Genomic DNA, 124,894 nt, shown 5'->3' with positions numbered 1-124,894 from the left:
AGGGGCCTGGGCCTGGCCGGGGCTGCATTGGACCCCGACCACCCTGGCGTGTGGACTCGCTAAAAATCGGCCATTAGATATTGGATTCCAGCTTCCTGGAGGTCATTTCACTAATGAGTGCACCGGAAAGAGTTTCCTAATCCATCTGTGAGGGTGGCAACTGAAAGAGAATTTTAAAGCTGACAGAATAGGAGAGGGAAGGCATAGGAGATTTCCACACCCAGCAAGGAAGACTTTCCCGAAATGGAAGAAAGAAACGAGCAAACAGAGACACCGGTAGCCCGCCCGGAAAAGAGTCTGCCCCTGAGAGAAAGCACCCTGACCAGGTTCACCCGTGGGTGGGTGGCGAGCCAGCGGCATTCAGAAGAGCGAGGCCCGCAGTCTGTGCGGAAGACACCTGCGCTCGGGTGTGTGTGGCGGCGCGATTCACAAGCAGCTCTAGACGTTAAACCCAGGAGAAGCCAGGGAGTTCCCAACGCCCCAGGTGTCCTCAGCCCACGACTGGCTGCTGTGGGAATGCGAAGCCCGGCTCCTTGTCTCAGAGCGGGGTTCCCAGGAGGATCAGGCTGAAGCTGGGACTTGGCCTCAAAGTGTCCCCTCGCATGGCCACCCCCTTCCCCTTCCTGCTCCTCTACTCCTGGTGCCCCTCCATCCAGGGGCCAGACCTTAAAGAGTCACCGCAAGAGAATCCTGGTCCCAAAGGAGCCTTCTGGGGGACCGGTGCTGAGAGAGGTTGTGGGCATGGCCCGCTGGGGCTCTGCCCGACCCAGGGCTGAGAGATGCCACCTCCCAGCTCTGAGTCCCTGCAGGAAGTGTTGGCAAGCACAGGGCCGGTCCTCCAAAGGCCCAGGTGCAGGGAGCCCAGGCCAAGCAGCCTGTGGAAGAAGCCACTTGCCGTGCCACCCCGGGAACAGGACTGCAGGCCCCGGCCCTTCCCACCTCCTCCTCCTCCTCCTCCTCCTCCTCCTCCCCCCCGCCCCGCCCCCACAGGGCACAGGGCTCAGAGACACCTCAGACTCTTGCTACCCAAAGTGCAAAGGGCATCAGTTGCTCCTCCAACCCCCCCCCCGCGGCCGAGCAGACCGCGTTGTCCAGCCAGCCCCCGGGCCTCCCTGGGGTGCCCAGCACAAAAGTGCAGACACCCACCGGACCCTCAGTCTCAGTTTTCGGAGGTTTTTGCCACTCTAAGGACCCGCAGGCCAGCTGGGCCTTCGGGCAGGACAGAGAGCCCTGGAATCCGACGTGGAGAGCTGCGTGTACGTCCCCATCAGGAGGCGGTCCCCACCTCCGCGGCTCTCCCCTTGCGGGGAGCCGCAGCCCAGCCGGCAGCCGCAGGGCCTCAGGGAAGACACCAGGCTGGGCCCCCGCGGCACAGCGGGGGCACGTCCCCCGCACTCACGCGACTTAGGGACGGCTGCTGGAGACTGCTGCGGCCACCCTGCTGCCGGGTTTCTGGAGGGCTTCCTGGAAGCAGCATCCACACCAAGCCCTTGGAAGGCCCAGGCGACGGAGGAGCCGGTCAGGCAGGGGCCGAGGACGGTGAGAGGCCGGGCGGGAAGGAGCGTGTCAGGCAGGGGCAGAGGACGGTGACCGGCCGGGCGGGGAGGAGCCGGTCAGGCGGGGGCCCAGGACAGTGACGGGCCTGGCCGGGGAGGAGTGCGTCAGGCAGGGGCAGAGGAGACGGGCTGGGTAAGGGTTAGGGTTACAGTTAGGGCACAATTCACAATCCCAAAGACGTGGAAGCGACCCGAGTGCCCATCCATCCAGGAGTGCATCAATAAAATGTGGCGCGTGGACACCACGGAGTGCCATTCGGCTGTGAGGAGCAGCGGTGAGAGGGCGCCTCTCGTGTCCTCCTGGCCAGAGCTGGAACCCGTTCCAGTAAGCCAAGTATCCCAAGAATGGACACACGGGCACCACGTGAGCGCGCTCACCAGCAAACTGGTACGAACGGATGGACGCCTAAGTGGACAGAGAGGAATCACCTTCATCGGGTGGGTGTCGGGCGGGCGGGTGGGGGGAGGGGAGGGGCATACACATCCATTAGGCATGGGGTGGGTGCGCACCGACTGGGGGATGGGCGCACTTGAAGCTCTGACCCGAGGGGGGAGGCTTGGAGAGGGCAAGGCACCCGACCTTAACATTGGTACCCCCACAATACGCTGGAACAACATGAGAGGTATATGAATAAGAACACAGGGGGGGCCGGGCGCGGTGGCTCACGCCTGTAATCCTAGCTCTCTGGGAGGCCGAGGCGGGCGGATTGCTCCAGGTCAGGAGTTCGAAACCAGCCTGAGCAAGAGCGAGACCCCGTCTCTACTAAAAATAGAAAGAAATTAATTGGCCAACTAATATATATAGAAAAACACAGCCGGGCGTGGTGGTGCATGCCTGTAGTCCCAACTACTCGGGAGGCTGAGGCAGCAGGATTGCTTGAGCCCGGAGATTGAGGTTGCTGTGAGCTAGGCTGACGCCATGGCACTCACTCTAGCCTGGGCAGCAAAACGAGACTCTGTCTCAAAAAAAAAAAAAAAAAGAACACAGGGGGGAGGGCGGCACGGGCAACACATGTCACCTGAATACTTGTACTCCCATCATCTGCTTGAAAAGAGAGAGAAAAGAAAATGCAATCCTAGAGGTAAGAGACACTTTTTAAAAATAATGAATCCGAAGAGAAAAGTAAAAGGAGGCCTGTGGAGCAGGTCTGGGTGTGACTCCGGATCCCCCAACATCAGGTGCCACCACCAAAGATTCCTGCGTGTAGCCCATAGAACCCCAAAAGCAACGGGACGAGTTCTGGTCACATACTCCCTCAAAATGACATCCTGGCCTTCTTCTGGAACTCCCTCCCCTCTCAGACTCTCAAGGTTTCCTCCAGCGTGTCGGTTCCCACAGAGAAGACCTTTGGTCTGAGACCTGACAGTCCAGATGCCACGCATGCTGCCGCGTGGCCGCGGTGTCGCGGCTTGGGACAAGAGGAGGCCCCACGGTGCGGGCTGGGGCGCCAGGCACCGCGCGCGCGGGCGCTGAGGGTGGGGGTGACCCCCACCCCGGGCCGCCGCCGCGCTCCCAGAAAGGGGACAGAACAAGAGGCAAGAAAAAAAAAAAAAAAAAAAAAGCAGCAGCCTGTGGCACCCGGTATTCCGAGGCGGTCTCCCATCCAAGTACTAACCAGGCCCGACCCTGCTTAGCTTCCGAGACCAGACGAGATCGGGGGCGTTCAGGGTGGTGTGGCCCTAGACGGCGGCGGAGGGCGCCCCTGCCCCGCTCGAGAAGCCGAGCCTCTCTGGGCTTCCCCGCCGCCGCCTCCCGCCCCAGGCCCCGCGCCGGGCCGGGCTGGGCCGTTTGAGTTCGCCGGCCGGGTCCCGCGGGCTCCCAGGGACGGGGGTGATGGGCGGGGCGGGGCGGGGCGGGGGGGCTGTCTCTCTATACACACACACACACACTCACACTCACTCACACTCACACAACATGCGCCTCCACGGCTGGACTCGCCAAGGTGGAGCCCTCCCAGCCCCCCTCGTCTCCTCGCCCGGCCTCCTTCACCTACCCGCTGCCCACCCCCAGCGCGTCGCTGCCGCTGACTGCGCACGCGCGGGACGCTCGCCCTTTGACCCCAGCCAGGGGCCGCCCTCCCCCACAACCCCTTTCAGCTGCGCCCCCCTTCCCTCGCCCTGTGGGTGGGCTGCCGCCTATTCCCCCGGGCCAGGGCTGGGGCACAGCCAGTGTATGGGGCGTCTCTCTCTGGGGATGTGTCCCATGGGTGGGGTGGGGTGGGGTGGCGTGGTTTGGGGGGCGCTGAAGAAATCAGTCCCCTCCATCTCCTACCTCTGGAAAACGCCCAAGCCCGTGGAGAACTGCCGGCACCGCTTCGTGGGGGCCGGGACCCTCCTCCGTGTCCTCCTGTGGCCCAGTCCAAGGGGCCTGGGCCTGGCCGGGGCTGCATTGGACCCCGACCACCCTGGCGTGTGGACTCGCTAAAAATCGGCCATTAGATATTGGATTCCAGCTTCCTGGAGGTCATTTCACTAATGAGTGCACCGGAAAGAGTTTCCTAATCCATCTGTGAGGGTGGCAACTGAAAGAGAATTTTAAAGCTGACAGAATAGGCGAGGGAAGGCATAGGAGATTTCCACACCCAGCAAGGAAGACTTTCCCGAAATGGAAGAAAGAAACGAGCAAACAGAGACACCGGTAGCCCGCCCGGAAAAGAGTCTGCCCCTGAGAGAAAGCACCCTGACCAGGTTCACCCGTGGGTGGGTGGCGAGCCAGCGGCATTCAGAAGAGCGAGGCCCGCAGTCTGTGCGGAAGACACCTGCGCTCGGGTGTGTGTGGCGGCGCGATTCACAAGCAGCTCTAGATGTTAAACCAAGGAGAAGCCAGGGAGTTCCCAACGCCCCAGGTGTCCTCAGCCCACGACTGGCTGCTGTGGGAATGCGAAGCCCGGCTCCTTGTCTCAGAGCGGGGTTCCCAGGAGGATCAGGCTGAAGCTGGGACTTGGCCTCAAAGTGTCCCCTCGCATGGCCACCCCCTTCCCCTTCCTGCTCCTCTACTCCTGGTGCCCCTCCATCCAGGGGCCAGACCTTAAAGAGTCACCGCAAGAGAATCCTGGTCCCAAAGGAGCCTTCTGGGGGACCGGTGCTGAGAGAGGTTGTGGGCATGGCCCGCTGGGGCTCTGCCCGACCCAGGGCTGAGAGATGCCACCTCCCAGCTCTGGGTCCCTGCAGGAAGTGTTGGCAAGCACAGGGCCGGTCCTCCAAAGGCCCAGGTGCAGGGAGCCCAGGCCAAGCAGCCTGTGGAAGAAGCCACTTGCCGTGCCACCCCAGGAACAGGACTGCAGGCCCCGGCCCTTCCCACCTCCTCCTCCTCCTCCTCCTCCTCCTCCCCCCCGCCCCGCCCCCACAGGGCACAGGGCTCAGAGACACCTCAGACTCTTGCTACCCAAAGTGCAAAGGGCATCAGTTGCTCCTCCAACCCCCCCCCGCGGCCGAGCAGACCGCGTTGTCCAGCCAGCCCCCGGGCCTCCCTGGGGTGCCCAGCACAAAAGTGCAGACACCCACCGGACCCTCAGTCTCAGTTTTCGGAGGTTTTTGCCACTCTAAGGACCCGCAGGCCAGCTGGGCCTTCGGGCAGGACAGAGAGCCCCGGAATCCGACGTGGAGAGCTGCGTGTACGTCCCCATCAGGAGGCGGTCCCCACCTCCGCGGCTCTCCCCTTGCGGGGAGCCGCAGCCCAGCCGGCAGCCGCAGGGCCTCAGGGAAGACACCAGGCTGGGCCCCCGCGGCACAGCGGGGGCACGTCCCCCGCACTCACGCGACTTAGGGACGGCTGCTGGAGACTGCTGCGGCCACCCTGCTGCCGGGTTTCTGGAGGGCTTCCTGGAAGCAGCATCCACACCAAGCCCTTGGAAGGCCCAGGCGACGGAGGAGCCGGTCAGGCAGGGGCCGAGGACGGTGAGAGGCCGGGCGGGAAGGAGCGTGTCAGGCAGGGGCAGAGGACGGTGACCGGCCGGGCGGGGAGGAGCCGGTCAGGCGGGGGCCCAGGACAGTGACGGGCCTGGCCGGGGAGGAGTGCGTCAGGCAGGGGCAGAGGAGACGGGCTGGGTAAGGGTTAGGGTTACAGTTAGGGCACAATTCACAATCCCAAAGACGTGGAAGCGACCCGAGTGCCCATCCATCCAGGAGTGCATCAATAAAATGTGGCGCGTGGACACCACGGAGTGCCATTCGGCTGTGAGGAGCAGCGGTGAGAGGGCGCCTCTCGTGTCCTCCTGGCCAGAGCTGGAACCCGTTCCAGTAAGCCAAGTATCCCAAGAATGGACACACGGGCACCACGTGAGCGCGCTCACGAGCAAACTGGTACGAACGGATGGACGCCTAAGTGGACAGAGAGGAATCACCTTCATCGGGTGGGTGTCGGGCGGGCGGGTGGGGGGAGGGGAGGGGCATACACATCCATTAGGCATGGGGTGGGTGCGCACCGACTGGGGGATGGGCGCACTTGAAGCTCTGACCCGAGGGGGGAGGCTTGGAGAGGGCAAGGCACCCGACCTTAACATTGGTACCCCCACAATACGCTGGAACAACATGAGAGGTATATGAATAAGAACACAGGGGGGGCCGGGCGCGGTGGCTCACGCCTGTAATCCTAGCTCTCTGGGAGGCCGAGGCGGGCGGATTGCTCCAGGTCAGGAGTTCGAAACCAGCCTGAGCAAGAGCGAGACCCCGTCTCTACTAAAAATAGAAAGAAATTAATTGGCCAACTAATATATATAGAAAAACACAGCCGGGCGTGGTGGTGCATGCCTGTAGTCCCAACTACTCGGGAGGCTGAGGCAGCAGGATTGCTTGAGCCCGGAGATTGAGGTTGCTGTGAGCTAGACTGACGCCATGGCACTCACTCTAGCCTGGGCAGCAAAACGAGACTCTGTCTCAAAAAAAAAAAAAAAAAAAGAACACAGGGGGGAGGGGGGCACGGGCAACACATGTCACCTGAATACTTGTACTCCCATCATCTGCTTGAAAAGAGAGTGAAAAGAAAATGCAATCCTAGAGGTAAGAGACACTTTTTAAAAATAATGAATCCGAAGAGAAAAGTAAAAGGAGGCCTGTGGAGCAGGTCTGGGTGTGACTCCGGATCCCCCAACATCAGGTGCCACCACCAAAGATTCCTGCGTGTAGCCCATAGAACCCCAAAAGCAACGGGACGAGTTCTGGTCACATACTCCCTCAAAATGACATCCTGGCCTTCTTCTGGAACTCCCTCCCCTCTCAGACTCTCAAGGTTTCCTCCAGCGTGTCGGTTCCCACAGAGCAGACCTTTGGTCTGAGACCTGACAGTCCAGATGCCACGCATGCTGCCGCGTGGCCGCGGTGTCGCGGCTTGGGACAAGAGGAGGCCCCACGGTGCGGGCTGGGGCGCCAGGCACCGCGCGGGCGCTGAGGGTGGGGGTGACCCCCACCCCGGGCCGCCGCCGCGCTCCCAGAAAGGGGACAGAACAAGAGGCAAGAAAAAAAAAAAAAAAAAAAAAAGCAGCAGCCTGTGGCACCCGGTATTCCGAGGCGGTCTCCCATCCAAGTACTAACCAGGCCCGACCCTGCTTAGCTTCCGAGACCAGACGAGATCAGGGGCGTTCAGGGTGGTGTGGCCCTAGACGGCGGCGGAGGGCGCCCCTGCCCCGCTCGAGAAGCCGAGCCTCTCTGGGCTTCCCCGCCGCCGCCTCCCGCCCCAGGCCCCGCGCCGGGCCGGGCTGGGCCGTTTGAGTTCGCCGGCCGGGTCCCGCGGGCTCCCAGGGACGGGGGTGATGGGCGGGGCGGGGCGGGGGGGCTGTCTCTCTATACACACACACACACACTCACACTCACTCACACTCACACAACATGCGCCTCCACGGCTGGACTCGCCAAGGTGGAGCCCTCCCAGCCCCCCTCGTCTCCTCGCCCGGCCTCCTTCACCTACCCGCTGCCCACCCCCAGCGCGTCGCTGCCGCTGACTGCGCACGCGCGGGACGCTCGCCCTTTGACCCCAGCCAGGGGCCGCCCTCCCCCACAACCCCTTTCAGCTGCGCCCCCCTTCCCTCGCCCTGTGGGTGGGCTGCCGCCTATTCCCCCGGGCCAGGGCTGGGGCACAGCCAGTGTATGGGGCGTCTCTCTCTGGGGATGTGTCCCATGGGTGGGGTGGGGTGGGGTGGCGTGGTTTGGGGGGCGCTGAAGAAATCAGTCCCCTCCATCTCCTACCTCTGGAAAACGCCCAAGCCCGTGGAGAACTGCCGGCACCGCTTCGTGGGGGCCGGGACCCTCCTCCGTGTCCTCCTGTGGCCCAGTCCAAGGGGCCTGGGCCTGGCCGGGGCTGCATTGGACCCCGACCACCCTGGCGTGTGGACTCGCTAAAAATCGGCCATTAGATATTGGATTCCAGCTTCCTGGAGGTCATTTCACTAATGAGTGCACCGGAAAGAGTTTCCTAATCCATCTGTGAGGGTGGCAACTGAAAGAGAATTTTAAAGCTGACAGAATAGGCGAGGGAAGGCATAGGAGATTTCCACACCCAGCAAGGAAGACTTTCCCGAAATGGAAGAAAGAAACGAGCAAACAGAGACACCGGTAGCCCGCCCGGAAAAGAGTCTGCCCCTGAGAGAAAGCACCCTGACCAGGTTCACCCGTGGGTGGGTGGCGAGCCAGCGGCATTCAGAAGAGCGAGGCCCGCAGTCTGTGCGGAAGACACCTGCGCTCGGGTGTGTGTGGCGGCGCGATTCACAAGCAGCTCTAGATGTTAAACCAAGGAGAAGCCAGGGAGTTCCCAACGCCCCAGGTGTCCTCAGCCCACGACTGGCTGCTGTGGGAATGCGAAGCCCGGCTCCTTGTCTCAGAGCGGGGTTCCCAGGAGGATCAGGCTGAAGCTGGGACTTGGCCTCAAAGTGTCCCCTCGCATGGCCACCCCCTTCCCCTTCCTGCTCCTCTACTCCTGGTGCCCCTCCATCCAGGGGCCAGACCTTAAAGAGTCACCGCAAGAGAATCCTGGTCCCAAAGGAGCCTTCTGGGGGACCGGTGCTGAGAGAGGTTGTGGGCATGGCCCGCTGGGGCTCTGCCCGACCCAGGGCTGAGAGATGCCACCTCCCAGCTCTGGGTCCCTGCAGGAAGTGTTGGCAAGCACAGGGCCGGTCCTCCAAAGGCCCAGGTGCAGGGAGCCCAGGCCAAGCAGCCTGTGGAAGAAGCCACTTGCCGTGCCACCCCGGGAACAGGACTGCAGGCCCCGGCCCTTCCCACCTCCTCCTCCTCCTCCTCCTCCTCCTCCCCCCCGCCCCGCCCCCACAGGGCACAGGGCTCAGAGACACCTCAGACTCTTGCTACCCAAAGTGCAAAGGGCATCAGTTGCTCCTCCAACCCCCCCCCCCCGCGGCCGAGCAGACCGCGTTGTCCAGCCAGCCCCCGGGCCTCCCTGGGGTGCCCAGCACAAAAGTGCAGACACCCACCGGACCCTCAGTCTCAGTTTTCGGAGGTTTTTGCCACTCTAAGGACCCGCAGGCCAGCTGGGCCTTCGGGCAGGACAGAGAGCCCCGGAATCCGACGTGGAGAGCTGCGTGTACGTCCCCATCAGGAGGCGGTCCCCACCTCCGCGGCTCTCCCCTTGCGGGGAGCCGCAGCCCAGCCGGCAGCCGCAGGGCCTCAGGGAAGACACCAGGCTGGGCCCCCGCGGCACAGCGGGGGCACGTCCCCCGCACTCACGCGACTTAGGGACGGCTGCTGGAGACTGCTGCGGCCACCCTGCTGCCGGGTTTCTGGAGGGCTTCCTGGAAGCAGCATCCACACCAAGCCCTTGGAAGGCCCAGGCGACGGAGGAGCCGGTCAGGCAGGGGCCGAGGACGGTGAGAGGCCGGGCGGGAAGGAGCGTGTCAGGCAGGGGCAGAGGACGGTGACCGGCCGGGCGGGGAGGAGCCGGTCAGGCGGGGGCCCAGGACAGTGACGGGCCTGGCCGGGGAGGAGTGCGTCAGGCAGGGGCAGAGGAGACGGGCTGGGTAAGGATTAGGGTTACAGTTAGGGCACAATTCACAATCCCAAAGACGTGGAAGCGACCCGAGTGCCCATCCATCCAGGAGTGCATCAATAAAATGTGGCGCGTGGACACCACGGAGTGCCATTCGGCTGTGAGGAGCAGCGGTGAGAGGGCGCCTCTCGTGTTCTCCTGGCCAGAGCTGGAACCCGTTCCAGTAAGCCAAGTATCCCAAGAATGGACACACGGGCACCACGTGAGCGCGCTCACCAGCAAACTGGTACGAACGGATGGACGCCTAAGTGGACAGAGAGGAATCACCTTCATCGGGTGGGTGTCGGGCGGGCGGGTGGGGGGAGGGGAGGGGCATACACATCCATTAGGCATGGGGTGGGTGCGCACCGACTGGGGGATGGGCGCACTTGAAGCTCTGACCCGAGGGGGGAGGCTTGGAGAGGGCAAGGCACCCGACCTTAACATTGGTACCCCCACAATACGCTGGAACAACATGAGAGGTATATGAATAAGAACACAGGGGGGGCCGGGCGCGGTGGCTCACGCCTGTAATCCTAGCTCTCTGGGAGGCCGAGGCGGGCGGATTGCTCCAGGTCAGGAGTTCGAAACCAGCCTGAGCAAGAGCGAGACCCCGTCTCTACTAAAAATAGAAAGAAATTAATTGGCCAACTAATATATATAGAAAAACACAGCCGGGCGTGGTGGTGCATGCCTGTAGTCCCAACTACTCGGGAGGCTGAGGCAGCAGGATTGCTTGAGCCCGGAGATTGAGGTTGCTGTGAGCTAGGCTGACGCCATGGCACTCACTCTAGCCTGGGCAGCAAAACGAGACTCTGTCTCAAAAAAAAAAAAAAAAGAACACAGGGGGGAGGGCGGCACGGGCAACACATGTCACCTGAATACTTGTACTCCCATCATCTGCTTGAAAAGAGAGAGAAAAGAAAATGCAATCCTAGAGGTAAGAGACACTTTTTAAAAATAATGAATCCGAAGAGAAAAGTAAAAGGAGGCCTGTGGAGCAGGTCTGGGTGTGACTCCGGATCCCCCAACATCAGGTGCCACCACCAAAGATTCCTGCGTGTAGCCCATAGAACCCCAAAAGCAACGGGACGAGTTCTGGTCACATACTCCCTCAAAATGACATCCTGGCCTTCTTCTGGAACTCCCTCCCCTCTCAGACTCTCAAGGTTTCCTCCAGCGTGTCGGTTCCCACAGAGCAGACCTTTGGTCTGAGACCTGACAGTCCAGATGCCACGCATGCTGCCGCGTGGCCGCGGTGTCGCGGCTTGGGACAAGAGGAGGCCCCACGGTGCGGGCTGGGGCGCCAGGCACCGCGCGGGCGCTGAGGGTGGGGGTGACCCCCACCCCGGGCCGCCGCCGCGCTCCCAGAAAGGGGACAGAACAAGAGGCAAAAAAAAAAAAAAAGCAGCAGCCTGTGGCACCTGGTATTCCCAGGCGGTCTCCCATCCAAGTACTAACCAGGCCCGACCCTGCTTAGCTTCCGAGACCAGACGAGATCGGGGGCGTTCAGGGTGGTGTGGCCCTAGACGGCGGCGGAGGGCGCCCCTGCCCCGCTCGAGAAGCCGAGCCTCTCTGGGCTTCCCCGCCGCCGCCTCCCGCCCCAGGCCCCGTGCCGGGCCGGGCCGGGCCGTTTGAGTTCGCCGGCCAGGTCCCGCGGGCTCCCAGGGACGGGGGTGATGGGCGGGGCGGGGCGGGGCGGGGCGGGGTGGGGGGCTGTCTCTCTATACACACACACACACACTCACACTCACTCACACTCACACAAGATGCGCCTCCACGGCTGGACTCGCCAAGGTGGAGCCCTCCCAGCCCCCCTCGTCTCCTCGCCCGGCCTCCTTCACCTACCCGCTGCCCACCCCCAGCGCGTCGCTGCCGCTGACTGCGCACGCGCGGGACGCTCGCCCTTTGACCCCAGCCAGGGGCCGCCCTCCCCCACAACCCCTTTCAGCTGCGCCCCCCTTCCCTCGCCCTGTGGGTGGGCTGCCGCCTATTCCCCCGGGCCAGGGCTGGGGCACAGCCAGTGTATGGGGCGTCTCTCTCTGGGGATGTGTCCCATGGGTGGGGTGGGGTGGGGTGGCGTGGTTTGGGGGGCGCTGAAGAAATCAGTCCCCTCCATCTCCTACCTCTGGAAAACGCCCAAGCCCGTGGAGAACTGCCGGCACCGCTTCGTGGGGGCCGGGACCCTCCTCCGTGTCCTCCTGTGGCCCAGTCCAAGGGGCCTGGGCCTGGCCGGGGCTGCATTGGACCCCGACCACCCTGGCGTGTGGACTCGCTAAAAATCGGCCATTAGATATTGGATTCCAGCTTCCTGGAGGTCATTTCACTAATGAGTGCACCGGAAAGAGTTTCCTAATCCATCTGTGAGGGTGGCAACTGAAAGAGAATTTTAAAGCTGACAGAATAGGCGAGGGAAGGCATAGGAGATTTCCACACCCAGCAAGGAAGACTTTCCCGAAATGGAAGAAAGAAACGAGCAAACAGAGACACCGGTAGCCCGCCCGGAAAAGAGTCTGCCCCTGAGAGAAAGCACCCTGACCAGGTTCACCCGTGGGTGGGTGGCGAGCCAGCGGCATTCAGAAGAGCGAGGCCCGCAGTCTGTGCGGAAGACACCTGCGCTCGGGTGTGTGTGGCGGCGCGATTCACAAGCAGCTCTAGATGTTAAACCAAGGAGAAGCCAGGGAGTTCCCAACGCCCCAGGTGTCCTCAGCCCACGACTGGCTGCTGTGGGAATGCGAAGCCCGGCTCCTTGTCTCAGAGCGGGGTTCCCAGGAGGATCAGGCTGAAGCTGGGACTTGGCCTCAAAGTGTCCCCTCGCATGGCCACCCCCTTCCCCTTCCTGCTCCTCTACTCCTGGTGCCCCTCCATCCAGGGGCCAGACCTTAAAGAGTCACCGCAAGAGAATCCTGGTCCCAAAGGAGCCTTCTGGGGGACCGGTGCTGAGAGAGGTTGTGGGCATGGCCCGCTGGGGCTCTGCCCGACCCAGGGCTGAGAGATGCCACCTCCCAGCTCTGGGTCCCTGCAGGAAGTGTTGGCAAGCACAGGGCCGGTCCTCCAAAGGCCCAGGTGCAGGGAGCCCAGGCCAAGCAGCCTGTGGAAGAAGCCACTTGCCGTGCCACCCCGGGAACAGGACTGCAGGCCCCGGCCCTTCCCACCTCCTCCTCCTCCTCCTCCTCCTCCTCCCCCCCGCCCCGCCCCCACAGGGCACAGGGCTCAGAGACACCTCAGACTCTTGCTACCCAAAGTGCAAAGGGCATCAGTTGCTCCTCCAACCCCCCCCCCGCGGCCGAGCAGACCGCGTTGTCCAGCCAGCCCCCGGGCCTCCCTGGGGTGCCCAGCACAAAAGTGCAGACACCCACCGGACCCTCAGTCTCAGTTTTCGGAGGTTTTTGCCACTCTAAGGACCCGCAGGCCAGCTGGGCCTTCGGGCAGGACAGAGAGCCCCGGAATCCGACGTGGAGAGCTGCGTGTACGTCCCCATCAGGAGGCGGTCCCCACCTCCGCGGCTCTCCCCTTGCGGGGAGCCGCAGCCCAGCCGGCAGCCGCAGGGCCTCAGGGAAGACACCAGGCTGGGCCCCCGCGGCACAGCGGGGGCACGTCCCCCGCACTCACGCGACTTAGGGACGGCTGCTGGAGACTGCTGCGGCCACCCTGCTGCCGGGTTTCTGGAGGGCTTCCTGGAAGCAGCATCCACACCAAGCCCTTGGAAGGCCCAGGCGACGGAGGAGCCGGTCAGGCAGGGGCCGAGGACGGTGAGAGGCCGGGCGGGAAGGAGCGTGTCAGGCAGGGGCAGAGGACGGTGACCGGCCGGGCGGGGAGGAGCCGGTCAGGCGGGGGCCCAGGACAGTGACGGGCCTGGCCGGGGAGGAGTGCGTCAGGCAGGGGCAGAGGAGACGGGCTGGGTAAGGGTTAGGGTTACAGTTAGGGCACAATTCACAATCCCAAAGACGTGGAAGCGACCCGAGTGCCCATCCATCCAGGAGTGCATCAATAAAATGTGGCGCGTGGACACCACGGAGTGCCATTCGGCTGTGAGGAGCAGCGGTGAGAGGGCGCCTCTCGTGTTCTCCTGGCCAGAGCTGGAACCCGTTCCAGTAAGCCAAGTATCCCAAGAATGGACACACGGGCACCACGTGAGCGCGCTCACCAGCAAACTGGTACGAACGGATGGACGCCTAAGTGGACAGAGAGGAATCACCTTCATCGGGTGGGTGTCGGGCGGGCGGGTGGGGGGAGGGGAGGGGCATACACATCCATTAGGCATGGGGTGGGTGCGCACCGACTGGGGGATGGGCGCACTTGAAGCTCTGACCCGAGGGGGGAGGCTTGGAGAGGGCAAGGCACCCGACCTTAACATTGGTACCCCCACAATACGCTGGAACAACATGAGAGGTATATGAATAAGAACACAGTGGGGGCCGGGCGCGGTGGCTCACGCCTGTAATCCTAGCTCTCTGGGAGGCCGAGGCGGGCGGATTGCTCCAGGTCAGGAGTTCGAAACCAGCCTGAGCAAGAGCGAGACCCCGTCTCTACTAAAAATAGAAAGAAATTAATTGGCCAACTAATATATATAGAAAAACACAGCCGGGCGTGGTGGTGCATGCCTGTAGTCCCAACTACTCGGGAGGCTGAGGCAGCAGGATTGCTTGAGCCCGGAGATTGAGGTTGCTGTGAGCTAGACTGACGCCATGGCACTCACTCTAGCCTGGGCAGCAAAACGAGACTCTGTCTCAAAAAAAAAAAAAAAAAAAGAACACAGGGGGGAGGGGGGCACGGGCAACACATGTCACCTGAATACTTGTACTCCCATCATCTGCTTGAAAAGAGAGTGAAAAGAAAATGCAATCCTAGAGGTAAGAGACACTTTTTAAAAATAATGAATCCGAAGAGAAAGGTAAAAGGAGGCCTGTGGAGCAGGTCTGGGTGTGACTCCGGATCCCCCAACATCAGGTGCCACCACCAAAGATTCCTGCGTGTAGCCCATAGAACCCCAAAAGCAACGGGACGAGTTCTGGTCACATACTCCCTCAAAATGACATCCTGGCCTTCTTCTGGAACTCCCTCCCCTCTCAGACTCTCAAGGTTTCCTCCAGCGTGTCGGTTCCCACAGAGCAGACCTTTGGTCTGAGACCTGACAGTCCAGATGCCACGCATGCTGCCGCGTGGCCGCGGTGTCGCGGCTTGGGACAAGAGGAGGCCCCACGGTGCGGGCTGGGGCGCCAGGCACCGCGCGGGCGCTGAGGGTGGGGGTGACCCCCACCCCGGGCCGCCGCCGCGCTCCCAGAAAGGGGACAGAACAAGAGGCAAGAAAAAAAAAAAAAAAAAAAAAGCAGCAGCCTGTGGCACCCGGTATTCCGAGGCGGTCTCCCATCCAAGTACTAACCAGGCCCGACCCTGCTTAGCTTCCGAGACCAGACGAGATCGGGGGCGTTCAGGGTGGTGTGGCCCTAGACGGCGGCGGAGGGCGCCCCTGCCCCGCTCGAGAAGCCGAGCCTCTCTGGGCTTCCCCGCCGCCGCCTCCCGCCCCAGGCCCCGCGCCGGGCCGGGCTGGGCCGTTTGAGTTCGCCGGCCGGGTCCCGCGGGCTCCCAGGGACGGGGGTGATGGGCGGGGCGGGGCGGGGCGGGGGGGCTGTCTCTCTATACACACACACACACACTCACACTCACTCACACTCACACAACATGCGCCTCCACGGCTGGAATCGCCAAGGTGGAGCCCTCCCAGCCCCCCTCGTCTCCTCGCCCGGCCTCCTTCACCTACCCGCTGCCCACCCCCAGCGCGTCGCTGCCGCTGACTGCGCACGCGCGGGACGCTCGCCCTTTGACCCCAGCCAGGGGCCGCCCTCCCCCACAACCCCTTTCAGCTGCGCCCCCCTTCCCTCGCCCTGTGGGTGGGCTGCCGCCTATTCCCCCGGGCCAGGGCTGGGGCACAGCCAGTGTATGGGGCGTCTCTCTCTGGGGATGTGTCCCATGGGTGGGGTGGGGTGGGGTGGCGTGGTTTGGGGGGCGCTGAAGAAATCAGTCCCCTCCATCTCCTACCTCTGGAAAACGCCCAAGCCCGTGGAGAACTGCCGGCACCGCTTCGTGGGGGCCGGGACCCTCCTCCGTGTCCTCCTGTGGCCCAGTCCAAGGGGCCTGGGCCTGGCCGGGGCTGCATTGGACCCCGACCACCCTGGCGTGTGGACTCGCTAAAAATCGGCCATTAGATATTGGATTCCAGCTTCCTTGAGGTCATTTCACTAATGAGTGCACCGGAAAGAGTTTCCTAATCCATCTGTGAGGGTGGCAACTGAAAGAGAATTTTAAAGCTGACAGAATAGGCGAGGGAAGGCATAGGAGATTTCCACACCCAGCAAGGAAGACTTTCCCGAAATGGAAGAAAGAAACGAGCAAACAGAGACACCGGTAGCCCGCCCGGAAAAGAGTCTGCCCCTGAGAGAAAGCACCCTGACCAGGTTCACCCGTGGGTGGGTGGCGAGCTAGCGGCATTCAGAAGAGCGAGGCCCGCAGTCTGTGCGGAAGACACCTGCGCTCGGGTGTGTGTGGCGGCGCGATTCACAAGCAGCTCTAGATGTTAAACCAAGGAGAAGCCAGGGAGTTCCCAACGCCCCAGGTGTCCTCAGCCCACGACTGGCTGCTGTGGGAATGCGAAGCCCGGCTCCTTGTCTCAGAGCGGGGTTCCCAGGAGGATCAGGCTGAAGCTGGGACTTGGCCTCCAAGTGTCCCCTCGCATGGCCACCCCCTTCCCCTTCCTGCTCCTCTACTCCTGGTGCCCCTCCATCCAGGGGCCAGACCTTAAAGAGTCACCGCAAGAGAATCCTGGTCCCAAAGGAGCCTTCTGGGGGACCGGTGCTGAGAGAGGTTGTGGGCATGGCCCGCTGGGGCTCTGCCCGACCCAGGGCTGAGAGATGCCACCTCCCAGCTCTGGGTCCCTGCAGGAAGTGTTGGCAAGCACAGGGCCGGTCCTCCAAAGGCCCAGGTGCAGGGAGCCCAGGCCAAGCAGCCTGTGGAAGAAGCAACTTGCCGTGCCACCCCGGGAACAGGACTGCAGGCCCCGGCCCTTCCCACCTCCTCCTCCTCCTCCTCCTCCCCCCCGCCCCGCCCCCACAGGGCACAGGGCTCAGAGACACCTCAGACTCTTGCTACCCAAAGTGCAAAGGGCATCAGTTGCTCCTCCAACCCCCCCCCCCCCCCCCCCCCGCCCAGCAGACCACGTTGTCCAGCCAGCCCCCGGGCCTCCCTGGGGTGCCCAGCACAAAAGTGCAGACACCCACCGGACCCTCAGTCTCAGTTTTCGGAGGTTTCTGCCACTCTAAGGACCCGCAGGCCAGCTGGGCCTTCGGGCAGGACAGAGAGCCCCGGAATCCGACGTGGAGAGCTGCGTGTACGTCCCCATCAGGAGGCGGTCCCCACCTCCGCGGCTCTCCCCTTGCGGGGAGCGGCAGCCCAGCCGGCAGCCGCAGGGCCTCAGGGAAGACACCAGGCTGGGCCCCCGCGGCACAGCGGGGGCACGTCCCCCGCACTCACGCGACTTAGGGACGGCTGCTGGAGACTGCTGCGGCCACCCTGCTGCCGGGTTTCTGGAGGGCTTCCTGGAAGCAGCATCCACACCAAGCCCTTGGAAGGCCCAGGCGACGGAGGAGCCGGTCAGGCAGGGGCCGAGGACGGTGAGAGGCCGGGCGGGAAGGAGCGTGTCAGGCAGGGGCAGAGGACGGTGACAGGCCGGGCGGGGAGGAGCCGGTCAGGCGGGGGCCCAGGACAGTGACGGGCCTGGCCGGGGAGGAGTGCGTCAGGCAGGGGCAGAGGAGACGGGCTGGGTAAGGGTTAGGGTGACAGTTAGGGCACAATTCACAATCCCAAAGACGTGGAAGCGACCCGAGTGCCCATCCATCCAGGAGTGCATCAATAAAATGTGGCGCGTGGACACCACGGAGTGCCATTCGGCTGTGAGGAGCAGCGGTGAGAGGGCGCCTCTCGTGTTCTCCTGGCCAGAGCTGGAACCCGTTCCAGTAAGCCAAGTATCCCAAGAATGGACACACGAGCACCACGTGAGCGCGCTCACCGGCAAATTGGTACGAACGGATGGACGCCTAAGTGGACAGAGAGGAATCACCTTCATCGGGTGGGTGTCGGGCGGGTGGGGGGAGGGGAGGGGCATACACATCCATTAGGCATGGGGTGGGTGCGCACCGACTGGGGGATGGGCGCACTTGAAGCTCTGACCCGAGGGGGGAGGCTTGGAGAGGGCAAGGCACCCGACCTTAACATTGGTACCCCCACAATACGCTGGAACAACATGAGAGGTATATGAATAAGAACACAGGGGGGGCCGGGCGCGGTGGCTCACGCCTGTAATCCTAGCTCTCTGGGAGGCCGAGGCGGGCGGATTGCTCCAGGTCAGGAGTTCGAAACCAGCCTGAGCAAGAGCGAGACCCCGTCTCTACTAAAAATAGAAAGAAATTAATTGGCCAACTAATATATATAGAAAAACACAGCCGGGCGTGGTGGTGCATGCCTGTAGTCCCAACTACTCGGGAGGCTGAGGCAGCAGGATTGCTTGAGCCCGGAGATTGAGGTTGCTGTGAGCTAGGCTGACGCCATGGCACTCACTCTAGCCTGGGCAGCAAAACGAGACTCTGTCTCAAAAAAAAAAAAAAAAAAAGAACACAGGGGGGAGGGCGGCACGGGCAACACATGTCACCTGAATACTTGTACTCCCATCATCTGCTTGAAAAGAGAGAGAAAAGAAAATGCAATCCTAGAGGTAAGAGACACTTTTTAAAAATAATGAATCCGAAGAGAAAAGTAAAAGGAGGCCTGTGGAGCAGGTCTGGGTGTGACTCCGGATCCCCCAACATCAGGTGCCACCACCAAAGATTCCTGCGTGTAGCCCATAGAACCCCAAAAGCAACGGGACGAGTTCTGGTCACATACTCCCTCAAAATGACATCCTGGCCTTCTTCTGGAACTCCCTCCCCTCTCAGACTCTCCAGGTTTCCTCCAGCGTGTCGGTTCCCACAGAGCAGACCTTTGGTCTGAGACCTGACAGTCCAGATGCCACGCATGCTGCCGCGTGGCGGCGGTGTCGCGGCTTGGGACAAGAGGAGGCCCCACGGTGCGGGCTGGGGCGCCAGGCACCGCGCGCGCGGGCGCTGAGGGTGGGGGTGACCCCCACCCCGGGCCGCCGCCGCGCTCCCAGAAAGGGGACAGAACAAGAGGCATAAAAAAAAAAAAAAAAAAAAAAAAAAGCAGCAGCCTGTGGCACCCGGTATTCCCAGGCGGTCTCCCATCCAAGTACTAACCAGGCCCGACCCTGCTTAGCTTCCGAGACCAGACGAGATCGGGGGCGTTCAGGGTGGTGTGGCCCTAGACGGCGGCGGAGGGCGCCCCTGCCCCGCTCGAGAAGCCGAGCCTCTCTGGGCTTCCCCGCCGCCGCCTCCCGCCCCAGGCCCCGCGCCGGGCCGGGCCGGTTGAGTTCGCCGGCCGGGTCCCGCGGGCTCCCAGGGACGGGGGTGATGGGCGGGGCGGGGCGGGGTGGGGGGCTGTCTCTCTCTACACACACACACACACTCACACTCACTCACACTCACACAAGATGCGCCTCCACGGCTGGACTCGCCAAGGTGGAGCCCTCCCAGCCCCCCTCGTCTCCTCGCCCGGCCTCCTTCACCTACCCGCTGCCCACCCCCAGCGCGTCGCTGCCGCTGACTGCGCACGCGCGGGACGCTCGCCCTTTGACCCCAGGCAGGGGCCGCCCTCCCCCACAACCCCTTTCAGCTGCGCCCCCCCCTCGCCCTGTGGGTGGGCTGCCGCCTATTCCCCCGGGCCAGGGCTGGGGCACAGCCAGTGTATGGGGCGTCTCTCTCTGGGGATGTGTCCCATGGGTGGGGTGGGGTGGCGTGGTTTGGGGGGCGCTGAAGAAATCAGTCCCCTCCATCTCCTACCTCTGGAAAACGCCCAAGCCCGTGGAGAACTGCCGGCACCGCTTCGTGGGGGCCGGGACCCTCCTCCGTGTCCTCCTGTGGCCCAGTCCAAGGGGCCTGGGCCTGGCCGGGGCTGCATTGGACCCCGACCACCCTGGCGTGTGGACTCGCTAAAAATCGGCCATTAGATATTGGATTCCAGCTTCCTTGAGGTCATTTCACTAATGAGTGCACCGGAAAGAGTTTCCTAATCCATCTGTGAGGGTGGCAACTGAAAGAGAATTTTAAAGCTGACAGAATAGGCGAGGGAAGGCATAGGAGATTTCCACACCCAGCAAGGAAGACTTTCCCGAAATGGAAGAAAGAAACGAGCAAACAGAGACACCGGTAGCCCGCCCGGAAAAGAGTCTGCCCCTGAGAGAAAGCACCCTGACCAGGTTCACCCGTGGGTGGGTGGCGAGCTAGCGGCATTCAGAAGAGCGAGGCCCGCAGTCTGTGCGGAAGACACCTGCGCTCGGGTGTGTGTGGCGGCGCGATTCACAAGCAGCTCTAGATGTTAAACCAAGGAGAAGCCAGGGAGTTCCCAACGCCCCAGGTGTCCTCAGCCCACGACTGGCTGCTGTGGGAATGCGAAGCCCGGCTCCTTGTCTCAGAGCGGGGTTCCCAGGAGGATCAGGCTGAAGCTGGGACTTGGCCTCAAAGTGTCCCCTCGCATGGCCACCCCCTTCCCCTTCCTGCTCCTCTACTCCTGGTGCCCCTCCATCCAGGGGCCAGACCTTAAAGAGTCACCGCAAGAGAATCCTGGTCCCAAAGGAGCCTTCTGGGGGACCGGTGCTGAGAGAGGTTGTGGGCATGGCCCGCTGGGGCTCTGCCCGACCCAGGGCTGAGAGATGCCACCTCCCAGCTCTGGGTCCCTGCAGGAAGTGTTGGCAAGCACAGGGCCGGTCCTCCAAAGGCCCAGGTGCAGGGAGCCCAGGCCAAGCAGCCTGTGGAAGAAGCCACTTGCCGTGCCACCCCAGGAACAGGACTGCAGGCCCCGGCCCTTCCCACCTCCTCCTCCTCCTCCTCCTCCTCCTCCCCCCCGCCCCGCCCCCACAGGGCACAGGGCTCAGAGACACCTCAGACTCTTGCTACCCAAAGTGCAAAGGGCATCAGTTGCTCCTCCAACCCCCCCCCGCGGCCGAGCAGACCGCGTTGTCCAGCCAGCCCCCGGGCCTCCCTGGGGTGCCCAGCACAAAAGTGCAGACACCCACCGGACCCTCAGTCTCAGTTTTCGGAGGTTTTTGCCACTCTAAGGACCCGCAGGCCAGCTGGGCCTTCGGGCAGGACAGAGAGCCCCGGAATCCGACGTGGAGAGCTGCGTGTACGTCCCCATCAGGAGGCGGTCCCCACCTCCGCGGCTCTCCCCTTGCGGGGAGCCGCAGCCCAGCCGGCAGCCGCAGGGCCTCAGGGAAGACACCAGGCTGGGCCCCCGCGGCACAGCGGGGGCACGTCCCCCGCACTCACGCGACTTAGGGACGGCTGCTGGAGACTGCTGCGGCCACCCTGCTGCCGGGTTTCTGGAGGGCTTCCTGGAAGCAGCATCCACACCAAGCCCTTGGAAGGCCCAGGCGACGGAGGAGCCGGTCAGGCAGGGGCCGAGGACGGTGAGAGGCCGGGCGGGAAGGAGCGTGTCAGGCAGGGGCAGAGGACGGTGACCGGCCGGGCGGGGAGGAGCCGGTCAGGCGGGGGCCCAGGACAGTGACGGGCCTGGCCGGGGAGGAGTGCGTCAGGCAGGGGCAGAGGAGACGGGCTGGGTAAGGGTTAGGGTTACAGTTAGGGCACAATTCACAATCCCAAAGACGTGGAAGCGACCCGAGTGCCCATCCATCCAGGAGTGCATCAATAAAATGTGGCGCGTGGACACCACGGAGTGCCATTCGGCTGTGAGGAGCAGCGGTGAGAGGGCGCCTCTCGTGTCCTCCTGGCCAGAGCTGGAACCCGTTCCAGTAAGCCAAGTATCCCAAGAATGGACACACGGGCACCACGTGAGCGCGCTCACGAGCAAACTGGTACGAACGGATGGACGCCTAAGTGGACAGAGAGGAATCACCTTCATCGGGTGGGTGTCGGGCGGGCGGGTGGGGGGAGGGGAGGGGCATACACATCCATTAGGCATGGGGTGGGTGCGCACCGACTGGGGGATGGGCGCACTTGAAGCTCTGACCCGAGGGGGGAGGCTTGGAGAGGGCAAGGCACCCGACCTTAACATTGGTACCCCCACAATACGCTGGAACAACATGAGAGGTATATGAATAAGAACACAGGGGGGGCCGGGCGCGGTGGCTCACGCCTGTAATCCTAGCTCTCTGGGAGGCCGAGGCGGGCGGATTGCTCCAGGTCAGGAGTTCGAAACCAGCCTGAGCAAGAGCGAGACCCCGTCTCTACTAAAAATAGAAAGAAATTAATTGGCCAACTAATATATATAGAAAAACACAGCCGGGCGTGGTGGTGCATGCCTGTAGTCCCAACTACTCGGGAGGCTGAGGCAGCAGGATTGCTTGAGCCCGGAGATTGAGGTTGCTGTGAGCTAGACTGACGCCATGGCACTCACTCTAGCCTGGGCAGCAAAACGAGACTCTGTCTCAAAAAAAAAAAAAAAAAAAAGAACACAGGGGGGAGGGGGGCACGGGCAACACATGTCACCTGAATACTTGTACTCCCATCATCTGCTTGAAAAGAGAGTGAAAAGAAAATGCAATCCTAGAGGTAAGAGACACTTTTTAAAAATAATGAATCCGAAGAGAAAAGTAAAAGGAGGCCTGTGGAGCAGGTCTGGGTGTGACTCCGGATCCCCCAACATCAGGTGCCACCACCAAAGATTCCTGCGTGTAGCCCATAGAACCCCAAAAGCAACGGGACGAGTTCTGGTCACATACTCCCTCAAAATGACATCCTGGCCTTCTTCTGGAACTCCCTCCCCTCTCAGACTCTCAAGGTTTCCTCCAGCGTGTCGGTTCCCACAGAGCAGACCTTTGGTCTGAGACCTGACAGTCCAGATGCCACGCATGCTGCCGCGTGGCCGCGGTGTCGCGGCTTGGGACAAGAGGAGGCCCCACGGTGCGGGCTGGGGCGCCAGGCACCGCGCGGGCGCTGAGGGTGGGGGTGACCCCCACCCCGGGCCGCCGCCGCGCTCCCAGAAAGGGGACAGAACAAGAGGCAAGAAAAAAAAAAAAAAAAAAAAAGCAGCAGCCTGTGGCACCCGGTATTCCGAGGCGGTCTCCCATCCAAGTACTAACCAGGCCCGACCCTGCTTAGCTTCCGAGACCAGACGAGATCAGGGGCGTTCAGGGTGGTGTGGCCCTAGACGGCGGCGGAGGGCGCCCCTGCCCCGCTCGAGAAGCCGAGCCTCTCTGGGCTTCCCCGCCGCCGCCTCCCGCCCCAGGCCCCGCGCCGGGCCGGGCTGGGCCGTTTGAGTTCGCCGGCCGGGTCCCGCGGGCTCCCAGGGACGGGGGTGATGGGCGGGGCGGGGCGGGGGGGCTGTCTCTCTATACACACACACACACACTCACACTCACTCACACTCACACAACATGCGCCTCCACGGCTGGACTCGCCAAGGTGGAGCCCTCCCAGCCCCCCTCGTCTCCTCGCCCGGCCTCCTTCACCTACCCGCTGCCCACCCCCAGCGCGTCGCTGCCGCTGACTGCGCACGCGCGGGACGCTCGCCCTTTGACCCCAGCCAGGGGCCGCCCTCCCCCACAACCCCTTTCAGCTGCGCCCCCCTTCCCTCGCCCTGTGGGTGGGCTGCCGCCTATTCCCCCGGGCCAGGGCTGGGGCACAGCCAGTGTATGGGGCGTCTCTCTCTGGGGATGTGTCCCATGGGTGGGGTGGGGTGGGGTGGCGTGGTTTGGGGGGCGCTGAAGAAATCAGTCCCCTCCATCTCCTACCTCTGGAAAACGCCCAAGCCCGTGGAGAACTGCCGGCACCGCTTCGTGGGGGCCGGGACCCTCCTCCGTGTCCTCCTGTGGCCCAGTCCAAGGGGCCTGGGCCTGGCCGGGGCTGCATTGGACCCCGACCACCCTGGCGTGTGGACTCGCTAAAAATCGGCCATTAGATATTGGATTCCAGCTTCCTGGAGGTCATTTCACTAATGAGTGCACCGGAAAGAGTTTCCTAATCCATCTGTGAGGGTGGCAACTGAAAGAGAATTTTAAAGCTGACAGAATAGGCGAGGGAAGGCATAGGAGATTTCCACACCCAGCAAGGAAGACTTTCCCGAAATGGAAGAAAGAAACGAGCAAACAGAGACACCGGTAGCCCGCCCGGAAAAGAGTCTGCCCCTGAGAGAAAGCACCCTGACCAGGTTCACCCGTGGGTGGGTGGCGAGCTAGCGGCATTCAGAAGAGCGAGGCCCGCAGTCTGTGCGGAAGACACCTGCGCTCGGGTGTGTGTGGCGGCGCGATTCACAAGCAGCTCTAGATGTTAAACCAAGGAGAAGCCAGGGAGTTCCCAACGCCCCAGGTGTCCTCAGCCCACGACTGGCTGCTGTGGGAATGCGAAGCCCGGCTCCTTGTCTCAGAGCGGGGTTCCCAGGAGGATCAGGCTGAAGCTGGGACTTGGCCTCAAAGTGTCCCCTCGCATGGCCACCCCCTTCCCCTTCCTGCTCCTCTACTCCTGGTGCCCCTCCATCCAGGGGCCAGACCTTAAAGAGTCACCGCAAGAGAATCCTGGTCCCAAAGGAGCCTTCTGGGGGACCGGTGCTGAGAGAGGTTGTGGGCATGGCCCGCTGGGGCTCTGCCCGACCCAGGGCTGAGAGATGCCACCTCCCAGCTCTGGGTCCCTGCAGGAAGTGTTGGCAAGCACAGGGCCGGTCCTCCAAAGGCCCAGGTGCAGGGAGCCCAGGCCAAGCAGCCTGTGGAAGAAGCCACTTGCCGTGCCACCCCGGGAACAGGACTGCAGGCCCCGGCCCTTCCCACCTCCTCCTCCTCTTCCTCCTCCTCCTCCCCCCCGCCCCCCCCACAGGGCACAGGGCTCAGAGACACCTCAGACTCTTGCTACCCAAAGTGCAAAGGGCATCAGTTGCTCCTCCAACCCCCCCCCCCGCCCAGCAGACCACGTTGTCCAGCCAGCCAGCGGGCCTCCCTGGGGTGCCCAGCACAAAAGTGCAGACACCCACCGGACCCTCAGTCTCAGTTTTCGGAGGTTTTTGCCACTCTAAGGACCCGCAGGCCAGCTGGGCCTTCGGGCAGGACAGAGAGCCCCGGAATCCGACGGGGAGAGCTGCGTGTACGTCCCCATCAGGAGGCGGTCCCCACCTCCGCGGCTCTCCCCTTGCGGGGAGCCGCAGCCCAGCCGGCAGCCGCAGGGCCTCAGGGAAGACACCAGGCTGGGCCCCCGCGGCACAGCGGGGGCACGTCCCCCGCACTCACGCGACTTAGGGACGGCTGCTGGAGACTGCTGCGGCCACCCTGCTGCCGGGTTTCTGGAGGGCTTCCTGGAAGCAGCATCCACACCAAGCCCTTGGAAGGCCCAGGCGACGGAGGAGCCGGTCAGGCAGGGGCCGAGGACGGTGAGAGGCCGGGCGGGAAGGAGCGTGTCAGGCAGGGGCAGAGGACGGTGACCGGCCGGGCGGGGAGGAGCCGGTCAGGCGGGGGCCCAGGACAGTGACGGGCCTGGCCGGGGAGGAGTGCGTCAGGCAGGGGCAGAGGAGACGGGCTGGGTAAGGGTTAGGGTTACAGTTAGGGCACAATTCACAATCCCAAAGACGTGGAAGCGACCCGAGTGCCCATCCATCCAGGAGTGCATCAATAAAATGTGGCGCGTGGACACCACGGAGTGCCATTCGGCTGTGAGGAGCAGCGGTGAGAGGGCGCCTCTCGTGTCCTCCTGGCCAGAGCTGGAACCCGTTCCAGTAAGCCAAGTATCCCAAGAATGGACACACGGGCACCACGTGAGCGCGCTCACCAGCAAACTGGTACGAACGGATGGACGCCTAAGTGGACAGAGAGGAATCACCTTCATCGGGTGGGTGTCGGGCGGGCGGGTGGGGGGAGGGGAGGGGCATACACATCCATTAGGCATGGGGTGGGTGCGCACCGACTGGGGGATGGGCGCACTTGAAGCTCTGACCCGAGGGGGGAGGCTTGGAGAGGGCAAGGCACCCGACCTTAACATTGGTACCCCCACAATACGCTGGAACAACATGAGAGGTATATGAATAAGAACACAGGGGGGGCCGGGCGCGGTGGCTCACGCCTGTAATCCTAGCTCTCTGGGAGGCCGAGGCGGGCGGATTGCTCCAGGTCAGGAGTTCGAAACCAGCCTGAGCAAGAGCGAGACCCCGTCTCTACTAAAAATAGAAAGAAATTAATTGGCCAACTAATATATATAGAAAAACACAGCCGGGCGTGGTGGTGCATGCCTGTAGTCCCAACTACTCGGGAGGCTGAGGCAGCAGGATTGCTTGAGCCCGGAGATTGAGGTTGCTGTGAGCTAGGCTGACGCCATGGCACTCACTCTAGCCTGGGCAGCAAAACGAGACTCTGTCTCAAAAAAAAAAAAAAAAGAACACAGGGGGGAGGGCGGCACGGGCAACACATGTCACCTGAATACTTGTACTCCCATCATCTGCTTGAAAAGAGAGAGAAAAGAAAATGCAATCCTAGAGGTAAGAGACACTTTTTAAAAATAATGAATCCGAAGAGAAAAGTAAAAGGAGGCCTGTGGAGCAGGTCTGGGTGTGACTCCGGATCCCCCAACATCAGGTGCCACCACCAAAGATTCCTGCGTGTAGCCCATAGAACCCCAAAAGCAACGGGACGAGTTCTGGTCACATACTCCCTCAAAATGACATCCTGGCCTTCTTCTGGAACTCCCTCCCCTCTCAGACTCTCAAGGTTTCCTCCAGCGTGTCGGTTCCCACAGAGCAGACCTTTGGTCTGAGACCTGACAGTCCAGATGCCACGCATGCTGCCGCGTGGCCGCGGTGTCGCGGCTTGGGACAAGAGGAGGCCCCACGGTGCGGGCTGGGGCGCCAGGCACCGCGCGGGCGCTGAGGGTGGGGGTGACCCCCACCCCGGGCCGCCGCCGCGCTCCCAGAAAGGGGACAGAACAAGAGGCAAAAAAAAAAAAAAAGCAGCAGCCTGTGGCACCTGGTATTCCCAGGCGGTCTCCCATCCAAGTACTAACCAGGCCCGACCCTGCTTAGCTTCCGAGACCAGACGAGATCGGGGGCGTTCAGGGTGGTGTGGCCCTAGACGGCGGCGGAGGGCGCCCCTGCCCCGCTCGAGAAGCCGAGCCTCTCTGGGCTTCCCCGCCGCCGCCTCCCGCCCCAGGCCCCGTGCCGGGCCGGGCCGGGCCGTTTGAGTTCGCCGGCCAGGTCCCGCGGGCTCCCAGGGACGGGGGTGATGGGCGGGGCGGGGCGGGGCGGGGCGGGGTGGGGGGCTGTCTCTCTATACACACACACACACACTCACACTCACTCACACTCACACAAGATGCGCCTCCACGGCTGGACTCGCCAAGGTGGAGCCCTCCCAGCCCCCCTCGTCTCCTCGCCCGGCCTCCTTCACCTACCCGCTGCCCACCCCCAGCGCGTCGCTGCCGCTGACTGCGCACGCGCGGGACGCTCGCCCTTTGACCCCAGCCAGGGGCCGCCCTCCCCCACAACCCCTTTCAGCTGCGCCCCCCTTCCCTCGCCCTGTGGGTGGGCTGCCGCCTATTCCCCCGGGCCAGGGCTGGGGCACAGCCAGTGTATGGGGCGTCTCTCTCTGGGGATGTGTCCCATGGGTGGGGTGGGGTGGGGTGGCGTGGTTTGGGGGGCGCTGAAGAAATCAGTCCCCTCCATCTCCTACCTCTGGAAAACGCCCAAGCCCGTGGAGAACTGCCGGCACCGCTTCGTGGGGGCCGGGACCCTCCTCCGTGTCCTCCTGTGGCCCAGTCCAAGGGGCCTGGGCCTGGCCGGGGCTGCATTGGACCCCGACCACCCTGGCGTGTGGACTCGCTAAAAATCGGCCATTAGATATTGGATTCCAGCTTCCTGGAGGTCATTTCACTAATGAGTGCACCGGAAAGAGTTTCCTAATCCATCTGTGAGGGTGGCAACTGAAAGAGAATTTTAAAGCTGACAGAATAGGCGAGGGAAGGCATAGGAGATTTCCACACCCAGCAAGGAAGACTTTCCCGAAATGGAAGAAAGAAACGAGCAAACAGAGACACCGGTAGCCCGCCCGGAAAAGAGTCTGCCCCTGAGAGAAAGCACCCTGACCAGGTTCACCCGTGGGTGGGTGGCGAGCCAGCGGCATTCAGAAGAGCGAGGCCCGCAGTCTGTGCGGAAGACACCTGCGCTCGGGTGTGTGTGGCGGCGCGATTCACAAGCAGCTCTAGATGTTAAACCAAGGAGAAGCCAGGGAGTTCCCAACGCCCCAGGTGTCCTCAGCCCACGACTGGCTGCTGTGGGAATGCGAAGCCCGGCTCCTTGTCTCAGAGCGGGGTTCCCAGGAGGATCAGGCTGAAGCTGGGACTTGGCCTCAAAGTGTCCCCTCGCATGGCCACCCCCTTCCCCTTCCTGCTCCTCTACTCCTGGTGCCCCTCCATCCAGGGGCCAGACCTTAAAGAGTCACCGCAAGAGAATCCTGGTCCCAAAGGAGCCTTCTGGGGGACCGGTGCTGAGAGAGGTTGTGGGCATGGCCCGCTGGGGCTCTGCCCGACCCAGGGCTGAGAGATGCCACCTCCCAGCTCTGGGTCCCTGCAGGAAGTGTTGGCAAGCACAGGGCCGGTCCTCCAAAGGCCCAGGTGCAGGGAGCCCAGGCCAAGCAGCCTGTGGAAGAAGCCACTTGCCGTGCCACCCCGGGAACAGGACTGCAGGCCCCGGCCCTTCCCACCTCCTCCTCCTCCTCCTCCTCCTCCTCCTCCCCCCCGCCCCGCCCCCACAGGGCACAGGGCTCAGAGACACCTCAGACTCTTGCTACCCAAAGTGCAAAGGGCATCAGTTGCTCCTCCAACCCCCCCCCCGCGGCCGAGCAGACCGCGTTGTCCAGCCAGCCCCCGGGCCTCCCTGGGGTGCCCAGCACAAAAGTGCAGACACCCACCGGACCCTCAGTCTCAGTTTTCGGAGGTTTTTGCCACTCTAAGGACCCGCAGGCCAGCTGGGCCTTCGGGCAGGACAGAGAGCCCCGGAATCCGACGTGGAGAGCTGCGTGTACGTCCCCATCAGGAGGCGGTCCCCACCTCCGCGGCTCTCCCCTTGCGGGGAGCCGCAGCCCAGCCGGCAGCCGCAGGGCCTCAGGGAAGACACCAGGCTGGGCCCCCGCGGCACAGCGGGGGCACGTCCCCCGCACTCACGCGACTTAGGGACGGCTGCTGGAGACTGCTGCGGCCACCCTGCTGCCGGGTTTCTGGAGGGCTTCCTGGAAGCAGCATCCACACCAAGCCCTTGGAAGGCCCAGGCGACGGAGGAGCCGGTCAGGCAGGGGCCGAGGACGGTGAGAGGCCGGGCGGGAAGGAGCGTGTCAGGCAGGGGCAGAGGACGGTGACCGGCCGGGCGGGGAGGAGCCGGTCAGGCGGGGGCCCAGGACAGTGACGGGCCTGGCCGGGGAGGAGTGCGTCAGGCAGGGGCAGAGGAGACGGGCTGGGTAAGGGTTAGGGTTACAGTTAGGGCACAATTCACAATCCCAAAGACGTGGAAGCGACCCGAGTGCCCATCCATCCAGGAGTGCATCAATAAAATGTGGCGCGTGGACACCACGGAGTGCCATTCGGCTGTGAGGAGCAGCGGTGAGAGGGCGCCTCTCGTGTTCTCCTGGCCAGAGCTGGAACCCGTTCCAGTAAGCCAAGTATCCCAAGAATGGACACACGGGCACCACGTGAGCGCGCTCACCAGCAAACTGGTACGAACGGATGGACGCCTAAGTGGACAGAGAGGAATCACCTTCATCGGGTGGGTGTCGGGCGGGCGGGTGGGGGGAGGGGAGGGGCATACACATCCATTAGGCATGGGGTGGGTGCGCACCGACTGGGGGATGGGCGCACTTGAAGCTCTGACCCGAGGGGGGAGGCTTGGAGAGGGCAAGGCACCCGACCTTAACATTGGTACCCCCACAATACGCTGGAACAACATGAGAGGTATATGAATAAGAACACAGTGGGGGCCGGGCGCGGTGGCTCACGCCTGTAATCCTAGCTCTCTGGGAGGCCGAGGCGGGCGGATTGCTCCAGGTCAGGAGTTCGAAACCAGCCTGAGCAAGAGCGAGACCCCGTCTCTACTAAAAATAGAAAGAAATTAATTGGCCAACTAATATATATAGAAAAACACAGCCGGGCGTGGTGGTGCATGCCTGTAGTCCCAACTACTCGGGAGGCTGAGGCAGCAGGATTGCTTGAGCCCGGAGATTGAGGTTGCTGTGAGCTAGACTGACGCCATGGCACTCACTCTAGCCTGGGCAGCAAAACGAGACTCTGTCTCAAAAAAAAAAAAAAAAAAAGAACACAGGGGGGAGGGGGGCACGGGCAACACATGTCACCTGAATACTTGTACTCCCATCATCTGCTTGAAAAGAGAGTGAAAAGAAAATGCAATCCTAGAGGTAAGAGACACTTTTTAAAAATAATGAATCCGAAGAGAAAGGTAAAAGGAGGCCTGTGGAGCAGGTCTGGGTGTGACTCCGGATCCCCCAACATCAGGTGCCACCACCAAAGATTCCTGCGTGTAGCCCATAGAACCCCAAAAGCAACGGGACGAGTTCTGGTCACATACTCCCTCAAAATGACATCCTGGCCTTCTTCTGGAACTCCCTCCCCTCTCAGACTCTCAAGGTTTCCTCCAGCGTGTCGGTTCCCACAGAGCAGACCTTTGGTCTGAGACCTGACAGTCCAGATGCCACGCATGCTGCCGCGTGGCCGCGGTGTCGCGGCTTGGGACAAGAGGAGGCCCCACGGTGCGGGCTGGGGCGCCAGGCACCGCGCGGGCGCTGAGGGTGGGGGTGACCCCCACCCCGGGCCGCCGCCGCGCTCCCAGAAAGGGGACAGAACAAGAGGCAAGAAAAAAAAAAAAAAAAAAAAAGCAGCAGCCTGTGGCACCCGGTATTCCGAGGCGGTCTCCCATCCAAGTACTAACCAGGCCCGACCCTGCCTAGCTTCCGAGACCAGACGAGATCGGGGGCGTTCAGGGTGGTGTGGCCCTAGACGGCGGCGGAGGGCGCCCCTGCCCCGCTCGAGAAGCCGAGCCTCTCTGGGCTTCCCCGCCGCCGCCTCCCGCCCCAGGCCCCGCGCCGGGCCGGGCCGGGCCGTTTGAGTTCGCCGGCCAGGTCCCGCGGGCTCCCAGGGACGGGGGTGATGGGCGGGGCGGGGCGGGGCGGGGTGGGGGGCTGTCTCTCTATACACACACACACACACTCACACTCACTCACACTCACACAAGATGCGCCTCCACGGCTGGACTCGCCAAGGTGGAGCCCTCCCAGCCCCCCTCGTCTCCTCGCCCGGCCTCCTTCACCTACCCGCTGCCCACCCCCAGCGCGTCGCTGCCGCTGACTGCGCACGCGCGGGACGCTCGCCCTTTGACCCCAGCCAGGGGCCGCCCTCCCCCACAACCCCTTTCAGCTGCGCCCCCCTTCCCTCGCCCTGTGGGTGGGCTGCCGCCTATTCCCCCGGGCCAGGGCTGGGGCACAGCCAGTGTATGGGGCGTCTCTCTCTGGGGATGTGTCCCATGGGTGGGGTGGGGTGGGGTGGCGTGGTTTGGGGGGCGCTGAAGAAATCAGTCCCCTCCATCTCCTACCTCTGGAAAACGCCCAAGCCCGTGGAGAACTGCCGGCACCGCTTCGTGGGGGCCGGGACCCTCCTCCGTGTCCTCCTGTGGCCCAGTCCAAGGGGCCTGGGCCTGGCCGGGGCTGCATTGGACCCCGACCACCCTGGCGTGTGGACTCGCTAAAAATCGGCCATTAGATATTGGATTCCAGCTTCCTGGAGGTCATTTCACTAATGAGTGCACCGGAAAGAGTTTCCTAATCCATCTGTGAGGGTGGCAACTGAAAGAGAATTTTAAAGCTGACAGAATAGGCGAGGGAAGGCATAGGAGATTTCCACACCCAGCAAGGAAGACTTTCCCGAAATGGAAGAAAGAAACGAGCAAACAGAGACACCGGTAGCCCGCCCGGAAAAGAGTCTGCCCCTGAGAGAAAGCACCCTGACCAGGTTCACCCGTGGGTGGGTGGCGAGCCAGCGGCATTCAGAAGAGCGAGGCCCGCAGTCTGTGCGGAAGACACCTGCGCTCGGGTGTGTGTGGCGGCGCGATTCACAAGCAGCTCTAGATGTTAAACCAAGGAGAAGCCAGGGAGTTCCCAACGCCCCAGGTGTCCTCAGCCCACGACTGGCTGCTGTGGGAATGCGAAGCCCGGCTCCTTGTCTCAGAGCGGGGTTCCCAGGAGGATCAGGCTGAAGCTGGGACTTGGCCTCAAAGTGTCCCCTCGCATGGCCACCCCCTTCCCCTTCCTGCTCCTCTACTCCTGGTGCCCCTCCATCCAGGGGCCAGACCTTAAAGAGTCACCGCAAGAGAATCCTGGTCCCAAAGGAGCCTTCTGGGGGACCGGTGCTGAGAGAGGTTGTGGGCATGGCCCGCTGGGGCTCTGCCCGACCCAGGGCTGAGAGATGCCACCTCCCAGCTCTGGGTCCCTGCAGGAAGTGTTGGCAAGCACAGGGCCGGTCCTCCAAAGGCCCAGGTGCAGGGAGCCCAGGCCAAGCAGCCTGTGGAAGAAGCCACTTGCCGTGCCACCCCGGGAACAGGACTGCAGGCCCCGGCCCTTCCCACCTCCTCCTCCTCCTCCTCCTCCTCCTCCTCCCCCCCGCCCCGCCCCCACAGGGCACAGGGCTCAGAGACACCTCAGACTCTTGCTACCCAAAGTGCAAAGGGCATCAGTTGCTCCTCCAACCCCCCCCCCGCGGCCGAGCAGACCGCGTTGTCCAGCCAGCCCCCGGGCCTCCCTGGGGTGCCCAGCACAAAAGTGCAGACACCCACCGGACCCTCAGTCTCAGTTTTCGGAGGTTTTTGCCACTCTAAGGACCCGCAGGCCAGCTGGGCCTTCGGGCAGGACAGAGAGCCCCGGAATCCGACGTGGAGAGCTGCGTGTACGTCCCCATCAGGAGGCGGTCCCCACCTCCGCGGCTCTCCCCTTGCGGGGAGCCGCAGCCCAGCCGGCAGCCGCAGGGCCTCAGGGAAGACACCAGGCTGGGCCCCCGCGGCACAGCGGGGGCACGTCCCCCGCACTCACGCGACTTAGGGACGGCTGCTGGAGACTGCTGCGGCCACCCTGCTGCCGGGTTTCTGGAGGGCTTCCTGGAAGCAGCATCCACACCAAGCCCTTGGAAGGCCCAGGCGACGGAGGAGCCGGTCAGGCAGGGGCCGAGGACGGTGAGAGGCCGGGCGGGAAGGAGCGTGTCAGGCAGGGGCAGAGGACGGTGACCGGCCGGGCGGGGAGGAGCCGGTCAGGCGGGGGCCCAGGACAGTGACGGGCCTGGCCGGGGAGGAGTGCGTCAGGCAGGGGCAGAGGAGACGGGCTGGGTAAGGGTTAGGGTTACAGTTAGGGCACAATTCACAATCCCAAAGACGTGGAAGCGACCCGAGTGCCCATCCATCCAGGAGTGCATCAATAAAATGTGGCGCGTGGACACCACGGAGTGCCATTCGGCTGTGAGGAGCAGCGGTGAGAGGGCGCCTCTCGTGTTCTCCTGGCCAGAGCTGGAACCCGTTCCAGTAAGCCAAGTATCCCAAGAATGGACACACGGGCACCACGTGAGCGCGCTCACCAGCAAACTGGTACGAACGGATGGACGCCTAAGTGGACAGAGAGGAATCACCTTCATCGGGTGGGTGTCGGGCGGGCGGGTGGGGGGAGGGGAGGGGCATACACATCCATTAGGCATGGGGTGGGTGCGCACCGACTGGGGGATGGGCGCACTTGAAGCTCTGACCCGAGGGGGGAGGCTTGGAGAGGGCAAGGCACCCGACCTTAACATTGGTACCCCCACAATACGCTGGAACAACATGAGAGGTATATGAATAAGAACACAGTGGGGGCCGGGCGCGGTGGCTCACGCCTGTAATCCTAGCTCTCTGGGAGGCCGAGGCGGGCGGATTGCTCCAGGTCAGGAGTTCGAAACCAGCCTGAGCAAGAGCGAGACCCCGTCTCTACTAAAAATAGAAAGAAATTAATTGGCCAACTAATATATATAGAAAAACACAGCCGGGCGTGGTGGTGCATGCCTGTAGTCCCAACTACTCGGGAGGCTGAGGCAGCAGGATTGCTTGAGCCCGGAGATTGAGGTTGCTGTGAGCTAGACTGACGCCATGGCACTCACTCTAGCCTGGGCAGCAAAACGAGACTCTGTCTCAAAAAAAAAAAAAAAAAAAGAACACAGGGGGGAGGGGGGCACGGGCAACACATGTCACCTGAATACTTGTACTCCCATCATCTGCTTGAAAAGAGAGTGAAAAGAAAATGCAATCCTAGAGGTAAGAGACACTTTTTAAAAATAATGAATCCGAAGAGAAAGGTAAAAGGAGGCCTGTGGAGCAGGTCTGGGTGTGACTCCGGATCCCCCAACATCAGGTGCCACCACCAAAGATTCCTGCGTGTAGCCCATAGAACCCCAAAAGCAACGGGACGAGTTCTGGTCACATACTCCCTCAAAATGACATCCTGGCCTTCTTCTGGAACTCCCTCCCCTCTCAGACTCTCAAGGTTTCCTCCAGCGTGTCGGTTCCCACAGAGCAGACCTTTGGTCTGAGACCTGACAGTCCAGATGCCACGCATGCTGCCGCGTGGCCGCGGTGTCGCGGCTTGGGACAAGAGGAGGCCCCACGGTGCGGGCTGGGGCGCCAGGCACCGCGCGGGCGCTGAGGGTGGGGGTGACCCCCACCCCGGGCCGCCGCCGCGCTCCCAGAAAGGGGACAGAACAAGAGGCAAGAAAAAAAAAAAAAAAAAAAAAGCAGCAGCCTGTGGCACCCGGTATTCCGAGGCGGTCTCCCATCCAAGTACTAACCAGGCCCGACCCTGCCTAGCTTCCGAGACCAGACGAGATCGGGGGCGTTCAGGGTGGTGTGGCCCTAGACGGCGGCGGAGGGCGCCCCTGCCCCGCTCGAGAAGCCGAGCCTCTCTGGGCTTCCCCGCCGCCGCCTCCCGCCCCAGGCCCCGCGCCGGGCCGGGCCGGGCCGTTTGAGTTCGCCGGCCAGGTCCCGCGGGCTCCCAGGGACGGGGGTGATGGGCGGGGCGGGGCGGGGCGGGGTGGGGGGCTGTCTCTCTATACACACACACACACACTCACACTCACTCACACTCACACAACATGCGCCTCCACGGCTGGACTCGCCAAGGTGGAGCCCTCCCAGCCCCCCTCGTCTCCTCGCCCGGCCTCCTTCACCTACCCGCTGCCCACCCCCAGCGCGTCGCTGCCGCTGACTGCGCACGCGCGGGACGCTCGCCCTTTGACCCCAGCCAGGGGCCGCCCTCCCCCACAACCCCTTTCAGCTGCGCCCCCCTTCCCTCGCCCTGTGGGTGGGCTGCCGCCTATTCCCCCGGGCCAGGGCTGGGGCACAGCCAGTGTATGGGGCGTCTCTCTCTGGGGATGTGTCCCATGGGTGGGGTGGGGTGGGGTGGCGTGGTTTGGGGGGCGCTGAAGAAATCAGTCCCCTCCATCTCCTACCTCTGGAAAACGCCCAAGCCCGTGGAGAACTGCCGGCACCGCTTCGTGGGGGCCGGGACCCTCCTCCGTGTCCTCCTGTGGCCCAGTCCAAGGGGCCTGGGCCTGGCCGGGGCTGCATTGGACCCCGACCACCCTGGCGTGTGGACTCGCTAAAAATCGGCCATTAGATATTGGATTCCAGCTTCCTGGAGGTCATTTCACTAATGAGTGCACCGGAAAGAGTTTCCTAATCCATCTGTGAGGGTGGCAACTGAAAGAGAATTTTAAAGCTGACAGAATAGGCGAGGGAAGGCATAGGAGATTTCCACACCCAGCAAGGAAGACTTTCCCGAAATGGAAGAAAGAAACGAGCAAACAGAGACACCGGTAGCCCGCCCGGAAAAGAGTCTGCCCCTGAGAGAAAGCACCCTGACCAGGTTCACCCGTGGGTGGGTGGCGAGCTAGCGGCATTCAGAAGAGCGAGGCCCGCAGTCTGTGCGGAAGACACCTGCGCTCGGGTGTGTGTGGCGGCGCGATTCACAAGCAGCTCTAGATGTTAAACCAAGGAGAAGCCAGGGAGTTCCCAACGCCCCAGGTGTCCTCAGCCCACGACTGGCTGCTGTGGGAATGCGAAGCCCGGCTCCTTGTCTCAGAGCGGGGTTCCCAGGAGGATCAGGCTGAAGCTGGGACTTGGCCTCAAAGTGTCCCCTCGCATGGCCACCCCCTTCCCCTTCCTGCTCCTCTACTCCTGGTGCCCCTCCATCCAGGGGCCAGACCTTAAAGAGTCACCGCAAGAGAATCCTGGTCCCAAAGGAGCCTTCTGGGGGACCGGTGCTGAGAGAGGTTGTGGGCATGGCCCGCTGGGGCTCTGCCCGACCCAGGGCTGAGAGATGCCACCTCCCAGCTCTGGGTCCCTGCAGGAAGTGTTGGCAAGCACAGGGCCGGTCCTCCAAAGGCCCAGGTGCAGGGAGCCCAGGCCAAGCAGCCTGTGGAAGAAGCCACTTGCCGTGCCACCCCGGGAACAGGACTGCAGGCCCCGGCCCTTCCCACCTCCTCCTCCTCTTCCTCCTCCTCCTCCCCCCCGCCCCCCCCACAGGGCACAGGGCTCAGAGACACCTCAGACTCTTGCTACCCAAAGTGCAAAGGGCATCAGTTGCTCCTCCAACCCCCCCCCCCGCCCAGCAGACCACGTTGTCCAGCCAGCCAGCGGGCCTCCCTGGGGTGCCCAGCACAAAAGTGCAGACACCCACCGGACCCTCAGTCTCAGTTTTCGGAGGTTTTTGCCACTCTAAGGACCCGCAGGCCAGCTGGGCCTTCGGGCAGGACAGAGAGCCCCGGAATCCGACGGGGAGAGCTGCGTGTACGTCCCCATCAGGAGGCGGTCCCCACCTCCGCGGCTCTCCCCTTGCGGGGAGCCGCAGCCCAGCCGGCAGCCGCAGGGCCTCAGGGAAGACACCAGGCTGGGCCCCCGCGGCACAGCGGGGGCACGTCCCCCGCACTCACGCGACTTAGGGACGGCTGCTGGAGACTGCTGCGGCCACCCTGCTGCCGGGTTTCTGGAGGGCTTCCTGGAAGCAGCATCCACACCAAGCCCTTGGAAGGCCCAGGCGACGGAGGAGCCGGTCAGGCAGGGGCCGAGGACGGTGAGAGGCCGGGCGGGAAGGAGCGTGTCAGGCAGGGGCAGAGGACGGTGACCGGCCGGGCGGGGAGGAGCCGGTCAGGCGGGGGCCCAGGACAGTGACGGGCCTGGCCGGGGAGGAGTGCGTCAGGCAGGGGCAGAGGAGACGGGCTGGGTAAGGGTTAGGGTTACAGTTAGGGCACAATTCACAATCCCAAAGACGTGGAAGCGACCCGAGTGCCCATCCATCCAGGAGTGCATCAATAAAATGTGGCGCGTGGACACCACGGAGTGCCATTCGGCTGTGAGGAGCAGCGGTGAGAGGGCGCCTCTCGTGTCCTCCTGGCCAGAGCTGGAACCCGTTCCAGTAAGCCAAGTATCCCAAGAATGGACACACGGGCACCACGTGAGCGCGCTCACCAGCAAACTGGTACGAACGGATGGACGCCTAAGTGGACAGAGAGGAATCACCTTCATCGGGTGGGTGTCGGGCGGGCGGGTGGGGGGAGGGGAGGGGCATACACATCCATTAGGCATGGGGTGGGTGCGCACCGACTGGGGGATGGGCGCACTTGAAGCTCTGACCCGAGGGGGGAGGCTTGGAGAGGGCAAGGCACCCGACCTTAACATTGGTACCCCCACAATACGCTGGAACAACATGAGAGGTATATGAATAAGAACACAGGGGGGGCCGGGCGCGGTGGCTCACGCCTGTAATCCTAGCTCTCTGGGAGGCCGAGGCGGGCGGATTGCTCCAGGTCAGGAGTTCGAAACCAGCCTGAGCAAGAGCGAGACCCCGTCTCTACTAAAAATAGAAAGAAATTAATTGGCCAACTAATATATATAGAAAAACACAGCCGGGCGTGGTGGTGCATGCCTGTAGTCCCAACTACTCGGGAGGCTGAGGCAGCAGGATTGCTTGAGCCCGGAGATTGAGGTTGCTGTGAGCTAGGCTGACGCCATGGCACTCACTCTAGCCTGGGCAGCAAAACGAGACTCTGTCTCAAAAAAAAAAAAAAAAAGAACACAGGGGGGAGGGCGGCACGGGCAACACATGTCACCTGAATACTTGTACTCCCATCATCTGCTTGAAAAGAGAGAGAAAAGAAAATGCAATCCTAGAGGTAAGAGACACTTTTTAAAAATAATGAATCCGAAGAGAAAAGTAAAAGGAGGCCTGTGGAGCAGGTCTGGGTGTGACTCCGGATCCCCCAACATCAGGTGCCACCACCAAAGATTCCTGCGTGTAGCCCATAGAACCCCAAAAGCAACGGGACGAGTTCTGGTCACATACTCCCTCAAAATGACATCCTGGCCTTCTTCTGGAACTCCCTCCCCTCTCAGACTCTCAAGGTTTCCTCCAGCGTGTCGGTTCCCACAGAGCAGACCTTTGGTCTGAGACCTGACAGTCCAGATGCCACGCATGCTGCCGCGTGGCCGCGGTGTCGCGGCTTGGGACAAGAGGAGGCCCCACGGTGCGGGCTGGGGCGCCAGGCACCGCGCGGGCGCTGAGGGTGGGGGTGACCCCCACCCCGGGCCGCCGCCGCGCTCCCAGAAAGGGGACAGAACAAGAGGCAAAAAAAAAAAAAAAGCAGCAGCCTGTGGCACCTGGTATTCCCAGGCGGTCTCCCATCCAAGTACTAACCAGGCCCGACCCTGCTTAGCTTCCGAGACCAGACGAGATCGGGGGCGTTCAGGGTGGTGTGGCCCTAGACGGCGGCGGAGGGCGCCCCTGCCCCGCTCGAGAAGCCGAGCCTCTCTGGGCTTCCCCGCCGCCGCCTCCCGCCCCAGGCCCCGTGCCGGGCCGGGCCGGGCCGTTTGAGTTCGCCGGCCAGGTCCCGCGGGCTCCCAGGGACGGGGGTGATGGGCGGGGCGGGGCGGGGCGGGGCGGGGTGGGGGGCTGTCTCTCTATACACACACACACACACTCACACTCACTCACACTCACACAAGATGCGCCTCCACGGCTGGACTCGCCAAGGTGGAGCCCTCCCAGCCCCCCTCGTCTCCTCGCCCGGCCTCCTTCACCTACCCGCTGCCCACCCCCAGCGCGTCGCTGCCGCTGACTGCGCACGCGCGGGACGCTCGCCCTTTGACCCCAGCCAGGGGCCGCCCTCCCCCACAACCCCTTTCAGCTGCGCCCCCCTTCCCTCGCCCTGTGGGTGGGCTGCCGCCTATTCCCCCGGGCCAGGGCTGGGGCACAGCCAGTGTATGGGGCGTCTCTCTCTGGGGATGTGTCCCATGGGTGGGGTGGGGTGGGGTGGCGTGGTTTGGGGGGCGCTGAAGAAATCAGTCCCCTCCATCTCCTACCTCTGGAAAACGCCCAAGCCCGTGGAGAACTGCCGGCACCGCTTCGTGGGGGCCGGGACCCTCCTCCGTGTCCTCCTGTGGCCCAGTCCAAGGGGCCTGGGCCTGGCCGGGGCTGCATTGGACCCCGACCACCCTGGCGTGTGGACTCGCTAAAAATCGGCCATTAGATATTGGATTCCAGCTTCCTGGAGGTCATTTCACTAATGAGTGCACCGGAAAGAGTTTCCTAATCCATCTGTGAGGGTGGCAACTGAAAGAGAATTTTAAAGCTGACAGAATAGGCGAGGGAAGGCATAGGAGATTTCCACACCCAGCAAGGAAGACTTTCCCGAAATGGAAGAAAGAAACGAGCAAACAGAGACACCGGTAGCCCGCCCGGAAAAGAGTCTGCCCCTGAGAGAAAGCACCCTGACCAGGTTCACCCGTGGGTGGGTGGCGAGCCAGCGGCATTCAGAAGAGCGAGGCCCGCAGTCTGTGCGGAAGACACCTGCGCTCGGGTGTGTGTGGCGGCGCGATTCACAAGCAGCTCTAGATGTTAAACCAAGGAGAAGCCAGGGAGTTCCCAACGCCCCAGGTGTCCTCAGCCCACGACTGGCTGCTGTGGGAATGCGAAGCCCGGCTCCTTGTCTCAGAGCGGGGTTCCCAGGAGGATCAGGCTGAAGCTGGGACTTGGCCTCAAAGTGTCCCCTCGCATGGCCACCCCCTTCCCCTTCCTGCTCCTCTACTCCTGGTGCCCCTCCATCCAGGGGCCAGACCTTAAAGAGTCACCGCAAGAGAATCCTGGTCCCAAAGGAGCCTTCTGGGGGACCGGTGCTGAGAGAGGTTGTGGGCATGGCCCGCTGGGGCTCTGCCCGACCCAGGGCTGAGAGATGCCACCTCCCAGCTCTGGGTCCCTGCAGGAAGTGTTGGCAAGCACAGGGCCGGTCCTCCAAAGGCCCAGGTGCAGGGAGCCCAGGCCAAGCAGCCTGTGGAAGAAGCCACTTGCCGTGCCACCCCGGGAACAGGACTGCAGGCCCCGGCCCTTCCCACCTCCTCCTCCTCCTCCTCCTCCTCCTCCTCCCCCCCGCCCCGCCCCCACAGGGCACAGGGCTCAGAGACACCTCAGACTCTTGCTACCCAAAGTGCAAAGGGCATCAGTTGCTCCTCCAACCCCCCCCCCGCGGCCGAGCAGACCGCGTTGTCCAGCCAGCCCCCGGGCCTCCCTGGGGTGCCCAGCACAAAAGTGCAGACACCCACCGGACCCTCAGTCTCAGTTTTCGGAGGTTTTTGCCACTCTAAGGACCCGCAGGCCAGCTGGGCCTTCGGGCAGGACAGAGAGCCCCGGAATCCGACGTGGAGAGCTGCGTGTACGTCCCCATCAGGAGGCGGTCCCCACCTCCGCGGCTCTCCCCTTGCGGGGAGCCGCAGCCCAGCCGGCAGCCGCAGGGCCTCAGGGAAGACACCAGGCTGGGCCCCCGCGGCACAGCGGGGGCACGTCCCCCGCACTCACGCGACTTAGGGACGGCTGCTGGAGACTGCTGCGGCCACCCTGCTGCCGGGTTTCTGGAGGGCTTCCTGGAAGCAGCATCCACACCAAGCCCTTGGAAGGCCCAGGCGACGGAGGAGCCGGTCAGGCAGGGGCCGAGGACGGTGAGAGGCCGGGCGGGAAGGAGCGTGTCAGGCAGGGGCAGAGGACGGTGACCGGCCGGGCGGGGAGGAGCCGGTCAGGCGGGGGCCCAGGACAGTGACGGGCCTGGCCGGGGAGGAGTGCGTCAGGCAGGGGCAGAGGAGACGGGCTGGGTAAGGGTTAGGGTTACAGTTAGGGCACAATTCACAATCCCAAAGACGTGGAAGCGACCCGAGTGCCCATCCATCCAGGAGTGCATCAATAAAATGTGGCGCGTGGACACCACGGAGTGCCATTCGGCTGTGAGGAGCAGCGGTGAGAGGGCGCCTCTCGTGTTCTCCTGGCCAGAGCTGGAACCCGTTCCAGTAAGCCAAGTATCCCAAGAATGGACACACGGGCACCACGTGAGCGCGCTCACCAGCAAACTGGTACGAACGGATGGACGCCTAAGTGGACAGAGAGGAATCACCTTCATCGGGTGGGTGTCGGGCGGGCGGGTGGGGGGAGGGGAGGGGCATACACATCCATTAGGCATGGGGTGGGTGCGCACCGACTGGGGGATGGGCGCACTTGAAGCTCTGACCCGAGGGGGGAGGCTTGGAGAGGGCAAGGCACCCGACCTTAACATTGGTACCCCCACAATACGCTGGAACAACATGAGAGGTATATGAATAAGAACACAGTGGGGGCCGGGCGCGGTGGCTCACGCCTGTAATCCTAGCTCTCTGGGAGGCCGAGGCGGGCGGATTGCTCCAGGTCAGGAGTTCGAAACCAGCCTGAGCAAGAGCGAGACCCCGTCTCTACTAAAAATAGAAAGAAATTAATTGGCCAACTAATATATATAGAAAAACACAGCCGGGCGTGGTGGTGCATGCCTGTAGTCCCAACTACTCGGGAGGCTGAGGCAGCAGGATTGCTTGAGCCCGGAGATTGAGGTTGCTGTGAGCTAGACTGACGCCATGGCACTCACTCTAGCCTGGGCAGCAAAACGAGACTCTGTCTCAAAAAAAAAAAAAAAAAAAAGAACACAGGGGGGAGGGGGGCACGGGCAACACATGTCACCTGAATACTTGTACTCCCATCATCTGCTTGAAAAGAGAGTGAAAAGAAAATGCAATCCTAGAGGTAAGAGACACTTTTTAAAAATAATGAATCCGAAGAGAAAGGTAAAAGGAGGCCTGTGGAGCAGGTCTGGGTGTGACTCCGGATCCCCCAACATCAGGTGCCACCACCAAAGATTCCTGCGTGTAGCCCATAGAACCCCAAAAGCAACGGGACGAGTTCTGGTCACATACTCCCTCAAAATGACATCCTGGCCTTCTTCTGGAACTCCCTCCCCTCTCAGACTCTCAAGGTTTCCTCCAGCGTGTCGGTTCCCACAGAGCAGACCTTTGGTCTGAGACCTGACAGTCCAGATGCCACGCATGCTGCCGCGTGGCCGCGGTGTCGCGGCTTGGGACAAGAGGAGGCCCCACGGTGCGGGCTGGGGCGCCAGGCACCGCGCGGGCGCTGAGGGTGGGGGTGACCCCCACCCCGGGCCGCCGCCGCGCTCCCAGAAAGGGGACAGAACAAGAGGCAAGAAAAAAAAAAAAAAAAAAAAAGCAGCAGCCTGTGGCACCCGGTATTCCGAGGCGGTCTCCCATCCAAGTACTAACCAGGCCCGACCCTGCCTAGCTTCCGAGACCAGACGAGATCGGGGGCGTTCAGGGTGGTGTGGCCCTAGACGGCGGCGGAGGGCGCCCCTGCCCCGCTCGAGAAGCCGAGCCTCTCTGGGCTTCCCCGCCGCCGCCTCCCGCCCCAGGCCCCGCGCCGGGCCGGGCCGGGCCGTTTGAGTTCGCCGGCCAGGTCCCGCGGGCTCCCAGGGACGGGGGTGATGGGCGGGGCGGGGCGGGGCGGGGTGGGGGGCTGTCTCTCTATACACACACACACACACTCACACTCACTCACACTCACACAACATGCGCCTCCACGGCTGGACTCGCCAAGGTGGAGCCCTCCCAGCCCCCCTCGTCTCCTCGCCCGGCCTCCTTCACCTACCCGCTGCCCACCCCCAGCGCGTCGCTGCCGCTGACTGCGCACGCGCGGGACGCTCGCCCTTTGACCCCAGCCAGGGGCCGCCCTCCCCCACAACCCCTTTCAGCTGCGCCCCCCTTCCCTCGCCCTGTGGGTGGGCTGCCGCCTATTCCCCCGGGCCAGGGCTGGGGCACAGCCAGTGTATGGGGCGTCTCTCTCTGGGGATGTGTCCCATGGGTGGGGTGGGGTGGGGTGGCGTGGTTTGGGGGGCGCTGAAGAAATCAGTCCCCTCCATCTCCTACCTCTGGAAAACGCCCAAGCCCGTGGAGAACTGCCGGCACCGCTTCGTGGGGGCCGGGACCCTCCTCCGTGTCCTCCTGTGGCCCAGTCCAAGGGGCCTGGGCCTGGCCGGGGCTGCATTGGACCCCGACCACCCTGGCGTGTGGACTCGCTAAAAATCGGCCATTAGATATTGGATTCCAGCTTCCTGGAGGTCATTTCACTAATGAGTGCACCGGAAAGAGTTTCCTAATCCATCTGTGAGGGTGGCAACTGAAAGAGAATTTTAAAGCTGACAGAATAGGCGAGGGAAGGCATAGGAGATTTCCACACCCAGCAAGGAAGACTTTCCCGAAATGGAAGAAAGAAACGAGCAAACAGAGACACCGGTAGCCCGCCCGGAAAAGAGTCTGCCCCTGAGAGAAAGCACCCTGACCAGGTTCACCCGTGGGTGGGTGGCGAGCTAGCGGCATTCAGAAGAGCGAGGCCCGCAGTCTGTGCGGAAGACACCTGCGCTCGGGTGTGTGTGGCGGCGCGATTCACAAGCAGCTCTAGATGTTAAACCAAGGAGAAGCCAGGGAGTTCCCAACGCCCCAGGTGTCCTCAGCCCACGACTGGCTGCTGTGGGAATGCGAAGCCCGGCTCCTTGTCTCAGAGCGGGGTTCCCAGGAGGATCAGGCTGAAGCTGGGACTTGGCCTCAAAGTGTCCCCTCGCATGGCCACCCCCTTCCCCTTCCTGCTCCTCTACTCCTGGTGCCCCTCCATCCAGGGGCCAGACCTTAAAGAGTCACCGCAAGAGAATCCTGGTCCCAAAGGAGCCTTCTGGGGGACCGGTGCTGAGAGAGGTTGTGGGCATGGCCCGCTGGGGCTCTGCCCGACCCAGGGCTGAGAGATGCCACCTCCCAGCTCTGGGTCCCTGCAGGAAGTGTTGGCAAGCACAGGGCCGGTCCTCCAAAGGCCCAGGTGCAGGGAGCCCAGGCCAAGCAGCCTGTGGAAGAAGCCACTTGCCGTGCCACCCCGGGAACAGGACTGCAGGCCCCGGCCCTTCCCACCTCCTCCTCCTCTTCCTCCTCCTCCTCCCCCCCGCCCCCCCCACAGGGCACAGGGCTCAGAGACACCTCAGACTCTTGCTACCCAAAGTGCAAAGGGCATCAGTTGCTCCTCCAACCCCCCCCCCGCCCAGCAGACCACGTTGTCCAGCCAGCCAGCGGGCCTCCCTGGGGTGCCCAGCACAAAAGTGCAGACACCCACCGGACCCTCAGTCTCAGTTTTCGGAGGTTTTTGCCACTCTAAGGACCCGCAGGCCAGCTGGGCCTTCGGGCAGGACAGAGAGCCCCGGAATCCGACGGGGAGAGCTGCGTGTACGTCCCCATCAGGAGGCGGTCCCCACCTCCGCGGCTCTCCCCTTGCGGGGAGCCGCAGCCCAGCCGGCAGCCGCAGGGCCTCAGGGAAGACACCAGGCTGGGCCCCCGCGGCACAGCGGGGGCACGTCCCCCGCACTCACGCGACTTAGGGACGGCTGCTGGAGACTGCTGCGGCCACCCTGCTGCCGGGTTTCTGGAGGGCTTCCTGGAAGCAGCATCCACACCAAGCCCTTGGAAGGCCCAGGCGACGGAGGAGCCGGTCAGGCAGGGGCCGAGGACGGTGAGAGGCCGGGCGGGAAGGAGCGTGTCAGGCAGGGGCAGAGGACGGTGACCGGCCGGGCGGGGAGGAGCCGGTCAGGCGGGGGCCCAGGACAGTGACGGGCCTGGCCGGGGAGGAGTGCGTCAGGCAGGGGCAGAGGAGACGGGCTGGGTAAGGGTTAGGGTTACAGTTAGGGCACAATTCACAATCCCAAAGACGTGGAAGCGACCCGAGTGCCCATCCATCCAGGAGTGCATCAATAAAATGTGGCGCGTGGACACCACGGAGTGCCATTCGGCTGTGAGGAGCAGCGGTGAGAGGGCGCCTCTCGTGTCCTCCTGGCCAGAGCTGGAACCCGTTCCAGTAAGCCAAGTATCCCAAGAATGGACACACGGGCACCACGTGAGCGCGCTCACCAGCAAACTGGTACGAACGGATGGACGCCTAAGTGGACAGAGAGGAATCACCTTCATCGGGTGGGTGTCGGGCGGGCGGGTGGGGGGAGGGGAGGGGCATACACATCCATTAGGCATGGGGTGGGTGCGCACCGACTGGGGGATGGGCGCACTTGAAGCTCTGACCCGAGGGGGGAGGCTTGGAGAGGGCAAGGCACCCGACCTTAACATTGGTACCCCCACAATACGCTGGAACAACATGAGAGGTATATGAATAAGAACACAGGGGGGGCCGGGCGCGGTGGCTCACGCCTGTAATCCTAGCTCTCTGGGAGGCCGAGGCGGGCGGATTGCTCCAGGTCAGGAGTTCGAAACCAGCCTGAGCAAGAGCGAGACCCCGTCTCTACTAAAAATAGAAAGAAATTAATTGGCCAACTAATATATATAGAAAAACACAGCCGGGCGTGGTGGTGCATGCCTGTAGTCCCAACTACTCGGGAGGCTGAGGCAGCAGGATTGCTTGAGCCCGGAGATTGAGGTTGCTGTGAGCTAGGCTGACGCCATGGCACTCACTCTAGCCTGGGCAGCAAAACGAGACTCTGTCTCAAAAAAAAAAAAAAAAAGAACACAGGGGGGAGGGCGGCACGGGCAACACATGTCACCTGAATACTTGTACTCCCATCATCTGCTTGAAAAGAGAGAGAAAAGAAAATGCAATCCTAGAGGTAAGAGACACTTTTTAAAAATAATGAATCCGAAGAGAAAAGTAAAAGGAGGCCTGTGGAGCAGGTCTGGGTGTGACTCCGGATCCCCCAACATCAGGTGCCACCACCAAAGATTCCTGCGTGTAGCCCATAGAACCCCAAAAGCAACGGGACGAGTTCTGGTCACATACTCCCTCAAAATGACATCCTGGCCTTCTTCTGGAACTCCCTCCCCTCTCAGACTCTCAAGGTTTCCTCCAGCGTGTCGGTTCCCACAGAGCAGACCTTTGGTCTGAGACCTGACAGTCCAGATGCCACGCATGCTGCCGCGTGGCCGCGGTGTCGCGGCTTGGGACAAGAGGAGGCCCCACGGTGCGGGCTGGGGCGCCAGGCACCGCGCGGGCGCTGAGGGTGGGGGTGACCCCCACCCCGGGCCGCCGCCGCGCTCCCAGAAAGGGGACAGAACAAGAGGCAAAAAAAAAAAAAAAGCAGCAGCCTGTGGCACCTGGTATTCCCAGGCGGTCTCCCATCCAAGTACTAACCAGGCCCGACCCTGCTTAGCTTCCGAGACCAGACGAGATCGGGGGCGTTCAGGGTGGTGTGGCCCTAGACGGCGGCGGAGGGCGCCCCTGCCCCGCTCGAGAAGCCGAGCCTCTCTGGGCTTCCCCGCCGCCGCCTCCCGCCCCAGGCCCCGTGCCGGGCCGGGCCGGGCCGTTTGAGTTCGCCGGCCAGGTCCCGCGGGCTCCCAGGGACGGGGGTGATGGGCGGGGCGGGGCGGGGCGGGGCGGGGTGGGGGGCTGTCTCTCTATACACACACACACACACTCACACTCACTCACACTCACACAAGATGCGCCTCCACGGCTGGACTCGCCAAGGTGGAGCCCTCCCAGCCCCCCTCGTCTCCTCGCCCGGCCTCCTTCACCTACCCGCTGCCCACCCCCAGCGCGTCGCTGCCGCTGACTGCGCACGCGCGGGACGCTCGCCCTTTGACCCCAGCCAGGGGCCGCCCTCCCCCACAACCCCTTTCAGCTGCGCCCCCCTTCCCTCGCCCTGTGGGTGGGCTGCCGCCTATTCCCCCGGGCCAGGGCTGGGGCACAGCCAGTGTATGGGGCGTCTCTCTCTGGGGATGTGTCCCATGGGTGGGGTGGGGTGGGGTGGCGTGGTTTGGGGGGCGCTGAAGAAATCAGTCCCCTCCATCTCCTACCTCTGGAAAACGCCCAAGCCCGTGGAGAACTGCCGGCACCGCTTCGTGGGGGCCGGGACCCTCCTCCGTGTCCTCCTGTGGCCCAGTCCAAGGGGCCTGGGCCTGGCCGGGGCTGCATTGGACCCCGACCACCCTGGCGTGTGGACTCGCTAAAAATCGGCCATTAGATATTGGATTCCAGCTTCCTGGAGGTCATTTCACTAATGAGTGCACCGGAAAGAGTTTCCTAATCCATCTGTGAGGGTGGCAACTGAAAGAGAATTTTAAAGCTGACAGAATAGGCGAGGGAAGGCATAGGAGATTTCCACACCCAGCAAGGAAGACTTTCCCGAAATGGAAGAAAGAAACGAGCAAACAGAGACACCGGTAGCCCGCCCGGAAAAGAGTCTGCCCCTGAGAGAAAGCACCCTGACCAGGTTCACCCGTGGGTGGGTGGCGAGCCAGCGGCATTCAGAAGAGCGAGGCCCGCAGTCTGTGCGGAAGACACCTGCGCTCGGGTGTGTGTGGCGGCGCGATTCACAAGCAGCTCTAGATGTTAAACCAAGGAGAAGCCAGGGAGTTCCCAACGCCCCAGGTGTCCTCAGCCCACGACTGGCTGCTGTGGGAATGCGAAGCCCGGCTCCTTGTCTCAGAGCGGGGTTCCCAGGAGGATCAGGCTGAAGCTGGGACTTGGCCTCAAAGTGTCCCCTCGCATGGCCACCCCCTTCCCCTTCCTGCTCCTCTACTCCTGGTGCCCCTCCATCCAGGGGCCAGACCTTAAAGAGTCACCGCAAGAGAATCCTGGTCCCAAAGGAGCCTTCTGGGGGACCGGTGCTGAGAGAGGTTGTGGGCATGGCCCGCTGGGGCTCTGCCCGACCCAGGGCTGAGAGATGCCACCTCCCAGCTCTGGGTCCCTGCAGGAAGTGTTGGCAAGCACAGGGCCGGTCCTCCAAAGGCCCAGGTGCAGGGAGCCCAGGCCAAGCAGCCTGTGGAAGAAGCCACTTGCCGTGCCACCCCGGGAACAGGACTGCAGGCCCCGGCCCTTCCCACCTCCTCCTCCTCCTCCTCCTCCTCCTCCTCCCCCCCGCCCCGCCCCCACAGGGCACAGGGCTCAGAGACACCTCAGACTCTTGCTACCCAAAGTGCAAAGGGCATCAGTTGCTCCTCCAACCCCCCCCCCGCGGCCGAGCAGACCGCGTTGTCCAGCCAGCCCCCGGGCCTCCCTGGGGTGCCCAGCACAAAAGTGCAGACACCCACCGGACCCTCAGTCTCAGTTTTCGGAGGTTTTTGCCACTCTAAGGACCCGCAGGCCAGCTGGGCCTTCGGGCAGGACAGAGAGCCCCGGAATCCGACGTGGAGAGCTGCGTGTACGTCCCCATCAGGAGGCGGTCCCCACCTCCGCGGCTCTCCCCTTGCGGGGAGCCGCAGCCCAGCCGGCAGCCGCAGGGCCTCAGGGAAGACACCAGGCTGGGCCCCCGCGGCACAGCGGGGGCACGTCCCCCGCACTCACGCGACTTAGGGACGGCTGCTGGAGACTGCTGCGGCCACCCTGCTGCCGGGTTTCTGGAGGGCTTCCTGGAAGCAGCATCCACACCAAGCCCTTGGAAGGCCCAGGCGACGGAGGAGCCGGTCAGGCAGGGGCCGAGGACGGTGAGAGGCCGGGCGGGAAGGAGCGTGTCAGGCAGGGGCAGAGGACGGTGACCGGCCGGGCGGGGAGGAGCCGGTCAGGCGGGGGCCCAGGACAGTGACGGGCCTGGCCGGGGAGGAGTGCGTCAGGCAGGGGCAGAGGAGACGGGCTGGGTAAGGGTTAGGGTTACAGTTAGGGCACAATTCACAATCCCAAAGACGTGGAAGCGACCCGAGTGCCCATCCATCCAGGAGTGCATCAATAAAATGTGGCGCGTGGACACCACGGAGTGCCATTCGGCTGTGAGGAGCAGCGGTGAGAGGGCGCCTCTCGTGTTCTCCTGGCCAGAGCTGGAACCCGTTCCAGTAAGCCAAGTATCCCAAGAATGGACACACGGGCACCACGTGAGCGCGCTCACCAGCAAACTGGTACGAACGGATGGACGCCTAAGTGGACAGAGAGGAATCACCTTCATCGGGTGGGTGTCGGGCGGGCGGGTGGGGGGAGGGGAGGGGCATACACATCCATTAGGCATGGGGTGGGTGCGCACCGACTGGGGGATGGGCGCACTTGAAGCTCTGACCCGAGGGGGGAGGCTTGGAGAGGGCAAGGCACCCGACCTTAACATTGGTACCCCCACAATACGCTGGAACAACATGAGAGGTATATGAATAAGAACACAGTGGGGGCCGGGCGCGGTGGCTCACGCCTGTAATCCTAGCTCTCTGGGAGGCCGAGGCGGGCGGATTGCTCCAGGTCAGGAGTTCGAAACCAGCCTGAGCAAGAGCGAGACCCCGTCTCTACTAAAAATAGAAAGAAATTAATTGGCCAACTAATATATATAGAAAAACACAGCCGGGCGTGGTGGTGCATGCCTGTAGTCCCAACTACTCGGGAGGCTGAGGCAGCAGGATTGCTTGAGCCCGGAGATTGAGGTTGCTGTGAGCTAGACTGACGCCATGGCACTCACTCTAGCCTGGGCAGCAAAACGAGACTCTGTCTCAAAAAAAAAAAAAAAAAAAAGAACACAGGGGGGAGGGGGGCACGGGCAACACATGTCACCTGAATACTTGTACTCCCATCATCTGCTTGAAAAGAGAGTGAAAAGAAAATGCAATCCTAGAGGTAAGAGACACTTTTTAAAAATAATGAATCCGAAGAGAAAGGTAAAAGGAGGCCTGTGGAGCAGGTCTGGGTGTGACTCCGGATCCCCCAACATCAGGTGCCACCACCAAAGATTCCTGCGTGTAGCCCATAGAACCCCAAAAGCAACGGGACGAGTTCTGGTCACATACTCCCTCAAAATGACATCCTGGCCTTCTTCTGGAACTCCCTCCCCTCTCAGACTCTCAAGGTTTCCTCCAGCGTGTCGGTTCCCACAGAGCAGACCTTTGGTCTGAGACCTGACAGTCCAGATGCCACGCATGCTGCCGCGTGGCCGCGGTGTCGCGGCTTGGGACAAGAGGAGGCCCCACGGTGCGGGCTGGGGCGCCAGGCACCGCGCGGGCGCTGAGGGTGGGGGTGACCCCCACCCCGGGCCGCCGCCGCGCTCCCAGAAAGGGGACAGAACAAGAGGCAAGAAAAAAAAAAAAAAAAAAAAGCAGCAGCCTGTGGCACCCGGTATTCCGAGGCGGTCTCCCATCCAAGTACTAACCAGGCCCGACCCTGCCTAGCTTCCGAGACCAGACGAGATCGGGGGCGTTCAGGGTGGTGTGGCCCTAGACGGCGGCGGAGGGCGCCCCTGCCCCGCTCGAGAAGCCGAGCCTCTCTGGGCTTCCCCGCCGCCGCCTCCCGCCCCAGGCCCCGCGCCGGGCCGGGCCGGGCCGTTTGAGTTCGCCGGCCAGGTCCCGCGGGCTCCCAGGGACGGGGGTGATGGGCGGGGCGGGGCGGGGCGGGGTGGGGGGCTGTCTCTCTATACACACACACACACACTCACACTCACTCACACTCACACAACATGCGCCTCCACGGCTGGACTCGCCAAGGTGGAGCCCTCCCAGCCCCCCTCGTCTCCTCGCCCGGCCTCCTTCACCTACCCGCTGCCCACCCCCAGCGCGTCGCTGCCGCTGACTGCGCACGCGCGGGACGCTCGCCCTTTGACCCCAGCCAGGGGCCGCCCTCCCCCACAACCCCTTTCAGCTGCGCCCCCCTTCCCTCGCCCTGTGGGTGGGCTGCCGCCTATTCCCCCGGGCCAGGGCTGGGGCACAGCCAGTGTATGGGGCGTCTCTCTCTGGGGATGTGTCCCATGGGTGGGGTGGGGTGGGGTGGCGTGGTTTGGGGGGCGCTGAAGAAATCAGTCCCCTCCATCTCCTACCTCTGGAAAACGCCCAAGCCCGTGGAGAACTGCCAGCACCGCTTCGTGGGGGCCGGGACCCTCCTCCGTGTCCTCCTGTGGCCCAGTCCAAGGGGCCTGGGCCTGGCCGGGGCTGCATTGGACCCCGACCACCCTGGCGTGTGGACTCGCTAAAAATCGGCCATTAGATATTGGATTCCAGCTTCCTGGAGGTCATTTCACTAATGAGTGCACCGGAAAGAGTTTCCTAATCCATCTGTGAGGGTGGCAACTGAAAGAGAATTTTAAAGCTGACAGAATAGGCGAGGGAAGGCATAGGAGATTTCCACACCCAGCAAGGAAGACTTTCCCGAAATGGAAGAAAGAAACGAGCAAACAGAGACACCGGTAGCCCGCCCGGAAAAGAGTCTGCCCCTGAGAGAAAGCACCCTGACCAGGTTCACCCGTGGGTGGGTGGCGAGCTAGCGGCATTCAGAAGAGCGAGGCCCGCAGTCTGTGCGGAAGACACCTGCGCTCGGGTGTGTGTGGCGGCGCGATTCACAAGCAGCTCTAGACGTTAAACCCAGGAGAAGCCAGGGAGTTCCCAACGCCCCAGGTGTCCTCAGCCCACGACTGGCTGCTGTGGGAATGCGAAGCCCGGCTCCTTGTCTCAGAGCGGGGTTCCCAGGAGGATCAGGCTGAAGCTGGGACTTGGCCTCAAAGTGTCCCCTCGCATGGCCACCCCCTTCCCCTTCCTGCTCCTCTACTCCTGGTGCCCCTCCATCCAGGGGCCAGACCTTAAAGAGTCACCGCAAGAGAATCCTGGTCCCAAAGGAGCCTTCTGGGGGACCGGTGCTGAGAGAGGTTGTGGGCATGGCCCGCTGGGGCTCTGCCCGACCCAGGGCTGAGAGATGCCACCTCCCAGCTCTGGGTCCCTGCAGGAAGTGTTGGCAAGCACAGGGCCGGTCCTCCAAAGGCCCAGGTGCAGGGAGCCCAGGCCAAGCAGCCTGTGGAAGAAGCCACTTGCCGTGCCACCCCGGGAACAGGACTGCAGGCCCCGGCCCTTCCCACCTCCTCCTCCTCCTCCTCCTCCTCCTCCTCCCCCCCGCCCCGCCCCCACAGGGCACAGGGCTCAGAGACACCTCAGACTCTTGCTACCCAAAGTGCAAAGGGCATCAGTTGCTCCTCCAACCCCCCCCCCCCGCGGCCGAGCAGACCGCGTTGTCCAGCCAGCCCCCGGGCCTCCCTGGGGTGCCCAGCACAAAAGTGCAGACACCCACCGGACCCTCAGTCTCAGTTTTCGGAGGTTTTTGCCACTCTAAGGACCCGCAGGCCAGCTGGGCCTTCGGGCAGGACAGAGAGCCCTGGAATCCGACGTGGAGAGCTGCGTGTACGTCCCCATCAGGAGGCGGTCCCCACCTCCGCGGCTCTCCCCTTGCGGGGAGCCGCAGCCCAGCCGGCAGCCGCAGGGCCTCAGGGAAGACACCAGGCTGGGCCCCCGCGGCACAGCGGGGGCACGTCCCCCGCACTCACGCGACTTAGGGACGGCTGCTGGAGACTGCTGCGGCCACCCTGCTGCCGGGTTTCTGGAGGGCTTCCTGGAAGCAGCATCCACACCAAGCCCTTGGAAGGCCCAGGCGACGGAGGAGCCGGTCAGGCAGGGGCCGAGGACGGTGAGAGGCCGGGCGGGAAGGAGCGTGTCAGGCAGGGGCAGAGGACGGTGACCGGCCGGGCGGGGAGGAGCCGGTCAGGCGGGGGCCCAGGACAGTGACGGGCCTGGCCGGGGAGGAGTGCGTCAGGCAGGGGCAGAGGAGACGGGCTGGGTAAGGGTTAGGGTTACAGTTAGGGCACAATTCACAATCCCAAAGACGTGGAAGCGACCCGAGTGCCCATCCATCCAGGAGTGCATCAATAAAATGTGGCGCGTGGACACCACGGAGTGCCATTCGGCTGTGAGGAGCAGCGGTGAGAGGGCGCCTCTCGTGTTCTCCTGGCCAGAGCTGGAACCCGTTCCAGTAAGCCAAGAATCCCAAGAATGGACACACGGGCACCACGTGAGCGCGCTCACCAGCAAACTGGTACGAACGGATGGACGCCTAAGTGGACAGAGAGGAATCACCTTCATCGGGTGGGTGTCGGGCGGGCGGGTGGGGGGAGGGGAGGGGCATACACATCCATTAGGCATGGGGTGGGTGCGCACCGACTGGGGGATGGGCGCACTTGAAGCTCTGACCCGAGGGGGGAGGCTTGGAGAGGGCAAGGCACCCGACCTTAACATTGGTACCCCCACAATACGCTGGAACAACATGAGAGGTATATGAATAAGAACACAGGGGGGGCCGGGCGCGGTGGCTCACGCCTGTAATCCTAGCTCTCTGGGAGGCCGAGGCGGGCGGATTGCTCCAGGTCAGGAGTTCGAAACCAGCCTGAGCAAGAGCGAGACCCCGTCTCTACTAAAAATAGAAAGAAATTAATTGGCCAACTAATATATATAGAAAAACACAGCCGGGCGAGGTGGTGCATGCCTGTAGTCCCAACTACTCGGGAGGCTGAGGCAGCAGGATTGCTTGAGCCCGGAGATTGAGGTTGCTGTGAGCTAGACTGACGCCATGGCACTCACTCTAGCCTGGGCAGCAAAACGAGACTCTGTCTCAAAAAAAAAAAAAAAAAAAAAGAACACAGGGGGGAGGGGGGCACGGGCAACACATGTCACCTGAATACTTGTACTCCCATCATCTGCTTGAAAAGAGAGAGAAAAGAAAATGCAATCCTAGAGGTAAGAGACACTTTTTAAAAATAATGAATCCGAAGAGAAAAGTAAAAGGAGGCCTGTGGAGCAGGTCTGGGTGTGACTCCGGATCCCCCAACATCAGGTGCCACCACCAAAGATTCCTGCGTGTAGCCCATAGAACCCCAAAAGCAACGGGACGAGTTCTGGTCACATACTCCCTCAAAATGACATCCTGGCCTTCTTCTGGAACTCCCTCCCCTCTCAGACTCTCAAGGTTTCCTCCAGCGTGTCGGTTCCCACAGAGCAGACCTTTGGTCTGAGACCTGACAGTCCAGATGCCACGCATGCTGCCGCGTGGCCGCGGTGTCGCGGCTTGGGACAAGAGGAGGCCCCACGGTGCGGGCTGGGGCGCCAGGCACCGCGCGGGCGCTGAGGGTGGGGGTGACCCCCACCCCGGGCCGCCGCGGCGCTCCCAGAAAGGGGACAGAACAAGAGGCAAGAAAAAAAAAAAAAAAAAAAAAAGCAGCAGCCTGTGGCACCCGGTATTCGGAGGCGGTCTCCCATCCAAGTACTAACCAGGCCCGACCCTGCTTAGCTTCCGAGACCAGACGAGATCGGGGGCGTTCAGGGTGGTGTGGCCCTAGACGGCGGCGGAGGGCGCCCCTGCCCCGCTCGAGAAGCCGAGCCTCTCTGGGCTTCCCCGCCGCCGCCTCCCGCCCCAGGCCCCGCGCCGGGCCGGGCTGGGCCGTTTGAGTTCGCCGGCCGGGTCCCGCGGGCTCCCAGGGACGGGGGTGATGGGCGGGGCGGGGCGGGGCGGGGGGGCTGTCTCTCTATACACACACACACACACTCACACTCACTCACACTCACACAACATGCGCCTCCACGGCTGGACTCGCCAAGGTGGAGCCCTCCCAGCCCCCCTCGTCTCCTCGCCCGGCCTCCTTCACCTACCCGCTGCCCACCCCCAGCGCGTCGCTGCCGCTGACTGCGCACGCGCGGGACGCTCGCCCTTTGACCCCAGCCAGGGGCCGCCCTCCCCCACAACCCCTTTCAGCTGCGCCCCCCTTCCCTCGCCCTGTGGGTGGGCTGCCGCCTATTCCCCCGGGCCAGGGCTGGGGCACAGCCAGTGTATGGGGCGTCTCTCTCTGGGGATGTGTCCCATGGGTGGGGTGGGGTGGGGTGGCGTGGTTTGGGGGGCGCTGAAGAAATCAGTCCCCTCCATCTCCTACCTCTGGAAAACGCCCAAGCCCGTGGAGAACTGCCGGCACCGCTTCGTGGGGGCCGGGACCCTCCTCCGTGTCCTCCTGTGGCCCAGTCCAAGGGGCCTGGGCCTGGCCGGGGCTGCATTGGACCCCGACCACCCTGGCGTGTGGACTCGCTAAAAATCGGCCATTAGATATTGGATTCCAGCTTCCTGGAGGTCATTTCACTAATGAGTGCACCGGAAAGAGTTTCCTAATCCATCTGTGAGGGTGGCAACTGAAAGAGAATTTTAAAGCTGACAGAATAGGCGAGGGAAGGCATAGGAGATTTCCACACCCAGCAAGGAAGACTTTCCCGAAATGGAAGAAAGAAACGAGCAAACAGAGACACCGGTAGCCCGCCCGGAAAAGAGTCTGCCCCTGAGAGAAAGCACCCTGACCAGGTTCACCCGTGGGTGGGTGGCGAGCTAGCGGCATTCAGAAGAGCGAGGCCCGCAGTCTGTGCGGAAGACACCTGCGCTCGGGTGTGTGTGGCGGCGCGATTCACAAGCAGCTCTAGACGTTAAACCCAGGAGAAGCCAGGGAGTTCCCAACGCCCCAGGTGTCCTCAGCCCACGACTGGCTGCTGTGGGAATGCGAAGCCCGGCTCCTTGTCTCAGAGCGGGGTTCCCAGGAGGATCAGGCTGAAGCTGGGACTTGGCCTCAAAGTGTCCCCTCGCATGGCCACCCCCTTCCCCTTCCTGCTCCTCTACTCCTGGTGCCCCTCCATCCAGGGGCCAGACCTTAAAGAGTCACCGCAAGAGAATCCTGGTCCCAAAGGAGCCTTCTGGGGGACCGGTGCTGAGAGAGGTTGTGGGCATGGCCCGCTGGGGCTCTGCCCGACCCAGGGCTGAGAGATGCCACCTCCCAGCTCTGGGTCCCTGCAGGAAGTGTTGGCAAGCACAGGGCCGGTCCTCCAAAGGCCCAGGTGCAGGGAGCCCAGGCCAAGCAGCCTGTGGAAGAAGCCACTTGCCGTGCCACCCCGGGAACAGGACTGCAGGCCCCGGCCCTTCCCACCTCCTCCTCCTCCTCCTCCTCCTCCTCCTCCCCCCCGCCCCGCCCCCACAGGGCACAGGGCTCAGAGACACCTCAGACTCTTGCTACCCAAAGTGCAAAGGGCATCAGTTGCTCCTCCAACCCCCCCCCCGCGGCCGAGCAGACCGCGTTGTCCAGCCAGCCCCCGGGCCTCCCTGGGGTGCCCAGCACAAAAGTGCAGACACCCACCGGACCCTCAGTCTCAGTTTTCGGAGGTTTTTGCCACTCTAAGGACCCGCAGGCCAGCTGGGCCTTCGGGCAGGACAGAGAGCCCTGGAATCCGACGTGGAGAGCTGCGTGTACGTCCCCATCAGGAGGCGGTCCCCACCTCCGCGGCTCTCCCCTTGCGGGGAGCCGCAGCCCAGCCGGCAGCCGCAGGGCCTCAGGGAAGACACCAGGCTGGGCCCCCGCGGCACAGCGGGGGCACGTCCCCCGCACTCACGCGACTTAGGGACGGCTGCTGGAGACTGCTGCGGCCACCCTGCTGCCGGGTTTCTGGAGGGCTTCCTGGAAGCAGCATCCACACCAAGCCCTTGGAAGGCCCAGGCGACGGAGGAGCCGGTCAGGCAGGGGCCGAGGACGGTGAGAGGCCGGGCGGGAAGGAGCGTGTCAGGCAGGGGCAGAGGACGGTGACCGGCCGGGCGGGGAGGAGCCGGTCAGGCGGGGGCCCAGGACAGTGACGGGCCTGGCCGGGGAGGAGTGCGTCAGGCAGGGGCAGAGGAGACGGGCTGGGTAAGGGTTAGGGTTACAGTTAGGGCACAATTCACAATCCCAAAGACGTGGAAGCGACCCGAGTGCCCATCCATCCAGGAGTGCATCAATAAAATGTGGCGCGTGGACACCACGGAGTGCCATTCGGCTGTGAGGAGCAGCGGTGAGAGGGCGCCTCTCGTGTTCTCCTGGCCAGAGCTGGAACCCGTTCCAGTAAGCCAAGTATCCCAAGAATGGACACACGGGCACCACGTGAGCGCGCTCACCAGCAAACTGGTACGAACGGATGGACGCCTAAGTGGACAGAGAGGAATCACCTTCATCGGGTGGGTGTCGGGCGGGCGGGTGGGGGGAGGGGAGGGGCATACACATCCATTAGGCATGGGGTGGGTGCGCACCGACTGGGGGATGGGCGCACTTGAAGCTCTGACCCGAGGGGGGAGGCTTGGAGAGGGCAAGGCACCCGACCTTAACATTGGTACCCCCACAATACGCTGGAACAACATGAGAGGTATATGAATAAGAACACAGTGGGGGCCGGGCGCGGTGGCTCACGCCTGTAATCCTAGCTCTCTGGGAGGCCGAGGCGGGCGGATTGCTCCAGGTCAGGAGTTCGAAACCAGCCTGAGCAAGAGCGAGACCCCGTCTCTACTAAAAATAGAAAGAAATTAATTGGCCAACTAATATATATAGAAAAACACAGCCGGGCGTGGTGGTGCATGCCTGTAGTCCCAACTACTCGGGAGGCTGAGGCAGCAGGATTGCTTGAGCCCGGAGATTGAGGTTGCTGTGAGCTAGACTGACGCCATGGCACTCACTCTAGCCTGGGCAGCAAAACGAGACTCTGTCTCAAAAAAAAAAAAAAAAAAAGAACACAGGGGGGAGGGGGGCACGGGCAACACATGTCACCTGAATACTTGTACTCCCATCATCTGCTTGAAAAGAGAGTGAAAAGAAAATGCAATCCTAGAGGTAAGAGACACTTTTTAAAAATAATGAATCCGAAGAGAAAGGTAAAAGGAGGCCTGTGGAGCAGGTCTGGGTGTGACTCCGGATCCCCCAACATCAGGTGCCACCACCAAAGATTCCTGCGTGTAGCCCATAGAACCCCAAAAGCAACGGGACGAGTTCTGGTCACATACTCCCTCAAAATGACATCCTGGCCTTCTTCTGGAACTCCCTCCCCTCTCAGACTCTCAAGGTTTCCTCCAGCGTGTCGGTTCCCACAGAGCAGACCTTTGGTCTGAGACCTGACAGTCCAGATGCCACGCATGCTGCCGCGTGGCCGCGGTGTCGCGGCTTGGGACAAGAGGAGGCCCCACGGTGCGGGCTGGGGCGCCAGGCACCGCGCGGGCGCTGAGGGTGGGGGTGACCCCCACCCCGGGCCGCCGCCGCGCTCCCAGAAAGGGGACAGAACAAGAGGCAAGAAAAAAAAAAAAAAAAAAAAAGCAGCAGCCTGTGGCACCCGGTATTCCGAGGCGGTCTCCCATCCAAGTACTAACCAGGCCCGACCCTGCCTAGCTTCCGAGACCAGACGAGATCGGGGGCGTTCAGGGTGGTGTGGCCCTAGACGGCGGCGGAGGGCGCCCCTGCCCCGCTCGAGAAGCCGAGCCTCTCTGGGCTTCCCCGCCGCCGCCTCCCGCCCCAGGCCCCGCGCCGGGCCGGGCCGGGCCGTTTGAGTTCGCCGGCCAGGTCCCGCGGGCTCCCAGGGACGGGGGTGATGGGCGGGGCGGGGCGGGGCGGGGTGGGGGGCTGTCTCTCTATACACACACACACACACTCACACTCACTCACACTCACACAACATGCGCCTCCACGGCTGGACTCGCCAAGGTGGAGCCCTCCCAGCCCCCCTCGTCTCCTCGCCCGGCCTCCTTCACCTACCCGCTGCCCACCCCCAGCGCGTCGCTGCCGCTGACTGCGCACGCGCGGGACGCTCGCCCTTTGACCCCAGCCAGGGGCCGCCCTCCCCCACAACCCCTTTCAGCTGCGCCCCCCTTCCCTCGCCCTGTGGGTGGGCTGCCGCCTATTCCCCCGGGCCAGGGCTGGGGCACAGCCAGTGTATGGGGCGTCTCTCTCTGGGGATGTGTCCCATGGGTGGGGTGGGGTGGGGTGGCGTGGTTTGGGGGGCGCTGAAGAAATCAGTCCCCTCCATCTCCTACCTCTGGAAAACGCCCAAGCCCGTGGAGAACTGCCGGCACCGCTTCGTGGGGGCCGGGACCCTCCTCCGTGTCCTCCTGTGGCCCAGTCCAAGGGGCCTGGGCCTGGCCGGGGCTGCATTGGACCCCGACCACCCTGGCGTGTGGACTCGCTAAAAATCGGCCATTAGATATTGGATTCCAGCTTCCTGGAGGTCATTTCACTAATGAGTGCACCGGAAAGAGTTTCCTAATCCATCTGTGAGGGTGGCAACTGAAAGAGAATTTTAAAGCTGACAGAATAGGCGAGGGAAGGCATAGGAGATTTCCACACCCAGCAAGGAAGACTTTCCCGAAATGGAAGAAAGAAACGAGCAAACAGAGACACCGGTAGCCCGCCCGGAAAAGAGTCTGCCCCTGAGAGAAAGCACCCTGACCAGGTTCACCCGTGGGTGGGTGGCGAGCTAGCGGCATTCAGAAGAGCGAGGCCCGCAGTCTGTGCGGAAGACACCTGCGCTCGGGTGTGTGTGGCGGCGCGATTCACAAGCAGCTCTAGATGTTAAACCAAGGAGAAGCCAGGGAGTTCCCAACGCCCCAGGTGTCCTCAGCCCACGACTGGCTGCTGTGGGAATGCGAAGCCCGGCTCCTTGTCTCAGAGCGGGGTTCCCAGGAGGATCAGGCTGAAGCTGGGACTTGGCCTCAAAGTGTCCCCTCGCATGGCCACCCCCTTCCCCTTCCTGCTCCTCTACTCCTGGTGCCCCTCCATCCAGGGGCCAGACCTTAAAGAGTCACCGCAAGAGAATCCTGGTCCCAAAGGAGCCTTCTGGGGGACCGGTGCTGAGAGAGGTTGTGGGCATGGCCCGCTGGGGCTCTGCCCGACCCAGGGCTGAGAGATGCCACCTCCCAGCTCTGGGTCCCTGCAGGAAGTGTTGGCAAGCACAGGGCCGGTCCTCCAAAGGCCCAGGTGCAGGGAGCCCAGGCCAAGCAGCCTGTGGAAGAAGCCACTTGCCGTGCCACCCCGGGAACAGGACTGCAGGCCCCGGCCCTTCCCACCTCCTCCTCCTCTTCCTCCTCCTCCTCCCCCCCGCCCCCCCCACAGGGCACAGGGCTCAGAGACACCTCAGACTCTTGCTACCCAAAGTGCAAAGGGCATCAGTTGCTCCTCCAACCCCCCCCCCCGCCCAGCAGACCACGTTGTCCAGCCAGCCAGCGGGCCTCCCTGGGGTGCCCAGCACAAAAGTGCAGACACCCACCGGACCCTCAGTCTCAGTTTTCGGAGGTTTTTGCCACTCTAAGGACCCGCAGGCCAGCTGGGCCTTCGGGCAGGACAGAGAGCCCCGGAATCCGACGGGGAGAGCTGCGTGTACGTCCCCATCAGGAGGCGGTCCCCACCTCCGCGGCTCTCCCCTTGCGGGGAGCCGCAGCCCAGCCGGCAGCCGCAGGGCCTCAGGGAAGACACCAGGCTGGGCCCCCGCGGCACAGCGGGGGCACGTCCCCCGCACTCACGCGACTTAGGGACGGCTGCTGGAGACTGCTGCGGCCACCCTGCTGCCGGGTTTCTGGAGGGCTTCCTGGAAGCAGCATCCACACCAAGCCCTTGGAAGGCCCAGGCGACGGAGGAGCCGGTCAGGCAGGGGCCGAGGACGGTGAGAGGCCGGGCGGGAAGGAGCGTGTCAGGCAGGGGCAGAGGACGGTGACCGGCCGGGCGGGGAGGAGCCGGTCAGGCGGGGGCCCAGGACAGTGACGGGCCTGGCCGGGGAGGAGTGCGTCAGGCAGGGGCAGAGGAGACGGGCTGGGTAAGGGTTAGGGTTACAGTTAGGGCACAATTCACAATCCCAAAGACGTGGAAGCGACCCGAGTGCCCATCCATCCAGGAGTGCATCAATAAAATGTGGCGCGTGGACACCACGGAGTGCCATTCGGCTGTGAGGAGCAGCGGTGAGAGGGCGCCTCTCGTGTCCTCCTGGCCAGAGCTGGAACCCGTTCCAGTAAGCCAAGTATCCCAAGAATGGACACACGGGCACCACGTGAGCGCGCTCACCAGCAAACTGGTACGAACGGATGGACGCCTAAGTGGACAGAGAGGAATCACCTTCATCGGGTGGGTGTCGGGCGGGCGGGTGGGGGGAGGGGAGGGGCATACACATCCATTAGGCATGGGGTGGGTGCGCACCGACTGGGGGATGGGCGCACTTGAAGCTCTGACCCGAGGGGGGAGGCTTGGAGAGGGCAAGGCACCCGACCTTAACATTGGTACCCCCACAATACGCTGGAACAACATGAGAGGTATATGAATAAGAACACAGGGGGGGCCGGGCGCGGTGGCTCACGCCTGTAATCCTAGCTCTCTGGGAGGCCGAGGCGGGCGGATTGCTCCAGGTCAGGAGTTCGAAACCAGCCTGAGCAAGAGCGAGACCCCGTCTCTACTAAAAATAGAAAGAAATTAATTGGCCAACTAATATATATAGAAAAACACAGCCGGGCGTGGTGGTGCATGCCTGTAGTCCCAACTACTCGGGAGGCTGAGGCAGCAGGATTGCTTGAGCCCGGAGATTGAGGTTGCTGTGAGCTAGGCTGACGCCATGGCACTCACTCTAGCCTGGGCAGCAAAACGAGACTCTGTCTCAAAAAAAAAAAAAAAAAGAACACAGGGGGGAGGGCGGCACGGGCAACACATGTCACCTGAATACTTGTACTCCCATCATCTGCTTGAAAAGAGAGAGAAAAGAAAATGCAATCCTAGAGGTAAGAGACACTTTTTAAAAATAATGAATCCGAAGAGAAAAGTAAAAGGAGGCCTGTGGAGCAGGTCTGGGTGTGACTCCGGATCCCCCAACATCAGGTGCCACCACCAAAGATTCCTGCGTGTAGCCCATAGAACCCCAAAAGCAACGGGACGAGTTCTGGTCACATACTCCCTCAAAATGACATCCTGGCCTTCTTCTGGAACTCCCTCCCCTCTCAGACTCTCAAGGTTTCCTCCAGCGTGTCGGTTCCCACAGAGCAGACCTTTGGTCTGAGACCTGACAGTCCAGATGCCACGCATGCTGCCGCGTGGCCGCGGTGTCGCGGCTTGGGACAAGAGGAGGCCCCACGGTGCGGGCTGGGGCGCCAGGCACCGCGCGGGCGCTGAGGGTGGGGGTGACCCCCACCCCGGGCCGCCGCCGCGCTCCCAGAAAGGGGACAGAACAAGAGGCAAAAAAAAAAAAAAAGCAGCAGCCTGTGGCACCTGGTATTCCCAGGCGGTCTCCCATCCAAGTACTAACCAGGCCCGACCCTGCTTAGCTTCCGAGACCAGACGAGATCGGGGGCGTTCAGGGTGGTGTGGCCCTAGACGGCGGCGGAGGGCGCCCCTGCCCCGCTCGAGAAGCCGAGCCTCTCTGGGCTTCCCCGCCGCCGCCTCCCGCCCCAGGCCCCGTGCCGGGCCGGGCCGGGCCGTTTGAGTTCGCCGGCCAGGTCCCGCGGGCTCCCAGGGACGGGGGTGATGGGCGGGGCGGGGCGGGGCGGGGCGGGGTGGGGGGCTGTCTCTCTATACACACACACACACACTCACACTCACTCACACTCACACAAGATGCGCCTCCACGGCTGGACTCGCCAAGGTGGAGCCCTCCCAGCCCCCCTCGTCTCCTCGCCCGGCCTCCTTCACCTACCCGCTGCCCACCCCCAGCGCGTCGCTGCCGCTGACTGCGCACGCGCGGGACGCTCGCCCTTTGACCCCAGCCAGGGGCCGCCCTCCCCCACAACCCCTTTCAGCTGCGCCCCCCTTCCCTCGCCCTGTGGGTGGGCTGCCGCCTATTCCCCCGGGCCAGGGCTGGGGCACAGCCAGTGTATGGGGCGTCTCTCTCTGGGGATGTGTCCCATGGGTGGGGTGGGGTGGGGTGGCGTGGTTTGGGGGGCGCTGAAGAAATCAGTCCCCTCCATCTCCTACCTCTGGAAAACGCCCAAGCCCGTGGAGAACTGCCGGCACCGCTTCGTGGGGGCCGGGACCCTCCTCCGTGTCCTCCTGTGGCCCAGTCCAAGGGGCCTGGGCCTGGCCGGGGCTGCATTGGACCCCGACCACCCTGGCGTGTGGACTCGCTAAAAATCGGCCATTAGATATTGGATTCCAGCTTCCTGGAGGTCATTTCACTAATGAGTGCACCGGAAAGAGTTTCCTAATCCATCTGTGAGGGTGGCAACTGAAAGAGAATTTTAAAGCTGACAGAATAGGCGAGGGAAGGCATAGGAGATTTCCACACCCAGCAAGGAAGACTTTCCCGAAATGGAAGAAAGAAACGAGCAAACAGAGACACCGGTAGCCCGCCCGGAAAAGAGTCTGCCCCTGAGAGAAAGCACCCTGACCAGGTTCACCCGTGGGTGGGTGGCGAGCCAGCGGCATTCAGAAGAGCGAGGCCCGCAGTCTGTGCGGAAGACACCTGCGCTCGGGTGTGTGTGGCGGCGCGATTCACAAGCAGCTCTAGATGTTAAACCAAGGAGAAGCCAGGGAGTTCCCAACGCCCCAGGTGTCCTCAGCCCACGACTGGCTGCTGTGGGAATGCGAAGCCCGGCTCCTTGTCTCAGAGCGGGGTTCCCAGGAGGATCAGGCTGAAGCTGGGACTTGGCCTCAAAGTGTCCCCTCGCATGGCCACCCCCTTCCCCTTCCTGCTCCTCTACTCCTGGTGCCCCTCCATCCAGGGGCCAGACCTTAAAGAGTCACCGCAAGAGAATCCTGGTCCCAAAGGAGCCTTCTGGGGGACCGGTGCTGAGAGAGGTTGTGGGCATGGCCCGCTGGGGCTCTGCCCGACCCAGGGCTGAGAGATGCCACCTCCCAGCTCTGGGTCCCTGCAGGAAGTGTTGGCAAGCACAGGGCCGGTCCTCCAAAGGCCCAGGTGCAGGGAGCCCAGGCCAAGCAGCCTGTGGAAGAAGCCACTTGCCGTGCCACCCCGGGAACAGGACTGCAGGCCCCGGCCCTTCCCACCTCCTCCTCCTCCTCCTCCTCCTCCTCCTCCCCCCCGCCCCGCCCCCACAGGGCACAGGGCTCAGAGACACCTCAGACTCTTGCTACCCAAAGTGCAAAGGGCATCAGTTGCTCCTCCAACCCCCCCCCCGCGGCCGAGCAGACCGCGTTGTCCAGCCAGCCCCCGGGCCTCCCTGGGGTGCCCAGCACAAAAGTGCAGACACCCACCGGACCCTCAGTCTCAGTTTTCGGAGGTTTTTGCCACTCTAAGGACCCGCAGGCCAGCTGGGCCTTCGGGCAGGACAGAGAGCCCCGGAATCCGACGTGGAGAGCTGCGTGTACGTCCCCATCAGGAGGCGGTCCCCACCTCCGCGGCTCTCCCCTTGCGGGGAGCCGCAGCCCAGCCGGCAGCCGCAGGGCCTCAGGGAAGACACCAGGCTGGGCCCCCGCGGCACAGCGGGGGCACGTCCCCCGCACTCACGCGACTTAGGGACGGCTGCTGGAGACTGCTGCGGCCACCCTGCTGCCGGGTTTCTGGAGGGCTTCCTGGAAGCAGCATCCACACCAAGCCCTTGGAAGGCCCAGGCGACGGAGGAGCCGGTCAGGCAGGGGCCGAGGACGGTGAGAGGCCGGGCGGGAAGGAGCGTGTCAGGCAGGGGCAGAGGACGGTGACCGGCCGGGCGGGGAGGAGCCGGTCAGGCGGGGGCCCAGGACAGTGACGGGCCTGGCCGGGGAGGAGTGCGTCAGGCAGGGGCAGAGGAGACGGGCTGGGTAAGGGTTAGGGTTACAGTTAGGGCACAATTCACAATCCCAAAGACGTGGAAGCGACCCGAGTGCCCATCCATCCAGGAGTGCATCAATAAAATGTGGCGCGTGGACACCACGGAGTGCCATTCGGCTGTGAGGAGCAGCGGTGAGAGGGCGCCTCTCGTGTTCTCCTGGCCAGAGCTGGAACCCGTTCCAGTAAGCCAAGTATCCCAAGAATGGACACACGGGCACCACGTGAGCGCGCTCACCAGCAAACTGGTACGAACGGATGGACGCCTAAGTGGACAGAGAGGAATCACCTTCATCGGGTGGGTGTCGGGCGGGCGGGTGGGGGGAGGGGAGGGGCATACACATCCATTAGGCATGGGGTGGGTGCGCACCGACTGGGGGATGGGCGCACTTGAAGCTCTGACCCGAGGGGGGAGGCTTGGAGAGGGCAAGGCACCCGACCTTAACATTGGTACCCCCACAATACGCTGGAACAACATGAGAGGTATATGAATAAGAACACAGTGGGGGCCGGGCGCGGTGGCTCACGCCTGTAATCCTAGCTCTCTGGGAGGCCGAGGCGGGCGGATTGCTCCAGGTCAGGAGTTCGAAACCAGCCTGAGCAAGAGCGAGACCCCGTCTCTACTAAAAATAGAAAGAAATTAATTGGCCAACTAATATATATAGAAAAACACAGCCGGGCGTGGTGGTGCATGCCTGTAGTCCCAACTACTCGGGAGGCTGAGGCAGCAGGATTGCTTGAGCCCGGAGATTGAGGTTGCTGTGAGCTAGACTGACGCCATGGCACTCACTCTAGCCTGGGCAGCAAAACGAGACTCTGTCTCAAAAAAAAAAAAAAAAAAAGAACACAGGGGGGAGGGGGGCACGGGCAACACATGTCACCTGAATACTTGTACTCCCATCATCTGCTTGAAAAGAGAGTGAAAAGAAAATGCAATCCTAGAGGTAAGAGACACTTTTTAAAAATAATGAATCCGAAGAGAAAGGTAAAAGGAGGCCTGTGGAGCAGGTCTGGGTGTGACTCCGGATCCCCCAACATCAGGTGCCACCACCAAAGATTCCTGCGTGTAGCCCATAGAACCCCAAAAGCAACGGGACGAGTTCTGGTCACATACTCCCTCAAAATGACATCCTGGCCTTCTTCTGGAACTCCCTCCCCTCTCAGACTCTCAAGGTTTCCTCCAGCGTGTCGGTTCCCACAGAGCAGACCTTTGGTCTGAGACCTGACAGTCCAGATGCCACGCATGCTGCCGCGTGGCCGCGGTGTCGCGGCTTGGGACAAGAGGAGGCCCCACGGTGCGGGCTGGGGCGCCAGGCACCGCGCGGGCGCTGAGGGTGGGGGTGACCCCCACCCCGGGCCGCCGCCGCGCTCCCAGAAAGGGGACAGAACAAGAGGCAAGAAAAAAAAAAAAAAAAAAAAAGCAGCAGCCTGTGGCACCCGGTATTCCGAGGCGGTCTCCCATCCAAGTACTAACCAGGCCCGACCCTGCCTAGCTTCCGAGACCAGACGAGATCGGGGGCGTTCAGGGTGGTGTGGCCCTAGACGGCGGCGGAGGGCGCCCCTGCCCCGCTCGAGAAGCCGAGCCTCTCTGGGCTTCCCCGCCGCCGCCTCCCGCCCCAGGCCCCGCGCCGGGCCGGGCCGGGCCGTTTGAGTTCGCCGGCCAGGTCCCGCGGGCTCCCAGGGACGGGGGTGATGGGCGGGGCGGGGCGGGGCGGGGTGGGGGGCTGTCTCTCTATACACACACACACACACTCACACTCACTCACACTCACACAACATGCGCCTCCACGGCTGGACTCGCCAAGGTGGAGCCCTCCCAGCCCCCCTCGTCTCCTCGCCCGGCCTCCTTCACCTACCCGCTGCCCACCCCCAGCGCGTCGCTGCCGCTGACTGCGCACGCGCGGGACGCTCGCCCTTTGACCCCAGCCAGGGGCCGCCCTCCCCCACAACCCCTTTCAGCTGCGCCCCCCTTCCCTCGCCCTGTGGGTGGGCTGCCGCCTATTCCCCCGGGCCAGGGCTGGGGCACAGCCAGTGTATGGGGCGTCTCTCTCTGGGGATGTGTCCCATGGGTGGGGTGGGGTGGGGTGGCGTGGTTTGGGGGGCGCTGAAGAAATCAGTCCCCTCCATCTCCTACCTCTGGAAAACGCCCAAGCCCGTGGAGAACTGCCGGCACCGCTTCGTGGGGGCCGGGACCCTCCTCCGTGTCCTCCTGTGGCCCAGTCCAAGGGGCCTGGGCCTGGCCGGGGCTGCATTGGACCCCGACCACCCTGGCGTGTGGACTCGCTAAAAATCGGCCATTAGATATTGGATTCCAGCTTCCTGGAGGTCATTTCACTAATGAGTGCACCGGAAAGAGTTTCCTAATCCATCTGTGAGGGTGGCAACTGAAAGAGAATTTTAAAGCTGACAGAATAGGAGAGGGAAGGCATAGGAGATTTCCACACCCAGCAAGGAAGACTTTCCCGAAATGGAAGAAAGAAACGAGCAAACAGAGACACCGGTAGCCCGCCCGGAAAAGAGTCTGCCCCTGAGAGAAAGCACCCTGACCAGGTTCACCCGTGGGTGGGTGGCGAGCTAGCGGCATTCAGAAGAGCGAGGCCCGCAGTCTGTGCGGAAGACACCTGCGCTCGGGTGTGTGTGGCGGCGCGATTCACAAGCAGCTCTAGACGTTAAACCCAGGAGAAGCCAGGGAGTTCCCAACGCCCCAGGTGTCCTCAGCCCACGACTGGCTGCTGTGGGAATGCGAAGCCCGGCTCCTTGTCTCAGAGCGGGGTTCCCAGGAGGATCAGGCTGAAGCTGGGACTTGGCCTCAAAGTGTCCCCTCGCATGGCCACCCCCTTCCCCTTCCTGCTCCTCTACTCCTGGTGCCCCTCCATCCAGGGGCCAGACCTTAAAGAGTCACCGCAAGAGAATCCTGGTCCCAAAGGAGCCTTCTGGGGGACCGGTGCTGAGAGAGGTTGTGGGCATGGCCCGCTGGGGCTCTGCCCGACCCAGGGCTGAGAGATGCCACCTCCCAGCTCTGGGTCCCTGCAGGAAGTGTTGGCAAGCACAGGGCCGGTCCTCCAAAGGCCCAGGTGCAGGGAGCCCAGGCCAAGCAGCCTGTGGAAGAAGCCACTTGCCGTGCCACCCCGGGAACAGGACTGCAGGCCCCGGCCCTTCCCACCTCCTCCTCCTCCTCCTCCTCCTCCTCCTCCCCCCCGCCCCGCCCCCACAGGGCACAGGGCTCAGAGACACCTCAGACTCTTGCTACCCAAAGTGCAAAGGGCATCAGTTGCTCCTCCAACCCCCCCCCCCCGCGGCCGAGCAGACCGCGTTGTCCAGCCAGCCCCCGGGCCTCCCTGGGGTGCCCAGCACAAAAGTGCAGACACCCACCGGACCCTCAGTCTCAGTTTTCGGAGGTTTTTGCCACTCTAAGGACCCGCAGGCCAGCTGGGCCTTCGGGCAGGACAGAGAGCCCTGGAATCCGACGTGGAGAGCTGCGTGTACGTCCCCATCAGGAGGCGGTCCCCACCTCCGCGGCTCTCCCCTTGCGGGGAGCCGCAGCCCAGCCGGCAGCCGCAGGGCCTCAGGGAAGACACCAGGCTGGGCCCCCGCGGCACAGCGGGGGCACGTCCCCCGCACTCACGCGACTTAGGGACGGCTGCTGGAGACTGCTGCGGCCACCCTGCTGCCGGGTTTCTGGAGGGCTTCCTGGAAGCAGCATCCACACCAAGCCCTTGGAAGGCCCAGGCGACGGAGGAGCCGGTCAGGCAGGGGCCGAGGACGGTGAGAGGCCGGGCGGGAAGGAGCGTGTCAGGCAGGGGCAGAGGACGGTGACCGGCCGGGCGGGGAGGAGCCGGTCAGGCGGGGGCCCAGGACAGTGACGGGCCTGGCCGGGGAGGAGTGCGTCAGGCAGGGGCAGAGGAGACGGGCTGGGTAAGGGTTAGGGTTACAGTTAGGGCACAATTCACAATCCCAAAGACGTGGAAGCGACCCGAGTGCCCATCCATCCAGGAGTGCATCAATAAAATGTGGCGCGTGGACACCACGGAGTGCCATTCGGCTGTGAGGAGCAGCGGTGAGAGGGCGCCTCTCGTGTTCTCCTGGCCAGAGCTGGAACCCGTTCCAGTAAGCCAAGAATCCCAAGAATGGACACACGGGCACCACGTGAGCGCGCTCACCAGCAAACTGGTACGAACGGATGGACGCCTAAGTGGACAGAGAGGAATCACCTTCATCGGGTGGGTGTCGGGCGGGCGGGTGGGGGGAGGGGAGGGGCATACACATCCATTAGGCATGGGGTGGGTGCGCACCGACTGGGGGATGGGCGCACTTGAAGCTCTGACCCGAGGGGGGAGGCTTGGAGAGGGCAAGGCACCCGACCTTAACATTGGTACCCCCACAATACGCTGGAACAACATGAGAGGTATATGAATAAGAACACAGGGGGGGCCGGGCGCGGTGGCTCACGCCTGTAATCCTAGCTCTCTGGGAGGCCGAGGCGGGCGGATTGCTCCAGGTCAGGAGTTCGAAACCAGCCTGAGCAAGAGCGAGACCCCGTCTCTACTAAAAATAGAAAGAAATTAATTGGCCAACTAATATATATAGAAAAACACAGCCGGGCGTGGTGGTGCATGCCTGTAGTCCCAACTACTCGGGAGGCTGAGGCAGCAGGATTGCTTGAGCCCGGAGATTGAGGTTGCTGTGAGCTAGACTGACGCCATGGCACTCACTCTAGCCTGGGCAGCAAAACGAGACTCTGTCTCAAAAAAAAAAAAAAAAAAAAAGAACACAGGGGGGAGGGGGGCACGGGCAACACATGTCACCTGAATACTTGTACTCCCATCATCTGCTTGAAAAGAGAGAGAAAAGAAAATGCAATCCTAGAGGTAAGAGACACTTTTTAAAAATAATGAATCCGAAGAGAAAAGTAAAAGGAGGCCTGTGGAGCAGGTCTGGGTGTGACTCCGGATCCCCCAACATCAGGTGCCACCACCAAAGATTCCTGCGTGTAGCCCATAGAACCCCAAAAGCAACGGGACGAGTTCTGGTCACATACTCCCTCAAAATGACATCCTGGCCTTCTTCTGGAACTCCCTCCCCTCTCAGACTCTCAAGGTTTCCTCCAGCGTGTCGGTTCCCACAGAGCAGACCTTTGGTCTGAGACCTGACAGTCCAGATGCCACGCATGCTGCCGCGTGGCCGCGGTGTCGCGGCTTGGGACAAGAGGAGGCCCCACGGTGCGGGCTGGGGCGCCAGGCACCGCGCGGGCGCTGAGGGTGGGGGTGACCCCCACCCCGGGCCGCCGCGGCGCTCCCAGAAAGGGGACAGAACAAGAGGCAAGAAAAAAAAAAAAAAAAAAAAAAGCAGCAGCCTGTGGCACCCGGTATTCGGAGGCGGTCTCCCATCCAAGTACTAACCAGGCCCGACCCTGCTTAGCTTCCGAGACCAGACGAGATCGGGGGCGTTCAGGGTGGTGTGGCCCTAGACGGCGGCGGAGGGCGCCCCTGCCCCGCTCGAGAAGCCGAGCCTCTCTGGGCTTCCCCGCCGCCGCCTCCCGCCCCAGGCCCCGCGCCGGGCCGGGCTGGGCCGTTTGAGTTCGCCGGCCGGGTCCCGCGGGCTCCCAGGGACGGGGGTGATGGGCGGGGCGGGGCGGGGCGGGGGGGCTGTCTCTCTATACACACACACACACACTCACACTCACTCACACTCACACAACATGCGCCTCCACGGCTGGACTCGCCAAGGTGGAGCCCTCCCAGCCCCCCTCGTCTCCTCGCCCGGCCTCCTTCACCTACCCGCTGCCCACCCCCAGCGCGTCGCTGCCGCTGACTGCGCACGCGCGGGACGCTCGCCCTTTGACCCCAGCCAGGGGCCGCCCTCCCCCACAACCCCTTTCAGCTGCGCCCCCCTTCCCTCGCCCTGTGGGTGGGCTGCCGCCTATTCCCCCGGGCCAGGGCTGGGGCACAGCCAGTGTATGGGGCGTCTCTCTCTGGGGATGTGTCCCATGGGTGGGGTGGGGTGGGGTGGCGTGGTTTGGGGGGCGCTGAAGAAATCAGTCCCCTCCATCTCCTACCTCTGGAAAACGCCCAAGCCCGTGGAGAACTGCCGGCACCGCTTCGTGGGGGCCGGGACCCTCCTCCATGTCCTCCTGTGGCCCAGTCCAAGGGGCCTGGGCCTGGCCGGGGCTGCATTGGACCCCGACCACCCTGGCGTGTGGACTCGCTAAAAATCGGCCATTAGATATTGGATTCCAGCTTCCTGGAGGTCATTTCACTAATGAGTGCACCGGAAAGAGTTTCCTAATCCATCTGTGAGGGTGGCAACTGAAAGAGAATTTTAAAGCTGACAGAATAGGCGAGGGAAGGCATAGGAGATTTCCACACCCAGCAAGGAAGACTTTCCCGAAATGGAAGAAAGAAACGAGCAAACAGAGACACCGGTAGCCCGCCCGGAAAAGAGTCTGCCCCTGAGAGAAAGCACCCTGACCAGGTTCACCCGTGGGTGGGTGGCGAGCCAGCGGCATTCAGAAGAGCGAGGCCCGCAGTCTGTGCGGAAGACACCTGCGCTCGGGTGTGTGTGGCGGCGCGATTCACAAGCAGCTCTAGATGTTAAACCAAGGAGAAGCCAGGGAGTTCCCAACGCCCCAGGTGTCCTCAGCCCACGACTGGCTGCTGTGGGAATGCGAAGCCCGGCTCCTTGTCTCAGAGCGGGGTTCCCAGGAGGATCAGGCTGAAGCTGGGACTTGGCCTCAAAGTGTCCCCTCGCATGGCCACCCCCTTCCCCTTCCTGCTCCTCTACTCCTGGTGCCCCTCCATCCAGGGGCCAGACCTTAAAGAGTCACCGCAAGAGAATCCTGGTCCCAAAGGAGCCTTCTGGGGGACCGGTGCTGAGAGAGGTTGTGGGCATGGCCCGCTGGGGCTCTGCCCGACCCAGGGCTGAGAGATGCCACCTCCCAGCTCTGGGTCCCTGCAGGAAGTGTTGGCAAGCACAGGGCCGGTCCTCCAAAGGCCCAGGTGCAGGGAGCCCAGGCCAAGCAGCCTGTGGAAGAAGCCACTTGCCGTGCCACCCCGGGAACAGGACTGCAGGCCCCGGCCCTTCCCACCTCCTCCTCCTCCTCCTCCTCCTCCTCCTCCCCCCCGCCCCGCCCCCACAGGGCACAGGGCTCAGAGACACCTCAGACTCTTGCTACCCAAAGTGCAAAGGGCATCAGTTGCTCCTCCAACCCCCCCCCCCGCGGCCGAGCAGACCGCGTTGTCCAGCCAGCCCCCGGGCCTCCCTGGGGTGCCCAGCACAAAAGTGCAGACACCCACCGGACCCTCAGTCTCAGTTTTCGGAGGTTTTTGCCACTCTAAGGACCCGCAGGCCAGCTGGGCCTTCGGGCAGGACAGAGAGCCCCGGAATCCGACGTGGAGAGCTGCGTGTACGTCCCCATCAGGAGGCGGTCCCCACCTCCGCGGCTCTCCCCTTGCGGGGAGCCGCAGCCCAGCCGGCAGCCGCAGGGCCTCAGGGAAGACACCAGGCTGGGCCCCCGCGGCACAGCGGGGGCACGTCCCCCGCACTCACGCGACTTAGGGACGGCTGCTGGAGACTGCTGCGGCCACCCTGCTGCCGGGTTTCTGGAGGGCTTCCTGGAAGCAGCATCCACACCAAGCCCTTGGAAGGCCCAGGCGACGGAGGAGCCGGTCAGGCAGGGGCCGAGGACGGTGAGAGGCCGGGCGGGAAGGAGCGTGTCAGGCAGGGGCAGAGGACGGTGACCGGCCGGGCGGGGAGGAGCCGGTCAGGCGGGGGCCCAGGACAGTGACGGGCCTGGCCGGGGAGGAGTGCGTCAGGCAGGGGCAGAGGAGACGGGCTGGGTAAGGGTTAGGGTTACAGTTAGGGCACAATTCACAATCCCAAAGACGTGGAAGCGACCCGAGTGCCCATCCATCCAGGAGTGCATCAATAAAATGTGGCGCGTGGACACCACGGAGTGCCATTCGGCTGTGAGGAGCAGCGGTGAGAGGGCGCCTCTCGTGTTCTCCTGGCCAGAGCTGGAACCCGTTCCAGTAAGCCAAGTATCCCAAGAATGGACACACGGGCACCACGTGAGCGCGCTCACCAGCAAACTGGTACGAACGGATGGACGCCTAAGTGGACAGAGAGGAATCACCTTCATCGGGTGGGTGTCGGGCGGGCGGGTGGGGGGAGGGGAGGGGCATACACATCCATTAGGCATGGGGTGGGTGCGCACCGACTGGGGGATGGGCGCACTTGAAGCTCTGACCCGAGGGGGGAGGCTTGGAGAGGGCAAGGCACCCGACCTTAACATTGGTACCCCCACAATACGCTGGAACAACATGAGAGGTATATGAATAAGAACACAGTGGGGGCCGGGCGCGGTGGCTCACGCCTGTAATCCTAGCTCTCTGGGAGGCCGAGGCGGGCGGATTGCTCCAGGTCAGGAGTTCGAAACCAGCCTGAGCAAGAGCGAGACCCCGTCTCTACTAAAAATAGAAAGAAATTAATTGGCCAACTAATATATATAGAAAAACACAGCCGGGCGTGGTGGTGCATGCCTGTAGTCCCAACTACTCGGGAGGCTGAGGCAGCAGGATTGCTTGAGCCCGGAGATTGAGGTTGCTGTGAGCTAGACTGACGCCATGGCACTCACTCTAGCCTGGGCAGCAAAACGAGACTCTGTCTCAAAAAAAAAAAAAAAAAAAGAACACAGGGGGGAGGGGGGCACGGGCAACACATGTCACCTGAATACTTGTACTCCCATCATCTGCTTGAAAAGAGAGTGAAAAGAAAATGCAATCCTAGAGGTAAGAGACACTTTTTAAAAATAATGAATCCGAAGAGAAAGGTAAAAGGAGGCCTGTGGAGCAGGTCTGGGTGTGACTCCGGATCCCCCAACATCAGGTGCCACCACCAAAGATTCCTGCGTGTAGCCCATAGAACCCCAAAAGCAACGGGACGAGTTCTGGTCACATACTCCCTCAAAATGACATCCTGGCCTTCTTCTGGAACTCCCTCCCCTCTCAGACTCTCAAGGTTTCCTCCAGCGTGTCGGTTCCCACAGAGCAGACCTTTGGTCTGAGACCTGACAGTCCAGATGCCACGCATGCTGCCGCGTGGCCGCGGTGTCGCGGCTTGGGACAAGAGGAGGCCCCACGGTGCGGGCTGGGGCGCCAGGCACCGCGCGGGCGCTGAGGGTGGGGGTGACCCCCACCCCGGGCCGCCGCCGCGCTCCCAGAAAGGGGACAGAACAAGAGGCAAGAAAAAAAAAAAAAAAAAAAAAGCAGCAGCCTGTGGCACCCGGTATTCCGAGGCGGTCTCCCATCCAAGTACTAACCAGGCCCGACCCTGCTTAGCTTCCGAGACCAGACGAGATCGGGGGCGTTCAGGGTGGTGTGGCCCTAGACGGCGGCGGAGGGCGCCCCTGCCCCGCTCGAGAAGCCGAGCCTCTCTGGGCTTCCCCGCCGCCGCCTCCCGCCCCAGGCCCCGCGCCGGGCCGGGCCGGGCCGTTTGAGTTCGCCGGCCAGGTCCCGCGGGCTCCCAGGGACGGGGGTGATGGGCGGGGCGGGGCGGGGCGGGGTGGGGGGCTGTCTCTCTATACACACACACACACACTCACACTCACTCACACTCACACAACATGCGCCTCCACGGCTGGACTCGCCAAGGTGGAGCCCTCCCAGCCCCCCTCGTCTCCTCGCCCGGCCTCCTTCACCTACCCGCTGCCCACCCCCAGCGCGTCGCTGCCGCTGACTGCGCACGCGCGGGACGCTCGCCCTTTGACCCCAGCCAGGGGCCGCCCTCCCCCACAACCCCTTTCAGCTGCGCCCCCCTTCCCTCGCCCTGTGGGTGGGCTGCCGCCTATTCCCCCGGGCCAGGGCTGGGGCACAGCCAGTGTATGGGGCGTCTCTCTCTGGGGATGTGTCCCATGGGTGGGGTGGGGTGGGGTGGCGTGGTTTGGGGGGCGCTGAAGAAATCAGTCCCCTCCATCTCCTACCTCTGGAAAACGCCCAAGCCCGTGGAGAACTGCCGGCACCGCTTCGTGGGGGCCGGGACCCTCCTCCGTGTCCTCCTGTGGCCCAGTCCAAGGGGCCTGGGCCTGGCCGGGGCTGCATTGGACCCCGACCACCCTGGCGTGTGGACTCGCTAAAAATCGGCCATTAGATATTGGATTCCAGCTTCCTGGAGGTCATTTCACTAATGAGTGCACCGGAAAGAGTTTCCTAATCCATCTGTGAGGGTGGCAACTGAAAGAGAATTTTAAAGCTGACAGAATAGGCGAGGGAAGGCATAGGAGATTTCCACACCCAGCAAGGAAGACTTTCCCGAAATGGAAGAAAGAAACGAGCAAACAGAGACACCGGTAGCCCGCCCGGAAAAGAGTCTGCCCCTGAGAGAAAGCACCCTGACCAGGTTCACCCGTGGGTGGGTGGCGAGCTAGCGGCATTCAGAAGAGCGAGGCCCGCAGTCTGTGCGGAAGACACCTGCGCTCGGGTGTGTGTGGCGGCGCGATTCACAAGCAGCTCTAGACGTTAAACCCAGGAGAAGCCAGGGAGTTCCCAACGCCCCAGGTGTCCTCAGCCCACGACTGGCTGCTGTGGGAATGCGAAGCCCGGCTCCTTGTCTCAGAGCGGGGTTCCCAGGAGGATCAGGCTGAAGCTGGGACTTGGCCTCAAAGTGTCCCCTCGCATGGCCACCCCCTTCCCCTTCCTGCTCCTCTACTCCTGGTGCCCCTCCATCCAGGGGCCAGACCTTAAAGAGTCACCGCAAGAGAATCCTGGTCCCAAAGGAGCCTTCTGGGGGACCGGTGCTGAGAGAGGTTGTGGGCATGGCCCGCTGGGGCTCTGCCCGACCCAGGGCTGAGAGATGCCACCTCCCAGCTCTGGGTCCCTGCAGGAAGTGTTGGCAAGCACAGGGCCGGTCCTCCAAAGGCCCAGGTGCAGGGAGCCCAGGCCAAGCAGCCTGTGGAAGAAGCCACTTGCCGTGCCACCCCGGGAACAGGACTGCAGGCCCCGGCCCTTCCCACCTCCTCCTCCTCCTCCTCCTCCTCCTCCTCCCCCCCGCCCCGCCCCCACAGGGCACAGGGCTCAGAGACACCTCAGACTCTTGCTACCCAAAGTGCAAAGGGCATCAGTTGCTCCTCCAACCCCCCCCCCCCGCGGCCGAGCAGACCGCGTTGTCCAGCCAGCCCCCGGGCCTCCCTGGGGTGCCCAGCACAAAAGTGCAGACACCCACCGGACCCTCAGTCTCAGTTTTCGGAGGTTTTTGCCACTCTAAGGACCCGCAGGCCAGCTGGGCCTTCGGGCAGGACAGAGAGCCCTGGAATCCGACGTGGAGAGCTGCGTGTACGTCCCCATCAGGAGGCGGTCCCCACCTCCGCGGCTCTCCCCTTGCGGGGAGCCGCAGCCCAGCCGGCAGCCGCAGGGCCTCAGGGAAGACACCAGGCTGGGCCCCCGCGGCACAGCGGGGGCACGTCCCCCGCACTCACGCGACTTAGGGACGGCTGCTGGAGACTGCTGCGGCCACCCTGCTGCCGGGTTTCTGGAGGGCTTCCTGGAAGCAGCATCCACACCAAGCCCTTGGAAGGCCCAGGCGACGGAGGAGCCGGTCAGGCAGGGGCCGAGGACGGTGAGAGGCCGGGCGGGAAGGAGCGTGTCAGGCAGGGGCAGAGGACGGTGACCGGCCGGGCGGGGAGGAGCCGGTCAGGCGGGGGCCCAGGACAGTGACGGGCCTGGCCGGGGAGGAGTGCGTCAGGCAGGGGCAGAGGAGACGGGCTGGGTAAGGGTTAGGGTTACAGTTAGGGCACAATTCACAATCCCAAAGACGTGGAAGCGACCCGAGTGCCCATCCATCCAGGAGTGCATCAATAAAATGTGGCGCGTGGACACCACGGAGTGCCATTCGGCTGTGAGGAGCAGCGGTGAGAGGGCGCCTCTCGTGTTCTCCTGGCCAGAGCTGGAACCCGTTCCAGTAAGCCAAGAATCCCAAGAATGGACACACGGGCACCACGTGAGCGCGCTCACCAGCAAACTGGTACGAACGGATGGACGCCTAAGTGGACAGAGAGGAATCACCTTCATCGGGTGGGTGTCGGGCGGGCGGGTGGGGGGAGGGGAGGGGCATACACATCCATTAGGCATGGGGTGGGTGCGCACCGACTGGGGGATGGGCGCACTTGAAGCTCTGACCCGAGGGGGGAGGCTTGGAGAGGGCAAGGCACCCGACCTTAACATTGGTACCCCCACAATACGCTGGAACAACATGAGAGGTATATGAATAAGAACACAGGGGGGGCCGGGCGCGGTGGCTCACGCCTGTAATCCTAGCTCTCTGGGAGGCCGAGGCGGGCGGATTGCTCCAGGTCAGGAGTTCGAAACCAGCCTGAGCAAGAGCGAGACCCCGTCTCTACTAAAAATAGAAAGAAATTAATTGGCCAACTAATATATATAGAAAAACACAGCCGGGCGTGGTGGTGCATGCCTGTAGTCCCAACTACTCGGGAGGCTGAGGCAGCAGGATTGCTTGAGCCCGGAGATTGAGGTTGCTGTGAGCTAGACTGACGCCATGGCACTCACTCTAGCCTGGGCAGCAAAACGAGACTCTGTCTCAAAAAAAAAAAAAAAAAAAAAGAACACAGGGGGGAGGGGGGCACGGGCAACACATGTCACCTGAATACTTGTACTCCCATCATCTGCTTGAAAAGAGAGAGAAAAGAAAATGCAATCCTAGAGGTAAGAGACACTTTTTAAAAATAATGAATCCGAAGAGAAAAGTAAAAGGAGGCCTGTGGAGCAGGTCTGGGTGTGACTCCGGATCCCCCAACATCAGGTGCCACCACCAAAGATTCCTGCGTGTAGCCCATAGAACCCCAAAAGCAACGGGACGAGTTCTGGTCACATACTCCCTCAAAATGACATCCTGGCCTTCTTCTGGAACTCCCTCCCCTCTCAGACTCTCAAGGTTTCCTCCAGCGTGTCGGTTCCCACAGAGCAGACCTTTGGTCTGAGACCTGACAGTCCAGATGCCACGCATGCTGCCGCGTGGCCGCGGTGTCGCGGCTTGGGACAAGAGGAGGCCCCACGGTGCGGGCTGGGGCGCCAGGCACCGCGCGGGCGCTGAGGGTGGGGGTGACCCCCACCCCGGGCCGCCGCGGCGCTCCCAGAAAGGGGACAGAACAAGAGGCAAGAAAAAAAAAAAAAAAAAAAAAAAGCAGCAGCCTGTGGCACCCGGTATTCGGAGGCGGTCTCCCATCCAAGTACTAACCAGGCCCGACCCTGCTTAGCTTCCGAGACCAGACGAGATCGGGGGCGTTCAGGGTGGTGTGGCCCTAGACGGCGGCGGAGGGCGCCCCTGCCCCGCTCGAGAAGCCGAGCCTCTCTGGGCTTCCCCGCCGCCGCCTCCCGCCCCAGGCCCCGCGCCGGGCCGGGCTGGGCCGTTTGAGTTCGCCGGCCGGGTCCCGCGGGCTCCCAGGGACGGGGGTGATGGGCGGGGCGGGGCGGGGCGGGGGGGCTGTCTCTCTATACACACACACACACACTCACACTCACTCACACTCACACAACATGCGCCTCCACGGCTGGACTCGCCAAGGTGGAGCCCTCCCAGCCCCCCTCGTCTCCTCGCCCGGCCTCCTTCACCTACCCGCTGCCCACCCCCAGCGCGTCGCTGCCGCTGACTGCGCACGCGCGGGACGCTCGCCCTTTGACCCCAGCCAGGGGCCGCCCTCCCCCACAACCCCTTTCAGCTGCGCCCCCCTTCCCTCGCCCTGTGGGTGGGCTGCCGCCTATTCCCCCGGGCCAGGGCTGGGGCACAGCCAGTGTATGGGGCGTCTCTCTCTGGGGATGTGTCCCATGGGTGGGGTGGGGTGGGGTGGCGTGGTTTGGGGGGCGCTGAAGAAATCAGTCCCCTCCATCTCCTACCTCTGGAAAACGCCCAAGCCCGTGGAGAACTGCCGGCACCGCTTCGTGGGGGCCGGGACCCTCCTCCGTGTCCTCCTGTGGCCCAGTCCAAGGGGCCTGGGCCTGGCCGGGGCTGCATTGGACCCCGACCACCCTGGCGTGTGGACTCGCTAAAAATCGGCCATTAGATATTGGATTCCAGCTTCCTGGAGGTCATTTCACTAATGAGTGCACCGGAAAGAGTTTCCTAATCCATCTGTGAGGGTGGCAACTGAAAGAGAATTTTAAAGCTGACAGAATAGGCGAGGGAAGGCATAGGAGATTTCCACACCCAGCAAGGAAGACTTTCCCGAAATGGAAGAAAGAAACGAGCAAACAGAGACACCGGTAGCCCGCCCGGAAAAGAGTCTGCCCCTGAGAGAAAGCACCCTGACCAGGTTCACCCGTGGGTGGGTGGCGAGCTAGCGGCATTCAGAAGAGCGAGGCCCGCAGTCTGTGCGGAAGACACCTGCGCTCGGGTGTGTGTGGCGGCGCGATTCACAAGCAGCTCTAGACGTTAAACCCAGGAGAAGCCAGGGAGTTCCCAACGCCCCAGGTGTCCTCAGCCCACGACTGGCTGCTGTGGGAATGCGAAGCCCGGCTCCTTGTCTCAGAGCGGGGTTCCCAGGAGGATCAGGCTGAAGCTGGGACTTGGCCTCAAAGTGTCCCCTCGCATGGCCACCCCCTTCCCCTTCCTGCTCCTCTACTCCTGGTGCCCCTCCATCCAGGGGCCAGACCTTAAAGAGTCACCGCAAGAGAATCCTGGTCCCAAAGGAGCCTTCTGGGGGACCGGTGCTGAGAGAGGTTGTGGGCATGGCCCGCTGGGGCTCTGCCCGACCCAGGGCTGAGAGATGCCACCTCCCAGCTCTGGGTCCCTGCAGGAAGTGTTGGCAAGCACAGGGCCGGTCCTCCAAAGGCCCAGGTGCAGGGAGCCCAGGCCAAGCAGCCTGTGGAAGAAGCCACTTGCCGTGCCACCCCGGGAACAGGACTGCAGGCCCCGGCCCTTCCCACCTCCTCCTCCTCCTCCTCCTCCTCCTCCTCCCCCCCGCCCCGCCCCCACAGGGCACAGGGCTCAGAGACACCTCAGACTCTTGCTACCCAAAGTGCAAAGGGCATCAGTTGCTCCTCCAACCCCCCCCCCGCGGCCGAGCAGACCGCGTTGTCCAGCCAGCCCCCGGGCCTCCCTGGGGTGCCCAGCACAAAAGTGCAGACACCCACCGGACCCTCAGTCTCAGTTTTCGGAGGTTTTTGCCACTCTAAGGACCCGCAGGCCAGCTGGGCCTTCGGGCAGGACAGAGAGCCCTGGAATCCGACGTGGAGAGCTGCGTGTACGTCCCCATCAGGAGGCGGTCCCCACCTCCGCGGCTCTCCCCTTGCGGGGAGCCGCAGCCCAGCCGGCAGCCGCAGGGCCTCAGGGAAGACACCAGGCTGGGCCCCCGCGGCACAGCGGGGGCACGTCCCCCGCACTCACGCGACTTAGGGACGGCTGCTGGAGACTGCTGCGGCCACCCTGCTGCCGGGTTTCTGGAGGGCTTCCTGGAAGCAGCATCCACACCAAGCCCTTGGAAGGCCCAGGCGACGGAGGAGCCGGTCAGGCAGGGGCCGAGGACGGTGAGAGGCCGGGCGGGAAGGAGCGTGTCAGGCAGGGGCAGAGGACGGTGACCGGCCGGGCGGGGAGGAGCCGGTCAGGCGGGGGCCCAGGACAGTGACGGGCCTGGCCGGGGAGGAGTGCGTCAGGCAGGGGCAGAGGAGACGGGCTGGGTAAGGGTTAGGGTTACAGTTAGGGCACAATTCACAATCCCAAAGACGTGGAAGCGACCCGAGTGCCCATCCATCCAGGAGTGCATCAATAAAATGTGGCGCGTGGACACCACGGAGTGCCATTCGGCTGTGAGGAGCAGCGGTGAGAGGGCGCCTCTCGTGTTCTCCTGGCCAGAGCTGGAACCCGTTCCAGTAAGCCAAGAATCCCAAGAATGGACACACGGGCACCACGTGAGCGCGCTCACCAGCAAACTGGTACGAACGGATGGACGCCTAAGTGGACAGAGAGGAATCACCTTCATCGGGTGGGTGTCGGGCGGGCGGGTGGGGGGAGGGGAGGGGCATACACATCCATTAGGCATGGGGTGGGTGCGCACCGACTGGGGGATGGGCGCACTTGAAGCTCTGACCCGAGGGGGGAGGCTTGGAGAGGGCAAGGCACCCGACCTTAACATTGGTACCCCCACAATACGCTGGAACAACATGAGAGGTATATGAATAAGAACACAGGGGGGGCCGGGCGCGGTGGCTCACGCCTGTAATCCTAGCTCTCTGGGAGGCCGAGGCGGGCGGATTGCTCCAGGTCAGGAGTTCGAAACCAGCCTGAGCAAGAGCGAGACCCCGTCTCTACTAAAAATAGAAAGAAATTAATTGGCCAACTAATATATATAGAAAAACACAGCCGGGCGTGGTGGTGCATGCCTGTAGTCCCAACTACTCGGGAGGCTGAGGCAGCAGGATTGCTTGAGCCCGGAGATTGAGGTTGCTGTGAGCTAGACTGACGCCATGGCACTCACTCTAGCCTGGGCAGCAAAACGAGACTCTGTCTCAAAAAAAAAAAAAAAAAAAAAGAACACAGGGGGGAGGGGGGCACGGGCAACACATGTCACCTGAATACTTGTACTCCCATCATCTGCTTGAAAAGAGAGAGAAAAGAAAATGCAATCCTAGAGGTAAGAGACACTTTTTAAAAATAATGAATCCGAAGAGAAAAGTAAAAGGAGGCCTGTGGAGCAGGTCTGGGTGTGACTCCGGATCCCCCAACATCAGGTGCCACCACCAAAGATTCCTGCGTGTAGCCCATAGAACCCCAAAAGCAACGGGACGAGTTCTGGTCACATACTCCCTCAAAATGACATCCTGGCCTTCTTCTGGAACTCCCTCCCCTCTCAGACTCTCAAGGTTTCCTCCAGCGTGTCGGTTCCCACAGAGCAGACCTTTGGTCTGAGACCTGACAGTCCAGATGCCACGCATGCTGCCGCGTGGCCGCGGTGTCGCGGCTTGGGACAAGAGGAGGCCCCACGGTGCGGGCTGGGGCGCCAGGCACCGCGCGGGCGCTGAGGGTGGGGGTGACCCCCACCCCGGGCCGCCGCGGCGCTCCCAGAAAGGGGACAGAACAAGAGGCAAGAAAAAAAAAAAAAAAAAAAAAAGCAGCAGCCTGTGGCACCCGGTATTCGGAGGCGGTCTCCCATCCAAGTACTAACCAGGCCCGACCCTGCTTAGCTTCCGAGACCAGACGAGATCGGGGGCGTTCAGGGTGGTGTGGCCCTAGACGGCGGCGGAGGGCGCCCCTGCCCCGCTCGAGAAGCCGAGCCTCTCTGGGCTTCCCCGCCGCCGCCTCCCGCCCCAGGCCCCGCGCCGGGCCGGGCTGGGCCGTTTGAGTTCGCCGGCCGGGTCCCGCGGGCTCCCAGGGACGGGGGTGATGGGCGGGGCGGGGCGGGGCGGGGGGGCTGTCTCTCTATACACACACACACACACTCACACTCACTCACACTCACACAACATGCGCCTCCACGGCTGGACTCGCCAAGGTGGAGCCCTCCCAGCCCCCCTCGTCTCCTCGCCCGGCCTCCTTCACCTACCCGCTGCCCACCCCCAGCGCGTCGCTGCCGCTGACTGCGCACGCGCGGGACGCTCGCCCTTTGACCCCAGCCAGGGGCCGCCCTCCCCCACAACCCCTTTCAGCTGCGCCCCCCTTCCCTCGCCCTGTGGGTGGGCTGCCGCCTATTCCCCCGGGCCAGGGCTGGGGCACAGCCAGTGTATGGGGCGTCTCTCTCTGGGGATGTGTCCCATGGGTGGGGTGGGGTGGGGTGGCGTGGTTTGGGGGGCGCTGAAGAAATCAGTCCCCTCCATCTCCTACCTCTGGAAAACGCCCAAGCCCGTGGAGAACTGCCGGCACCGCTTCGTGGGGGCCGGGACCCTCCTCCGTGTCCTCCTGTGGCCCAGTCCAAGGGGCCTGGGCCTGGCCGGGGCTGCATTGGACCCCGACCACCCTGGCGTGTGGACTCGCTAAAAATCGGCCATTAGATATTGGATTCCAGCTTCCTGGAGGTCATTTCACTAATGAGTGCACCGGAAAGAGTTTCCTAATCCATCTGTGAGGGTGGCAACTGAAAGAGAATTTTAAAGCTGACAGAATAGGCGAGGGAAGGCATAGGAGATTTCCACACCCAGCAAGGAAGACTTTCCCGAAATGGAAGAAAGAAACGAGCAAACAGAGACACCGGTAGCCCGCCCGGAAAAGAGTCTGCCCCTGAGAGAAAGCACCCTGACCAGGTTCACCCGTGGGTGGGTGGCGAGCCAGCGGCATTCAGAAGAGCGAGGCCCGCAGTCTGTGCGGAAGACACCTGCGCTCGGGTGTGTGTGGCGGCGCGATTCACAAGCAGCTCTAGATGTTAAACCAAGGAGAAGCCAGGGAGTTCCCAACGCCCCAGGTGTCCTCAGCCCACGACTGGCTGCTGTGGGAATGCGAAGCCCGGCTCCTTGTCTCAGAGCGGGGTTCCCAGGAGGATCAGGCTGAAGCTGGGACTTGGCCTCCAAGTGTCCCCTCGCATGGCCACCCCCTTCCCCTTCCTGCTCCTCTACTCCTGGTGCCCCTCCATCCAGGGGCCAGACCTTAAAGAGTCACCGCAAGAGAATCCTGGTCCCAAAGGAGCCTTCTGGGGGACCGGTGCTGAGAGAGGTTGTGGGCATGGCCCGCTGGGGCTCTGCCCGACCCAGGGCTGAGAGATGCCACCTCCCAGCTCTGGGTCCCTGCAGGAAGTGTTGGCAAGCACAGGGCCGGTCCTCCAAAGGCCCAGGTGCAGGGAGCCCAGGCCAAGCAGCCTGTGGAAGAAGCCACTTGCCGTGCCACCCCGGGAACAGGACTGCAGGCCCCGGCCCTTCCCACCTCCTCCTCCTCCTCCTCCTCCTCCTCCCCCCCGCCCCGCCCCCACAGGGCACAGGGCTCAGAGACACCTCAGACTCTTGCTACCCAAAGTGCAAAGGGCATCAGTTGCTCCTCCAACCCCCCCCCCCCGCGGCCGAGCAGACCGCGTTGTCCAGCCAGCCCCCCGGCCTCCCTGGGGTGCCCAGCACAAAAGTGCAGACACCCACCGGACCCTCAGTCTCAGTTTTCGGAGGTTTTTGCCACTCTAAGGACCCGCAGGCCAGCTGGGCCTTCGGGCAGGACAGAGAGCCCCGGAATCCGACGGGGAGAGCTGCGTGTACGTCCCCATCAGGAGGCGGTCCCCACCTCCGCGGCTCTCCCCTTGCGGGGAGCCGCAGCCCAGCCGGCAGCCGCAGGGCCTCAGGGAAGACACCAGGCTGGGCCCCCGCGGCACAGCGGGGGCACGTCCCCCGCACTCACGCGACTTAGGGACGGCTGCTGGAGACTGCTGCGGCCACCCTGCTGCCGGGTTTCTGGAGGGCTTCCTGGAAGCAGCATCCACACCAAGCCCTTGGAAGGCCCAGGCGACGGAGGAGCCGGTCAGGCAGGGGCCGAGGACGGTGAGAGGCCGGGCGGGAAGGAGCGTGTCAGGCAGGGGCAGAGGACGGTGACCGGCCGGGCGGGGAGGAGCCGGTCAGGCGGGGGCCCAGGACAGTGACGGGCCTGGCCGGGGAGGAGTGCGTCAGGCAGGGGCAGAGGAGACGGGCTGGGTAAGGATTAGGGTTACAGTTAGGGCACAATTCACAATCCCAAAGACGTGGAAGCGACCCGAGTGCCCATCCATCCAGGAGTGCATCAATAAAATGTGGCGCGTGGACACCACGGAGTGCCATTCGGCTGTGAGGAGCAGCGGTGAGAGGGCGCCTCTCGTGTCCTCCTGGCCAGAGCTGGAACCCGTTCCAGTAAGCCAAGTATCCCAAGAATGGACACACGGGCACCACGTGAGCGCGCTCACCAGCAAACTGGTACGAACGGATGGACGCCTAAGTGGACAGAGAGGAATCACCTTCATCGGGTGGGTGTCGGGCGGGCGGGTGGGGGGAGGGGAGGGGCATACACATCCATTAGGCATGGGGTGGGTGCGCACCGACTGGGGGATGGGCGCACTTGAAGCTCTGACCCGAGGGGGGAGGCTTGGAGAGGGCAAGGCACCCGACCTTAACATTGGTACCCCCACAATACGCTGGAACAACATGAGAGGTATATGAATAAGAACACAGGGGGGGCCGGGCGCGGTGGCTCACGCCTGTAATCCTAGCTCTCTGGGAGGCCGAGGCGGGCGGATTGCTCCAGGTCAGGAGTTCGAAACCAGCCTGAGCAAGAGCGAGACCCCGTCTCTACTAAAAATAGAAAGAAATTAATTGGCCAACTAATATATATAGAAAAACACAGCCGGGCGTGGTGGTGCATGCCTGTAGTCCCAACTACTCGGGAGGCTGAGGCAGCAGGATTGCTTGAGCCCGGAGATTGAGGTTGCTGTGAGCTAGGCTGACGCCATGGCACTCACTCTAGCCTGGGCAGCAAAACGAGACTCTGTCTCAAAAAAAAAAAAAAAAAGAACACAGGGGGGAGGGCGGCACGGGCAACACATGTCACCTGAATACTTGTACTCCCATCATCTGCTTGAAAAGAGAGAGAAAAGAAAATGCAATCCTAGAGGTAAGAGACACTTTTTAAAAATAATGAATCCGAAGAGAAAAGTAAAAGGAGGCCTGTGGAGCAGGTCTGGGTGTGACTCCGGATCCCCCAACATCAGGTGCCACCACCAAAGATTCCTGCGTGTAGCCCATAGAACCCCAAAAGCAACGGGACGAGTTCTGGTCACATACTCCCTCAAAATGACATCCTGGCCTTCTTCTGGAACTCCCTCCCCTCTCAGACTCTCAAGGTTTCCTCCAGCGTGTCGGTTCCCACAGAGCAGACCTTTGGTCTGAGACCTGACAGTCCAGATGCCACGCATGCTGCCGCGTGGCCGCGGTGTCGCGGCTTGGGACAAGAGGAGGCCCCACGGTGCTGGCTGGGGCGCCAGGCACCGCGCGGGCGCTGAGGGTGGGGGTGACCCCCACCCCGGGCCGCCGCCGCGCTCCCAGAAAGGGGACAGAACAAGAGGCAAAAAAAAAAAAAAAGCAGCAGCCTGTGGCACCTGGTATTCCCAGGCGGTCTCCCATCCAAGTACTAACCAGGCCCGACCCTGCTTAGCTTCCGAGACCAGACGAGATCGGGGGCGTTCAGGGTGGTGTGGCCCTAGACGGCGGCGGAGGGCGCCCCTGCCCCGCTCGAGAAGCCGAGCCTCTCTGGGCTTCCCCGCCGCCGCCTCCCGCCCCAGGCCCCGTGCCGGGCCGGGCCGGGCCGTTTGAGTTCGCCGGCCAGGTCCCGCGGGCTCCCAGGGACGGGGGTGATGGGCGGGGCGGGGCGGGGCGGGGCGGGGTGGGGGGCTGTCTCTCTATACACACACACACACACTCACACTCACTCACACTCACACAAGATGCGCCTCCACGGCTGGACTCGCCAAGGTGGAGCCCTCCCAGCCCCCCTCGTCTCCTCGCCCGGCCTCCTTCACCTACCCGCTGCCCACCCCCAGCGCGTCGCTGCCGCTGACTGCGCACGCGCGGGACGCTCGCCCTTTGACCCCAGCCAGGGGCCGCCCTCCCCCACAACCCCTTTCAGCTGCGCCCCCCTTCCCTCGCCCTGTGGGTGGGCTGCCGCCTATTCCCCCGGGCCAGGGCTGGGGCACAGCCAGTGTATGGGGCGTCTCTCTCTGGGGATGTGTCCCATGGGTGGGGTGGGGTGGGGTGGCGTGGTTTGGGGGGCGCTGAAGAAATCAGTCCCCTCCATCTCCTACCTCTGGAAAACGCCCAAGCCCGTGGAGAACTGCCGGCACCGCTTCGTGGGGGCCGGGACCCTCCTCCGTGTCCTCCTGTGGCCCAGTCCAAGGGGCCTGGGCCTGGCCGGGGCTGCATTGGACCCCGACCACCCTGGCGTGTGGACTCGCTAAAAATCGGCCATTAGATATTGGATTCCAGCTTCCTGGAGGTCATTTCACTAATGAGTGCACCGGAAAGAGTTTCCTAATCCATCTGTGAGGGTGGCAACTGAAAGAGAATTTTAAAGCTGACAGAATAGGCGAGGGAAGGCATAGGAGATTTCCACACCCAGCAAGGAAGACTTTCCCGAAATGGAAGAAAGAAACGAGCAAACAGAGACACCGGTAGCCCGCCCGGAAAAGAGTCTGCCCCTGAGAGAAAGCACCCTGACCAGGTTCACCCGTGGGTGGGTGGCGAGCCAGCGGCATTCAGAAGAGCGAGGCCCGCAGTCTGTGCGGAAGACACCTGCGCTCGGGTGTGTGTGGCGGCGCGATTCACAAGCAGCTCTAGATGTTAAACCAAGGAGAAGCCAGGGAGTTCCCAACGCCCCAGGTGTCCTCAGCCCACGACTGGCTGCTGTGGGAATGCGAAGCCCGGCTCCTTGTCTCAGAGCGGGGTTCCCAGGAGGATCAGGCTGAAGCTGGGACTTGGCCTCAAAGTGTCCCCTCGCATGGCCACCCCCTTCCCCTTCCTGCTCCTCTACTCCTGGTGCCCCTCCATCCAGGGGCCAGACCTTAAAGAGTCACCGCAAGAGAATCCTGGTCCCAAAGGAGCCTTCTGGGGGACCGGTGCTGAGAGAGGTTGTGGGCATGGCCCGCTGGGGCTCTGCCCGACCCAGGGCTGAGAGATGCCACCTCCCAGCTCTGGGTCCCTGCAGGAAGTGTTGGCAAGCACAGGGCCGGTCCTCCAAAGGCCCAGGTGCAGGGAGCCCAGGCCAAGCAGCCTGTGGAAGAAGCCACTTGCCGTGCCACCCCGGGAACAGGACTGCAGGCCCCGGCCCTTCCCACCTCCTCCTCCTCCTCCTCCTCCTCCTCCTCCCCCCCGCCCCGCCCCCACAGGGCACAGGGCTCAGAGACACCTCAGACTCTTGCTACCCAAAGTGCAAAGGGCATCAGTTGCTCCTCCAACCCCCCCCCCGCGGCCGAGCAGACCGCGTTGTCCAGCCAGCCCCCGGGCCTCCCTGGGGTGCCCAGCACAAAAGTGCAGACACCCACCGGACCCTCAGTCTCAGTTTTCGGAGGTTTTTGCCACTCTAAGGACCCGCAGGCCAGCTGGGCCTTCGGGCAGGACAGAGAGCCCCGGAATCCGACGTGGAGAGCTGCGTGTACGTCCCCATCAGGAGGCGGTCCCCACCTCCGCGGCTCTCCCCTTGCGGGGAGCCGCAGCCCAGCCGGCAGCCGCAGGGCCTCAGGGAAGACACCAGGCTGGGCCCCCGCGGCACAGCGGGGGCACGTCCCCCGCACTCACGCGACTTAGGGACGGCTGCTGGAGACTGCTGCGGCCACCCTGCTGCCGGGTTTCTGGAGGGCTTCCTGGAAGCAGCATCCACACCAAGCCCTTGGAAGGCCCAGGCGACGGAGGAGCCGGTCAGGCAGGGGCCGAGGACGGTGAGAGGCCGGGCGGGAAGGAGCGTGTCAGGCAGGGGCAGAGGACGGTGACCGGCCGGGCGGGGAGGAGCCGGTCAGGCGGGGGCCCAGGACAGTGACGGGCCTGGCCGGGGAGGAGTGCGTCAGGCAGGGGCAGAGGAGACGGGCTGGGTAAGGGTTAGGGTTACAGTTAGGGCACAATTCACAATCCCAAAGACGTGGAAGCGACCCGAGTGCCCATCCATCCAGGAGTGCATCAATAAAATGTGGCGCGTGGACACCACGGAGTGCCATTCGGCTGTGAGGAGCAGCGGTGAGAGGGCGCCTCTCGTGTTCTCCTGGCCAGAGCTGGAACCCGTTCCAGTAAGCCAAGTATCCCAAGAATGGACACACGGGCACCACGTGAGCGCGCTCACCAGCAAACTGGTACGAACGGATGGACGCCTAAGTGGACAGAGAGGAATCACCTTCATCGGGTGGGTGTCGGGCGGGCGGGTGGGGGGAGGGGAGGGGCATACACATCCATTAGGCATGGGGTGGGTGCGCACCGACTGGGGGATGGGCGCACTTGAAGCTCTGACCCGAGGGGGGAGGCTTGGAGAGGGCAAGGCACCCGACCTTAACATTGGTACCCCCACAATACGCTGGAACAACATGAGAGGTATATGAATAAGAACACAGTGGGGGCCGGGCGCGGTGGCTCACGCCTGTAATCCTAGCTCTCTGGGAGGCCGAGGCGGGCGGATTGCTCCAGGTCAGGAGTTCGAAACCAGCCTGAGCAAGAGCGAGACCCCGTCTCTACTAAAAATAGAAAGAAATTAATTGGCCAACTAATATATATAGAAAAACACAGCCGGGCGTGGTGGTGCATGCCTGTAGTCCCAACTACTCGGGAGGCTGAGGCAGCAGGATTGCTTGAGCCCGGAGATTGAGGTTGCTGTGAGCTAGACTGACGCCATGGCACTCACTCTAGCCTGGGCAGCAAAACGAGACTCTGTCTCAAAAAAAAAAAAAAAAAAAGAACACAGGGGGGAGGGGGGCACGGGCAACACATGTCACCTGAATACTTGTACTCCCATCATCTGCTTGAAAAGAGAGTGAAAAGAAAATGCAATCCTAGAGGTAAGAGACACTTTTTAAAAATAATGAATCCGAAGAGAAAGGTAAAAGGAGGCCTGTGGAGCAGGTCTGGGTGTGACTCCGGATCCCCCAACATCAGGTGCCACCACCAAAGATTCCTGCGTGTAGCCCATAGAACCCCAAAAGCAACGGGACGAGTTCTGGTCACATACTCCCTCAAAATGACATCCTGGCCTTCTTCTGGAACTCCCTCCCCTCTCAGACTCTCAAGGTTTCCTCCAGCGTGTCGGTTCCCACAGAGCAGACCTTTGGTCTGAGACCTGACAGTCCAGATGCCACGCATGCTGCCGCGTGGCCGCGGTGTCGCGGCTTGGGACAAGAGGAGGCCCCACGGTGCGGGCTGGGGCGCCAGGCACCGCGCGGGCGCTGAGGGTGGGGGTGACCCCCACCCCGGGCCGCCGCCGCGCTCCCAGAAAGGGGACAGAACAAGAGGCAAGAAAAAAAAAAAAAAAAAAAAAAGCAGCAGCCTGTGGCACCCGGTATTCCGAGGCGGTCTCCCATCCAAGTACTAACCAGGCCCGACCCTGCCTAGCTTCCGAGACCAGACGAGATCGGGGGCGTTCAGGGTGGTGTGGCCCTAGACGGCGGCGGAGGGCGCCCCTGCCCCGCTCGAGAAGCCGAGCCTCTCTGGGCTTCCCCGCCGCCGCCTCCCGCCCCAGGCCCCGCGCCGGGCCGGGCCGGGCCGTTTGAGTTCGCCGGCCAGGTCCCGCGGGCTCCCAGGGACGGGGGTGATGGGCGGGGCGGGGCGGGGCGGGGTGGGGGGCTGTCTCTCTATACACACACACACACACTCACACTCACTCACACTCACACAACATGCGCCTCCACGGCTGGACTCGCCAAGGTGGAGCCCTCCCAGCCCCCCTCGTCTCCTCGCCCGGCCTCCTTCACCTACCCGCTGCCCACCCCCAGCGCGTCGCTGCCGCTGACTGCGCACGCGCGGGACGCTCGCCCTTTGACCCCAGCCAGGGGCCGCCCTCCCCCACAACCCCTTTCAGCTGCGCCCCCCTTCCCTCGCCCTGTGGGTGGGCTGCCGCCTATTCCCCCGGGCCAGGGCTGGGGCACAGCCAGTGTATGGGGCGTCTCTCTCTGGGGATGTGTCCCATGGGTGGGGTGGGGTGGGGTGGCGTGGTTTGGGGGGCGCTGAAGAAATCAGTCCCCTCCATCTCCTACCTCTGGAAAACGCCCAAGCCCGTGGAGAACTGCCGGCACCGCTTCGTGGGGGCCGGGACCCTCCTCCGTGTCCTCCTGTGGCCCAGTCCAAGGGGCCTGGGCCTGGCCGGGGCTGCATTGGACCCCGACCACCCTGGCGTGTGGACTCGCTAAAAATCGGCCATTAGATATTGGATTCCAGCTTCCTGGAGGTCATTTCACTAATGAGTGCACCGGAAAGAGTTTCCTAATCCATCTGTGAGGGTGGCAACTGAAAGAGAATTTTAAAGCTGACAGAATAGGAGAGGGAAGGCATAGGAGATTTCCACACCCAGCAAGGAAGACTTTCCCGAAATGGAAGAAAGAAACGAGCAAACAGAGACACCGGTAGCCCGCCCGGAAAAGAGTCTGCCCCTGAGAGAAAGCACCCTGACCAGGTTCACCCGTGGGTGGGTGGCGAGCTAGCGGCATTCAGAAGAGCGAGGCCCGCAGTCTGTGCGGAAGACACCTGCGCTCGGGTGTGTGTGGCGGCGCGATTCACAAGCAGCTCTAGACGTTAAACCCAGGAGAAGCCAGGGAGTTCCCAACGCCCCAGGTGTCCTCAGCCCACGACTGGCTGCTGTGGGAATGCGAAGCCCGGCTCCTTGTCTCAGAGCGGGGTTCCCAGGAGGATCAGGCTGAAGCTGGGACTTGGCCTCAAAGTGTCCCCTCGCATGGCCACCCCCTTCCCCTTCCTGCTCCTCTACTCCTGGTGCCCCTCCATCCAGGGGCCAGACCTTAAAGAGTCACCGCAAGAGAATCCTGGTCCCAAAGGAGCCTTCTGGGGGACCGGTGCTGAGAGAGGTTGTGGGCATGGCCCGCTGGGGCTCTGCCCGACCCAGGGCTGAGAGATGCCACCTCCCAGCTCTGGGTCCCTGCAGGAAGTGTTGGCAAGCACAGGGCCGGTCCTCCAAAGGCCCAGGTGCAGGGAGCCCAGGCCAAGCAGCCTGTGGAAGAAGCCACTTGCCGTGCCACCCCGGGAACAGGACTGCAGGCCCCGGCCCTTCCCACCTCCTCCTCCTCCTCCTCCTCCTCCTCCTCCCCCCCGCCCCGCCCCCACAGGGCACAGGGCTCAGAGACACCTCAGACTCTTGCTACCCAAAGTGCAAAGGGCATCAGTTGCTCCTCCAACCCCCCCCCCCCGCGGCCGAGCAGACCGCGTTGTCCAGCCAGCCCCCGGGCCTCCCTGGGGTGCCCAGCACAAAAGTGCAGACACCCACCGGACCCTCAGTCTCAGTTTTCGGAGGTTTTTGCCACTCTAAGGACCCGCAGGCCAGCTGGGCCTTCGGGCAGGACAGAGAGCCCTGGAATCCGACGTGGAGAGCTGCGTGTACGTCCCCATCAGGAGGCGGTCCCCACCTCCGCGGCTCTCCCCTTGCGGGGAGCCGCAGCCCAGCCGGCAGCCGCAGGGCCTCAGGGAAGACACCAGGCTGGGCCCCCGCGGCACAGCGGGGGCACGTCCCCCGCACTCACGCGACTTAGGGACGGCTGCTGGAGACTGCTGCGGCCACCCTGCTGCCGGGTTTCTGGAGGGCTTCCTGGAAGCAGCATCCACACCAAGCCCTTGGAAGGCCCAGGCGACGGAGGAGCCGGTCAGGCAGGGGCCGAGGACGGTGAGAGGCCGGGCGGGAAGGAGCGTGTCAGGCAGGGGCAGAGGACGGTGACCGGCCGGGCGGGGAGGAGCCGGTCAGGCGGGGGCCCAGGACAGTGACGGGCCTGGCCGGGGAGGAGTGCGTCAGGCAGGGGCAGAGGAGACGGGCTGGGTAAGGGTTAGGGTTACAGTTAGGGCACAATTCACAATCCCAAAGACGTGGAAGCGACCCGAGTGCCCATCCATCCAGGAGTGCATCAATAAAATGTGGCGCGTGGACACCACGGAGTGCCATTCGGCTGTGAGGAGCAGCGGTGAGAGGGCGCCTCTCGTGTTCTCCTGGCCAGAGCTGGAACCCGTTCCAGTAAGCCAAGAATCCCAAGAATGGACACACGGGCACCACGTGAGCGCGCTCACCAGCAAACTGGTACGAACGGATGGACGCCTAAGTGGACAGAGAGGAATCACCTTCATCGGGTGGGTGTCGGGCGGGCGGGTGGGGGGAGGGGAGGGGCATACACATCCATTAGGCATGGGGTGGGTGCGCACCGACTGGGGGATGGGCGCACTTGAAGCTCTGACCCGAGGGGGGAGGCTTGGAGAGGGCAAGGCACCCGACCTTAACATTGGTACCCCCACAATACGCTGGAACAACATGAGAGGTATATGAATAAGAACACAGGGGGGGCCGGGCGCGGTGGCTCACGCCTGTAATCCTAGCTCTCTGGGAGGCCGAGGCGGGCGGATTGCTCCAGGTCAGGAGTTCGAAACCAGCCTGAGCAAGAGCGAGACCCCGTCTCTACTAAAAATAGAAAGAAATTAATTGGCCAACTAATATATATAGAAAAACACAGCCGGGCGTGGTGGTGCATGCCTGTAGTCCCAACTACTCGGGAGGCTGAGGCAGCAGGATTGCTTGAGCCCGGAGATTGAGGTTGCTGTGAGCTAGACTGACGCCATGGCACTCACTCTAGCCTGGGCAGCAAAACGAGACTCTGTCTCAAAAAAAAAAAAAAAAAAAAAGAACACAGGGGGGAGGGGGGCACGGGCAACACATGTCACCTGAATACTTGTACTCCCATCATCTGCTTGAAAAGAGAGAGAAAAGAAAATGCAATCCTAGAGGTAAGAGACACTTTTTAAAAATAATGAATCCGAAGAGAAAAGTAAAAGGAGGCCTGTGGAGCAGGTCTGGGTGTGACTCCGGATCCCCCAACATCAGGTGCCACCACCAAAGATTCCTGCGTGTAGCCCATAGAACCCCAAAAGCAACGGGACGAGTTCTGGTCACATACTCCCTCAAAATGACATCCTGGCCTTCTTCTGGAACTCCCTCCCCTCTCAGACTCTCAAGGTTTCCTCCAGCGTGTCGGTTCCCACAGAGCAGACCTTTGGTCTGAGACCTGACAGTCCAGATGCCACGCATGCTGCCGCGTGGCCGCGGTGTCGCGGCTTGGGACAAGAGGAGGCCCCACGGTGCGGGCTGGGGCGCCAGGCACCGCGCGGGCGCTGAGGGTGGGGGTGACCCCCACCCCGGGCCGCCGCGGCGCTCCCAGAAAGGGGACAGAACAAGAGGCAAGAAAAAAAAAAAAAAAAAAAAAAGCAGCAGCCTGTGGCACCCGGTATTCGGAGGCGGTCTCCCATCCAAGTACTAACCAGGCCCGACCCTGCTTAGCTTCCGAGACCAGACGAGATCGGGGGCGTTCAGGGTGGTGTGGCCCTAGACGGCGGCGGAGGGCGCCCCTGCCCCGCTCGAGAAGCCGAGCCTCTCTGGGCTTCCCCGCCGCCGCCTCCCGCCCCAGGCCCCGCGCCGGGCCGGGCTGGGCCGTTTGAGTTCGCCGGCCGGGTCCCGCGGGCTCCCAGGGACGGGGGTGATGGGCGGGGCGGGGCGGGGCGGGGGGGCTGTCTCTCTATACACACACACACACACTCACACTCACTCACACTCACACAACATGCGCCTCCACGGCTGGACTCGCCAAGGTGGAGCCCTCCCAGCCCCCCTCGTCTCCTCGCCCGGCCTCCTTCACCTACCCGCTGCCCACCCCCAGCGCGTCGCTGCCGCTGACTGCGCACGCGCGGGACGCTCGCCCTTTGACCCCAGCCAGGGGCCGCCCTCCCCCACAACCCCTTTCAGCTGCGCCCCCCTTCCCTCGCCCTGTGGGTGGGCTGCCGCCTATTCCCCCGGGCCAGGGCTGGGGCACAGCCAGTGTATGGGGCGTCTCTCTCTGGGGATGTGTCCCATGGGTGGGGTGGGGTGGGGTGGCGTGGTTTGGGGGGCGCTGAAGAAATCAGTCCCCTCCATCTCCTACCTCTGGAAAACGCCCAAGCCCGTGGAGAACTGCCGGCACCGCTTCGTGGGGGCCGGGACCCTCCTCCGTGTCCTCCTGTGGCCCAGTCCAAGGGGCCTGGGCCTGGCCGGGGCTGCATTGGACCCCGACCACCCTGGCGTGTGGACTCGCTAAAAATCGGCCATTAGATATTGGATTCCAGCTTCCTGGAGGTCATTTCACTAATGAGTGCACCGGAAAGAGTTTCCTAATCCATCTGTGAGGGTGGCAACTGAAAGAGAATTTTAAAGCTGACAGAATAGGCGAGGGAAGGCATAGGAGATTTCCACACCCAGCAAGGAAGACTTTCCCGAAATGGAAGAAAGAAACGAGCAAACAGAGACACCGGTAGCCCGCCCGGAAAAGAGTCTGCCCCTGAGAGAAAGCACCCTGACCAGGTTCACCCGTGGGTGGGTGGCGAGCTAGCGGCATTCAGAAGAGCGAGGCCCGCAGTCTGTGCGGAAGACACCTGCGCTCGGGTGTGTGTGGCGGCGCGATTCACAAGCAGCTCTAGACGTTAAACCCAGGAGAAGCCAGGGAGTTCCCAACGCCCCAGGTGTCCTCAGCCCACGACTGGCTGCTGTGGGAATGCGAAGCCCGGCTCCTTGTCTCAGAGCGGGGTTCCCAGGAGGATCAGGCTGAAGCTGGGACTTGGCCTCAAAGTGTCCCCTCGCATGGCCACCCCCTTCCCCTTCCTGCTCCTCTACTCCTGGTGCCCCTCCATCCAGGGGCCAGACCTTAAAGAGTCACCGCAAGAGAATCCTGGTCCCAAAGGAGCCTTCTGGGGGACCGGTGCTGAGAGAGGTTGTGGGCATGGCCCGCTGGGGCTCTGCCCGACCCAGGGCTGAGAGATGCCACCTCCCAGCTCTGGGTCCCTGCAGGAAGTGTTGGCAAGCACAGGGCCGGTCCTCCAAAGGCCCAGGTGCAGGGAGCCCAGGCCAAGCAGCCTGTGGAAGAAGCCACTTGCCGTGCCACCCCGGGAACAGGACTGCAGGCCCCGGCCCTTCCCACCTCCTCCTCCTCCTCCTCCTCCTCCTCCTCCCCCCCGCCCCGCCCCCACAGGGCACAGGGCTCAGAGACACCTCAGACTCTTGCTACCCAAAGTGCAAAGGGCATCAGTTGCTCCTCCAACCCCCCCCCCCCGCGGCCGAGCAGACCGCGTTGTCCAGCCAGCCCCCGGGCCTCCCTGGGGTGCCCAGCACAAAAGTGCAGACACCCACCGGACCCTCAGTCTCAGTTTTCGGAGGTTTTTGCCACTCTAAGGACCCGCAGGCCAGCTGGGCCTTCGGGCAGGACAGAGAGCCCTGGAATCCGACGTGGAGAGCTGCGTGTACGTCCCCATCAGGAGGCGGTCCCCACCTCCGCGGCTCTCCCCTTGCGGGGAGCCGCAGCCCAGCCGGCAGCCGCAGGGCCTCAGGGAAGACACCAGGCTGGGCCCCCGCGGCACAGCGGGGGCACGTCCCCCGCACTCACGCGACTTAGGGACGGCTGCTGGAGACTGCTGCGGCCACCCTGCTGCCGGGTTTCTGGAGGGCTTCCTGGAAGCAGCATCCACACCAAGCCCTTGGAAGGCCCAGGCGACGGAGGAGCCGGTCAGGCAGGGGCCGAGGACGGTGAGAGGCCGGGCGGGAAGGAGCGTGTCAGGCAGGGGCAGAGGACGGTGACCGGCCGGGCGGGGAGGAGCCGGTCAGGCGGGGGCCCAGGACAGTGACGGGCCTGGCCGGGGAGGAGTGCGTCAGGCAGGGGCAGAGGAGACGGGCTGGGTAAGGGTTAGGGTTACAGTTAGGGCACAATTCACAATCCCAAAGACGTGGAAGCGACCCGAGTGCCCATCCATCCAGGAGTGCATCAATAAAATGTGGCGCGTGGACACCACGGAGTGCCATTCGGCTGTGAGGAGCAGCGGTGAGAGGGCGCCTCTCGTGTTCTCCTGGCCAGAGCTGGAACCCGTTCCAGTAAGCCAAGAATCCCAAGAATGGACACACGGGCACCACGTGAGCGCGCTCACCAGCAAACTGGTACGAACGGATGGACGCCTAAGTGGACAGAGAGGAATCACCTTCATCGGGTGGGTGTCGGGCGGGCGGGTGGGGGGAGGGGAGGGGCATACACATCCATTAGGCATGGGGTGGGTGCGCACCGACTGGGGGATGGGCGCACTTGAAGCTCTGACCCGAGGGGGGAGGCTTGGAGAGGGCAAGGCACCCGACCTTAACATTGGTACCCCCACAATACGCTGGAACAACATGAGAGGTATATGAATAAGAACACAGGGGGGGCCGGGCGCGGTGGCTCACGCCTGTAATCCTAGCTCTCTGGGAGGCCGAGGCGGGCGGATTGCTCCAGGTCAGGAGTTCGAAACCAGCCTGAGCAAGAGCGAGACCCCGTCTCTACTAAAAATAGAAAGAAATTAATTGGCCAACTAATATATATAGAAAAACACAGCCGGGCGTGGTGGTGCATGCCTGTAGTCCCAACTACTCGGGAGGCTGAGGCAGCAGGATTGCTTGAGCCCGGAGATTGAGGTTGCTGTGAGCTAGACTGACGCCATGGCACTCACTCTAGCCTGGGCAGCAAAACGAGACTCTGTCTCAAAAAAAAAAAAAAAAAAAAAGAACACAGGGGGGAGGGGGGCACGGGCAACACATGTCACCTGAATACTTGTACTCCCATCATCTGCTTGAAAAGAGAGAGAAAAGAAAATGCAATCCTAGAGGTAAGAGACACTTTTTAAAAATAATGAATCCGAAGAGAAAAGTAAAAGGAGGCCTGTGGAGCAGGTCTGGGTGTGACTCCGGATCCCCCAACATCAGGTGCCACCACCAAAGATTCCTGCGTGTAGCCCATAGAACCCCAAAAGCAACGGGACGAGTTCTGGTCACATACTCCCTCAAAATGACATCCTGGCCTTCTTCTGGAACTCCCTCCCCTCTCAGACTCTCAAGGTTTCCTCCAGCGTGTCGGTTCCCACAGAGCAGACCTTTGGTCTGAGACCTGACAGTCCAGATGCCACGCATGCTGCCGCGTGGCCGCGGTGTCGCGGCTTGGGACAAGAGGAGGCCCCACGGTGCGGGCTGGGGCGCCAGGCACCGCGCGGGCGCTGAGGGTGGGGGTGACCCCCACCCCGGGCCGCCGCGGCGCTCCCAGAAAGGGGACAGAACAAGAGGCAAGAAAAAAAAAAAAAAAAAAAAAAGCAGCAGCCTGTGGCACCCGGTATTCGGAGGCGGTCTCCCATCCAAGTACTAACCAGGCCCGACCCTGCTTAGCTTCCGAGACCAGACGAGATCGGGGGCGTTCAGGGTGGTGTGGCCCTAGACGGCGGCGGAGGGCGCCCCTGCCCCGCTCGAGAAGCCGAGCCTCTCTGGGCTTCCCCGCCGCCGCCTCCCGCCCCAGGCCCCGCGCCGGGCCGGGCTGGGCCGTTTGAGTTCGCCGGCCGGGTCCCGCGGGCTCCCAGGGACGGGGGTGATGGGCGGGGCGGGGCGGGGCGGGGGGGCTGTCTCTCTATACACACACACACACACTCACACTCACTCACACTCACACAACATGCGCCTCCACGGCTGGACTCGCCAAGGTGGAGCCCTCCCAGCCCCCCTCGTCTCCTCGCCCGGCCTCCTTCACCTACCCGCTGCCCACCCCCAGCGCGTCGCTGCCGCTGACTGCGCACGCGCGGGACGCTCGCCCTTTGACCCCAGCCAGGGGCCGCCCTCCCCCACAACCCCTTTCAGCTGCGCCCCCCTTCCCTCGCCCTGTGGGTGGGCTGCCGCCTATTCCCCCGGGCCAGGGCTGGGGCACAGCCAGTGTATGGGGCGTCTCTCTCTGGGGATGTGTCCCATGGGTGGGGTGGGGTGGGGTGGCGTGGTTTGGGGGGCGCTGAAGAAATCAGTCCCCTCCATCTCCTACCTCTGGAAAACGCCCAAGCCCGTGGAGAACTGCCGGCACCGCTTCGTGGGGGCCGGGACCCTCCTCCGTGTCCTCCTGTGGCCCAGTCCAAGGGGCCTGGGCCTGGCCGGGGCTGCATTGGACCCCGACCACCCTGGCGTGTGGACTCGCTAAAAATCGGCCATTAGATATTGGATTCCAGCTTCCTGGAGGTCATTTCACTAATGAGTGCACCGGAAAGAGTTTCCTAATCCATCTGTGAGGGTGGCAACTGAAAGAGAATTTTAAAGCTGACAGAATAGGCGAGGGAAGGCATAGGAGATTTCCACACCCAGCAAGGAAGACTTTCCCGAAATGGAAGAAAGAAACGAGCAAACAGAGACACCGGTAGCCCGCCCGGAAAAGAGTCTGCCCCTGAGAGAAAGCACCCTGACCAGGTTCACCCGTGGGTGGGTGGCGAGCTAGCGGCATTCAGAAGAGCGAGGCCCGCAGTCTGTGCGGAAGACACCTGCGCTCGGGTGTGTGTGGCGGCGCGATTCACAAGCAGCTCTAGACGTTAAACCCAGGAGAAGCCAGGGAGTTCCCAACGCCCCAGGTGTCCTCAGCCCACGACTGGCTGCTGTGGGAATGCGAAGCCCGGCTCCTTGTCTCAGAGCGGGGTTCCCAGGAGGATCAGGCTGAAGCTGGGACTTGGCCTCAAAGTGTCCCCTCGCATGGCCACCCCCTTCCCCTTCCTGCTCCTCTACTCCTGGTGCCCCTCCATCCAGGGGCCAGACCTTAAAGAGTCACCGCAAGAGAATCCTGGTCCCAAAGGAGCCTTCTGGGGGACCGGTGCTGAGAGAGGTTGTGGGCATGGCCCGCTGGGGCTCTGCCCGACCCAGGGCTGAGAGATGCCACCTCCCAGCTCTGGGTCCCTGCAGGAAGTGTTGGCAAGCACAGGGCCGGTCCTCCAAAGGCCCAGGTGCAGGGAGCCCAGGCCAAGCAGCCTGTGGAAGAAGCCACTTGCCGTGCCACCCCGGGAACAGGACTGCAGGCCCCGGCCCTTCCCACCTCCTCCTCCTCCTCCTCCTCCTCCTCCTCCCCCCCGCCCCGCCCCCACAGGGCACAGGGCTCAGAGACACCTCAGACTCTTGCTACCCAAAGTGCAAAGGGCATCAGTTGCTCCTCCAACCCCCCCCCCCGCGGCCGAGCAGACCGCGTTGTCCAGCCAGCCCCCGGGCCTCCCTGGGGTGCCCAGCACAAAAGTGCAGACACCCACCGGACCCTCAGTCTCAGTTTTCGGAGGTTTTTGCCACTCTAAGGACCCGCAGGCCAGCTGGGCCTTCGGGCAGGACAGAGAGCCCTGGAATCCGACGTGGAGAGCTGCGTGTACGTCCCCATCAGGAGGCGGTCCCCACCTCCGCGGCTCTCCCCTTGCGGGGAGCCGCAGCCCAGCCGGCAGCCGCAGGGCCTCAGGGAAGACACCAGGCTGGGCCCCCGCGGCACAGCGGGGGCACGTCCCCCGCACTCACGCGACTTAGGGACGGCTGCTGGAGACTGCTGCGGCCACCCTGCTGCCGGGTTTCTGGAGGGCTTCCTGGAAGCAGCATCCACACCAAGCCCTTGGAAGGCCCAGGCGACGGAGGAGCCGGTCAGGCAGGGGCCGAGGACGGTGAGAGGCCGGGCGGGAAGGAGCGTGTCAGGCAGGGGCAGAGGACGGTGACCGGCCGGGCGGGGAGGAGCCGGTCAGGCGGGGGCCCAGGACAGTGACGGGCCTGGCCGGGGAGGAGTGCGTCAGGCAGGGGCAGAGGAGACGGGCTGGGTAAGGGTTAGGGTTACAGTTAGGGCACAATTCACAATCCCAAAGACGTGGAAGCGACCCGAGTGCCCATCCATCCAGGAGTGCATCAATAAAATGTGGCGCGTGGACACCACGGAGTGCCATTCGGCTGTGAGGAGCAGCGGTGAGAGGGCGCCTCTCGTGTTCTCCTGGCCAGAGCTGGAACCCGTTCCAGTAAGCCAAGAATCCCAAGAATGGACACACGGGCACCACGTGAGCGCGCTCACCAGCAAACTGGTACGAACGGATGGACGCCTAAGTGGACAGAGAGGAATCACCTTCATCGGGTGGGTGTCGGGCGGGCGGGTGGGGGGAGGGGAGGGGCATACACATCCATTAGGCATGGGGTGGGTGCGCACCGACTGGGGGATGGGCGCACTTGAAGCTCTGACCCGAGGGGGGAGGCTTGGAGAGGGCAAGGCACCCGACCTTAACATTGGTACCCCCACAATACGCTGGAACAACATGAGAGGTATATGAATAAGAACACAGGGGGGGCCGGGCGCGGTGGCTCACGCCTGTAATCCTAGCTCTCTGGGAGGCCGAGGCGGGCGGATTGCTCCAGGTCAGGAGTTCGAAACCAGCCTGAGCAAGAGCGAGACCCCGTCTCTACTAAAAATAGAAAGAAATTAATTGGCCAACTAATATATATAGAAAAACACAGCCGGGCGTGGTGGTGCATGCCTGTAGTCCCAACTACTCGGGAGGCTGAGGCAGCAGGATTGCTTGAGCCCGGAGATTGAGGTTGCTGTGAGCTAGACTGACGCCATGGCACTCACTCTAGCCTGGGCAGCAAAACGAGACTCTGTCTCAAAAAAAAAAAAAAAAAAAAAGAACACAGGGGGGAGGGGGGCACGGGCAACACATGTCACCTGAATACTTGTACTCCCATCATCTGCTTGAAAAGAGAGAGAAAAGAAAATGCAATCCTAGAGGTAAGAGACACTTTTTAAAAATAATGAATCCGAAGAGAAAAGTAAAAGGAGGCCTGTGGAGCAGGTCTGGGTGTGACTCCGGATCCCCCAACATCAGGTGCCACCACCAAAGATTCCTGCGTGTAGCCCATAGAACCCCAAAAGCAACGGGACGAGTTCTGGTCACATACTCCCTCAAAATGACATCCTGGCCTTCTTCTGGAACTCCCTCCCCTCTCAGACTCTCAAGGTTTCCTCCAGCGTGTCGGTTCCCACAGAGCAGACCTTTGGTCTGAGACCTGACAGTCCAGATGCCACGCATGCTGCCGCGTGGCCGCGGTGTCGCGGCTTGGGACAAGAGGAGGCCCCACGGTGCGGGCTGGGGCGCCAGGCACCGCGCGGGCGCTGAGGGTGGGGGTGACCCCCACCCCGGGCCGCCGCGGCGCTCCCAGAAAGGGGACAGAACAAGAGGCAAGAAAAAAAAAAAAAAAAAAAAAAGCAGCAGCCTGTGGCACCCGGTATTCGGAGGCGGTCTCCCATCCAAGTACTAACCAGGCCCGACCCTGCTTAGCTTCCGAGACCAGACGAGATCGGGGGCGTTCAGGGTGGTGTGGCCCTAGACGGCGGCGGAGGGCGCCCCTGCCCCGCTCGAGAAGCCGAGCCTCTCTGGGCTTCCCCGCCGCCGCCTCCCGCCCCAGGCCCCGCGCCGGGCCGGGCTGGGCCGTTTGAGTTCGCCGGCCGGGTCCCGCGGGCTCCCAGGGACGGGGGTGATGGGCGGGGCGGGGCGGGGCGGGGGGGCTGTCTCTCTATACACACACACACACACTCACACTCACTCACACTCACACAACATGCGCCTCCACGGCTGGACTCGCCAAGGTGGAGCCCTCCCAGCCCCCCTCGTCTCCTCGCCCGGCCTCCTTCACCTACCCGCTGCCCACCCCCAGCGCGTCGCTGCCGCTGACTGCGCACGCGCGGGACGCTCGCCCTTTGACCCCAGCCAGGGGCCGCCCTCCCCCACAACCCCTTTCAGCTGCGCCCCCCTTCCCTCGCCCTGTGGGTGGGCTGCCGCCTATTCCCCCGGGCCAGGGCTGGGGCACAGCCAGTGTATGGGGCGTCTCTCTCTGGGGATGTGTCCCATGGGTGGGGTGGGGTGGGGTGGCGTGGTTTGGGGGGCGCTGAAGAAATCAGTCCCCTCCATCTCCTACCTCTGGAAAACGCCCAAGCCCGTGGAGAACTGCCGGCACCGCTTCGTGGGGGCCGGGACCCTCCTCCGTGTCCTCCTGTGGCCCAGTCCAAGGGGCCTGGGCCTGGCCGGGGCTGCATTGGACCCCGACCACCCTGGCGTGTGGACTCGCTAAAAATCGGCCATTAGATATTGGATTCCAGCTTCCTGGAGGTCATTTCACTAATGAGTGCACCGGAAAGAGTTTCCTAATCCATCTGTGAGGGTGGCAACTGAAAGAGAATTTTAAAGCTGACAGAATAGGCGAGGGAAGGCATAGGAGATTTCCACACCCAGCAAGGAAGACTTTCCCGAAATGGAAGAAAGAAACGAGCAAACAGAGACACCGGTAGCCCGCCCGGAAAAGAGTCTGCCCCTGAGAGAAAGCACCCTGACCAGGTTCACCCGTGGGTGGGTGGCGAGCTAGCGGCATTCAGAAGAGCGAGGCCCGCAGTCTGTGCGGAAGACACCTGCGCTCGGGTGTGTGTGGCGGCGCGATTCACAAGCAGCTCTAGACGTTAAACCCAGGAGAAGCCAGGGAGTTCCCAACGCCCCAGGTGTCCTCAGCCCACGACTGGCTGCTGTGGGAATGCGAAGCCCGGCTCCTTGTCTCAGAGCGGGGTTCCCAGGAGGATCAGGCTGAAGCTGGGACTTGGCCTCAAAGTGTCCCCTCGCATGGCCACCCCCTTCCCCTTCCTGCTCCTCTACTCCTGGTGCCCCTCCATCCAGGGGCCAGACCTTAAAGAGTCACCGCAAGAGAATCCTGGTCCCAAAGGAGCCTTCTGGGGGACCGGTGCTGAGAGAGGTTGTGGGCATGGCCCGCTGGGGCTCTGCCCGACCCAGGGCTGAGAGATGCCACCTCCCAGCTCTGGGTCCCTGCAGGAAGTGTTGGCAAGCACAGGGCCGGTCCTCCAAAGGCCCAGGTGCAGGGAGCCCAGGCCAAGCAGCCTGTGGAAGAAGCCACTTGCCGTGCCACCCCGGGAACAGGACTGCAGGCCCCGGCCCTTCCCACCTCCTCCTCCTCCTCCTCCTCCTCCTCCTCCCCCCCGCCCCGCCCCCACAGGGCACAGGGCTCAGAGACACCTCAGACTCTTGCTACCCAAAGTGCAAAGGGCATCAGTTGCTCCTCCAACCCCCCCCCCCCCGCGGCCGAGCAGACCGCGTTGTCCAGCCAGCCCCCGGGCCTCCCTGGGGTGCCCAGCACAAAAGTGCAGACACCCACCGGACCCTCAGTCTCAGTTTTCGGAGGTTTTTGCCACTCTAAGGACCCGCAGGCCAGCTGGGCCTTCGGGCAGGACAGAGAGCCCTGGAATCCGACGTGGAGAGCTGCGTGTACGTCCCCATCAGGAGGCGGTCCCCACCTCCGCGGCTCTCCCCTTGCGGGGAGCCGCAGCCCAGCCGGCAGCCGCAGGGCCTCAGGGAAGACACCAGGCTGGGCCCCCGCGGCACAGCGGGGGCACGTCCCCCGCACTCACGCGACTTAGGGACGGCTGCTGGAGACTGCTGCGGCCACCCTGCTGCCGGGTTTCTGGAGGGCTTCCTGGAAGCAGCATCCACACCAAGCCCTTGGAAGGCCCAGGCGACGGAGGAGCCGGTCAGGCAGGGGCCGAGGACGGTGAGAGGCCGGGCGGGAAGGAGCGTGTCAGGCAGGGGCAGAGGACGGTGACCGGCCGGGCGGGGAGGAGCCGGTCAGGCGGGGGCCCAGGACAGTGACGGGCCTGGCCGGGGAGGAGTGCGTCAGGCAGGGGCAGAGGAGACGGGCTGGGTAAGGGTTAGGGTTACAGTTAGGGCACAATTCACAATCCCAAAGACGTGGAAGCGACCCGAGTGCCCATCCATCCAGGAGTGCATCAATAAAATGTGGCGCGTGGACACCACGGAGTGCCATTCGGCTGTGAGGAGCAGCGGTGAGAGGGCGCCTCTCGTGTTCTCCTGGCCAGAGCTGGAACCCGTTCCAGTAAGCCAAGAATCCCAAGAATGGACACACGGGCACCACGTGAGCGCGCTCACCAGCAAACTGGTACGAACGGATGGACGCCTAAGTGGACAGAGAGGAATCACCTTCATCGGGTGGGTGTCGGGCGGGCGGGTGGGGGGAGGGGAGGGGCATACACATCCATTAGGCATGGGGTGGGTGCGCACCGACTGGGGGATGGGCGCACTTGAAGCTCTGACCCGAGGGGGGAGGCTTGGAGAGGGCAAGGCACCCGACCTTAACATTGGTACCCCCACAATACGCTGGAACAACATGAGAGGTATATGAATAAGAACACAGGGGGGGCCGGGCGCGGTGGCTCACGCCTGTAATCCTAGCTCTCTGGGAGGCCGAGGCGGGCGGATTGCTCCAGGTCAGGAGTTCGAAACCAGCCTGAGCAAGAGCGAGACCCCGTCTCTACTAAAAATAGAAAGAAATTAATTGGCCAACTAATATATATAGAAAAACACAGCCGGGCGTGGTGGTGCATGCCTGTAGTCCCAACTACTCGGGAGGCTGAGGCAGCAGGATTGCTTGAGCCCGGAGATTGAGGTTGCTGTGAGCTAGACTGACGCCATGGCACTCACTCTAGCCTGGGCAGCAAAACGAGACTCTGTCTCAAAAAAAAAAAAAAAAAAAAAGAACACAGGGGGGAGGGGGGCACGGGCAACACATGTCACCTGAATACTTGTACTCCCATCATCTGCTTGAAAAGAGAGAGAAAAGAAAATGCAATCCTAGAGGTAAGAGACACTTTTTAAAAATAATGAATCCGAAGAGAAAAGTAAAAGGAGGCCTGTGGAGCAGGTCTGGGTGTGACTCCGGATCCCCCAACATCAGGTGCCACCACCAAAGATTCCTGCGTGTAGCCCATAGAACCCCAAAAGCAACGGGACGAGTTCTGGTCACATACTCCCTCAAAATGACATCCTGGCCTTCTTCTGGAACTCCCTCCCCTCTCAGACTCTCAAGGTTTCCTCCAGCGTGTCGGTTCCCACAGAGCAGACCTTTGGTCTGAGACCTGACAGTCCAGATGCCACGCATGCTGCCGCGTGGCCGCGGTGTCGCGGCTTGGGACAAGAGGAGGCCCCACGGTGCGGGCTGGGGCGCCAGGCACCGCGCGGGCGCTGAGGGTGGGGGTGACCCCCACCCCGGGCCGCCGCGGCGCTCCCAGAAAGGGGACAGAACAAGAGGCAAGAAAAAAAAAAAAAAAAAAAAAAGCAGCAGCCTGTGGCACCCGGTATTCGGAGGCGGTCTCCCATCCAAGTACTAACCAGGCCCGACCCTGCTTAGCTTCCGAGACCAGACGAGATCGGGGGCGTTCAGGGTGGTGTGGCCCTAGACGGCGGCGGAGGGCGCCCCTGCCCCGCTCGAGAAGCCGAGCCTCTCTGGGCTTCCCCGCCGCCGCCTCCCGCCCCAGGCCCCGCGCCGGGCCGGGCTGGGCCGTTTGAGTTCGCCGGCCGGGTCCCGCGGGCTCCCAGGGACGGGGGTGATGGGCGGGGCGGGGCGGGGCGGGGGGGCTGTCTCTCTATACACACACACACACACTCACACTCACTCACACTCACACAACATGCGCCTCCACGGCTGGACTCGCCAAGGTGGAGCCCTCCCAGCCCCCCTCGTCTCCTCGCCCGGCCTCCTTCACCTACCCGCTGCCCACCCCCAGCGCGTCGCTGCCGCTGACTGCGCACGCGCGGGACGCTCGCCCTTTGACCCCAGCCAGGGGCCGCCCTCCCCCACAACCCCTTTCAGCTGCGCCCCCCTTCCCTCGCCCTGTGGGTGGGCTGCCGCCTATTCCCCCGGGCCAGGGCTGGGGCACAGCCAGTGTATGGGGCGTCTCTCTCTGGGGATGTGTCCCATGGGTGGGGTGGGGTGGGGTGGCGTGGTTTGGGGGGCGCTGAAGAAATCAGTCCCCTCCATCTCCTACCTCTGGAAAACGCCCAAGCCCGTGGAGAACTGCCGGCACCGCTTCGTGGGGGCCGGGACCCTCCTCCGTGTCCTCCTGTGGCCCAGTCCAAGGGGCCTGGGCCTGGCCGGGGCTGCATTGGACCCCGACCACCCTGGCGTGTGGACTCGCTAAAAATCGGCCATTAGATATTGGATTCCAGCTTCCTGGAGGTCATTTCACTAATGAGTGCACCGGAAAGAGTTTCCTAATCCATCTGTGAGGGTGGCAACTGAAAGAGAATTTTAAAGCTGACAGAATAGGCGAGGGAAGGCATAGGAGATTTCCACACCCAGCAAGGAAGACTTTCCCGAAATGGAAGAAAGAAACGAGCAAACAGAGACACCGGTAGCCCGCCCGGAAAAGAGTCTGCCCCTGAGAGAAAGCACCCTGACCAGGTTCACCCGTGGGTGGGTGGCGAGCCAGCGGCATTCAGAAGAGCGAGGCCCGCAGTCTGTGCGGAAGACACCTGCGCTCGGGTGTGTGTGGCGGCGCGATTCACAAGCAGCTCTAGATGTTAAACCAAGGAGAAGCCAGGGAGTTCCCAACGCCCCAGGTGTCCTCAGCCCACGACTGGCTGCTGTGGGAATGCGAAGCCCGGCTCCTTGTCTCAGAGCGGGGTTCCCAGGAGGATCAGGCTGAAGCTGGGACTTGGCCTCAAAGTGTCCCCTCGCATGGCCACCCCCTTCCCCTTCCTGCTCCTCTACTCCTGGTGCCCCTCCATCCAGGGGCCAGACCTTAAAGAGTCACCGCAAGAGAATCCTGGTCCCAAAGGAGCCTTCTGGGGGACCGGTGCTGAGAGAGGTTGTGGGCATGGCCCGCTGGGGCTCTGCCCGACCCAGGGCTGAGAGATGCCACCTCCCAGCTCTGGGTCCCTGCAGGAAGTGTTGGCAAGCACAGGGCCGGTCCTCCAAAGGCCCAGGTGCAGGGAGCCCAGGCCAAGCAGCCTGTGGAAGAAGCCACTTGCCGTGCCACCCCGGGAACAGGACTGCAGGCCCCGGCCCTTCCCACCTCCTCCTCCTCCTCCTCCTCCTCCTCCTCCCCCCCGCCCCGCCCCCACAGGGCACAGGGCTCAGAGACACCTCAGACTCTTGCTACCCAAAGTGCAAAGGGCATCAGTTGCTCCTCCAACCCCCCCCCCCGCGGCCGAGCAGACCGCGTTGTCCAGCCAGCCCCCGGGCCTCCCTGGGGTGCCCAGCACAAAAGTGCAGACACCCACCGGACCCTCAGTCTCAGTTTTCGGAGGTTTTTGCCACTCTAAGGACCCGCAGGCCAGCTGGGCCTTCGGGCAGGACAGAGAGCCCCGGAATCCGACGTGGAGAGCTGCGTGTACGTCCCCATCAGGAGGCGGTCCCCACCTCCGCGGCTCTCCCCTTGCGGGGAGCCGCAGCCCAGCCGGCAGCCGCAGGGCCTCAGGGAAGACACCAGGCTGGGCCCCCGCGGCACAGCGGGGGCACGTCCCCCGCACTCACGCGACTTAGGGACGGCTGCTGGAGACTGCTGCGGCCACCCTGCTGCCGGGTTTCTGGAGGGCTTCCTGGAAGCAGCATCCACACCAAGCCCTTGGAAGGCCCAGGCGACGGAGGAGCCGGTCAGGCAGGGGCCGAGGACGGTGAGAGGCCGGGCGGGAAGGAGCGTGTCAGGCAGGGGCAGAGGACGGTGACCGGCCGGGCGGGGAGGAGCCGGTCAGGCGGGGGCCCAGGACAGTGACGGGCCTGGCCGGGGAGGAGTGCGTCAGGCAGGGGCAGAGGAGACGGGCTGGGTAAGGGTTAGGGTTACAGTTAGGGCACAATTCACAATCCCAAAGACGTGGAAGCGACCCGAGTGCCCATCCATCCAGGAGTGCATCAATAAAATGTGGCGCGTGGACACCACGGAGTGCCATTCGGCTGTGAGGAGCAGCGGTGAGAGGGCGCCTCTCGTGTTCTCCTGGCCAGAGCTGGAACCCGTTCCAGTAAGCCAAGTATCCCAAGAATGGACACACGGGCACCACGTGAGCGCGCTCACCAGCAAACTGGTACGAACGGATGGACGCCTAAGTGGACAGAGAGGAATCACCTTCATCGGGTGGGTGTCGGGCGGGCGGGTGGGGGGAGGGGAGGGGCATACACATCCATTAGGCATGGGGTGGGTGCGCACCGACTGGGGGATGGGCGCACTTGAAGCTCTGACCCGAGGGGGGAGGCTTGGAGAGGGCAAGGCACCCGACCTTAACATTGGTACCCCCACAATACGCTGGAACAACATGAGAGGTATATGAATAAGAACACAGTGGGGGCCGGGCGCGGTGGCTCACGCCTGTAATCCTAGCTCTCTGGGAGGCCGAGGCGGGCGGATTGCTCCAGGTCAGGAGTTCGAAACCAGCCTGAGCAAGAGCGAGACCCCGTCTCTACTAAAAATAGAAAGAAATTAATTGGCCAACTAATATATATAGAAAAACACAGCCGGGCGTGGTGGTGCATGCCTGTAGTCCCAACTACTCGGGAGGCTGAGGCAGCAGGATTGCTTGAGCCCGGAGATTGAGGTTGCTGTGAGCTAGACTGACGCCATGGCACTCACTCTAGCCTGGGCAGCAAAACGAGACTCTGTCTCAAAAAAAAAAAAAAAAAAAGAACACAGGGGGGAGGGGGGCACGGGCAACACATGTCACCTGAATACTTGTACTCCCATCATCTGCTTGAAAAGAGAGTGAAAAGAAAATGCAATCCTAGAGGTAAGAGACACTTTTTAAAAATAATGAATCCGAAGAGAAAGGTAAAAGGAGGCCTGTGGAGCAGGTCTGGGTGTGACTCCGGATCCCCCAACATCAGGTGCCACCACCAAAGATTCCTGCGTGTAGCCCATAGAACCCCAAAAGCAACGGGACGAGTTCTGGTCACATACTCCCTCAAAATGACATCCTGGCCTTCTTCTGGAACTCCCTCCCCTCTCAGACTCTCAAGGTTTCCTCCAGCGTGTCGGTTCCCACAGAGCAGACCTTTGGTCTGAGACCTGACAGTCCAGATGCCACGCATGCTGCCGCGTGGCCGCGGTGTCGCGGCTTGGGACAAGAGGAGGCCCCACGGTGCGGGCTGGGGCGCCAGGCACCGCGCGGGCGCTGAGGGTGGGGGTGACCCCCACCCCGGGCCGCCGCCGCGCTCCCAGAAAGGGGACAGAACAAGAGGCAAGAAAAAAAAAAAAAAAAAAAAAGCAGCAGCCTGTGGCACCCGGTATTCCGAGGCGGTCTCCCATCCAAGTACTAACCAGGCCCGACCCTGCTTAGCTTCCGAGACCAGACGAGATCGGGGGCGTTCAGGGTGGTGTGGCCCTAGACGGCGGCGGAGGGCGCCCCTGCCCCGCTCGAGAAGCCGAGCCTCTCTGGGCTTCCCCGCCGCCGCCTCCCGCCCCAGGCCCCGCGCCGGGCCGGGCCGGGCCGTTTGAGTTCGCCGGCCAGGTCCCGCGGGCTCCCAGGGACGGGGGTGATGGGCGGGGCGGGGCGGGGCGGGGTGGGGGGCTGTCTCTCTATACACACACACACACACTCACACTCACTCACACTCACACAACATGCGCCTCCACGGCTGGACTCGCCAAGGTGGAGCCCTCCCAGCCCCCCTCGTCTCCTCGCCCGGCCTCCTTCACCTACCCGCTGCCCACCCCCAGCGCGTCGCTGCCGCTGACTGCGCACGCGCGGGACGCTCGCCCTTTGACCCCAGCCAGGGGCCGCCCTCCCCCACAACCCCTTTCAGCTGCGCCCCCCTTCCCTCGCCCTGTGGGTGGGCTGCCGCCTATTCCCCCGGGCCAGGGCTGGGGCACAGCCAGTGTATGGGGCGTCTCTCTCTGGGGATGTGTCCCATGGGTGGGGTGGGGTGGGGTGGCGTGGTTTGGGGGGCGCTGAAGAAATCAGTCCCCTCCATCTCCTACCTCTGGAAAACGCCCAAGCCCGTGGAGAACTGCCGGCACCGCTTCGTGGGGGCCGGGACCCTCCTCCGTGTCCTCCTGTGGCCCAGTCCAAGGGGCCTGGGCCTGGCCGGGGCTGCATTGGACCCCGACCACCCTGGCGTGTGGACTCGCTAAAAATCGGCCATTAGATATTGGATTCCAGCTTCCTGGAGGTCATTTCACTAATGAGTGCACCGGAAAGAGTTTCCTAATCCATCTGTGAGGGTGGCAACTGAAAGAGAATTTTAAAGCTGACAGAATAGGCGAGGGAAGGCATAGGAGATTTCCACACCCAGCAAGGAAGACTTTCCCGAAATGGAAGAAAGAAACGAGCAAACAGAGACACCGGTAGCCCGCCCGGAAAAGAGTCTGCCCCTGAGAGAAAGCACCCTGACCAGGTTCACCCGTGGGTGGGTGGCGAGCTAGCGGCATTCAGAAGAGCGAGGCCCGCAGTCTGTGCGGAAGACACCTGCGCTCGGGTGTGTGTGGCGGCGCGATTCACAAGCAGCTCTAGACGTTAAACCCAGGAGAAGCCAGGGAGTTCCCAACGCCCCAGGTGTCCTCAGCCCACGACTGGCTGCTGTGGGAATGCGAAGCCCGGCTCCTTGTCTCAGAGCGGGGTTCCCAGGAGGATCAGGCTGAAGCTGGGACTTGGCCTCAAAGTGTCCCCTCGCATGGCCACCCCCTTCCCCTTCCTGCTCCTCTACTCCTGGTGCCCCTCCATCCAGGGGCCAGACCTTAAAGAGTCACCGCAAGAGAATCCTGGTCCCAAAGGAGCCTTCTGGGGGACCGGTGCTGAGAGAGGTTGTGGGCATGGCCCGCTGGGGCTCTGCCCGACCCAGGGCTGAGAGATGCCACCTCCCAGCTCTGGGTCCCTGCAGGAAGTGTTGGCAAGCACAGGGCCGGTCCTCCAAAGGCCCAGGTGCAGGGAGCCCAGGCCAAGCAGCCTGTGGAAGAAGCCACTTGCCGTGCCACCCCGGGAACAGGACTGCAGGCCCCGGCCCTTCCCACCTCCTCCTCCTCCTCCTCCTCCTCCTCCTCCCCCCCGCCCCGCCCCCACAGGGCACAGGGCTCAGAGACACCTCAGACTCTTGCTACCCAAAGTGCAAAGGGCATCAGTTGCTCCTCCAACCCCCCCCCCCCGCGGCCGAGCAGACCGCGTTGTCCAGCCAGCCCCCGGGCCTCCCTGGGGTGCCCAGCACAAAAGTGCAGACACCCACCGGACCCTCAGTCTCAGTTTTCGGAGGTTTTTGCCACTCTAAGGACCCGCAGGCCAGCTGGGCCTTCGGGCAGGACAGAGAGCCCTGGAATCCGACGTGGAGAGCTGCGTGTACGTCCCCATCAGGAGGCGGTCCCCACCTCCGCGGCTCTCCCCTTGCGGGGAGCCGCAGCCCAGCCGGCAGCCGCAGGGCCTCAGGGAAGACACCAGGCTGGGCCCCCGCGGCACAGCGGGGGCACGTCCCCCGCACTCACGCGACTTAGGGACGGCTGCTGGAGACTGCTGCGGCCACCCTGCTGCCGGGTTTCTGGAGGGCTTCCTGGAAGCAGCATCCACACCAAGCCCTTGGAAGGCCCAGGCGACGGAGGAGCCGGTCAGGCAGGGGCCGAGGACGGTGAGAGGCCGGGCGGGAAGGAGCGTGTCAGGCAGGGGCAGAGGACGGTGACCGGCCGGGCGGGGAGGAGCCGGTCAGGCGGGGGCCCAGGACAGTGACGGGCCTGGCCGGGGAGGAGTGCGTCAGGCAGGGGCAGAGGAGACGGGCTGGGTAAGGGTTAGGGTTACAGTTAGGGCACAATTCACAATCCCAAAGACGTGGAAGCGACCCGAGTGCCCATCCATCCAGGAGTGCATCAATAAAATGTGGCGCGTGGACACCACGGAGTGCCATTCGGCTGTGAGGAGCAGCGGTGAGAGGGCGCCTCTCGTGTTCTCCTGGCCAGAGCTGGAACCCGTTCCAGTAAGCCAAGAATCCCAAGAATGGACACACGGGCACCACGTGAGCGCGCTCACCAGCAAACTGGTACGAACGGATGGACGCCTAAGTGGACAGAGAGGAATCACCTTCATCGGGTGGGTGTCGGGCGGGCGGGTGGGGGGAGGGGAGGGGCATACACATCCATTAGGCATGGGGTGGGTGCGCACCGACTGGGGGATGGGCGCACTTGAAGCTCTGACCCGAGGGGGGAGGCTTGGAGAGGGCAAGGCACCCGACCTTAACATTGGTACCCCCACAATACGCTGGAACAACATGAGAGGTATATGAATAAGAACACAGGGGGGGCCGGGCGCGGTGGCTCACGCCTGTAATCCTAGCTCTCTGGGAGGCCGAGGCGGGCGGATTGCTCCAGGTCAGGAGTTCGAAACCAGCCTGAGCAAGAGCGAGACCCCGTCTCTACTAAAAATAGAAAGAAATTAATTGGCCAACTAATATATATAGAAAAACACAGCCGGGCGTGGTGGTGCATGCCTGTAGTCCCAACTACTCGGGAGGCTGAGGCAGCAGGATTGCTTGAGCCCGGAGATTGAGGTTGCTGTGAGCTAGACTGACGCCATGGCACTCACTCTAGCCTGGGCAGCAAAACGAGACTCTGTCTCAAAAAAAAAAAAAAAAAAAAAGAACACAGGGGGGAGGGGGGCACGGGCAACACATGTCACCTGAATACTTGTACTCCCATCATCTGCTTGAAAAGAGAGAGAAAAGAAAATGCAATCCTAGAGGTAAGAGACACTTTTTAAAAATAATGAATCCGAAGAGAAAAGTAAAAGGAGGCCTGTGGAGCAGGTCTGGGTGTGACTCCGGATCCCCCAACATCAGGTGCCACCACCAAAGATTCCTGCGTGTAGCCCATAGAACCCCAAAAGCAACGGGACGAGTTCTGGTCACATACTCCCTCAAAATGACATCCTGGCCTTCTTCTGGAACTCCCTCCCCTCTCAGACTCTCAAGGTTTCCTCCAGCGTGTCGGTTCCCACAGAGCAGACCTTTGGTCTGAGACCTGACAGTCCAGATGCCACGCATGCTGCCGCGTGGCCGCGGTGTCGCGGCTTGGGACAAGAGGAGGCCCCACGGTGCGGGCTGGGGCGCCAGGCACCGCGCGGGCGCTGAGGGTGGGGGTGACCCCCACCCCGGGCCGCCGCGGCGCTCCCAGAAAGGGGACAGAACAAGAGGCAAGAAAAAAAAAAAAAAAAAAAAAAGCAGCAGCCTGTGGCACCCGGTATTCGGAGGCGGTCTCCCATCCAAGTACTAACCAGGCCCGACCCTGCTTAGCTTCCGAGACCAGACGAGATCGGGGGCGTTCAGGGTGGTGTGGCCCTAGACGGCGGCGGAGGGCGCCCCTGCCCCGCTCGAGAAGCCGAGCCTCTCTGGGCTTCCCCGCCGCCGCCTCCCGCCCCAGGCCCCGCGCCGGGCCGGGCTGGGCCGTTTGAGTTCGCCGGCCGGGTCCCGCGGGCTCCCAGGGACGGGGGTGATGGGCGGGGCGGGGCGGGGCGGGGGGGCTGTCTCTCTATACACACACACACACACTCACACTCACTCACACTCACACAACATGCGCCTCCACGGCTGGACTCGCCAAGGTGGAGCCCTCCCAGCCCCCCTCGTCTCCTCGCCCGGCCTCCTTCACCTACCCGCTGCCCACCCCCAGCGCGTCGCTGCCGCTGACTGCGCACGCGCGGGACGCTCGCCCTTTGACCCCAGCCAGGGGCCGCCCTCCCCCACAACCCCTTTCAGCTGCGCCCCCCTTCCCTCGCCCTGTGGGTGGGCTGCCGCCTATTCCCCCGGGCCAGGGCTGGGGCACAGCCAGTGTATGGGGCGTCTCTCTCTGGGGATGTGTCCCATGGGTGGGGTGGGGTGGGGTGGCGTGGTTTGGGGGGCGCTGAAGAAATCAGTCCCCTCCATCTCCTACCTCTGGAAAACGCCCAAGCCCGTGGAGAACTGCCGGCACCGCTTCGTGGGGGCCGGGACCCTCCTCCGTGTCCTCCTGTGGCCCAGTCCAAGGGGCCTGGGCCTGGCCGGGGCTGCATTGGACCCCGACCACCCTGGCGTGTGGACTCGCTAAAAATCGGCCATTAGATATTGGATTCCAGCTTCCTGGAGGTCATTTCACTAATGAGTGCACCGGAAAGAGTTTCCTAATCCATCTGTGAGGGTGGCAACTGAAAGAGAATTTTAAAGCTGACAGAATAGGCGAGGGAAGGCATAGGAGATTTCCACACCCAGCAAGGAAGACTTTCCCGAAATGGAAGAAAGAAACGAGCAAACAGAGACACCGGTAGCCCGCCCGGAAAAGAGTCTGCCCCTGAGAGAAAGCACCCTGACCAGGTTCACCCGTGGGTGGGTGGCGAGCTAGCGGCATTCAGAAGAGCGAGGCCCGCAGTCTGTGCGGAAGACACCTGCGCTCGGGTGTGTGTGGCGGCGCGATTCACAAGCAGCTCTAGACGTTAAACCCAGGAGAAGCCAGGGAGTTCCCAACGCCCCAGGTGTCCTCAGCCCACGACTGGCTGCTGTGGGAATGCGAAGCCCGGCTCCTTGTCTCAGAGCGGGGTTCCCAGGAGGATCAGGCTGAAGCTGGGACTTGGCCTCAAAGTGTCCCCTCGCATGGCCACCCCCTTCCCCTTCCTGCTCCTCTACTCCTGGTGCCCCTCCATCCAGGGGCCAGACCTTAAAGAGTCACCGCAAGAGAATCCTGGTCCCAAAGGAGCCTTCTGGGGGACCGGTGCTGAGAGAGGTTGTGGGCATGGCCCGCTGGGGCTCTGCCCGACCCAGGGCTGAGAGATGCCACCTCCCAGCTCTGGGTCCCTGCAGGAAGTGTTGGCAAGCACAGGGCCGGTCCTCCAAAGGCCCAGGTGCAGGGAGCCCAGGCCAAGCAGCCTGTGGAAGAAGCCACTTGCCGTGCCACCCCGGGAACAGGACTGCAGGCCCCGGCCCTTCCCACCTCCTCCTCCTCCTCCTCCTCCTCCTCCTCCCCCCCGCCCCGCCCCCACAGGGCACAGGGCTCAGAGACACCTCAGACTCTTGCTACCCAAAGTGCAAAGGGCATCAGTTGCTCCTCCAACCCCCCCCCCGCGGCCGAGCAGACCGCGTTGTCCAGCCAGCCCCCGGGCCTCCCTGGGGTGCCCAGCACAAAAGTGCAGACACCCACCGGACCCTCAGTCTCAGTTTTCGGAGGTTTTTGCCACTCTAAGGACCCGCAGGCCAGCTGGGCCTTCGGGCAGGACAGAGAGCCCTGGAATCCGACGTGGAGAGCTGCGTGTACGTCCCCATCAGGAGGCGGTCCCCACCTCCGCGGCTCTCCCCTTGCGGGGAGCCGCAGCCCAGCCGGCAGCCGCAGGGCCTCAGGGAAGACACCAGGCTGGGCCCCCGCGGCACAGCGGGGGCACGTCCCCCGCACTCACGCGACTTAGGGACGGCTGCTGGAGACTGCTGCGGCCACCCTGCTGCCGGGTTTCTGGAGGGCTTCCTGGAAGCAGCATCCACACCAAGCCCTTGGAAGGCCCAGGCGACGGAGGAGCCGGTCAGGCAGGGGCCGAGGACGGTGAGAGGCCGGGCGGGAAGGAGCGTGTCAGGCAGGGGCAGAGGACGGTGACCGGCCGGGCGGGGAGGAGCCGGTCAGGCGGGGGCCCAGGACAGTGACGGGCCTGGCCGGGGAGGAGTGCGTCAGGCAGGGGCAGAGGAGACGGGCTGGGTAAGGGTTAGGGTTACAGTTAGGGCACAATTCACAATCCCAAAGACGTGGAAGCGACCCGAGTGCCCATCCATCCAGGAGTGCATCAATAAAATGTGGCGCGTGGACACCACGGAGTGCCATTCGGCTGTGAGGAGCAGCGGTGAGAGGGCGCCTCTCGTGTTCTCCTGGCCAGAGCTGGAACCCGTTCCAGTAAGCCAAGAATCCCAAGAATGGACACACGGGCACCACGTGAGCGCGCTCACCAGCAAACTGGTACGAACGGATGGACGCCTAAGTGGACAGAGAGGAATCACCTTCATCGGGTGGGTGTCGGGCGGGCGGGTGGGGGGAGGGGAGGGGCATACACATCCATTAGGCATGGGGTGGGTGCGCACCGACTGGGGGATGGGCGCACTTGAAGCTCTGACCCGAGGGGGGAGGCTTGGAGAGGGCAAGGCACCCGACCTTAACATTGGTACCCCCACAATACGCTGGAACAACATGAGAGGTATATGAATAAGAACACAGGGGGGGCCGGGCGCGGTGGCTCACGCCTGTAATCCTAGCTCTCTGGGAGGCCGAGGCGGGCGGATTGCTCCAGGTCAGGAGTTCGAAACCAGCCTGAGCAAGAGCGAGACCCCGTCTCTACTAAAAATAGAAAGAAATTAATTGGCCAACTAATATATATAGAAAAACACAGCCGGGCGTGGTGGTGCATGCCTGTAGTCCCAACTACTCGGGAGGCTGAGGCAGCAGGATTGCTTGAGCCCGGAGATTGAGGTTGCTGTGAGCTAGACTGACGCCATGGCACTCACTCTAGCCTGGGCAGCAAAACGAGACTCTGTCTCAAAAAAAAAAAAAAAAAAAAAGAACACAGGGGGGAGGGGGGCACGGGCAACACATGTCACCTGAATACTTGTACTCCCATCATCTGCTTGAAAAGAGAGAGAAAAGAAAATGCAATCCTAGAGGTAAGAGACACTTTTTAAAAATAATGAATCCGAAGAGAAAAGTAAAAGGAGGCCTGTGGAGCAGGTCTGGGTGTGACTCCGGATCCCCCAACATCAGGTGCCACCACCAAAGATTCCTGCGTGTAGCCCATAGAACCCCAAAAGCAACGGGACGAGTTCTGGTCACATACTCCCTCAAAATGACATCCTGGCCTTCTTCTGGAACTCCCTCCCCTCTCAGACTCTCAAGGTTTCCTCCAGCGTGTCGGTTCCCACAGAGCAGACCTTTGGTCTGAGACCTGACAGTCCAGATGCCACGCATGCTGCCGCGTGGCCGCGGTGTCGCGGCTTGGGACAAGAGGAGGCCCCACGGTGCGGGCTGGGGCGCCAGGCACCGCGCGGGCGCTGAGGGTGGGGGTGACCCCCACCCCGGGCCGCCGCGGCGCTCCCAGAAAGGGGACAGAACAAGAGGCAAGAAAAAAAAAAAAAAAAAAAAAAAGCAGCAGCCTGTGGCACCCGGTATTCGGAGGCGGTCTCCCATCCAAGTACTAACCAGGCCCGACCCTGCTTAGCTTCCGAGACCAGACGAGATCGGGGGCGTTCAGGGTGGTGTGGCCCTAGACGGCGGCGGAGGGCGCCCCTGCCCCGCTCGAGAAGCCGAGCCTCTCTGGGCTTCCCCGCCGCCGCCTCCCGCCCCAGGCCCCGCGCCGGGCCGGGCTGGGCCGTTTGAGTTCGCCGGCCGGGTCCCGCGGGCTCCCAGGGACGGGGGTGATGGGCGGGGCGGGGCGGGGCGGGGGGGCTGTCTCTCTATACACACACACACACACTCACACTCACTCACACTCACACAACATGCGCCTCCACGGCTGGACTCGCCAAGGTGGAGCCCTCCCAGCCCCCCTCGTCTCCTCGCCCGGCCTCCTTCACCTACCCGCTGCCCACCCCCAGCGCGTCGCTGCCGCTGACTGCGCACGCGCGGGACGCTCGCCCTTTGACCCCAGCCAGGGGCCGCCCTCCCCCACAACCCCTTTCAGCTGCGCCCCCCTTCCCTCGCCCTGTGGGTGGGCTGCCGCCTATTCCCCCGGGCCAGGGCTGGGGCACAGCCAGTGTATGGGGCGTCTCTCTCTGGGGATGTGTCCCATGGGTGGGGTGGGGTGGGGTGGCGTGGTTTGGGGGGCGCTGAAGAAATCAGTCCCCTCCATCTCCTACCTCTGGAAAACGCCCAAGCCCGTGGAGAACTGCCGGCACCGCTTCGTGGGGGCCGGGACCCTCCTCCGTGTCCTCCTGTGGCCCAGTCCAAGGGGCCTGGGCCTGGCCGGGGCTGCATTGGACCCCGACCACCCTGGCGTGTGGACTCGCTAAAAATCGGCCATTAGATATTGGATTCCAGCTTCCTGGAGGTCATTTCACTAATGAGTGCACCGGAAAGAGTTTCCTAATCCATCTGTGAGGGTGGCAACTGAAAGAGAATTTTAAAGCTGACAGAATAGGCGAGGGAAGGCATAGGAGATTTCCACACCCAGCAAGGAAGACTTTCCCGAAATGGAAGAAAGAAACGAGCAAACAGAGACACCGGTAGCCCGCCCGGAAAAGAGTCTGCCCCTGAGAGAAAGCACCCTGACCAGGTTCACCCGTGGGTGGGTGGCGAGCCAGCGGCATTCAGAAGAGCGAGGCCCGCAGTCTGTGCGGAAGACACCTGCGCTCGGGTGTGTGTGGCGGCGCGATTCACAAGCAGCTCTAGATGTTAAACCAAGGAGAAGCCAGGGAGTTCCCAACGCCCCAGGTGTCCTCAGCCCACGACTGGCTGCTGTGGGAATGCGAAGCCCGGCTCCTTGTCTCAGAGCGGGGTTCCCAGGAGGATCAGGCTGAAGCTGGGACTTGGCCTCAAAGTGTCCCCTCGCATGGCCACCCCCTTCCCCTTCCTGCTCCTCTACTCCTGGTGCCCCTCCATCCAGGGGCCAGACCTTAAAGAGTCACCGCAAGAGAATCCTGGTCCCAAAGGAGCCTTCTGGGGGACCGGTGCTGAGAGAGGTTGTGGGCATGGCCCGCTGGGGCTCTGCCCGACCCAGGGCTGAGAGATGCCACCTCCCAGCTCTGGGTCCCTGCAGGAAGTGTTGGCAAGCACAGGGCCGGTCCTCCAAAGGCCCAGGTGCAGGGAGCCCAGGCCAAGCAGCCTGTGGAAGAAGCCACTTGCCGTGCCACCCCGGGAACAGGACTGCAGGCCCCGGCCCTTCCCACCTCCTCCTCCTCCTCCTCCTCCTCCTCCCCCCCGCCCCGCCCCCACAGGGCACAGGGCTCAGAGACACCTCAGACTCTTGCTACCCAAAGTGCAAAGGGCATCAGTTGCTCCTCCAACCCCCCCCCCCCGCGGCCGAGCAGACCGCGTTGTCCAGCCAGCCCCCCGGCCTCCCTGGGGTGCCCAGCACAAAAGTGCAGACACCCACCGGACCCTCAGTCTCAGTTTTCGGAGGTTTTTGCCACTCTAAGGACCCGCAGGCCAGCTGGGCCTTCGGGCAGGACAGAGAGCCCCGGAATCCGACGGGGAGAGCTGCGTGTACGTCCCCATCAGGAGGCGGTCCCCACCTCCGCGGCTCTCCCCTTGCGGGGAGCCGCAGCCCAGCCGGCAGCCGCAGGGCCTCAGGGAAGACACCAGGCTGGGCCCCCGCGGCACAGCGGGGGCACGTCCCCCGCACTCACGCGACTTAGGGACGGCTGCTGGAGACTGCTGCGGCCACCCTGCTGCCGGGTTTCTGGAGGGCTTCCTGGAAGCAGCATCCACACCAAGCCCTTGGAAGGCCCAGGCGACGGAGGAGCCGGTCAGGCAGGGGCCGAGGACGGTGAGAGGCCGGGCGGGAAGGAGCGTGTCAGGCAGGGGCAGAGGACGGTGACCGGCCGGGCGGGGAGGAGCCGGTCAGGCGGGGGCCCAGGACAGTGACGGGCCTGGCCGGGGAGGAGTGCGTCAGGCAGGGGCAGAGGAGACGGGCTGGGTAAGGATTAGGGTTACAGTTAGGGCACAATTCACAATCCCAAAGACGTGGAAGCGACCCGAGTGCCCATCCATCCAGGAGTGCATCAATAAAATGTGGCGCGTGGACACCACGGAGTGCCATTCGGCTGTGAGGAGCAGCGGTGAGAGGGCGCCTCTCGTGTCCTCCTGGCCAGAGCTGGAACCCGTTCCAGTAAGCCAAGTATCCCAAGAATGGACACACGGGCACCACGTGAGCGCGCTCACCAGCAAACTGGTACGAACGGATGGACGCCTAAGTGGACAGAGAGGAATCACCTTCATCGGGTGGGTGTCGGGCGGGCGGGTGGGGGGAGGGGAGGGGCATACACATCCATTAGGCATGGGGTGGGTGCGCACCGACTGGGGGATGGGCGCACTTGAAGCTCTGACCCGAGGGGGGAGGCTTGGAGAGGGCAAGGCACCCGACCTTAACATTGGTACCCCCACAATACGCTGGAACAACATGAGAGGTATATGAATAAGAACACAGGGGGGGCCGGGCGCGGTGGCTCACGCCTGTAATCCTAGCTCTCTGGGAGGCCGAGGCGGGCGGATTGCTCCAGGTCAGGAGTTCGAAACCAGCCTGAGCAAGAGCGAGACCCCGTCTCTACTAAAAATAGAAAGAAATTAATTGGCCAACTAATATATATAGAAAAACACAGCCGGGCGTGGTGGTGCATGCCTGTAGTCCCAACTACTCGGGAGGCTGAGGCAGCAGGATTGCTTGAGCCCGGAGATTGAGGTTGCTGTGAGCTAGGCTGACGCCATGGCACTCACTCTAGCCTGGGCAGCAAAACGAGACTCTGTCTCAAAAAAAAAAAAAAAAAGAACACAGGGGGGAGGGCGGCACGGGCAACACATGTCACCTGAATACTTGTACTCCCATCATCTGCTTGAAAAGAGAGAGAAAAGAAAATGCAATCCTAGAGGTAAGAGACACTTTTTAAAAATAATGAATCCGAAGAGAAAAGTAAAAGGAGGCCTGTGGAGCAGGTCTGGGTGTGACTCCGGATCCCCCAACATCAGGTGCCACCACCAAAGATTCCTGCGTGTAGCCCATAGAACCCCAAAAGCAACGGGACGAGTTCTGGTCACATACTCCCTCAAAATGACATCCTGGCCTTCTTCTGGAACTCCCTCCCCTCTCAGACTCTCAAGGTTTCCTCCAGCGTGTCGGTTCCCACAGAGCAGACCTTTGGTCTGAGACCTGACAGTCCAGATGCCACGCATGCTGCCGCGTGGCCGCGGTGTCGCGGCTTGGGACAAGAGGAGGCCCCACGGTGCTGGCTGGGGCGCCAGGCACCGCGCGGGCGCTGAGGGTGGGGGTGACCCCCACCCCGGGCCGCCGCCGCGCTCCCAGAAAGGGGACAGAACAAGAGGCAAAAAAAAAAAAAAAGCAGCAGCCTGTGGCACCTGGTATTCCCAGGCGGTCTCCCATCCAAGTACTAACCAGGCCCGACCCTGCTTAGCTTCCGAGACCAGACGAGATCGGGGGCGTTCAGGGTGGTGTGGCCCTAGACGGCGGCGGAGGGCGCCCCTGCCCCGCTCGAGAAGCCGAGCCTCTCTGGGCTTCCCCGCCGCCGCCTCCCGCCCCAGGCCCCGTGCCGGGCCGGGCCGGGCCGTTTGAGTTCGCCGGCCAGGTCCCGCGGGCTCCCAGGGACGGGGGTGATGGGCGGGGCGGGGCGGGGCGGGGCGGGGTGGGGGGCTGTCTCTCTATACACACACACACACACTCACACTCACTCACACTCACACAAGATGCGCCTCCACGGCTGGACTCGCCAAGGTGGAGCCCTCCCAGCCCCCCTCGTCTCCTCGCCCGGCCTCCTTCACCTACCCGCTGCCCACCCCCAGCGCGTCGCTGCCGCTGACTGCGCACGCGCGGGACGCTCGCCCTTTGACCCCAGCCAGGGGCCGCCCTCCCCCACAACCCCTTTCAGCTGCGCCCCCCTTCCCTCGCCCTGTGGGTGGGCTGCCGCCTATTCCCCCGGGCCAGGGCTGGGGCACAGCCAGTGTATGGGGCGTCTCTCTCTGGGGATGTGTCCCATGGGTGGGGTGGGGTGGGGTGGCGTGGTTTGGGGGGCGCTGAAGAAATCAGTCCCCTCCATCTCCTACCTCTGGAAAACGCCCAAGCCCGTGGAGAACTGCCGGCACCGCTTCGTGGGGGCCGGGACCCTCCTCCGTGTCCTCCTGTGGCCCAGTCCAAGGGGCCTGGGCCTGGCCGGGGCTGCATTGGACCCCGACCACCCTGGCGTGTGGACTCGCTAAAAATCGGCCATTAGATATTGGATTCCAGCTTCCTGGAGGTCATTTCACTAATGAGTGCACCGGAAAGAGTTTCCTAATCCATCTGTGAGGGTGGCAACTGAAAGAGAATTTTAAAGCTGACAGAATAGGCGAGGGAAGGCATAGGAGATTTCCACACCCAGCAAGGAAGACTTTCCCGAAATGGAAGAAAGAAACGAGCAAACAGAGACACCGGTAGCCCGCCCGGAAAAGAGTCTGCCCCTGAGAGAAAGCACCCTGACCAGGTTCACCCGTGGGTGGGTGGCGAGCCAGCGGCATTCAGAAGAGCGAGGCCCGCAGTCTGTGCGGAAGACACCTGCGCTCGGGTGTGTGTGGCGGCGCGATTCACAAGCAGCTCTAGATGTTAAACCAAGGAGAAGCCAGGGAGTTCCCAACGCCCCAGGTGTCCTCAGCCCACGACTGGCTGCTGTGGGAATGCGAAGCCCGGCTCCTTGTCTCAGAGCGGGGTTCCCAGGAGGATCAGGCTGAAGCTGGGACTTGGCCTCAAAGTGTCCCCTCGCATGGCCACCCCCTTCCCCTTCCTGCTCCTCTACTCCTGGTGCCCCTCCATCCAGGGGCCAGACCTTAAAGAGTCACCGCAAGAGAATCCTGGTCCCAAAGGAGCCTTCTGGGGGACCGGTGCTGAGAGAGGTTGTGGGCATGGCCCGCTGGGGCTCTGCCCGACCCAGGGCTGAGAGATGCCACCTCCCAGCTCTGGGTCCCTGCAGGAAGTGTTGGCAAGCACAGGGCCGGTCCTCCAAAGGCCCAGGTGCAGGGAGCCCAGGCCAAGCAGCCTGTGGAAGAAGCCACTTGCCGTGCCACCCCGGGAACAGGACTGCAGGCCCCGGCCCTTCCCACCTCCTCCTCCTCCTCCTCCTCCTCCTCCTCCCCCCCGCCCCGCCCCCACAGGGCACAGGGCTCAGAGACACCTCAGACTCTTGCTACCCAAAGTGCAAAGGGCATCAGTTGCTCCTCCAACCCCCCCCCCGCGGCCGAGCAGACCGCGTTGTCCAGCCAGCCCCCGGGCCTCCCTGGGGTGCCCAGCACAAAAGTGCAGACACCCACCGGACCCTCAGTCTCAGTTTTCGGAGGTTTTTGCCACTCTAAGGACCCGCAGGCCAGCTGGGCCTTCGGGCAGGACAGAGAGCCCCGGAATCCGACGTGGAGAGCTGCGTGTACGTCCCCATCAGGAGGCGGTCCCCACCTCCGCGGCTCTCCCCTTGCGGGGAGCCGCAGCCCAGCCGGCAGCCGCAGGGCCTCAGGGAAGACACCAGGCTGGGCCCCCGCGGCACAGCGGGGGCACGTCCCCCGCACTCACGCGACTTAGGGACGGCTGCTGGAGACTGCTGCGGCCACCCTGCTGCCGGGTTTCTGGAGGGCTTCCTGGAAGCAGCATCCACACCAAGCCCTTGGAAGGCCCAGGCGACGGAGGAGCCGGTCAGGCAGGGGCCGAGGACGGTGAGAGGCCGGGCGGGAAGGAGCGTGTCAGGCAGGGGCAGAGGACGGTGACCGGCCGGGCGGGGAGGAGCCGGTCAGGCGGGGGCCCAGGACAGTGACGGGCCTGGCCGGGGAGGAGTGCGTCAGGCAGGGGCAGAGGAGACGGGCTGGGTAAGGGTTAGGGTTACAGTTAGGGCACAATTCACAATCCCAAAGACGTGGAAGCGACCCGAGTGCCCATCCATCCAGGAGTGCATCAATAAAATGTGGCGCGTGGACACCACGGAGTGCCATTCGGCTGTGAGGAGCAGCGGTGAGAGGGCGCCTCTCGTGTTCTCCTGGCCAGAGCTGGAACCCGTTCCAGTAAGCCAAGTATCCCAAGAATGGACACACGGGCACCACGTGAGCGCGCTCACCAGCAAACTGGTACGAACGGATGGACGCCTAAGTGGACAGAGAGGAATCACCTTCATCGGGTGGGTGTCGGGCGGGCGGGTGGGGGGAGGGGAGGGGCATACACATCCATTAGGCATGGGGTGGGTGCGCACCGACTGGGGGATGGGCGCACTTGAAGCTCTGACCCGAGGGGGGAGGCTTGGAGAGGGCAAGGCACCCGACCTTAACATTGGTACCCCCACAATACGCTGGAACAACATGAGAGGTATATGAATAAGAACACAGTGGGGGCCGGGCGCGGTGGCTCACGCCTGTAATCCTAGCTCTCTGGGAGGCCGAGGCGGGCGGATTGCTCCAGGTCAGGAGTTCGAAACCAGCCTGAGCAAGAGCGAGACCCCGTCTCTACTAAAAATAGAAAGAAATTAATTGGCCAACTAATATATATAGAAAAACACAGCCGGGCGTGGTGGTGCATGCCTGTAGTCCCAACTACTCGGGAGGCTGAGGCAGCAGGATTGCTTGAGCCCGGAGATTGAGGTTGCTGTGAGCTAGACTGACGCCATGGCACTCACTCTAGCCTGGGCAGCAAAACGAGACTCTGTCTCAAAAAAAAAAAAAAAAAAAGAACACAGGGGGGAGGGGGGCACGGGCAACACATGTCACCTGAATACTTGTACTCCCATCATCTGCTTGAAAAGAGAGTGAAAAGAAAATGCAATCCTAGAGGTAAGAGACACTTTTTAAAAATAATGAATCCGAAGAGAAAGGTAAAAGGAGGCCTGTGGAGCAGGTCTGGGTGTGACTCCGGATCCCCCAACATCAGGTGCCACCACCAAAGATTCCTGCGTGTAGCCCATAGAACCCCAAAAGCAACGGGACGAGTTCTGGTCACATACTCCCTCAAAATGACATCCTGGCCTTCTTCTGGAACTCCCTCCCCTCTCAGACTCTCAAGGTTTCCTCCAGCGTGTCGGTTCCCACAGAGCAGACCTTTGGTCTGAGACCTGACAGTCCAGATGCCACGCATGCTGCCGCGTGGCCGCGGTGTCGCGGCTTGGGACAAGAGGAGGCCCCACGGTGCGGGCTGGGGCGCCAGGCACCGCGCGGGCGCTGAGGGTGGGGGTGACCCCCACCCCGGGCCGCCGCCGCGCTCCCAGAAAGGGGACAGAACAAGAGGCAAGAAAAAAAAAAAAAAAAAAAAAAGCAGCAGCCTGTGGCACCCGGTATTCCGAGGCGGTCTCCCATCCAAGTACTAACCAGGCCCGACCCTGCTTAGCTTCCGAGACCAGACGAGATCGGGGGCGTTCAGGGTGGTGTGGCCCTAGACGGCGGCGGAGGGCGCCCCTGCCCCGCTCGAGAAGCCGAGCCTCTCTGGGCTTCCCCGCCGCCGCCTCCCGCCCCAGGCCCCGCGCCGGGCCGGGCCGGGCCGTTTGAGTTCGCCGGCCAGGTCCCGCGGGCTCCCAGGGACGGGGGTGATGGGCGGGGCGGGGCGGGGCGGGGTGGGGGGCTGTCTCTCTATACACACACACACACACTCACACTCACTCACACTCACACAACATGCGCCTCCAC

General features: G+C 63.0%; 8 non-coding genes and 24 pseudogenes across 8 annotated transcripts; all 32 read right to left on the bottom strand.

The window, feature by feature from the left end:
* Window positions 1–3,123: 3,123 nt before the first annotated feature.
* On the bottom strand, window positions 3,124–3,242 carry LOC142861272 (uncharacterized; annotated as a pseudogene).
* Window positions 3,243–7,036: 3,794 nt separating this feature from the next.
* On the bottom strand, window positions 7,037–7,155 carry LOC142861351 (uncharacterized; annotated as a pseudogene).
* A 3,779-nt stretch (window positions 7,156–10,934) lies between these two features.
* LOC142861306 (5S ribosomal RNA) lies at window positions 10,935–11,053 on the bottom strand. Its single transcript, XR_012912631.1, has one exon. It is a non-coding gene; the product is annotated as a 5S ribosomal RNA (ribosomal RNA).
* A 3,803-nt stretch (window positions 11,054–14,856) lies between these two features.
* On the bottom strand, window positions 14,857–14,975 carry LOC142861271 (uncharacterized; annotated as a pseudogene).
* A 3,800-nt stretch (window positions 14,976–18,775) lies between these two features.
* On the bottom strand, window positions 18,776–18,894 carry LOC142861551 (5S ribosomal RNA). Its single transcript, XR_012912775.1, has one exon. It is a non-coding gene; the product is annotated as a 5S ribosomal RNA (ribosomal RNA).
* A 3,780-nt stretch (window positions 18,895–22,674) lies between these two features.
* LOC142861350 (uncharacterized) lies at window positions 22,675–22,793 on the bottom strand (annotated as a pseudogene).
* A 3,773-nt stretch (window positions 22,794–26,566) lies between these two features.
* LOC142861295 (5S ribosomal RNA) lies at window positions 26,567–26,685 on the bottom strand. Its single transcript, XR_012912630.1, has one exon. It is a non-coding gene; the product is annotated as a 5S ribosomal RNA (ribosomal RNA).
* A 3,806-nt stretch (window positions 26,686–30,491) lies between these two features.
* LOC142861359 (uncharacterized) lies at window positions 30,492–30,610 on the bottom strand (annotated as a pseudogene).
* Window positions 30,611–34,411: 3,801 nt separating this feature from the next.
* LOC142861358 (uncharacterized) lies at window positions 34,412–34,530 on the bottom strand (annotated as a pseudogene).
* Window positions 34,531–38,313: 3,783 nt separating this feature from the next.
* Window positions 38,314–38,432, bottom strand: LOC142861284 (5S ribosomal RNA). The gene has a single exon (XR_012912629.1). It is a non-coding gene; the product is annotated as a 5S ribosomal RNA (ribosomal RNA).
* A 3,807-nt stretch (window positions 38,433–42,239) lies between these two features.
* LOC142861357 (uncharacterized) lies at window positions 42,240–42,358 on the bottom strand (annotated as a pseudogene).
* Window positions 42,359–46,140: 3,782 nt separating this feature from the next.
* LOC142861273 (5S ribosomal RNA) lies at window positions 46,141–46,259 on the bottom strand. Its single transcript, XR_012912628.1, has one exon. It is a non-coding gene; the product is annotated as a 5S ribosomal RNA (ribosomal RNA).
* Window positions 46,260–50,065: 3,806 nt separating this feature from the next.
* On the bottom strand, window positions 50,066–50,184 carry LOC142861356 (uncharacterized; annotated as a pseudogene).
* Window positions 50,185–53,990: 3,806 nt separating this feature from the next.
* Window positions 53,991–54,109, bottom strand: LOC142861346 (uncharacterized; annotated as a pseudogene).
* A 3,797-nt stretch (window positions 54,110–57,906) lies between these two features.
* LOC142861355 (uncharacterized) lies at window positions 57,907–58,025 on the bottom strand (annotated as a pseudogene).
* Window positions 58,026–61,808: 3,783 nt separating this feature from the next.
* Window positions 61,809–61,927, bottom strand: LOC142861262 (5S ribosomal RNA). The gene has a single exon (XR_012912627.1). It is a non-coding gene; the product is annotated as a 5S ribosomal RNA (ribosomal RNA).
* Window positions 61,928–65,733: 3,806 nt separating this feature from the next.
* LOC142861354 (uncharacterized) lies at window positions 65,734–65,852 on the bottom strand (annotated as a pseudogene).
* Window positions 65,853–69,658: 3,806 nt separating this feature from the next.
* LOC142861345 (uncharacterized) lies at window positions 69,659–69,777 on the bottom strand (annotated as a pseudogene).
* Window positions 69,778–73,575: 3,798 nt separating this feature from the next.
* Window positions 73,576–73,694, bottom strand: LOC142861270 (uncharacterized; annotated as a pseudogene).
* Window positions 73,695–77,501: 3,807 nt separating this feature from the next.
* On the bottom strand, window positions 77,502–77,620 carry LOC142861344 (uncharacterized; annotated as a pseudogene).
* Window positions 77,621–81,420: 3,800 nt separating this feature from the next.
* On the bottom strand, window positions 81,421–81,539 carry LOC142861343 (uncharacterized; annotated as a pseudogene).
* Window positions 81,540–85,324: 3,785 nt separating this feature from the next.
* LOC142861251 (5S ribosomal RNA) lies at window positions 85,325–85,443 on the bottom strand. The gene has a single exon (XR_012912618.1). It is a non-coding gene; the product is annotated as a 5S ribosomal RNA (ribosomal RNA).
* Window positions 85,444–89,250: 3,807 nt separating this feature from the next.
* LOC142861353 (uncharacterized) lies at window positions 89,251–89,369 on the bottom strand (annotated as a pseudogene).
* A 3,806-nt stretch (window positions 89,370–93,175) lies between these two features.
* Window positions 93,176–93,294, bottom strand: LOC142861342 (uncharacterized; annotated as a pseudogene).
* A 3,802-nt stretch (window positions 93,295–97,096) lies between these two features.
* LOC142861340 (uncharacterized) lies at window positions 97,097–97,215 on the bottom strand (annotated as a pseudogene).
* Window positions 97,216–101,016: 3,801 nt separating this feature from the next.
* Window positions 101,017–101,135, bottom strand: LOC142861339 (uncharacterized; annotated as a pseudogene).
* A 3,803-nt stretch (window positions 101,136–104,938) lies between these two features.
* On the bottom strand, window positions 104,939–105,057 carry LOC142861338 (uncharacterized; annotated as a pseudogene).
* Window positions 105,058–108,855: 3,798 nt separating this feature from the next.
* On the bottom strand, window positions 108,856–108,974 carry LOC142861269 (uncharacterized; annotated as a pseudogene).
* Window positions 108,975–112,780: 3,806 nt separating this feature from the next.
* On the bottom strand, window positions 112,781–112,899 carry LOC142861337 (uncharacterized; annotated as a pseudogene).
* Window positions 112,900–116,700: 3,801 nt separating this feature from the next.
* Window positions 116,701–116,819, bottom strand: LOC142861336 (uncharacterized; annotated as a pseudogene).
* Window positions 116,820–120,604: 3,785 nt separating this feature from the next.
* On the bottom strand, window positions 120,605–120,723 carry LOC142861240 (5S ribosomal RNA). The gene has a single exon (XR_012912607.1). It is a non-coding gene; the product is annotated as a 5S ribosomal RNA (ribosomal RNA).
* A 3,807-nt stretch (window positions 120,724–124,530) lies between these two features.
* LOC142861268 (uncharacterized) lies at window positions 124,531–124,649 on the bottom strand (annotated as a pseudogene).
* Window positions 124,650–124,894: the final 245 nt, after the last annotated feature.

Source organism: Microcebus murinus, chromosome 16 (assembly GCF_040939455.1).
Source record: "Microcebus murinus isolate Inina chromosome 16, M.murinus_Inina_mat1.0, whole genome shotgun sequence".
Classification (NCBI taxonomy): domain Eukaryota; kingdom Metazoa; phylum Chordata; class Mammalia; order Primates; family Cheirogaleidae; genus Microcebus; species Microcebus murinus.
Note: the sequence above shows the minus strand (reverse complement) of the source record. Positions and strands in the feature narration are given on the sequence as shown.